Here is a 144,179-nt window from a genome sequence, read left to right as displayed (position 1 = left end):
ATTATCACACAAATACACAATATTTTATAGCTTATAGAGTAAGGAAGTGCGTGCTTCATTCTTTAACACTTGACGATTCTGAACGCGCCGTCCTATTGTTGTAACACAAAGCTTACTGGTTACACGTACCGCGAAATAGATGATAATTGGTGATTGTTATAAGTTTTGTCTATTGGTAGTATGCTTTGAGGTTTCGTACACTCTTGTTGTAACTGACTAACTAACCCGACTGACTAAGAAACCGGTCTGAGGTACATTAAGCGGTATATTTTAATAATAAAAGGTATATTTTATCTATCCACTAGCGTTTAAGTTCATACAGTTTGAACAGATATAATAAACTACCGCTGCAATAATGTCCCTCAGAATAAGCATAAGTAGCAGTTTTTTCAAATTAAATGTATTTTACTGTTATAAGATTAGATTTTCGAGAAACTTTTATCTTATTACATTTAATTATCCGTACTTAGTAGTGCGTAGTAACTATTGGAACATTGTTCAAATGGGTGGCTAGCCAGTGGCATTGAAGCTTAGCATCAGTATCTTTACGTTGTGTCAGGCAATTTTTAATTAAGACAAAATATGTGAAATCTGGCCAAAAGCTTTCGGAAAGCCTGAATTTTGTCAAGTATGTTTACCTGAAAGGACATGATAGAAAGTAGATCCAAAAATCTTAGCCGCTAGAATAATTTATACAACAGGCAACATTCTAAATCAATCTACAGTAGAATATTGGTTTCGTGCTTGTTATTTTCTCCGCTTCAGTACTTATCTTTTCATAGATTGCGTATTCGCCTACATCAATTAAGTAAATGTCAACAATTTGATTAAGTATTTATAAAAATATATACCTCCATTTCGACGAACACGATAATAGAATCCAGATTTGCAAAGGTTATTTAATGAACTCGAACTGGTGATAAACGCTTACAATCAACCACCGAGTCATCGTAAACCACACTGTTTTATATTTATGTAATCTTAAAAAACAAATAAATTGCTCTTGATTTTTAAACCTTGTAATTTTTCAATAATTGTTTTGTCATTATGTGGCCTGTTCGAAGAGGTATATATACTCAATGACAAGTTTACTTTTCAACAATTTCCTAGTATCTTCTGTTTCTAATCTTGCAGACCACGTACACTTTTATATTTTTCGTAACGGTCATTCAGAATGAGGTCAGTGAAAGTAAAATTGCACGGGTGTATTGCAATTTACGAGTGCTCTTGTAAAGCTCATCTATCGGCCATATACTCGATACACTCCTGTATTTTTATGTTGCCCTAGTACATGGGTTTAATAGGAGCACTTGCTACCACTGACCTGTATTTTTTATCAAATTGTAACCATAAAATCTTCCAACCTATATTTTTTCTGGTATATGAATGAAAATATAGAGTCTTACCAAAAATATTACGTGAAATAATATTATTTTGTGGAAAATTTTAGTCAAAGAACTAATTTATCAAAGATGTCCAAATGACAAAACGCTGTTAAAATAGGCAATTTGCTCGAGACGATCCCAATACGAAAGATAAATACGATACTTTTATAACAACATTTTCTATCGCACTACTGCAGCGTGACAAGAGAAAGTCACAGAAAACTAAACCTGCAAACACAAAGCTACCTAAAAATAAAGTCTCTAATAAAATAAATACAGCAAATCGATACTTAAAGCAGCCTTATCGTGAACATTTCCGCATCGCATTAACACAATTATACAACAACTGGAACCGAAGGTGTCAGATTAGCATACCTTGTTTTAATCTCATTCACCTCCGGTAGCGGCCAAAATTTAAATTTTATTCCCGACCGGTCGGGAGCGAATATCTTTCGCATTCGATTGTCAAAGACTTACCATAAGCTGTAAGCTCCTTACTCGAATAAGAAGATTTTGGGACACGATCCCCTTTGCGCAAGAACTTTGTAGTATTAAAAAAAATTAAAGGGAATATACCTATATTTTTTGTTTCGAGTGTGTCGGATTATGAACTGAGTAACGTTTTAATGAAATTGGAAATTGTTAAGCCGTTTCTTGCGGTGTTTTGTTTTAAAGCTTTGTTTCCAAGATGTTTGTTCGCGGTTTTGGGTTAATGAGATGGTATGTTTTGATTACTAGGTTAACATGTTATTATTCTTCACTTTCTTCATTCATGAGGGCAGATGTCATAATCGTATTTTAATGGTGTAGCAACAAAAGTATTTTCTCTGCGCTCGTACCTTAATTTATTCGTCGTTTATTTACATTTTGTAAACGACTTTACTTATTCAAAAATATCTGTTTACCACGTATTTGCTTTTTATAAGAATACACCAAATACAAACGTTCTACGCGTTGATAAGTCCGACGCAAATGAACGCCTCAAACTTTATTACACTCGTACAATAATTTAAAGTTATCTTTTAAGCACAATTGTTAATACAATTCCCGAGTTCAAATATTACGAAACCGCAAAACTGGAAATTCATTCAACTGGGTTGTTTATCTCTATTTTTCAAGATAAAATAATAAAGAGAAACGTATAAATGAAACTCTAGGTGCCGATAAAACGAACAAAAGTAAAAGCCGTCTTAATTTTCCGGTTTGAGGGCGAGCCCTTTCGGACGCGAAGAATGAGGCTCCCTTCGCAATTCGCACTTTTACGTCTCATAGACTTCTTTGACCAGCACTACAGTGATTTATCCACGAAGAACGGAGAATAAATTCGTACAGATTAAGCCATGGACGCCTTTTATATGTTCTCTTGAATAGTTACAAAGGAACTACGAGAAATGTTTAGTTTTTTTGGGACATGGTCTTTAGTGTGGAGATTAGGGTATGGTTAACCTTTTTGGGTTGTACATGAATGGAGTTTCATTGCTTATGTCGTGATAGAGGTGTTTTCTATTACATATATTTGTATCCTTAACGGGAAAAGTGATTCGGCATTTGTGACCAATTACGAATTGTATTTGTACGAGGAAAATATCAATGCATTAATGAATTGTTTTTGCCTTTACAAGAAGGTTATGTTTGCTGTGTACATACATAATAATAGAGAGTGTACATAATATATTTAATATAATTAATTTCAGAGCGAAAATTATTGCCACTTGATCAAATTATTTATTAATAGAACTCATAATTTAATGATCATTGATCAACGCGATTCACTACGGGAACACACTATTCAATTCTACACCAAAATATGTTATCAAGGAATGTAGTTCAACAGTAGTGGTATTATACTGACTCTATAAAATATATTACGAGTAAAATAATGTGACCCAATTCTTGCCTCATTCAGTTGTTACTAAAATAGGTTACACACAATTACCTACGTGATTTAACGAAAGAATCTTCAAGTAAGTTACCTAAACGGCACAGGATTTAAACGGTCATTATTATCGATTGTGACCGCAAGGCTTTTAAACTGAATTACTATGGAGATGCCCAACTTAAGTTGGGAAGGTCAGTGGTTATAGCAGGCGTAGTGTATGCTGCATACTTATTTCATTTATTACTAATAGATGAATAAAATAAACTACTGACTGACCAGCTGGGTGAGGGTCTCCTCCCGGGAATCAGCAAGGGCGTGTCTTGGATGCTTCGTTGCCCAAGTGCAAAGCATTCAGAAGTCTATTAACTCTTAAAAATACATACAAGGTTTTTGTGCAAAATATGCTGGAGTTAAGTTTATGACTATGTCATACTAATTGCAACGTGTCGAGTTTTTGCCAAAATAAAACTAATTTAGGTTTAAGTCTTGCTTCGTCATAGAAAAACATAAAAAACACTGGGTATCAAATCCTGCGTTTTGTCGCCTACCAGATATTTTTTTCAGTTTTCGCCTAAGCTAATCGTCAGCAGCAAACTTTCAGCTCAATACATCTACAAGAACCCCTAAAAACCCTCATACAAATTATAATAATATGCAAAAAACACACGGGGGGTATTAGGGACCTTTATAAATTCGTAGTCAGTTTTAAACACGGTTCATCTCAAGTTTTCACTCCCGTCCTCCCTTGAGGGCAGGAACGTAAACTTTAACGTGCAAAGATCTCATTACCACGCTTTGTTCGTTACCATCTATGTACGTGATACGTTGAGTTAGCAACTTGTGAGTTTGGCGCATGTCTTGTTACAAATTTTGCGTGAGCGATAAATAAATTGTTTGTACAGTTCGTCGCGTGATTTTGTGGTTTCTTTATTACTAGTATTTGTTATGATTTGATAAGATCCTATACGTGTTCCGAGATGAGACACTTGCCTGATTGTCGGGTCAAATATGATATGAAGATATAATTTAAAAAAAAAATCATTTATTTCCAGTCCAGTATTACAAAATTATGCTTATATCTACGCCAACCCCACTAGGCGCAGCCTGTATCGGGTATATTTAATTATTTTTTGGTTTCCCATTCAAATAATTAACATGAGATGCAATTATTTACCGTTTTCTTATTAAATTGCTATATACATATATTTGCAACTATAATATAATAAGTAATCTCTTAAGTCTAATCAACTACATCGTTGCGATATAATTTTAGCAAATAACTACTTTTTGCATAATCATTTTGTATGGTTTAAAAAGCAATTATAACAAAAAAAATGAATTTGTATACGTTTATCATATTCTATAAAAATATAAAAAAACATTAAATTAATTGCAATTCCTGTATTCACTGAAAATAGAAGTTATTTACCATGAATATAAAGTACATCTAAAACACACTAAAACATTTTCACTAACCTACGATGCACACTGACCTGGGAATACATAAAAAACTTCGCTTATCAGCAGAATATAGGAGAGAAACGTTGAAATTAGGTTACTAGCGTATACGAGAACTATCCCAGCTTTTATAATATTTAGGAGGCCTTTATTATTACTTGCAACTTTCATGTAGTACTAACAAAATATACAGAAGGAATACATATGTAGGTTGTTTACTTAGGTGTAATACTTTAATATAATATGTGTAATATGTATTTAGAGGTGTATGTGTATTGTGTATGTTTTCAGTTCGGTAAATGGCAATAGACTCGCTCTTTACTATTGATGGCGAAATGTGTTTTTTTTTATATCTTCCGTAATTTTTGTAGATGAAACGAAATATATGCGAATCATAAAAGTCTTCTCATTAAAAAAAGCGATTTGGTAGTTAAAGTACTATTAAAAAAAATGTATGACATTTAATTTTTTTACGAAAAAGAGTCTTAATAATCATAGCTTCATTTTATCTCGCTTCACATCTTTGAAAATCTAACCGAAACTTTAACAGATAGCTTTATGAAGAGCTTTTAGAAGTTACCTTTTTTGTTCAATACAAAACAAAGATAAGTCTATAAAACCATACTTAGTACTTATCCACACACGTACTAAAAACCCTTCAAACGATAAAATAACCTCACACTTTCTGAAGTGATAAAACCCGAAAACTAGACACAAAAAGCTAAACTAACAAAAAGTATAAACCTTAGTACGTTTCGTGTCAATGAACCATTAAGAGTTAACACGTATAACAGGCATTATTTTACCAGGCAAAAACATTAAATGAAAACGTTACTGTGGACTGAGGGCGTGTCGCAATAAATCGGTGCGACTGTACATTCGCTGCGATAAGTCGTTGCGATTATTGCTTTGTTATTAATTTGTCACGTGTTGAGTGTTTTCTAATTTCTGTAACAATTTTACGGAGGTATTTTTCGTAATTATACCTCTAGGAAGTGGGAATTCGAATGACTTAATTTTTATTCCGTATGTGTAATTTGTTTCTTAATATTCCTTAAATTACACCCCTTGTCCTTAGGTAGTAAGTGGTGAATATTTTTTGTTTCAGTGACATATTTCTACTGGCTATTCGTTTCCCAATTTGTCGGGAATTCTGATTAAATTCGAGAATGAATGTTTACTTTTTATATATTTACTATTACTATTTATATAACGTTAGTTTAGTCGAAATATAACTGTTAAAAGTCAGTCAAATCTAATATTTTGATGAGTTTGTATTTACATAGAGTGACTGCATTTGACCGCAACATAGATTGCGGTAACAGATGACGTCATAATCTGAAATTAAATCAGTTGTCCCACGTACTACTCTCTGTTCATGGGCTTACATGCTTTTGCTCGTTATTCGTATGTTTTTAAAACCCTAAAAATCATACGAACTTTATTCTTTAAAGCCTTGAAGTATCTATAACACCTCTTTTTTACCAACTAGGTAGATAATATGATATTTTAAGTAGTAAAAAAGGTTTAGCACTGCGATTTCCTACTGCTATCGAATATTGTAAACGATTCAATAACACTGAAGTCCTAGAAATTTACTTATGTTCAATAGTATCAACTAAATATGACCTTTTCGATAGAAACCGATGTTCATGGAATTCTCTAGAAGTTTCGATGTCATCATAAACCTTCAGAGAGGCACGCGAGGGAGTAGATCGCGTACATTACTGCAATTATCTATTACGAGAAGGGTCGTGAACTTATTAATGTTTAATGCAGTTCGACGTCTCGGCATGTGCTTGTGTTACTATAGTTATTATGTTGATGCGTTATATAAATATAACACATTCTCGCAAGGACACATGACAAAACTCAGAAAAAGTCGGGCTTTCAAGTCATAAGTAGCGGAATACACTAAACGATGGGCACAAATAAAAAACGGACACACAATACAATCAGATCCAAACCGAATATTTGTGAATACACATAGGGTACATTTCTTAATTGTGGCAGTCTTGAAGGATGCAACTCTCTGACCTTTGTTTGACCAGCGTTGTGCAATCAAGGCCTGATTTTGGGACAAAAGTGTGTGATATTGTTATATAATATGTATTATTGTATTTAGTTGCCTCAGGACGGTAGTGCCTGCTATCCACGAGGTCCCGAGTTCAATCCCTAAATTGGACAAAGTGCTATTATCTTGATGGTGAAGATAATTGATACATCTCTGCTAAACCTTCATGTATAACAGGCGTGTTGATATGTGTGCGTTTATATATCCCATTGATATCTTTAGATAATAACTGTTGTAAGTAAAAATATTTTACTTCAAAGACTTTTGTTCGCGATAGTCCGTATTAACATCTCAGGGCTACCACGTTTGTATTTACGTGTTCAACTCGTCAATCTACTGGAATTTACTCGAATGCACAAAATAGACTCTGATAATTTTGCTAAGGTTAATACCATTTATCTATTCGTTTTATTATAAACTTGTAGAACAATTTAAATGTAAAAGATAATGTTAATTTATGAGAAATGGAATCAATTTTGGAGTTAAACTTTGCTTAGCCTTTTGTAAATAACCACTGATGTGCATTTTATAAACTTTTCTCGCTCTATCAATAACCGAAAACCGTATGAAAATTCGTTCAGTGGGTTTTGACTTGAAATATTTTGTTACACGGGAATAAGTTAACGAATATAAAAAAGGTAATATGGGTACATATAACACTTTATTTTTTTGACTGAAATGTTTAATAATGTTTTCTTCATCCCTATAAATACAGACCTCAAACTTGAGAACTTGAATAGGCATTAAATAATACAAGAAATACCTTTTTTACCCTCAAACACACGCAATATTTTATCACATCATATTTTTCTGGACTCGAATGAATGAAAACTCAATATAGTATTTAAGTACTTGTAAGCAAGTTGATGGTAGTGCCATGCTATATTTTTACTCTTTTACTGCTACTATAAACTGACTTTTTATTGCTTCGATAACCGCTTTTGCAGTACGAAGATAAGATACGATTTTTTGATAGCTGAATGCATGTTTGAAATGTATGCCAATCTTTATATTTTATAAGACAAATTTTATTTAAGTAATTGAATTATTACATATTGCTTTTATATATTTACTATTACTTTGTCACTCAAATACAGGAGGCCCGCCTACAGGAGTAAAATCTGTAGTTAATCTATGACAATGACGTGTGTGGAAGATATTATATAGTTATACAGCTGAACCTTGACGTATGCTGAAGTGCCAAAGGGTATACGAAACAACGTGTATTACACGTATGCATTCAATACTTGAAAAAATAAACCACCAAATGTGGATAACTGAATATTAATGCCATAATTCCTTTAATTTTGTGAAATGTCACGTTCCAAGGAGTGTCACTTCACAGTAAAGTACTCGTATAGTAAACACACAACAATTACACACTACTTCCTAATTCCTCAAAAAGTTTCACTATAATAATGACCCTAATTAAACCATAAAGTACACACACGACACACGCGTAAAAAACGGAGTAATTTAAACCAACTACTCGAAAATATTTTAGCACCTATGTATGAAAATTGCTAGAAAATTACTTTTGCTACGTAAAACATTATTTCTTTGAACTGATTTCTATTATTCTGAAGTTATCTTAACGCTAAGTTTTCTGTCAGAACAAAAGACGATATACCTAATTTGCAACACGGTGAGCAAAGAAACCTTTACCACTACCAATGATTTGTTGTATTATATTTGACAAGTAATGAAAAGATTTTTTGGGACTTTTTAGCTGAACAAAACAAAACTCTAAAACTAGATTTTAGATGTAAGCCGAGTCCAACATTGGAAGAAAGTCCGGGCTGATGTACTCTTGAAAATGATCGATAATGCAATGTTTAGTGCGTCTTTTGCGGCGGCAGTTAAAAAGTAACTCTACAAAACTAGGCCATATTACAATCAGCCTCTGAACTTTTCCCAGGTTCAATGTACTAGCACATACCGAAACTACACATTCTCATACAGTATTTCATTAAAAAGAAAGACCAAGTAAATAAATAACACATTATCGGTAACAATTACAGTTGTGTTGCGTGTTGGTACAAATTGCGTTATGTTATTCAAATAAGACCCGCGCCTTATGCCTCAAATATATTGTGCCGCACATTTATGTGCTTGCGTATGTATAATCGTGCTCATTGTTTGGTTATAAAGTGAAACATTGTAGTAGGTTTTGTTTTGAATTTGTTGGAATGGGTTCGAAAACTTAGGACTTCTTATTCGTAAAATTATGTATTAAACTAGTTATTACATTAATGCTATTATCTACTATTACACATTTAATATCCCTGGACAACTCACACACGGTCATTTGCTCCCAAACTAAGCTTGTACTATGGTAGCCAAATAACTGATAATACTTATATACTTTTAAGTACATACTTATATAGAAACATTAACAACCAGGCCCAGAACAGATATTCGTGCTAATCATACAAGTATTTGTCACGGGTGGGTTTCGAACCCATCACACGGCGCTACGGTTATTGCGGCGAGGTGACCACGTTAACCACTGCGCCAAAAGTGCATATTATTTATATAATGTTGAGTTTTGTACCAGCATTTTAATCAAATCTTATTTAATGCAAGACTAGTTATATTGTACGAGAGACGAGAGTTCTCTATTATTTTCATTCATAATAAGTTTGCCCTTGCAACTACATAGTTTTATTATGAACAACTGTAAGTTCTGAGTACACTCTGATCTAAATTAAGATATGACCTTTCAGCTTCTACTTGCACTTTCGTTTGAATAAAAACACCTCTTGGGAAAGAAGTAGTCTTTGTTCTTTTAATACCAAATTTACCTTAATTAGGTCAGTAGTTTAGCTATAAAAGCAGACAGTAATCGTAGCGCATAGCGTAATGGCAGTCAATTTTACTTTTTGGTCAGAAATTTCAATTTATAATTGGTTAATAAATAATGCGAGGCGCTCATAGCCAGTTGTGCCCACCGGTCGGTAAACGATCTGTGGGTTAAGCAACCCTTGGCGCGGTCACTTTATAGATGGGTGACCGCAAAATGGTATTTGAACTGAGCGTCTCCGTGCAACCAGGACCGACTTCCCGGTTGTCAATTAAGGTAACAGCTATTTCAAAGTGTTTTTTGGGCGGCTTGAACAACTTTGACCACTAACCATACGATAGATAGAGATAAAACAAATAATGTGTAGGGATTGTAGAATTACTTTTCAAATTTATAAAAAATATAATTTGTTTAGCCTACTTCCTAACATTCTAATTGCATACGATAATCTTTTAATATATGTTGCCCTAGTACATCTCTGTTACCGTGTCGACTGTCGTCCTAATCTTATTATGTTAAAAAGGGCCCAGAACCTTTTTTTATTCGTAATTAAGTATTTTATGTCCATTGTTTAGAAGCACGTAGTAGATTCATTAAGTGAGCCCTATTTTTAATGTCTTTTTAAGCGCGAGTTTAGTATTTGTTTGGGGATAAAATGGTTTTAAGGATTTTGTTTTGTTGTTGAAATTGTAAAATGGACTGACGCGTGTAATTTGATTGGTCAATTGACTTTCACGTTGCTATTCTTATTTCTTTCTTTTGTTTATGTTTACCGTTTTCTAAAGACACTTTTAACGTTAAAGATAGATGATATAAAGACAGACGTAATAAACAAATAGGATGTTTCTGCACGTAATTCTTGCCTTACAAACATAATATGAACAAAGTGCATAGTCCCAACAACCTTGAGTAAACAAACATGGGAATCGAACCCACGACAACTCTTACGCAGTGGTCATTATGCGGTTCGTAACTAAACATCTACACCACAAACGTCTTCGAAATACAAAGGAACATTTTTTTAATTGCATACAAAGGAATTTACTGAAAGCTTTCTTACTACAATAAATGTATTTTTTCTACTTAGTTCATTAGCATAATGGGTTTTATTATTCCTGGATGCATTTAAAAGGACCTGGAAATTTATTTTTAAATATCTACAGCAAAGAGATCAGACCGTTACGATAACATTTCTTTATTTAAACGAGAATATGGTGTTTAGATGTTATAGTTACACACGTCAAACGGTTGACACGTATTGGATAAAATTTCAGAGGTATTTTAAAATGATTGAAAAACATATAGACTAAACCGCGGGCATAAGCTACTTTATGATTTAATTTTCGTTGTTTTCCTTGTAGGCAAGGAAACTCCATCATCATCAGCCTAACTTTTCTTCTAAGTATGTTGGAGTCGGCTTCCAGTTTCACCGGATGCAGCTGCACCAGTGATTTACGTGGAGCGATCGCTTATTGGACCTGTTACCTGAGTCATGACACGGTACCCCTTAGAAAGGCTAGTTGTCAAACTTTCAGACTTCTAACTAGGCAAGGAAGTTCCATAAGCTCTTAATATATTTATCACAATGTTCGCAAAGAAGAAAACTCTTCCCCACATCCCATAACAGTCATCCACCAATCTGCTATTTAATTCAACACTGCAATAATGCACCGTTGATACCATCACTATACCTCAAGGAATACCCAAGAGTTACGTGCAAAAGTAGGTAAAAGTGCGTAAAATATACAACAGTAGAAGTAAACATTTCGTAAGATGGCAGGGAGCCAATATTTACGCCGCTAACACGATCCTAAGGGAAATAGTGTCGAATATGAAAGCCGGAGCGCTAGTAACGCCATCTAACGGTTTACACAACATATAAAAGTGTAGACGGTGCGGTGAAAGGGTATTTTTTGCACGTATTACTGAAAATCTTAGGGGTTTTTGTGTAGCTATGATTTTTTTGTTGTTTGTGTAGGTTGTAATTGTTGTGGGAGTTCGTGTATTATATTTGAAGGTGGCAAATATTGCAAAATTAGAACTATGAAATAGAATTTTCTATTACTTATTAAGTATACCGTTATCAAGAAAACTACTACTATAAACTAATTTACCACTTTGTATTATTTCGACCCATTATAATACTGGATTGTACTCCAATATAACTCAATAACAGGACAGAATAGAAGGGATTATAGATAGAGAGATTATATAGGGATAGTAACCTAGACGCCTTTAAGCCACCATAAGGAATATTTTTACAAATGACTTTACCATACAACAATTCTTCGATTCAAATCACATTTATCCCTTAGTCAGCATACACAATGATATCCACTTACAAGTCAAAAAACCATAAAAAACAGGTGTCATTTGAATATATACGACTTTTGAAAGCCCTTACTATATAGCGCCTTCATTTCCTTTGTCGATTTCTTTAATAGACGTTCAGCAATTAACTTGTGTATAGAGGGTGATTATAAACGTGATTTTGCATGATACAGCGTGTTTTATTTTATTGTGTTCAAAGTTTTGTGTGTGGATGCCGATTTGGGATTCGTTTTGCGATTGCTTTTGATGAGAAAAGGTTAGTAGAGTAAATTGGTGATGGGAAACTTGAAAAAATGGTCTTGCTATAATCTTTTTGTAGTGTTGAAAGTTATTGGTTGATTCAATAATCAAAAGCAAAAGCTTCAATAAAACGGTATTTATACAATTATAATTTCATGCCTAATTCAAAGAACCGAGCCAATTTACAGTCATATCCTTTAACATGTAGAAAGTTAAAAACCTGGAGTGCAGCATGTACTCCTTCTCTTTTTACCCGTCTGCACAATGCAAAGGAAGTTAATGTGAAATAATATTCTTAGTCATACAAAGTAAGTAACTACCAAACTACTTCAACTTCACAGTATTATCACATACCTTACAATATAATCAAATGCAAAGTATGAAAACCAGACTGATAAAAGCTCCAATATTACATTCAAGAACGAGACATTCCTTCGCGTTATCAACACGAAAGTCCACCATCAAGCATCAAATTTTATTGACTCAAAACTTTTTGTCAAGCACTTCAATAAACAGTTTGATGAGTAATCACAATCATATTCAATATTGTTGGCGTGTAAACGTTGGAAACGACTGTTTTTCGGGTTTAATGTCGTTTTATCACGGCAGTTGTTTCCCGTGACTCATGGCAATGGCATACCGCTTTGGTTAGCCCTTGAGCATCGACTTTTTAATGGTGGTCAGTACTATGAGTTTTCCTGAAAACGGTAGCGATTGTAGTTTCGATTGCAATAGTACAATCACTAGGCATACGGCACGAGTTTGGATGTAAGGTCCTTCACTCACTCTGGGAGGAGGAGGAGGAGGTCGTGGTTTAGTTAACAACAGCCGCGCGGATCGATCTCTGAGGTTGAGGTTGTTCTGTGGATGGGTGACAATCTTATACATATCGGGTTCCCCCGTGTTTTAGAAGGCATGTTAAATTTGTGGGTCACGGCTGTCAAATTTGAAAATTTTTGACAGTCGTTAACAGAAGTAAGCGCTAATTTTAGGAGCAGCTATAGTGTTTTCGCATTTTTTTTTATAATAATTAATCAATAATACAAGGATGGTTTTTGCGAAGAGCAAAATAAATAAAGCAAAATAATAATAATTAATCGACTGTTAGGCAGTATGAAGTTCGCCGGGTCAGCTAGTATACAACGTGTGGCATTAAAAAAAATATCCAACGTAATACAACTTTAACTACAGTAACTATAGTAAGTGCCATAACTTTTTAACATCTAGTTAATTAGATGGTAATAACGTAGATTGTTTTCGGGAGGTCAATAAGGTATAAGTTGTTACAATTATACTGCCTGTCATAATATTGTTTATAACATTATTTTGTAATTGAAGCGTTTGGTAATGTAGCTGGAAATGTCGCCGGTTAACCGAATATAAGTTATTAGGTAAAGAATATCACAAGTTGCTCGGTGTTTGGACAATGAGAGATTTTGTTCGTCAATTTTAAGGCAAGAAGAATTTCATTGATTGATTTGCTTCACAAATGAATACGCAGACAAAATTCTAGTTGCAATTTTAATTGAAATTTTTACAAAGTTTATACAAAATAGTTCAACTTTGACGTTTTTAAGGGTAATCCATACCTTATTACTTAGAATGATTCCTTAAATAAACTTATCCGGCCGTGAAAACCAGCCTATAAGGAACCTAGAGGTAAAGTAACAGTAAGTAATACATAAGTATTAGTTGTAAGCAAAAAAGCGTTAACAAGATATCATCGTATCTTCCTGTACAAAGGTAATTTATTTCTAATCAGTCTTTGGTTTAGTACCTATCTATATTAGTACGCGTAGCTGGTGTTACGGTCCAAAGTAATTACAACTGGTTAGGGACCTGTAACGATACTCAGCGGTAAATTGTGACTACCGTCTCATCACGCCAACACAACATCTCTAAGTTTAGTACATTTATTTTTGTCTTTGTGCTGATAAGATTGGTTATTATTAGTATAGATTTATTCTCTGTAGTTCCTACTAGGGATAGCTAAACAAGGCGTGATATTTGAAAAAGTGCTTGGTTTTCCACTCTTCATGCTACATTTAATTTAATTCAGTTCAGTGATTTAGATCTTCTCCTTATCGTATGGTTAGTGGTCAACCTAATGTCAAAGTTCTAATATTGGTGTATATGTTGGACTGTTTGAATAATTATGGATAGTAAGTACCTATTGATTTGTGATCCGTGCAGTAATAAAAAAATCTAGGAATTTGATTATTCCGATAATAAATATTTATTTGCAGAATCTAAATTTATACTGAGTTAAGAAAATTTGATCTAAATTTATCATTATTTCGTTGACTCATACATAAATAAACTTACAAACATATGAAACCAAGCATAAAATATTTTCGTCTAGCATATAAATTCAACAAAACGACTTCTCATTCCGAACCGCATTACTCCATTTTGCACTAGAAAATAAAAACAAAAACACGAATAAAACGGTAATTGGCTGGCAAACAAAAATAATAGTTTGCAATCAATCTGAAAAAAGCCTTCGCAACTGACCTATCGCCATTACAGTATTCATAAAATAGTCTATAACATTTTTCTTTGCAAAAAAATAAATGTGCTAGCCACATGCATATATTATGATATATATCTACATCAACTTTGACAAATGTGTGCAGTAAATCAAAGAACGCGGACCGAGAGCTATTTCACGCGACAATGCTGTTGTCCGATACATATTAGCGACTTTTGAGCGATTGTTCGGCGATAAATTGTTGCCTATTGTAGTTACACTTTTGAACAATTTGACAGTGCATGTTGCCTAATCTTTAAATAGCTTAGCATCCCATAACAATGCCACTTAGTATGAATCTAAAGAAAAGAAATGCAGCTTCTATTTAACCTGGTTTTGATTTTTACTACTACTCATAGTGGCAATTTGTGTTCTTGTTTCGTTGTTATTGCTAAGCCCCATAGTGGCTGGCATACCTACATAAATAAATCTTTGTTTTATTTACAAGAATGCTCACTATTGTAAATAAAACTGAATTGTGTTTGCTCAAACACCATAAGTTTTAGGTACATTTAATCTTTCGCGATACAAATGTGAGCTAGTAGCAACGCAATACATTTCTTCGCTACAATTTGTTGCCACTAATTGCCTCAATGTTGCCCGTGTGTATAACTTTGTCTTTTTTTTTCATCAAGCCATATTTTAATAGTACACTTTTAGTTACGGTAAAACACATGAGGCGTTGATGTTATACAAAGATAAGCTAAATTCCATACGTTTCAATGTCCTTGATTTATAAGTGGCTGTTAAATGTATTTTTTTCTATAGGAAGCGGAAAAATGTGTTACTTATTAGAAGTACCTGTATTTTAATAAAAGTATGTTCGGTATTTGTAGCATAACTTCACGATTGTAGTAACAAAAAGGTAAGTAGAAGCTTAATATTGGTAAGAGATTATTCGAAATAGATTTAGGAAAATTATCACGATGGAAAAGGAATAAGTTTTCCTTTGTATACGAGAATATTGACGAAGCCAACTAAAAATCAAACTACATTTTTCGTAGTAAAGTGTCAACTAAATATAGTCATCACTTGGTTAAACGGCCAAGTAAAACATCCTCAAGAGTTAATTTAATTTAATCAAGTTAATTTAACAGTTGTTAAAGCAATGCAGTCCCGAAACCACAAATAGCAAGCGTGGTGGACTCTGGACTAATCTTCTTTCGTTTCGTGACTGAGGCATATGCCTAATAGTTGTATTGCAATGTTGTATATTATTTAATAATATTGATCTATTATATTGTCTATAATAAAATACACCGATGACGCATGTTATTCCAATAATTTGTTTAAAAATAACAATATTTCTAACACAGCAACGATTCGTATCTATCTGTCAGTCTATCTATCCATCGATTCAGTCCATTTGCAGTTATAAATAGAAGCGAATATTAGTGCAGACTGTTGATAAATCTGATATGACGGGATTGTTAGTGTTGAACTTTATGTGCAGTTTCCAATGACTTTTACAACGTAAACTGTATTATTTTGAATAACATTTGGTATACAGTCGTGTTTTGATTCAAACAGTGTTGAACAAACATATTTAATGCGGTATTTCCAAACCCTATACTTGATGTAAATTTAAAATGTTCATTATAAAATTATATTTCGACTGGATGTTCAACTGGATACCAAAGGAAAATCCAAATGAAGGTGGCGGGATGACCTGTATGCATTTGAGATGGACTAGTCGAAGCCTGCCGCCGAAAAGACGATGGGAAGAAAAGAAGGGGACTCTGAAACAATCAAAGGAAAAAAGAAAAAAAAAAACAGCTTACTAATGTTCGCGTATTACCCCTTTAACTGTAACTGCATTCATATTATCTCTTGTTAGTTCTCGACATCAAGGCATAAATTGAACTTAATTATTTAAATGTAGGAAAGAGATCCTTAATGAACCTAAAAGATTTTTCCCAGAAACGAAACGCGAAACGCAGACACCCATTGTAAGATATAAAATAATACACTCTACACTCCCTAAAATGAACGCTATCTCGTTTCAATCAATCTTTAAGCGAAACCAATATTTTGTTTTCCATATACTATACCGAACAATAAGCGAAAGTGATATTTTGTTTTCAATATTATTTTGTATAGAAAAATGGTTTAAAGAAAATATCAGGTGATTGATAGTAGAACAAAAGTTATTGCTTATGGTGTTAGCTTTCTAGTCCTGCTAGGTTGTTAATATTTAACAAATAACCCAATGAAAGATAGATAAAGTACCTAGATGTTTGTTTTGTCGATAAGGAAAGATTCACTTAACTGTCTGTTAATGTTTTGATATATGTTTCTAACTTTACACTCCTCGCGGATGTCCTTAATACGACGATAAAGTTTGGTATAAAAAAAATACAAGAATAAAAAATCGATGAAACTAGAAAATTTGGTACAATTCCTAAGTAATTTGGCGTATGCATACAAACAAAACAGTTTCTGACAACTTCAAAAGCACTCCATAAAATACAATTTCCTACACTAATACCCGCAATATTCCCAGTCTTTACACAGTATCCACAGTGGCAATACCGTATAGATTCACACAAGAAAGCAAGCTCTAGAACATTCCATTTCTGTCCTACATCCCAGTCTAAACATGTTTCTGTACGGAACACGGAAAATCAATCAGACGCAGTTTCCAATTTACTCTCAGAGACCAGTGACCGGCTGTGTTTGAAAATTAAAATGACTGGCCGGTTTCTATCGGATTATTTTTATATTGGGCTCTCGTAACTGTGATGTAATATTTTTGTACTAATCATATTTTTAGTGATACTTTTTTTAGGCTGTTTTAAAATCTCTTAATAAATTTTGATTTAAGGCGCCTTCGTAACAATGTAATGGTAGTAGTGATCGAAAAGTCAACGCCCATTATAACATAGGACTAACATTGTTAAGTGGGTGTATACACTCCTGTACACATCTTCGGATATAACAGCCGTGATTTCCGTAGTTTGTTTAGCCGTATTTTGTTTGTAGTAATGGTAAATTTATAAACTTTTTGGCCCAAGTAATAATAGCCCTAATAGCAAGGCGATTGACACAAACCAGCGTAAAATGATTGCGTCAATGCTACTTTAATATTATTACAATATTACTGAAAGTTTATTTATCACGTCATTACAAAAAAGCCCAACACTATTTTTATAAAATTAGGCAGAAACAATATCCCGGGAACTGACAATAATGACAGGCTAATTTTTGGGCAAAAAAATCTCACAAGCGAATCCACAGAGCTAAAAATATGATATGTTCATAATATCTCATCTAAAAGTTTCGACACTACAAATTGAGGGCAGACTGTCGATAACGCTCTATATATAAACGGTTGCTGGTCCACTCTGACATTTATTGGCACTAAACAATTCTCCGCTTGAGTCACAAGGCCAGGTGAAATGTCAATTGAGTTTGTTTGGATATGATCTTTGTTAGGAAAGATTTTTAGAAATAGAGTTGTTTTTAGTTTTCGCTACTTTCATGGGATTGTTTTACTGACTTGTTTACTGATAAAGAGTTACATCAATAATAAGGCCTTTACATTTCTAAATGACTAATAATTGTGCAAATTTAAGCACGTTGCATTACTTTCTTTGATAGATAGATTATTTTGGAGGAATTACCACGTTCAAGCGATTTACATTCTTTTACGCAGATTTCTTTAATCAGTTTTTATTGAAATATTATGTTACCTTAGATGCATCGCATGCATTACTTCTGATAATCGTCTCTCATTTCAGTAGTTCAAGAAAACTAAAGATTTTTTTTTAATCAGAACAATAATAAGGCCTAGAATTTAATCCAACTCAAAACCCTACGCGTATCTCACATCTATTTTAAAAGGGATACAGTTTTGAAAGGTCACAAAAATCCTGTTGAATTTCAATTTGGGAAATGAAAAAGTGTCAGTTACGTTCATTCTCTTTAACAAGCTGTTCATTAAAAGTTTGCTAACAGCCACTAGGAGCTGTGATAGACCTCAGTCTATTATGGAACTTTAAGAGTCTATTATATCATATTTCTAGAACTTTGTTGCCTTAGGAAACAAGATGGCTTGTTGCGGTGTAAAATTATTTTTCGTTATTTTATGAAGGGAAACTTCATTGTGATTTTTTTTTATTGTTTTGCTATTACTGTGACTATTGTACTAAATATACATCTATTAGTTTGTGCCTTCATTTTGGTCAGAGGAACTATTAATTACACACACGAAGTGAAGAAAGCCAAGTATGGTTTCTATCGATATAATTTTGTAATTGTCCTCCTGGCTGTTAAATAGAAAAATCTGTTAAAAAACAGCTTAATGATTTGGAATTGCCAATATCAGTCAGAGCTATTTATAATGATTAAGAGTGATTGATCTTTATAATAATAAGATAGAAGAGTAACAACTGCCTACTACCTGATACCTAATTCATTATTAAGTGTTCCATAAATAGTGTATGTAAGTTCACCATGAGCTACGTTTACTTGAACGTAGAACGACAAAAGGCGTAATATCACGAGCGCGTAGGCGATATCTAATTTGCTACGACAGCGTAGCAATCGTAGACGTGACTTCGCCTACGCCGTAGCAATTGCAAAGCTACAGCGAAATGTTTTATGTTCCTATCTTGTACAATACAAACGCATTTGAATAGCTTTCTCAAGCTTTGTTTTATTAACTAATACTTTTCTTATTATTTGATGTGATGTCTCCCACTCTGAAACGTGTTTTTATTAATATTCTGAAAACCTTTAAAATGCGTAGGCGTTTATTACCGATAATTTGCCAAAACACGTGATCATCGGGCTATATTTAACTGACTATCTATTTTTAAACGGAATCGAAATGGCAGAGTTGTTATTTACTACCCATGGAATGCCCAAATTAATATGGAATTTTGGTTGAAATTCATTCTCAACAATTTTACCTCGAGTAAGTGATGATGTTTTGCTTCTAAATAGTATTTTTTTTAAGGCATATTCCTACTTCGTTTCTTAGTCAGATTCTTCTTTGCTTGCATATGCAGTTGCTATCAACAGTTTAGTTCTTATAAAAATTCTATACGTTAAAAATGTCGGTCGAACTATAAAAGCAAGAATAGTTATAAGGCACTTTTTACCAACACTAACTAAAGTACTACATAAAGTAGAAAAATGCAAAAGCAAACACCTTTATTATTTTGCAAATTTAGTTTTTACAAACTGTAGTCAGTTTACCCTCCGTTTTCAGAAACAGAAAAGATTGAAAACAGTTATTAGAAAAGGTTACCGTATTTTCGGAAAGTCTTCCTAAACTAGATGAAAAATAGTAGTCTAGATGCAAAACAAAGTCTGTTGAGATCGTTAGGTTGATGGCTTCAGTCTAACTACGTTGGGACGTTAGGAAACCTAGTTATGTGCTTGTTTTAATGCCTTTTTTACCAACAACTTGTTCAAGTTTGCGTCACCTGATTTTAGGTTGTTTTTTAGTGTCAGGCTGTTGATATGGTGGTATTGTTTGCTTTTTTATTCTGGAAAGGATTATGTTTGTCTCTTTAATTTCGATGGTTTATTGCATAATGTAATTGCTAGGTTATTTTCAATAAAATGTAAATTGAGGATTCTCAAGAACGATGATCTAGTATGTATAAATAAAGAGTGGGGCGGTATTTTTTTTAAATTATTTCACAAGCGCAGGATTGTCAAAAATGGCGTACTGAGGGAAAACCTTTACTTAACAGTGGGTAAAAGTAGACTGAATAGATAGATAAATAAATTGCAAAATGAGCTACAGATTCACTCCTTTTATTTCAATGGACAGGAAGAGATACGGAGACCCTTTAATTATCTTATTAAAATTTTAATAAATTTAACCCACCAACACAGGACACGAACTTCAAACCACTATCTGGAACTCCCTAAATCAAACATAGCCTAAAACAATTCATCTCAATTAAAACTCCAAACATCTTTCTTATCATATAACATATTTAATTTTATTGCACACATTTAAATTGTCAATGGCGTTATCAGGAAGTTATCCGGAGGATATTCATTGCAGGAGTAAATCCAGTGTGCAGTGCTCGAGATAAATCTTCATTAAATAACGCTTATCTTGACTGGGGGGTAGGGTGACCGTAACATACGTGGAAAGAAAACGTTAGGTTATTTTTACCTGAGCTATTTTACCCGAGGGATCAAGGGGTATGTTTTTACATTACAATTTGTTTGTGTGATTGCCGCTGTTTGTATAAGAGACGTACTGGTCTCGGGTTTGAAACCCGGGTCGAGACAAAGTGTATTTTTGTGTCTTTCTGTCAAGAGTACTGTACCTCGATTCTCTACCACTATCGGCTACCGACAACCAGCTAGCTATCGAAATTTTGACATTTAGAATGTACCACCAAAACATTTCCTACGACGTCCGTCAGAGGCGCTGCTGATCAGATTTTCATACAAAATTTCTCGATGACAGTTCGGTTGTCGGTAGTCGATAGTAATAGAGAATTGGGCTACTGCTTAGGGACTTGTCCAGAGTTTGGAAGCTAAGGTGTATAGACCTACCTACGTGCCTCGGTAAGTGCATAAAGCTCGCGCCTGATCTGTGACTGGTTATGTCGGTTAAGCCGTTCTACCTATATATGTGAGTATGGGGATCGAGAGTTACTTGTGTATTGTGCTAACACTTGAACACTATAAAGAACGTCTTGTACCGTTGGCTTGTTTAAAAGAAACTGGTCGCCGTATCGGAATATCGGCCATGGGGACTGTAGTACTTAAATGCTTGTTGTTATATTTGCTAAATCATTCCGTAACACGTATTATATTTTACAAATTTGTTTTTGAAGTACAAGTAGGTGGGCGTCGATAAAGCCGAAGTTGAAAACATCGTTATAATAATTGAGTTATACGTATCTATTAACAGAACATTTCAAAACATATTTTTCACCCGGAAGCCATCAAACGTGGCTACCACAGCCCCTCACTTCGACCGAACACCCTCCGTAACTGCTAATAGATTCGACTAGACGCAATCTCAACACTCTTATCGTTTTTAAATTCATACATTTTAATAAAAAAACGCTCATTTTAACCCATCGCCATACTTCGTAAGATATTTTTAAGGGTTTTAGAATCGTTTGTGGCCATCTGATGCGGGAATTTGATGCTCGTTATAGTGAAATAGGGGATGTTTCTGTCTCATATTTTACAATTTGTGGGTAATAATAGTGATGTGATGCATTGGTGTCGTTTGTTGCTCTAGTTTTGGGGGAAACTGATTGATAGCGGGTTGCGACGACACGTTTTGTTGAAAGGAAGCAATGGTGACGCATTTCGCATGTTTTTCTTCGATGGTGTTACAAATTTTATTTATATTCGAGTGTTTGCTCGACATACATATTACAGTTTTTTAGGTATTTTTAAAGTTGAGATAACTTAGCGACCGTTATCTTATTGATCAACGAAGAAGACACTTTTTATTTGATATTTTGGCGAACAATTTATTAAAAATTAATTATTTACTTACTCAATTTAATTATAAATGATGATAATTTTATTTTCAGAATATTCACATATTACTAACTATCTTTGCATTAGAATAACAATATCAAACGTTCAACAGACTACAAAAATACCATCGCAATCTGTAGGCAAAACTTTTATTCAAAACCTTTTACGCAACTCGAGATCCAAACTTCGTACCTCATGCCCGAAGCGGCACTCCAACTCATTGCGTAAAACCGCACGTAAAGAGGCGAACCTTTTTTTGGAAAAACCATGTTTACACATTTAAGGATCTCTTTTTCCGATCGGGTGGGATCTCAACATTCTCAACGAAATCAGAAAGGGTCGTTGTTGTCAATTTGGGGTCACCTTTAGGTCCATTTTGTGGGCTTGGTTTTTCTCCTTTATACGGCTCTTTAGCTAAAATTTACTACTGTATAAGGTTGTATTTGTTATCATCATGATTTTTAACTTTTTCCTTTACATACCTACTTATTATTTAATGTTGCATGAGAATTATACGAATATACATTTTGGCTAAAATTGCTTCACCTTGCGGCGCAGGTTACAGCGATCGAATTTTAACAGCTGTTGTTGTCTTCTTAAAAAGTGAAAGAAAAATAAAAACTAACTAAAGCACATTGATGATTTTATTTTGAGTAATTTCAGGCAGATCAATAAACTAATATTGCTTCTGCTCTATTTTTGCAATGTCAAATGTTTTTATAAAGAATGTAATCAATTGGCTCAACAATAGGATTCTTATTACTGTCTCTTCCATTAGTTATCATTGTTATAATATTAGTATGTGGTGAAATCAGAACCTTATATTTTTAAATGACAATCTACTTCTTGTCTAAGACTTTAATACGGAGACTCATTATTACCTATACCTACATTTAAACTAATTTTCTTCGTCCCAATTATCTAATTAACATAAATAATGCCTTCGATATCTGATTACGAATTCCACCACTCTATTCACCGCTAAGCCCAATAGCGTCACGTCACTCACGGTATAATTGATGTCGTATTTATATACAAGTACGGGCTACAGTACCCGCCTATTTCAAGCGGTGACAAGACAACGGAGTGACAGCTACACGTCTGCCTTGTTAATTTATCGCCAAATACGCTTTACAACAGTTTTAAATGTATACTTGATTAAATACTGTTTTTGTTTAGAAATTTGTTTAACGTTCTCTGGATTTAAAACAGAGTAATTCGCTTTATATTTTAGTTTTGGAGAGATGCTATCGCCAGTATTGTTATTTAAATAAAACAACTATATAACTTGGGTTTTTTGAAGTTTCAGCCCAAATTACGTTCGTAGTGGTCGCAAGGTAACTGACGCAAGCCGATTCCGACAAGTAGGTATATTGCATGCAAACTCCTGTTAAGTTTAGTATAACGTTTTATAACTATTAGGCAACGTGAAAGTTGAAAGTGGTTATTGTCACAACTTCTCATAAGAAATTTTATCTCAAGAAGTGACAATTTTGCCCAAATTCATTTCATAAAAACTTTCCCTCTCATTCATACACACACTATAAACCTATTTTAGTTAAAAAGCTACTATAGTATGTTTTCTCTTTTTCATTTCGCTAAGGAGTAAAAGAAACAAAACACTTTATAAGCCTTTCATAACTTTATATATTTTTTATGAATAAGAGGGTTTATCTCCAACGACTTGTAAACAGCAAAATATAGTAAAGTGAGCATGCAAAGCACAAGTCAAATCAAAGTCAAAAAGCCGGAACAAATAAAGAGCAACGTTTTCAAAGCAACACTGTTCCCATTTCAACGCTACTCCTCATTGACGTGACTAATTAAAAATGGCAGAAATTTTGAGCGTCAATCTCAATTTTAAGATCCTAATTGGGGATATAGGACAATATTGATAAATTCACAAATAGACTACTGGAATTTTGTTTACAAAGGAAGAGGATTTAACTAAATAAAGCTTGTATATTTTGTTGTTAAAGAAAATTATATTACATACCATATTATGTAATGTTGTTAGTATTTTAAGGGGAATAATATTGGTTTTGATCAAATATTGGTTACAAATGCCGGAACCTTTGTTCATACTATAATAATTGTGACCAATGTTTAGTTCAAATATTGGAGCTATAAGAAACAACTTTTTGTTAGGCATAGCAGGAATAAATTTTTAGTTAACTTTAAACGTGTGTTATCATTGTATCTTTGAAAAGAAGCGATCGTTAACCATATGCAATTCATAAATAGATACTATTGACAGCAATCCAATCACAAAAAGAAACATCCACAAGCTCTAAAAATGTTATGCCCATTCAACACAATTTTCATACAACAATGCACACAACAATAACAACAATTTATTCAAATCCCAAAACGAAACACAAAATCGAAGCAAACATCACTTGATCCCGAAAAAAACGAAAGTTTTCCACCATCATAACGGTACTAATAACTACATCGGACCCTACCTTTATCACAGTAAATTCAAAACGGTATCCGACAAGATCCAAAGTATAATTGGTGTGAAAAGGTCTCCAATATGTGCTTGTCTTTTTCTAAAAGGAAGGAGAGATAAATAAAGCGAATAGCGATGGTGGAATGCTATCACATGCACCTGTCGATTTTTCAACGAGAATCGTTTAGTGTGGAGACAGCTTTTGTTTTAGAATTTTAGGACTATTTTAGGAATTTTGATTATTTTTATATGGGGATTGTAATTTTGCATTGAAGTGTTTTTTGGTCTCTGACTACCACTATGGAAAAAAGAAGATATATTTTATTTTTGTAGTGAAAGATTCAGTTGGAAAGCTTAACGTTCCGCAATGGATATGCAATTGTAGACTTCTCCTGTGATAGTTTAATTTTCAATGATGCCTTCGCTACGAATAAAGTCATCTATTATTGTCAGAAATTACCGATATTTTTGTTTCAATTTGCTAATTTTTATAATCCTTTTCGTAGTTCTATATGAAAGTGTAGTTATTAGATGAACAGAGATTTTTTTTTAGGTCGAGTGCATGTTGTGTGTAATCTATCACGCCGTGCCACTCAAAAACTGACAGAAATAGTGACAAATATGTTCACTATAATAACTTCTACAGTATTACCTACTACGATTTAATTTATTTAATCAAAAGAAACCTACAGTACATTGTAAACCGCGACTCACTCAGACTTATGATAATACAAAAGTGTAGTATTTAATTAACAAAGCATTGTTGTCCAACTCTTTGTGTCGTGAAGACGCGCCCTTTGTAAACGCCGACATGATTTATCTTTACAACTAGGTACAGTTACGAGCAAAAATATGACGTATTATAGACACCGAAACGACTTTGATTCAAGTAAGATATGTATGTACGTCATGTGGATTGAAACTACTTTAAAACATATACATACTTACATGTGGAAAATGTCATCGTATTTTCCCCATCAGGCAAGGGAAAGACTACAGAACGATACGTGTAAACTTCTTTTGCCTTATTTACATTATTGCAAGTTGCAGGTTCGCCAATTAAAGATTGTTAGATCGCTTCTTATTTAAAGGACATCATCGGTATATTTCCGACCTATCGACATATTATCGACATCAATAACATAAACAAAATAACTGCGGTATAGTGACCTAAACATTTTCTCACAAACACTGAATAATGTTTGGTAAACTACAGCAGCAATAAAACACTACTGTTTTCGTGCTCTGTACTGAGTTTGAAAAGTTATGTTGAACACATATTTTTGCTCATAATTGTACTTGTTCAGAGATTTATTTTTAAGTTTATTTTATTTGTACTGTAACGAGTTTCTGTCTCACTTCAATTACGTTGTATGTTGTGTGTTTTGTACTTTAAAATATCAGTTAAAAGTCTTAATTATTTTCAACTTTCAAGGCAATATTTCATATTAAAAGTAAGGATACGTTACGGATAAAAACATTTAAATTGACTTATTCTATACCTTAACCACGTTTTAATGTTTTGGAACGCTGATATCATACAATTTATATTTCTCACTGTTTCTCCTAAGTGGTTGAAATCGTCAATCAAGATGTTAATTACAAATACTATGTAGCATTTTTAATCTACTAAAGGTCATTTTGTTTGAAAAGTCTTCTTCCACATTAAAGAACCTCAAAAATAGAAAGGGTGTAATGTGACGATGTAGGGTGAGTGTCAAATCTGGTTCCGGACATTTCGTACCCAATCTACTGCCCCCCTCAAAAAAGGAAATCTGGCTTTTACACACCACCATTATAACTTGACCTATCAACCGTTTACTTGGTTAAACAATGTGTAAGGGGACAAGAGGTCTAATTACTCTGGTTTTTATATAATAGGTATTGATCAAAGATTTGTATCGGCGTATTATTTTGTGGTAAAGGGTTCTACTATGGCATATTCTGTATTTTTTAGTAGTAACATCCGAACGTGAGGCGGTGGGATTGTTTTCGGGTTCATTTTGCTTCAAGTAATAATAAGTGGTATAGTATGAGGGTAGTTAGGGCTTAGTTTAGTTAACGTTAAGGCTGTGGAACTGACAAATTCATTGGTTATACCATATTGCTTCTCTGTGAAGGTTCCAATACTATAAATGGCGTTCACAATAACACACTAAACAATCTTTACCACGTTAACTCCGTAGAGAGCTTCATTCTTTCTAAGAGTACGTGACGCGTCAGTCCCGGTTGATGCCAATTAAGATTTTTACGTTAGCTATGTCAGGGATGGTCTGCACAACTTAGCCAGTAGATTGATCCTAATCATACTAAACTTAAAAAATAACGATGTCGCGCATCCTATCCCACATTTGTTTGTCAGTCTTATAAAGCTAATAAACGCGTCTTTCGTCTAATACAGTCCGCTCATTTCAACCCGTAGTTGTCATCATCCTACAGGGATACAACTCAACAAGGTAAGGTTTTATCCTGACACTGACTATTACCCGGTTTTCATAAGCTTTGAAATCTCCATGCATCTTTGTGACTGAAACACAAGCCATGAAACATGCATAGCTACTTGTGATGTAACTGTGTAAGTGGCTTACACTGGACTCGCTGTAATATGGAGCTAATCTACATGCGTAATGTGCCTAACTACGTATACGACGGGTGTTTGTTTCTTCATGCCAACTTTGACATCTTAACTTTTCCAGTGCAACTTTGCCTGCGTAACTTTGCCAGTGTAACTTTGCCAGCGTAACTTTGCCGGTGTATCTTTGCCAATGTAACTTTGCCAGTGTAACTTTGCCGGTGTAACTTTGCCTGCGTAACATCGGCAGTTCAAAAATATTATTTAATTGTAATTTTCTGTATTGTATATTACACAGCTTTGAAATCAACTTTTTTGTCAAAATATAATATACAAAGCGGAGATAGAATGTCAATATTTCAAATGAATGGATAGACGCTATAGAATAAGAAATCTCTTTTATAAGATTTATGATGAAAGCTAAATTACAATTTTTTTAAAATTCTAATGTTGAAATTATATGCCGTACTGGGCTTGTGAAAACCAGACTTTTTAGGTACTATTAAACATATTTTGTTATGTTTACTTTATAACCAGCCCACACTTGGCCAGCGTGGTGGACTCAAGACCTAACCCTTTACTCATTCCAGGAGGACACCGATGCTCAAAAATGGAAAGGTAATATGCGAATGCACTTTTCCACTATTATCATTAAAATAAATATGCATATTATTTATGTTCTTTTTAAGGATAAATAACAATGTCCACAAACCTGACAACATTTTAACAAAAACCCCATTTGTTTAAGGATTAAAAACGAAACAAGAATGTTTCAGCATCTTCAATTAATTCCAACAATACCTCATTTCATTTTTCCGAGTAACTATCATAGTCGTTGAGCTTGAGCTTTCATTTCATAAGTATCTTAGGACACTGGGTAGATGAGGGCGGGTAGTTGGAAAAAAAAATCTATTTTTCCACAACAATGTCTGTCCCAGTGTTTATAAGAAAACAGTTTGTATGGCGCGCCTTCATTATTCCTAGACGGAAGTGGGATGGCTTAAAGAATGCTGTTCACTGTCCTACTGCTAAATTTGACAGATGTCTTACTCGAATATTTTTGTAAAGTCTTTTGCGTTTTTAGATTATGTTATAAAAGGCTGACGTAGATTTACCCTAAAATTGATGGCCTTTGAAACCTGAATGCGCTGGCTATAGTAGTGTGTATAAAAAAACAAAAACTACTTTGAAGAAAACTAATGACGTTTTACCAAATAGCTGAATGTGAACAAAAACAAAATTCTAACAGCGCAGTAATTAGCATCTAAAACATTAGAATTGTCTAAAAAAATACTGTCACTGATATAATACGAGTATTTATCAGTAAATAACCTAGCTTCAACAAGAATATCTCACTGTACTTACTTGATATTTGGGGAACAAAATAACCACCTGTAAGCTTCTATATTCCATTTATTATTTTAAATTCGCAACTCGCGACATTCAGACCGAGCATAAAGAATGCAAACACACTTAAATTCCGTCGTCCCATGAATGCCAATCTTACAAAGAGATTGTAGCAAGAATACAGAGAAGCACGGTTGAAATTCAAAAACTAAACGTTTTTCGTCTGAACAAGAGAGATCAAATATGAAAAGTTTAAGATATTGTACACATTGAGTGAGCAACTGTTTGGTCTTTTGTGTTTCTTTTGGTTTATGTTGAAGGTTTTGCAGCTTGTATATCGAGCTTTTGTATTGTTTTTTTGGACGGAATTTGAGTGAATGTCCCGGCTATTCGGAGATTAACCACTGCTGCACTGTGCATCGTTTTTTTATAGTAAAATGTAGTGTATATTTTCTGGGTGGATTTTGATGTATCTTTGTTATTTAATCAGTAGACTATTTTCCAAAGTAAGGCAATTAAAACGCTTGCGCAACATTTGTTTTCGTTTGCTTATGGTACAGATAAAATGAAGATTTAAAGATAAAATAAACACTATGTCGGAATTGTTTTTAAAATTGGGGAAAGAAAAGTTGAGTACAATCATCTGTTGAACAGAGTTTATTCTAGTATTATATGTGATTGGCAGGCCATACAAAAGGAGTGGGTGATTTTCTTGGTATCCGTCAAGAATTATTTTCAGATCTATTTAGGAGATAAAAAGAATATCTGGTTCTTTACTCATACAAACAAATAAACGATGGTCATACTGAATCAGCTCTTGTCAAGATACAACTCTCAACATTTAATCATTCAAGATGGCTAGAGAAAGTTCACAATATTAGTGAGCACAATACAATCGCTATGATTAATGTTCCTTTCGACCGGCTGTTTGTTACGTCCATACTGTTCGCTTGTTTACAATAGAATGAGGAATTACGTATTTGATTATGAGACGGCTTGATGGGATTGAGTGGCATTTGTGTTCTAGATATCGAGGTATTTTGGAAAGTGAAATGTTTTAGCTTGGTTACGTGATACTTAAGCTCTGAAGGCTTCTTAACGAGAACTTATAAGAAATTGATATAGTAATGTTACTCATTTGGACATTCACGAAAAAATATTAGTATGGACACGGTTTAAACTGTGTTTAAATTTAATTTGGTCTTGTAAATGTATGCAGTACTGAGTACACTTGCGGATGCGTATATTTGTATTAAAATGGATGACAATATATACTGGGATACTGATCAGTATCCAAAAAATAACGTAGTTTTTTAAATTGTAATTTATTCAAAAATTTCGTCTACATTATCTATCTGTTCTATAGTCACAGCTACTTTTCAAATAAAATTATCTGATAGAAAAATCTTCTTCGATTCTTAACGCGGAAATAACCTGACAATGTTTATCAGATTTTGTTATTCCTGATATTCAACCAACCGTTTTGATTAGATCTTCAACGGTAGTGAAAAATACTAGTAGAAAGTAAGAAGAAATTCCTCCAAAAACAATCGCTTGATCTTCAAGAGCGTACCAAAAAACAATATCCTTTCTCATTACAACGAAATTCCATTCCAATAAAAGAGAACCGTGCTATAAAGATAAGGATAAGTCATAAACATTTAACAATAATATGACATTTAAGGAGGCTATTTCGCTCAGCGCAAATGTTTCTAAGGGCCGCCTGAGATCCCTAACTGACTCTTAGAACTGTAAGGTAACTCATTTGGCTTAGACTACCCTTATTTCACTTTTATTTAACTGGCTAGACAGCTGCTACGTTGCTTTATTTATGTCTAAATCTAGTGGCTAATAAGGTGCGAGGGTTAAACGTTTTGTTCAAAGGAAATAGGTACTGAAGTAACAGTGTTTTTAGGGCAACTGTTGTCGGTTAGAATTACTTTATTTAGTATCAGAATAAAAGCGAAGAATAAAGTAAGGTAGTTAAGTTGTATGCTGTTTTGATGTTATTAATTACATCTGAATTTCAGGACTGAGACAAGGTAATAATACCTCCTGTTGTTATATTATAAGTTTATATTTATTTTTAAACAGAATCACGCGTGTCCAGTGGTGGTGAGGAATGTGAATAGAGCTACCATTGTACGCGGAGGTCGTGAGTTTGATTCTTACACCGAACAAAAGATTTTTTGACCACCAACTGCTCTTTAGGGTCTACAACACAATACTCAAAAAAAGAAAAACAAACACGAAACGAACGATGCTCATAAAACGATTACCCATCCATATCCAAACCTTACAAACATTGCTTAACCTCACCACAAAATTGACTAGCACGACCTATATTCAATAACTGCCGTCAAAAGTGATCGTTTATTAAAAGTTCATATTGATAATAATTGCGGTCCGTACTGATTGATAGGTCGGACAAAAGCGTTGGTAACTAAATAATAGTGAAAAAGCTTTGTATTCAATTTATTTACGCTTTGTATACAGGTATACGTATAAGTTCTATTTGTTGGATATAATTGATCGAAAAAAACACTTTTTTTCGGCAAGTGCGTCTTTGTATTTAGTTATTTACTAAAATTTTTGTGTTGGGTAAAAATATATTACAGATTAAAATATTTGGCGCTCATCGGCTTTAAACTGTTCTCTTTCGTTTTTAAATTACATGCATTTCGTTTAAATTCTAATATACCTAAGGTATGACTTTTCTTAGATAAATAATTGTGAAACTCATAGAACCTGTGTTTAAGCTTAGTGCATTAAGCATATTGCATATCACTAAAAACCCGTATTTGTATCCACGGGACCATTGGCAGATAAAAACAACGGTCAGAAAGCTCGCCAGGAGACGTATTCTGACCGTTCGAGTCCAGATCCGAAACAACTATTTGTGGAATACATTTTTTTTGTTTTGATGATAATCGCACCTACAACACACGGCGTGGCTGTAAAAGTAGAGAGGTAACCACTGCACCAAACCTGCAATCTATTAATAACTTGTCTACGTTTTCAGTCTTCTTCTTATCGTATGGTTATTGGTCAACCTAGTGTCAAAGTTGTTCAAGCCGCATGAAAGGCCTTTGACATGGCTTTACGACTGTTATCGTTGTAGATAACGACCGGGACCGACTTTTTACGTGCCCTCCGAAGCACGGAGACGCCCATTTCAAATACCACTATGCGGTCACCCATCTATGGAGTGACCGCGCCAAGGATTGCTTAACCCACAGATCGTTTACCGACCGGTGAGCGCAACTGGCTATGGGCGCCCCAGTGACGTTTTCAGTGATTTAAACATTGTGATACAGACGGCAAAAAAATGAATAGGTCCCATGTCCACTAGAAAAATCTAGAAAAAAAATCTACCAACTTTGAAAAACGACATTGCCAAACACATTTCCCTCGAGACTCTTGAGGCTTAAAGTAAATTCTAAGAAGAATTGTAATGGCACACGTATCCGATAACGAAATAGAGATATTACGTCACGTTTCATGTGGACTTTGGTAATAAATGACATGAGTTTTTACTGATTTAAGGACTTTAAATCGTAAATAACCAGCAATAAAATGCCAAGGGTAGAGTTAAGTCATTGCTAAATTTTTGCAAGGTCAAGGTAAAAATGTAAGTTCCAAAGTAATAAAAAAAAATAAAAAATTAAACTGTAACTCAACAGCGCGACTACAGAAGGTACTAACGAATAGTGAGAATTTGACATTAATTGAAATGTACTGAACAATTAGTTCATACGACACTTACTAGGAGCGCTGATCTGGTTTTCGTTAATGGATAAAATTTCTCCGATTGCCGATTGTCAATAGAGGTTATACCTACATTGTTTTTATTCAATATAGTTATCAAAAATATTTAAAATGAACCTGGACCCTCTTAATCAGTATCCACTTTCACACTTCACTAATACCAAATCGTGTACAACATACATAAAAATAAATAAACACGTAAATAAATAATATAAAGCAATGTGTGCACGATAGCGATAAAATAAAGCTACGTGCAGAATGATGGATGTGGTTTTAAATCGTGACTATACACCTCATAATTTCAATTATGCAGTTATAGGTGGGTAACCCCGTATTACTATGACCTTTAGTGGTCAATTTTGTGTCTAAATTGTTTAAGCCTGAGGCTTTTCGTTTTGTTTAGGATTACTGTTATTTGTTGATTAAACAGTTATCGACTTATTATTTACTCTTGGTTCAAGATTTGTAATATGATGCATGTTGCTTTCGGCTATAATAATTATTTAGCGTTGACATATGATTATAGTCGTTGGGTATAATAGTTTTTGAGGATTGAAAGTTAAGGTATTGATTATTTTAAATTGTGTATTACAAATAATAATCGCATGCTTTATAACGATAAAGAAGAACCTTCGGATGAACAGTGCTATCCAAAGATTTTCTAACCGGTTATTAGGATGCTAGTCTTTAGACCATAATTGGACAGAAAACCTAACTCTTTTCTTTATACTCCCGTATAGACAGACATTTGTGTATGAAGTGAATACTTCAATCTCTAGGTTATTTCTGGTTTTCATAACAAAATTATCTAAACAAAAACATAAACATGACATAACATCTAATCCAAACAAAACAAAAACAAACAAAAAAACAATATCCCGTATTGCCAAACCGTTGAACATTCTAATTGATATACAACCGTGTAATACGAGCGCAGAACAAAGCCACAATCAACCAAACGTACATTATAGGAATTTGTTTTAAAATAAAGCTGAATTTGCTTTTGTTCCACAACTAGTACCGGTTTTCATATTTCATTGGACCGTAACTCTGCATATTGAATGCTGAAAACTAAAAGCAATTATATCTGGACTCATTTTGTTATATGATTTTAATTAAGGTTGAATGTTGAAATATCAATGATGTGGTGTTGCCTTGGTGCAAGCTATCATGAAAACTTGATATGGATACAAATGTGTCAAATCATTAAAACATATTGAAGAATATGAACATACTTAGTAGCGCAGTCGGTAGCGTGATTGCTGATCATGAAGTCTTGGGTTGGATTCCTGGCAAAGTACTATTGCTGTTTTCTAATTTATATTAGAATGTTTACTGCCTACACCTTCGGGTTCCAACAGGCGTGATATCATGTATGTATATGGTAATGTCTGTTTCAGATAATCATGAAGATTCAAAAGTGGTGCATCGTGACAAATCATTTTGACATATTCAGGAGCATTTTCGGACTTGGTAATAAAGTAGGTAAATGTCAAAGTTGAACAATAACGGGTAAGACACTAAAACGCATGCAATTAATGCGATAAAATTTTTCGTAAAATACTTTTTGGGACTTTTGTTACAATTATTATCAAAACCAACTGTGTTCGAGTGTACCACAAAAATAGGATTAAAAGATTTCAAAATAAATTATACAGAATATAAAAATCATAAGCTTCTGCAAAAAACCATAATGGGTAAATCAAATTTGCTTTTTAAAGATAAAAAGTGGTTAAAGCCGATTGGTGGAACTGTTGAGTGCTCGATGCACTCACCGCTACTTGCCGGACTGTGAAAATTGATAAATACGTCATAATATATTATTTTATATAAATGAGTTCCATATCGTTTATTCACAAGTATTTATAATGAGGTCATCGGTAAATACGCACTTATACTGCCTGTTAATCTAATTGCGTGTAGGCACTGTAGGCAGTACTGTATACGATTGCTGGTCATGAAGGATTCGATTCTCGGACAAAATGCTAATAGTATTTTCTAATTCATATTAATATATTTCTCTATAGTAGTCCATAGTATGGTATCTTGCCCGGTATTTGGCATTGCGAATGGCGAAACGTAGGTGTATTTCATCCAACTCTGCCTACGCCTTGCGATATAACAGGCGCGATATTATGTCCCAGCGCGGAGAGTGATAATGTGCTATTACATGGGACTAACATTGTAAAAACGAAGGTATATTTCATACCCCTCAACCTATACTTTCGAGTATAACACGTGTGATATTATATAATGAGTTCCATATAGTTTTTCACCCAGTATTTATAAAGGGGTCATCGGTAAATCCGCAGTGATGCGGCTGGCTTATAGTAATAACATTGGTTTGGCGATCAATCAAGGGTTTTAGTAGAAATTCATTACGATTAAACGTATAGGGTGAATTTGAAATCCTGAGCGAAATTAATATCGTGATCAATTTTGTAATATATTCAGTAATGCAGTAGTATATATATGTAGAATTCTGATTAAATACGTTTCTTTTTATGATTAAAATTACGTCGTAGTGAGTTTGATTTCTTTCGAACATTATATTTTTATAATAGTTGTATTGAGTTTATTTGCAGGTACAATAAATAAATAATAATAAATAAATATCATTGGACAACTACACATGGTCATTTGATTCCAAACCAGCTACTAGCTTGTACTATGATGAAATCAAATAACTGATAAACATATTTAAATACATACTGAGGCGCCCATAGCCAGTTGCGCTCACCGGTAGGTCAACGATCTGTGGGTTAAGCAATCCTGGGCGCGGTCATTCCATAGATGGGTGACCGCATAGTGGTATTTGAACTGGGCGTCTCCACCTTGACTTGACCACCAACCATACGACGAACGAACGAATACATACTTCTATACTTATGTAGATAAATTGACAACCAGGCTCAGAACATCAAGCTCATCACACAAATATTTATCCCGGGTGGGATTCGAACCCACCACACGCGTCTCTACGGTTATTGCGGCGAGGGACCACTTTGACCACTGCGCTAAACGTGCTGTTAAAATAAATTCAGTAAAGCCATCTTAGAGAGCTTTAATGACTATGGTACAGAAAAATCCATTCTATATTATAAATGCGAAAGTCTGTCTTTTCGTTCACACTTTCTCGGTGACCGATTTTTGTGAAATTTAAAAAATGTTGATAATAGTACTCACCCTATATTTTAAGTCAGGTTCAGACGCGTAAGTACAATTTTTAATAAAAAAAACTCAGGCGTGGCCGCACGAACATATTAAGCTACTTTTATAAATAAAGATAATGCGGGCAATACAATGTCCCCTTCAATGACAATAGTCTAAACACATAAAAACTATTAAACTACATAATTCAATTTTATTAGTTTTGAGTGCATTTATGAATATTTTTTACGAGCTACACTGCGTTTTATGACCACTAAAAATAGTTTGAATGTCAACTTGAAAATGTAGTAATACTATTCAAATGTAACCTTAATGCTATTGTAAAATATTTTGCGATTTAATTTAATTTTACGCATAATACATAAAGCAAATGTGATATAGTCCGACAACCTAGTAGAGAGCCTAACCGGCAGCTTAAACCTACGGAACGCGAGACTGTTGATCTAAATTCTGAATTTTGTGTTCTCTCCGCCAGACTCGAGTCTTGCATACAAAGCCATCTTCTATGTTGTTCGACTAAGTACCTTTATTAAAAAACTAGCTGGGTCAAAATTTTTCCCTGTTTTTGTAACATTTTCTCTGGTCCTATTAGTCGTAGCGTGATGATATATAGCCTTCCTCGATAAATGGGCTAACACTGAAATAATTTTTCAAATCGGACCATTAGTTCCTGAGATTAACACGTTCAAACAAACAAACAAACTCTTCAGCTTTATAATATTAGTAATTTAGTATAGATATGTACACCATACAACCCGTAGAGACGAGCAAAAAATATGGTAATTAATTAATGTTACTTATTTTTTACAGTACAGTACGATCAAAATTGTCGACACTCAGTCACATCTGTGACTTAGAGAACTGGTATAAAACACTAATATAACTGACGATATTTAGTCATTGTGGTAGTACTACTACTACTACAATGACTAAATATCTGGCTGCAACATAATTTTGAAGAGAAAAGGCAACAGTAATTCGGATTTTATAAAATTAAATCCTTTTTTCTTATGTATAGCTGTACGAAACCCAAATACAAAAGCAGCTTTCAAATCATTATGAAACTGAAAATTAGTTCAAAAAACAAGAGTACATCAAAATATATATGCACAAACATTCACTGATAAATAACACAAGCGTAACCGTTCATACGTTTAATTCCAAATAATCTTCGGATGAATTCGGAGAAACATCGTACGGTGTTTCATACATATGAATGAATGTATGTATGTATGTATGTATGTATGTATGAATGTATGTATGTATGAATGTATGTATGTATGAATGTATGTATGTATGAATGTATGTATGTATGAATGTATGTATGTATGAATGTATGTATGTAAAGAGATATGCTTCAATAGTTGTATGACGAGTGAGATGGCCAAAGTAAAGGGTACGTCGTTTGAGTCGGGACTTGAAACAAAGTAATGGTTAGCTTTGGGAAACGTATTTCCTTATGTTAGTTGCTGTATGGATATGTTGAAGTGGAATGTTTGGTGCACGAATATGTTACGTAGTAGTAATTATTAATGAGAAATGTTATTTTTAGATCCTTATGTCCCTTTGACGTGAAGATATTTTGTGCTATCGTATAACTTTACGGACCCAGTTGGACAATCATATATCAAGTAACTTTTTCGGAATTTAGTGTTTCTTTTAAAAAATGTTAAAATCTCCGAAAGAAGGCTTGAATTTTTTTTTACTATTTATACTAAGTTGTCATTACTAGTTAATATATAAAATACTCCAATTTTTTTTTTTTTTTTTTTTTTTTTTTTTAAATACTCCAATGAGGAGCTCGTGGCTTAGTTAACAACAGCTGCACGGATCGATCTCTGAGGTTAAGTCATGCTTGCCGAGGTTGATTTGTGGATGGGTGACCATCTTATACATATCGAGTTCCTCCGTGTTTCGGAAGGCACGTTAAATTGTGGGTCCCGGCTGTCATTTTCGAAGATCTTTGACAGTCGTTAACAGTAGTCAGAAGCTTGAAAGTCTGACAACCAGTCTTACCGAAGCATATCGTGTTATCCCAGGTAACTGGGTTGCGGAGGTCAGATAGGCAGTCGCTCCATGTAAAACACTGATATTCAGCTGCATCCGGTGAGACTGGAAGCCGACTCCAACATAGCTTGGAAGAAAGGCTAAGCTGATATATATATATAAAATACTCCAATCGACACAACCTGCCTTAGAGATAGAATTTTTACACTTTACGTAAAAGGCGATACCACTTGGATACCACCACTTATCACTATTATATGGGCTGTAGCTCATAGTCAAAAAATGAAATCAAAATTACTTTATCAATTCCAGTAAAGAAGAAAATTTTAAAAGTAATCCGACTATGTGAATGCCATCGTCCTACATCTGAAACGAATAGAAAGTATCAAGAAACTAACGTCAATTAATTCTGAAGTATCAATGTAGTTAAGATGCGGTTCATTCATCTGATCAGCGGTATCGGTCTGAAGTTGTAGTTCAAGTGTTACCGCAATACCTGTAATATGACGAAGATGTTTTGTTTGATTGCTAGAAGTGCTATTATAAGTTACGAAAGAGTAGAGTTTGGGATTGTAGACGTAGCTATGCTGGTTAAGGTCAGTTTGAAAGAAATTCGTGAATTTAGCTGTCTTTGTAACTTAATGTTAAAGTTTACCCTTATGTATCCTGAAGATAGATAAGAGTATTGTGTAGAGTAATATAACAAAAAAATTAAAAACAAATGTTGTGCATAAAAGATAAATTAAAATCTACGTAATAGTAAAATTGTTCCTTAATCTTTGAAGAAAAAGACTGAAAACTTATTTTAAGCTTAAAGAATATAAATACATACAGTGCTTTTCAGTGTCCTAAACATCTACTAAGGTTAAACAACCAAAATTCGTAGGTCAAACCGCGCTCTTAACCTATCCATAGATCAAATATCCTTTAACCGCGTTTTGAACTTTCTTCGTAGCCCACAAAAGCTCAGTTCGGCTCCGAGCGCGGAGGTAAACGGACGTCTACCGTTAACGAGCCTTTAACGTGTAGTGTATTTACGTGTTCCGAGTTTATACCGGTACAGTATTAACATTTTATTGGCCGATTTCACCCAGTGTTGGAAAGTGTATGAAAAATTGTGGATGATTTTTTTTAATGGATGGTAGTTAAACAGTTTTTGTAGATTTCTTGTGATTTTGTGGTTTTTTTCGACAGTGGGTGAAGTCGGGTTTTGTGGATAAGTATGTTTAAAAATTAATTTTAGGTTTCTGATGACAATTGTTTACTGCGTTCTTTTATGACAAGGTTGGATGTCTTAAATGTCGTAAGCTCTTTGGTTTAGTCCATTTTTCGGCAAAATAAAGACTAAAGTATGGTTCGGCATAGATATAAAATTAGCAATTTTAATAGAAGAAAAATTAAGAGCCTGATCTCTCTCTTAAGATGAAAATTTTTAGTATGACATAGGTACATTTGTGACGCAATAGACTCTTTGGAATTTATTTCAAGTCTCACAGTTTTATAGTAGTTGAGACCCAGCACAGATTATTTTGTAACGCTTTGCTAAGCTTATATGAATATTTATTCATTGTTAACATTGCGCATCGCATTGGGTTAACAATATTCATTGTAGATAATCAACATTTCAGAAACTTAATATCTTGGATTAATAATTTAAAAAATATTCTTTCATTTGTGTGCAAATAGGAATTATTTTTAGGGTTGTTATTGCATTTCGTAAACGTTATTATGCCCTGAGTTAAAATATATACAATTGTAAGTTCTTTACATAAATGGAGATTTGAATCGGGCGGTGAGGTGATAAAGTTACTATATATTTGATCTATCACATATTTGGAATTTAATATGGGATATAAATATGATGGTGATTTGCTAAGGTTACTATATTTTACTTTTTTGCGCGGGTATATCGTACTAAAGACTTGTTTATTTATTTTTGCAATTGTCACATACGTTTTGTCAGTTGTAGAGTGATAACACTGTTATCGGTCAAAGTTCAATGACGTAGGGAAGTGATAGTGCTCACTTACTGATACAATAGTATGGAATATTTTATGTGTTCAGATTATTGTATTATTTTCAATATTTATTTTAGAATTCGGACAATATTTTTGGTAGTCTTCTGCATATGTGTGAAGTGTTTTACGGCACGATTGTCCGTTAGTAGTGTATAATATTTTCTACTCGATATCTATAAATAATGAAGTCCCACATTATCGTTTATACGGTTGGTCTGAGGGAACTAGAATTTGTTTTACAGGGTCTATTAGAGGTAAATAAACAAAGTAAATGTTCTCTAAAATACTGCCCAATAACATCAAAGGGATTACCATAATAATTTAACTAACAAAATAATTTACTCTATTGTACAATATCGCGAACAATTTTGCTCAATAAAGTTACCTCATGAAACGCTTCGGCGATTATTTAACTAGATTTCACCCGCTGTGTTTCGGGTTTGAATCCAGAGCGAGTAATTTGCATAACTCATTACGTCACCTTTCTCAAAATTAACTTCGTTTCGAGAATATAGTTTTAGTTTGAAGTATTTTCTAGAATAGTAAAATAGAATTGGATTTTAGGAATTAGAACAAAGGTATAGTTTGTGAAACTTATAAATAATCAGACGTTCAATTGACTTTGTTAATATTGAAAATTGAGACTAAAAATATATTTGATATTAAAATTTTGGGATAGTTCGTTAGCACTTGTTACTATAAGTCTTTGTAGAAATGTCAAACATTTTGATATTTTAATTTATTATTACAGTATCTTTTGGAACATGAACTTGTTATTATTTGATTATTCAATTATCATTTTCAAAGTTAAACGTGTTATTACTGTGTTCAAATTTTTGGTAGTGAGTAACTCAAAAAAGTGTTGACTGCTTACTTTTATTACGACTGATTTTTACGGTTAACTGTTTCGTTTCGGTTTACTGACTTTACGGTGTTTTCTAATGATTCACTGAACTTATTTACAATTATAATAACTTAATAATTTATAAATTAATTTCTTGGGTAAACCAGTAACTAAAGGCAAGGGTTGTCTGAGTATTTAAAAAATAAAAGAAATCGAGAACACAAGTAAGAAAAAAGTAGAAAAAATATATAATGAAAGTAGGTTCAACGAGCTATTAAGCTCCTACTTTTCTTTCAAGTCGTAAAAAATGAATATCGATTATAAATTCATTATGCTTATTCCTCCTACTACATCAACCTGCTTATTATAGCAGATTACAAACTGCTATAACGTTATTCGTTCAGTAATATTAGATAATGACTTGATTTCACTCTAATTAAATAATTCTATGGTTGTTAGAATGCGTTCAAAGAAAATTATATTGGTTTTCATTGTCCATTTGTGTGTAGAAATTGTAAAATTATACGGTGTTCAGATGCTCGTTCCCGCGCAATTTGTTTCAATGAGCATTAGAGTGGTTTGTTTATGGTATTATTGGTTATGATTCTTGCTTATGGATTTAATGAAGACTTCTTTGTTGTTAGTAGTATTTAGAATTTATAACCATAGTGCAAGTATACACTAAAGTCGTATAGGTTATGAACTATAAAATATGATTTTTATATTACTTATGTTCGATTAATAAATATTTTTGGCATATTATTTGTTTGCTATCAAAGTCCCGTATTTTATGCATAATATTAATCGCATTTGAAATAATTTATTCCTGAATACTTAACTTTCTTTATTAAAACTGAAGAGTTATTGATTCTTATAAGAAGCCTTGTAAACAAAATTGTTATCAAACATAGTTGGGAAATAATAATACAAGAGCTATTGTTATTAGTCTCTACTATTTCTGAGCTTATTTCCTTGTCATTTTATTCGAATAACTTTGGATTTTTAACTAACATTAAGAGTTTGAAGTAATACACTTTACCTATAATTCGATTTTTTTATGTGTGCCGTAAAGTTATGTCATGTCCCCAAAAATAGTCTATTATCACCAAGCTAATTATCCTTCGACGGTTCTATTCCTACTATAGGAAGCATCAAATATTCATATACCCAAAAAAATCATCTCCCAGTATATATAACGAATAATTATCATGTCGTCATTGTATAATTAGTATGTTATTACAGTATAATTATGCTATAATTACACCGTTCCCGCGATAACGTATAAATTATTCAAAACTGTTATGTCACTTGCTGTACGTTCGTGTATTATTTCGATAGTGATGTCCTTTTTAGTTCGGGTGGGTAATTAACTGAAGTGAATAGTGTCTTCAGGTATTTTGATGTTTTGTCTTGGTATTTCATTAAGTGTCTGGACTATTGAACTGGGTCCTTTTTTAAGAAAATAAAAGATCGCTTATTTACGTTTTAAGATGTATCTTGAACCAATGCCTCGATATTGATGGGTATTATCGACTTTTTCATAGAAAGCAATTATATCCAAGATGTTAAGAAAATGCAACGAAAGCGTTCTTAGTGCTGTGGTTACTTAATTGCAACATAAAACAGTTTCAAAATGAAAAAAAGAATCCTATTAAATAGTGATTTTCGGTCTGCTAGTTCTTTCGTAAACGTAATTCCCGGTCGAAATATTGTTACTAAAAAAATGTATAACAGTAATCCTTTAAACAAACCATTTAAATCATTTATTTTTGTTACACATAAAGAAACATCACAAATACAGAACTTAATAACTAAGTCAGTAAAAGGAATAATTAATTAATTCGTTTTAAAAAGTCGCCTTTTATCTTTCTAAAACTCTACTTGACAAATGGACATGCATTATTACCCGTACAGTCAATATAATTTAGGTTCCACTGTAGCATAGTTAACTAAATGTAAATCAAACAGATTGATTCAGCGGTTATCGCGTACATTGATTATGTTATTACCTACATTATGGCGGTTAACCTGTTCGTGTATTGATTAGAAAGTGGTTTACCTATGAATGAGCTTTGTTTTAGTATCAATTGCCTCGAATTAACGGTGCGAGTCATCTGAAGATTGATTTCAAGGGAATTTTATTTCTTGAAACTGTACCTAATCTGAAGATTGATTTGGATGTTATTTTATTTTTGGGAAAGGTTAAAGTGTGTGTTTTTAAAAATGTAAATAATTTAAGCATATATTTGACTTGTTAAAATCAATAAAATATTTCTTGTAGTATGTTAAGGGTGAAGTAACATAATTTTCTCACAGAAAAGCTAATAGAAATAGTACTAATCGTATTTTTTTTTCAATTCAAAGGAAAGATCTCTGTACTATTTATATATATATATTATATAAACGCAAAATGTTAAAAAAGTAACCCATCTTAAATCACCACTTATAATCTGAAAATAGAACAAAATTTCCTCATTTTCCCTGAAAAAAAAAACATTAACCACGCCATTTATTTGTTCCTAATTCAAAAATATAAAAACCCACGCTCCACGTGTTACAAAATGCGTGCGTTAAAGTTATTTAACTAAAACAGGGTCATTAAAACGAATGGCCTTTCGGAATGATGTTCAGAATAATAAATAATCAACGCTGTAGGGTGCTGTAGTGCTTAATAACTGTTGTAGAACATTGTTACCTAACTATAAAGCTTAGTAAACATTCTTTACGAGCTTCGTAGGAGCGTGGAATATACAGAATGCAGTCTCATAAAGATACCGGCTTGTACTACAAATGCTGGTAATAAGTTTTTTTTTTAGTTTACGCTATCTTATTGTACAGCCTTCTCGGTATTCTTTATTTAAAATTAATTTTGTTTGCATTATTTTTTGTAAAGGGCATATTTTCAGGAATATAACGGTATATATTCGGTACTTATAGGATTATTCCTACTCTCTGCTTATCACTATGGGAAGAAGGAGCGATTTTATGTATGTATCTCCGTATGTTAAAGTGGTCTATTTTCAGGATGGAATGAAAACAAATTTTCTGTATTCTTCATAAGATGGAATATGACTTCGCACTTAACTTCATAGTGAAAGTAAATATTTTTATTAAATAAACGGTTTCCAAGAAGTTTTCGTACAAAAACAAAAACTCGAAACTTATGGGAATAGCTGTCACTTTTATAGACTTTTGCTAAAGTTTTATTCAGTTATTGTTATACTTTGACAGTTACTAGATATTCGTAGAGCAATCAAAAGGTGATTGACCTTTAGGCTTTTGAATAGGTTATAGTTCAAATTGTATTGTATGTATTATTTCTTTATATTCCTATAAAATTATGATAAATAATGTAAAAGAGATAACTATTGTCTGTTTATTGGTTTTGTAGGGAAGGAATCTCTAAATCTGCTGAAACGGGTAATGGCCCTTTGCGATTTATTGTTATTAATTTTGTTAACGTTCAGTAACCTGAAATAAAATAAACCTCAGGTATATATTTTTTAATATTCAATTTAAATTATATCTAAGCAAAAAAGTATCACATTAAGTTCCGTGTGAATCATGAGTGAATATTAAGTTTATTAAAATGATATCCGCAACGCGTGCATCTAGCGGTTATTTTCCGACACACAAAGTTATTTGGCGAACATAAAAACAATGCTTTGACCAGAAATCAACTCACTACAGTAAAAAAAAATACTATTATTTAGTAACTAATCTTTGCTATCAACTGCACTACGCCGTCCAACATCACAGTAATTTATCAAATGGTCGTCCCCGAGTTAACTTGCGTCTAAATATGTTTGAGTTACAGTTAACAGTTTAAACTAGTTGAACTAGTATGATGATAGCTATCTTGCCTTGATAAGAGTTTCACAGTCAATGGTCAGTTTTGAAATTGATTTTCACAGTGTACATCATGTTTCATAGTGAATAGTGGCATTTATTGCTTCAGGTCCTTGTGTTATACTGGTTATCACGATCTCGTACGATATATCCATCAAGGAATTGTATAAAGATCCTCCTTTCCCCAATTTTTTGCACGTAAGAAGTATGTACCGGAGCAAAAAAAATTGACGCCCGCTATAAGGGATTTTTGTATTTTAACTTACCTACGAAATAGTTTTTATTTTAAATTATATATAACTTGAGTAGGAAATAATTGTTGGTGTTTAATACATTTCTAAAGGGCATGTAAAATCACCCAACCCGCACTTGGCCAGCGTGGTGGACTCAACTCCTTACCCCTCCCCCTCGTTTGGGAGGAGACGCTTGCCCTGCAGTGGGACAGTAATGGGTTAAAAAAAAAATTGTAAACATATTACTTATTATACGTACGTACCTATTTATATTTATAAACTTTCACATCACTATTTTCAAACACGTGCCGACTAGTTTCATGGGTGTTTAACGTTAAAATATCAGCATAACCCAATCAAAATACCAACCAACACCCCTTACTTTAATTAGAACTTATTTGAACCATAATTAAAAATTATACCCAACTACACACAAACATACACACATATTTGAAACATTACGTACACACACAGATACGCACACATTAAAACGTCCACTAAAAGTGTATACAACTTTACACACACAATTACACATTCGAACAACTACACACACATACACAAATCTCTACTATAAATACATACTTACAGCTACACACACACACAAACATCTACAACAAATATTTTCAACTTAACGCACACATGCATGAAATTTCAGCTAATTATAAGTACGTAAGCGTTAGTTAATTAAATCTCGAGTAAGTTGTCGATAAAATAGCCTAATTGGGGTGTTTGAACTTTTGCATTCACTTTACAGGTAGTTTAAATTTAACTAGTTTTAGTACGGGTAGTAATTAGTTGCTTATCTTACTAATCTTGGAGAGAAATGGAAGGAAAAGTTTTACAAACTAGCCCATCTTGTATAAAGCGTAATTGGGTCTGGGTTTTTAGTTCGCAAATGAGATAGTATTTTTGTTTCATATTTAGTACTTTGTTTATACAAGTATGTATTGGTGCTGTAAAGCCAAAGGGGCTGAAAGAGGAATAGTATAGTTATTTAAAGTTTATCTTTGACTTAATAAAAAATACAATAGACACACTAGCAACTATCGAATATACTACTAATTTATCGTATTGAGTAAAACATTGAAATATCTAAATTTCTATAAGAATAAAAAAGGCAATACTTAACATTTTCTTTCTACATACACAAAAAGCCCTCATTATTTCTATATATTCAATTTATCTAGCTTGTTAGTTTTATGTAGTACCTACTTCAGGTTTTGACTAAAGCCTAACAAATAGTGATATTTGGAAAAAACAAAAACAATATAACGAGAAACCATCCACGAAATCTTTACCTAGACTTATCAAAGGTCAAAAAGGTCTTATCCTAAGTTCAGTCACTCGTACTTTGATACCGATATCACACACCACTGAACCGATCCAGATGCGAACTTCACAAAGAAATCTTACACATAAATTAAGAACTCCAAACTATGCCTTGAGGGAGAAACACAAAAAGCCCGCAAACTTGTGAACATTTCAAACAGTTAATTCGTTGAAAATGTTCAAAATTTTCCCATGTTTCAAAAGGCAAACACTCATGACTCCCTTAGGATTGTAGGAAATTAAGGTTTACGCGACCAGAGCAGGAAAATACCATGATAATTGATCTTCAGGGGATGTAAATGTAATGTTCCCATTAAATATTTAGAAGTCACACCCTTTAATATCGGGGTTAAATCAAAGGGCCGTATTGAGATCGAGTTGCAAATTGAAATCTGTAAGGGGTTCGTTAAGTACTTCATAAATAACTATTTATTTATGAAGTGCCTAATGCCTTTTAGAAGCTGTAGTAATTATGCAATGTCCACGATTGAATGAAACAAAATTGTTGTTTAGATATTACGTAAATGCCACTTGAAACTTATACTGAAGGTGAAGCTACTAAACTGTTTTTTGGAACAATAGTTTGAAATTTGAGCTTAAAAATGAGTAACGTATTGATAAACAATCTTATCTCAGGTTAAAGAGATAAACACGTTACTTGAAAGCAGTAATGAACTAAATAGTGACCATCAATTTGATGAACACTAGTTGTCAACCGAGATACCATATTATTTTGGAACAAAGTGATAAACACATTCTAGTTTTCATTGAGAGTCTAGAAACAAAAAACAAGACGATGGACGCTCGTCTGTGTAAGGCATGTCCTGTAAATGATAATAGAGTTGTCCTTTCGCTTGAATAGAAATGTAGTACATCTTTACTTTGACCCTTTATACGAAGGTATACGCTCACTCTGAGGTAATATATGATCTTTTTTATAAGTAAATAGGTAGTTTTCCGCTGGGTCGACGAATGTTATTGACTTTAATACATTTTTGAGCTATAGATTTAGTTAAGGCGTTCCCTGGACTCTGCCTACCCCTATGGGAAGAAGTGATGATTTTATGTTTGTATGTATGTTATTGTACTTAGCTGGTAAACTCTGAAATCCATTAAAAATCGACTTGATCATGCGGCACCCTATTTAAGATTTCAAATAACGAAAACAAAACAGCTTAAAAATGTTGAGCTTATTAGAATTCCTATGGGGTTCATATAAGTAAAATCGCTTAACACAAAGAGAGAATAGAGGTTGAATGTGATAATTCAGTTTGAATTGACTACCCTGAACGGTTTAATGTGCCGGGAAATTCACACACTATGTACTATGTGTATGTAAATAGTACTTACACCCAGAAAACCGAATTTATATTAAATACAAGCCCTTAAATGTTTCTTAATGACAATAAAACGACAAAATATAATATGAATTTTCTCAACAATTACCTCAGGAGCTAGTTAGCGGTGTTTGTTAGACTTCATTCCGAGTACTCGCTTCAACTTGAAGAAGCCGTGTTGCTTCGAGTTAGAACGTACCACCTGTTACGTCACTTCCTAGTTATTTAGATATTATTATAATGTAGTCGTGAATCTCATTAAGAATTGTAATGTCATTGTGGCATTGTCCTTTGGTTTGAAATTATGGTAAGCCGTGTATATTGCGTTCGAATTGATCATGCGTAACTAAACTGTGAAAAGAAGTTTAGAATTTCGTTTTAAATTGACAGTTCCCGCAGTTAGACATTTTCCTTGTGCCGTAGACCTAGACAAATAAACTTATAAATAACGAAAAAAGTATTAAGTATTTTTTAAGATCATAATGGTATCTTTTTCGAGTTGTAATCGAATACAAGTCAAAAGTGGAAACATGATTATCGCTTCAATTATTTGCCAGACTATCAGATTTGACAATTATAGTTCACCTAAAATATCTAATGCTATATACAACAAGTATTTTAAGCTAACTATAATAATAATTGTTAACCAAACTTAACAATTTGTTCCCCAATAAATTCGAATCTGTAAATATAATATAGCCCAGCCATATAACGCAATATTGACGAAACAAAACACAAATACATTTGCGAAACTACATCATACCCATGATTCCCGTTGCTAAGGCTTGATACATATATACAAAACGCGTCACTAAGCCTTCGTACCTTAGCAATGACTGCCTTATAAATATTTCACTAGGCCACGTAGAGCTGTCGCTTAAGGCTCTGCATATACGTACATTGTGTATAGGTATAGTCTAACCCTACCATTGTTCCCGTTCTATTATTTTTTCTGAAAATAATTGAATATGGAATGAGTGTATTTTTGTGTTGTCATCTACTAAAGCGGGTTTAGCCAGTTCCGCTCATTGGACAGTAAACTTTGGCGTAGGCTAAAGACGCCCAATTCAATAGTATTTTACATTGCCGCAATAGCCGTGTGTGGTGGGTCCGAATCCCATCCGAGACAAGTCTTTGTGTGATGAGCACGAGTATTTTGTTCTGAGTCTGGTTGTTTTTGTATCTATGTAAGTATGTTTATCAGTTATTTGGTTACCATAGTACAAGCTCAGCTTGGTTTGGAATCAAATGACCGTATGTGACTTGTCCAATGATATACTTATTATTTTATTTATTTAAGCTGTAGTTTTCGATTTTCTGTGGTATGTCACAATGTCAATCAGCCGATTCAGTTAGTCAGTTATTGCCAGTACTAACCACGATTGAGTAGCATTTCGCCGATATGCCTAATAGGTACCTATTGGTTGGTAGTTCAACCGATTTTAACTTACTCACATTTATTTAATCGACGACGTATGACATCGTTCGCGAAAACGAACAGCTTGCAAATGTTTCATCTAACATTCTCATCGTTCAGATATACGCGTCTAAACGCGAAGTTTCAAACATGATTTGAGAAGGCGAATCATTTTTGTTATTGAGTACAACGAATATCTCATTACTAGCTGACCCGCGCAACTTCGCTTGCGTCACATAAGAGAGAATAGGTCAAAATGTTACCCGTTTTTGTAACATTTTTCAATAGTACTCTGCTCCTATTGGTCGTAGCGTGATGATATATAGCCTATAACCTTTCTCGATAAATGGGCTATCTAACATTGAAAGAATTTTTCAAATCGGACCAGTAGTTCCTGAGATTAGCGCGTTCAAACAAACAAACAAACTCTTCAGCTTTATAATATTATATAATTATAGTATAGATTACTAGCTGACCCGCGCAACTTCGCTTGCGTCACATAAGAGAGAATAGGTCAAAATGTTACCCGTTTTTGTAATATTTTTCAATAGTACTCTACTCCTATTGGTCGTAGCGTGATGATATATAGCCTATAACCTTCCTCGGTAAATGGGCTATCTAACACTGAAAGAATTTTTCAAATCGGACCAGTAGTTCCTGAGATTAGCGCGTTCAAACAAACAAACAAACAAACTCTTCAGCTTTATAATATTAGTATAGATATATTCGAATTTAAACATAAAGTAGGGTGTTTATACACCTACAATCTAACTATGTTTAGCATAATAGAGGTCGACTAAAAATGACTATAATATATTCCAGCGATAAGTAAAAAAAACAGGGACACCGCACATTATACATGACACGTTATAATTGAGCGAATGTTTGAATATTCATGAAACCGTGACGGCTGTCGGCTCGAATATTTTAATTATTGATCGAGCTATTACTGAGCGGTGATTTTCACTGAATTAGTTTAAATTTCTAGTTTGTAATTACATTGTTGGTTTTACGAATTTGCGTGGAATATTCTAGTGTTTTGTTGTACTCGTTAAATCGTGTTCGGAATTGCTGTTGCGGCTTGTGTCAATGCAATAAGTATCTATTTCAGGATGTAATTACAAAGGGAGTTTTGTGACTCTATTCTGTGCAGATATTGTGGAATTTGGTATTGCAAATTAAAGTACACTTCGAAAGCCATTTAAACCATTAAAAGTAAGCTTGCTACACACATTCGATAATAATCGGCCTAGCCGGGTGCAAAACCGAATATGTGTAAATGGACCTGATCGGCACAGTAAGTTGAATCGGTTTTGTTGCTCGATAAATATAGCCGAACCGAACTTGCCGAAGCGAATACGTGTGTAGCTTTAGATATAAAAATAAACCATACTCAAAACTATAAGTTAAAAAAGCTTTAGTGCTAATGATTCACAGTCGATCTAGACGTCAGCAAGTAGCCCCTAAGGAGCAATTCTATCACTATCGACTATAAAATAGCTATCAATAAATTCGGTATGAAAAAAGATACCTACCTAAGGAGCAATTATCTACTGTTTGACTGTATAAAGCCAGTATATGCGTGCCTAGGGAATTCTGAAAGGACAATTTTTTTAAGTCATTTAAATCCGTCAAACTACTGACGGTCTCCGTGGCGCAATTGTTAAGGTGGTCGTCACGCTACTACCAGTGCGTCGAAAGGTCGCGTGTTTGTTTCCCATACGGAAAAAAATATTTGTGCGATCCACGAATAGTTGTTTCGTGGCTGTACTTTGTGTCCGGTGTTTGTATGTTTGTAAAAGTCCGCTTCATAAGAGTAATTCTTAGTGCGGGGGTCTTGTTTGTCTTTCAAAACATAATCGTTGACACGGAAAGAGTGATATCGACAATTTCATATATTTGCACAACTAAACTACTTAAAAACAATAGGACACGGCGCGATAAGTACCGAGTCTAGGAAATCGCGTTACTGCCTACCATGGAAAGAAGCAAAGTAAAAATTAGTTTATAAATACTTGTTTGTGATAATATACGTCCATTAAAAGTTCCAAAGTGTTAGTACATTAGTAAAATAATATACTGAATGTTTTCGTAGCGTTCCACACGAGTTGTTAAGTAACAACATATTTCGATCGTAGATTAACTGGAACTCAAATAACGCCTTCAGACTAAATTTAAGACTAAGTTTAAAGATAAGCTTAGTACTAAATGTGGGTTAAAATGTTTTACTTTCGTAGTGTGTTAGAATTATATACTACAAAACTAACTGCAAAACTAATTCCTCGTTCATACAGTTGGGATATTTAAACAAAATTTGTCGATAGTTAGCCGGTTTTCGGTGGTCGTCTCTAACGTCCAGAGGTATTATATGACAGTACGCGTATAGTATACTCATTACTCGTAAGTTCTTTACTGGTAAGCCGATACAAAGTTTCCTTTTAGTTGCCACAATTATAATTTTGCATAACACCACCAAAGCAACTGGTCTTAAACGCGGTTAAAATTTTAAAATACATACAATCTATTATTATTAAAACAATTTATTATTAACTCATATACAATATACATATTGTTATTATGTCGACACTATTCGCGTGACACAGTGTTAAAATGTCAAACAATCTATAACATTTCGATCAATCGGTCCCCACATTAAAGATTAGATTCTCAAAATAGTAACAAATTCTGTTTATTTGATAGAGCCTAAACTGTCTTTTTTTGATGTGGGTTGGTCCTAAGATCTAAAAGTAGGTTCTTTGTGAGGCTTTATTTTTCTTATGCCTTGGTGAGTTCTTAGTATTGAATTTTCTATTTAGAGATAAGACTGTATTTATTATGCTATTTCGTATTTTTAAAAGGTTAGGTGAGATTACACCCACTGGGGAAGGAACAAAAGCGTTATCTTACCACGGATATACATTTTGATCTAATGGTAAAAGATTAAAGATGAATTAAAGTTATCTTACAGGTACCTTGTATCTACCTCTGGTCTCTGCTTTTCCCTATGGATAGAAGACGTGATTTTCTGTATGTATGAATGTACACATCGTCGTTTAAGTTCTATTACCATGTAAGTCATTTTTGCCGGTTTTAACGTCTTGATGCCTTTTAAACTCTCGCGTTGCATGTTTAATGTATAATAGAATACGGGAATTAACGCGAACACGCATTTTACCTTAAAATGCCTAACGTTTCGGCGCAGGTTGCACTGGCCGTGGTCCAGGGACCAGGGGACCAGTGGAACCAGGCTATTGGCTAGAGAATTAAAAGACGAAATTGAAATTTTCTCTCCTGAAAAGTTGCTAAAAATGACGTGGTGATAGAACTTAAACAACGATATATAAGTATGTATCTATGTATGTATGTAAATTAATCTTTAAAACACATACCTACTCAAATTTGAAGACTAAACTGTAAAGGATATATTGTAGAAGATATCAGGCTGTCACAGCCGGATATTGAGAAACGTTTCTGTCGACTTTCAATTCAAAGAAACGCTTAACTCGTGTGTTTTTGTTACTAAGCCAATCTAGCGCTGAAATTAGAGTTTTAAATTCAGTTGAGATTATATTTTTACATTACTCTTTATTAAGTGTTCATCTTAGCACAAGATTGAATTGATAATAAATAAATCTTAATACATTTTAGAAATAATACTATTCACGTACAAGTAACGGATACACGGTACCTACGAATAGACCTAAAATAAATGTCTGCGAATCACTCATACTATTTTTATGCATACAATATTTATGATTATTCTGCGAGGAAGCCAAACTTATTATCAAGTGCAAATTATGGCGTGAAATCCTCTCATTGTTAAAAAAAAGCATTTCGCAATAACATCATTTCATATCTCACAGTCGACCAATTTCAATTCCATTAATATTCCAAGCAGAAAGTATTAAATTTGAAACAATGTAAGTAGGGCACGTATCGCGTCACTACATCTGTGCTTCAGATTTAATCGTTCACACTATTCGTATGTGACGGTAGATTAAAGCTGTGTTTATACAACATCTGCTTGGCTTGTGTTCTGTGCTATAGTTAGATGTTTTAGTAAGTATCTGACTGAGATGATGTTAGTTTATCTACGGTAGAATATGTTATAAGTTGTTACTAGCACTTAGAAGTTTGAAAGTCTAACAACCGGTCTCAATCGTGTTATAAGTCAGGTAGCTGGGTTGAGGAGGTCCGATAGGCCGTCGCTCCATATAAAATACTGATATTCAGCATCATCCGGTGAAACTGGAAGCCGACTCCAACGTAGTTGGAAGAAAGACTAGACTGATGTTTATGACAGTGACGAAAATCATGGCTAGGAAAATAGTTTAGTTATCAAACGTTCTTTAAACGGGCCCTTAGGAATAAAGCTCGTAACACGCACAATTAACACCTATCCTCTTCATTCTGAAAGGTAACTTTGCCCTGATGATGGGCAAACATATCACAGCTGGCGCAGGATCAAATTTTCAGACAAAACGTCAGAGATGACCATCTTCGACGATTAATCATCGTGACTTGAGATTGCCATGAGGTGTGGGGTCCGAATGGAACCGAAAGGTGTTTGGAAGTCTACATTCGTTTAATCAACAGATAGACAAAAAATACTCGTAAACTACAGCACTTTATTTAATATTCCACAGAAGACGCAGCCTTACCTATTGATTTCCATCGCTTTAAACGGCTTGTATCAAAGGTGACAACGATTTCGAGCACCATTGTACAAGCGCGTCGGTATTCGCGGTGTTTTGATAATACACCGCGGTATATTCCCCCATGAACGAGGAAATTTGTAACATTTCAGAAGAATGTTATATATCTTTATCGTAAAGTTCAAAGGTTAATACTATGCATACATAAGATCACGACTGTATTATTCGAAGGGTAGGATGAGATATATGATTTACACCCACGTTTTGCCATTTAGCACGAAATTTAGCATGAAGACGAGTGAAGACCAGGGTCACACACACTTATTTTCGCCTTCCATTCTTAAGTGGCTAAAATATCATGGATTTTTTCTTCACGTAGAACCACGCGGGTTAACAAGTAAATACATAATTTTCAAATAAATATGATTTAAAACCATTGGGTACTTATAAAACTCACTCTGGGGAGTCTTAGCGTTTAGAAAGATTATTAAAAACTTAATTGCCTAGGTCGTTGCGTTATCTAGACTTATTAAATGTGACCTTTATTAAATAGTCCTCAAGGAGTTATTCTTTTTTGTATTGTTTAATAACTATTAATTTATTTGAAGATATAACTGTTGTATTTATACTAGAGTTATTGTTTCTTTATAAAATACATTTTGATTGTATGTGACTTTGCGATGTATTATTAGGTTTAGGTACAGCTTTCGTCCGAGATTTCGTGAGATTTTCTGAGCGCAAATGTGACTTAGGTGTTGTTGTTACTAACTGTATCTGTGTGCTCAATTCCAACATTTTTTATATACTAGCACCTTATATGTTAACTCTCATATATCTTCTGTGTAGCAGTGATCGTAAAAATAGATCACATAAATATTTCGGTAATGTTACGGTATTCAATAAGAAAATTTCAAAGATGTTTAAATGATTTCTAACAAAACGCTTAATTAGATTATGTAAACATCTTAAATACAACTTCAAAATAAACTTCAAACCAAAATATCGTGAAACGAGAAGACCTCCGAGTAAATTTGCATTTAAAATCAAGTTACAGTACTTAAAATTCTTTACATACTCTTATCGTCGCATCTAGGCTAAAGAATTCACTAACGTAAACCAAAAACCTTGTAAAATTAGGTCACGACTCATTTTCGCTCATTTTCCACTCATTTTAAGCTCAGTTTTCGCTTAAGCGTTTGAGTGAAAATCGTGTGCTACAGTTTTCTTGCCAGTTACCTCCGTATATTAAAGAATATGTTTTATTTTCACTTAATTATAATATGAGTTTTCGTTTCTACGAATTTGATGGTTTCGTGTTTTGATGTGATGTCAAGTTATTAGATTTTATTTCAGGAATATGATTGAGGCCTTTAGGATGTTTGTAATAGTTCAGATTCAGTTCAGATGATGACTTTAATGAAAAGTGTATGTTAAAAATCAGATTCAGTAATATTAGTTACGAAATATTTTTTTCGTTTTTGGATACAAGCAGAAAACAGGAATTTTGTGGGAGTAAAAAAAGCCGACCATTTTCAATTTTTTTTTCCTTTTAATTCTACATGGTCAGCCTTTGATATCAGTTACAAGCTATTCATAATAATAATATAAACACAGCATTCCTATGACAATGTAACTAAAACCTTTCCAAATTCAAAAACACCCTGCCATAAACGTTTACACCAAAAACAGCGCTAACACTGGCCATAAAATCTGCAAAACCGGGTGTAAAAACTTTAAATTACGAGAAAAAAGTAACGTCACGCGTGACGTGTCATAACACGTGAAATATACCGCACGCCGGCGCCGCTGTGCGTGACAACATCCTTTTGTCCTGCTCTATGTGACACGGTAAATTATTTTGACGATTTAAATTAACAGTTTTGTTAAGTATATAGGTATATCTTTATTTTCTAACACCATTCTTGGATTTTACAATTTGTCTTCTTCTTTTTCCTCAACCCGCACTTGGTCAGAGCGTTGTGGACGCAAGGCCTAAACCCTCCCCTTCATTGTGGGTAAAGTCCCTTGCCCAGCAGTAGGGCATACCACTCCCTCATTCATTCCTCCTCAGCCCTGCCCAGGAATTAATGGTATAAATTTATTTATATTACACTTTTTGAATTTGGTAGTTGTAAGCCTGAAACATAATATTTTGTAACTACCTTATAGCTCCACTCAAATGGTTTCAATTTGTAAATACTGATACCAATATTATAGATATTTACATTAGATCTGCCTGTTACGTTTTCACGGTTAAACCGATTTATTGTATTTATTAATGAAAGCGTCAAGTTTTTTAGCATCTGAGGAACGCATTACGAATGCTACTTTTTTTTCAAATCTCGACCCAAATGCGGCTGACTTAGTCGAAAATAAAAGTGTTAGTAAAATAATAAATAGCACACACCGCACTGTGCGTGACAACATCCTTTTGTCCCGGTTCGTTATACGCAGCGGTTAATTGTTCCGACAACTGACGCTGCGATACTTTTTTTGGTGATTGGAATTGCGTGAAATTGACGCCAAATGGTTTAAAATTGACCACCCTCTATATTTCTATAGCCCAGGTGTTTTCTATACACATTAGTGTAAAGTTTAGTCAGTTAGAGCTACTTTCCTTGAAGTATCCAATTTAGATAAGAGACTACTGATGGGTACCTACAACCGAGTATCCAGAGTTTGACATTTGAAATCTACTTATAAAATAGTTCTTGCGGCACCCGGTAGAGGCGCTGATCAGCTTGTCACTCAACATTTGTCGGTAGTCGATAATAGTCGGAAATCACCTGTCTGTACATCACTCTCATGACCTCGAGTGAAAAAGTAGTCTTACAAAGAAACAAAATGAGGGAGACGAAAAGACCGCCTTGGGAATATCTTGACAGTATACCTTTGCCTCTATCCGTAAAACATACCTAAATCGATTCCAAGAACTCTGTAATGAATTCACCACACATGCGACTAGAATATGTATTACCTACTAAATTATACACAAAAATAAGGCTAATGAAATTCACAATCAACATTCCACGTTCCCCTGTGACTCAACACCTCGCAATAATCACCAAAACTTAATTGCAAACACACTGTACATTTCAATTTGAACTAACAGTCCTAAACTTAGGTATAACCGTCAACTTTTATGGCGCCTCGTTAGATCCCATTAAACGGGAGCTCACCTGCAGTTTAAGTTTCGAAATGCTACGCTCATATTACGCCAATGTGATACTATTACGGATTTCGTATCGTATCGTATACGATTTAGCGGAGCGTGGAAAATTACTAGACTTTGTTTTGGAATTTGTTAGTTGATTTTTGTGATCTGTGTTTTAATTGAAACAATAATTGTTTCATGGCTTAGTTAACAACAGCCGCGCAGATCGATCTCTGAGGTTAAGCAACACTTGCCGAGGTTGATCTACGAATTGGTGACCATCTTATACATATTATTATCAAGTTCCTCCGTGTTTCGGAAGGCACATTAAATTGTGGGTCCCGGCTGTCATTTTCGAAGATCTTTAACAGTCGTTAACAGTAGTCAGAACCAGTCATACCGGAGGGTATCATGTTATATCTCAAGTAACTGGGTTTTGGAGGTCAGATAGGCAGTCGCTTCATGTAAAACCCTGGTATTCAGCTGCATCCGGTGAGACTGGAAGCCGACTCCAACATAGCTTGGAAGAAAGGCTAAGCTGATATAGTAATATAAACTTTAAGTCCTCCAATAAGTTGAGAAAAAAAGATAAATGTTAATGATCAATAAATACTACTATTATTCCATTCCAATATGTATACTGGATTTGAAGATTTTGTTTGTTTGAACATACGGGTCTCTGGAGTTACTTGTTTGAATTATATTTTTTTTATGTACGGTTAAGTAGTCAATATTTCATGGCAATTTAATAGTTTAATATTGAGTAAGGAGTGACCAGTAATTGTCAATACACATATTATAGCTACTATTCTCGAAACTTCTCTTGGGAACTCGGTACCATTTTAAATTATGGCACACCTCCTGGTAAAAGAAATTCTATTTTCATTTTCTATAATTACATTGAATCCCACAGAGTATAGAGCATTTACCAGTAGGAAATATTCACGCCGAAAATACTCGGTTATTTTACCATAAAGACCCGACATAATTTAAGGGTATGGTCTCCCAAGAGACTGAGCTATGTCCGTCAAGTTTAGTAAAAATGACATATTATTTATACCTTCTATACATTATACCACAGGGCATTGAAGGTGAGACATTATCAATTACAGTTATAAATGAATATACAAAAATATTTCTATGCGGTAAAAAAATTAAACCTAAAGTATTTTTTGTGTTGTGTATTCCTTTTAAAGTATTTACCATCAGACCGATGGTGGTGTGATGTTTACGAAGACAGACCACATGACGGCTTATTATTTTGTATGTTTTATCTTAAAATAGTTTATAATTCAGCTCTAAGTAAGATTAAATTATAAGGTCTTGAAATAGTAGATATTATTATGTCAAAACAATGCAAATAGCTATTAGTATGTACCCCATCACGTCATGCCATTTGCCGAAAACCACCCCGGCTTAAATACCCACTATACTTCTAGCCGACTTCCCTACTTACAAGACCATCACCGTAATATACATAAGCCATAACATAATGCATATTTTCACCCCAAAAGGGAACATAATAACCATAATTTAACCTACTAATTAATATTATTAAAATTTAATAGCTGGCCTGAGTCATTAACACGCGTTTTAACAAAAGATTTGATAGCCTGACCCACGGCTTATGAATTAATACTTACCTGTCTGGGGTATTAGTAAAGTCGCCATATTTTATACCCCAAGTGAGACGGATTATTTATTTGTTGTGATTTGAGTTCAAGATTATGGGGCCACTTGGTAAACTTGGGTAAGGGCCAAAGGGGGTTTAGGTTTTCTTTCTGAGCTCATATAATTCTGTACAGATTTAAATAGTATTCTTTATGGATCTTGTTGTCTACAAAATATAAAAAGCAAATAAAGTACTTTTAATACGCAGCTTGACATTTAGTGATGTAATAAGTTTTCTTATAATTTGTTTACTCATTGTTCGTTTTCTGTTTTTAAAAGCAACTAAATTTTAAAGTTTAGTTTTGGTGGATAATGTTTAATTGCCATTATTACATCATCGTAATGATACTAGCTGTATCCAGTAAAACAGAATGAATGAGCAAAAAAAAGCGGATTGTCCTATTTTCCCCTTTTCATGGCCACTCTACAATGACCTTACGAAATAGTTTACATATTTGACGTGTTGGGACGCGTGACAAACTATGGTTTGTGTCCCGACTCCACTCGCGTGTGGTGATAGTCGTAGCGCTATTACTGAATTAAATATTTATTTGGGTAGAAGGTCGAAGAAAAAAATATTGTGAAAATATTTTACTTATTTATTTTATTGTGGCAGTGTTTTTGTGCGTTTTTATGACTAGTTTCGTTACACCGGGAATAGTTTATTCATATTGTAAGGAATTGATACAAAGTAATAACTGAGATAAGGTGCGCTTCGGCAGTCAACGGAATTTTAGGTTAAGAACAAGTCTACCTATGCTAAATTGAAAGTTCGTTACATACTAAAGTCTCTAAAGTACTAAAGTTATTAAACTATAACCAGTTTCAAATAGGCACTTAAGAACAATGAAAGCAATCTTAACGATATACAGGGAGGAAGTATAATATGTTTTCTTTCAGTAAACAAGGTATTTTCAATACATTAAGTAGTTTCCCTCCAAGGCTCATATCTTTTTCTCCTTGTATGTTGCTGGTTATAGGTACATTGTCCACATAAATAATGTCATCTAAAGAACACAGTAAATATTCAAGTTAATATCGCAAATAAGTAGACACCAAATTTTCCATATCACAAGATCTTAACAATAAAGAATCAAAATATTATTGAAAGCGAAGAGTATTCAATAATATTTGATACTTTAATATTGAATAAATAAAATACTAAACTCGATACTGGAATCAATGAAGGGATATTATAAAACGAACTCGTTATCTCGTGTTACGCTTTCAGATCAAATATCAAATAGTTTTAAATGGAATCTTCAATATTATAGATGGTAAGGCTTAGGCTTTATTATCAGCGGAAAATTGTACGAAAACGCAGAATTTTGTAGAAATGTCTGTTTGCTTTTCTTTCAGGCAAAAACATGACAAGTATATATGATTTGGCATACGTTTACACTTATGACATAACTTGTATTTACACAACCCCCGGTATATTATTATCAGCCATCCACCGAAACGGACGAATTCTATAGATAAACTAGCTTTATACTTTTAAAACGCTTATGAGATTAAAGTTCCTTTATTCTTAAATAGGTCACACGGACTCCAATATCGGAAAGACTATGAAGACTTGAAACAATTATATTATCAAAATCACATTGAGTTCTCTGTAGAATATGTATCGAGATCTGGAACATGCTATGTATTTATAATGCTGTTCTCAATGTTAACTATTTCATTCGCTCTCAAGCACGGACGACTTGGGATGAATGGATGGATACAATCGCTTATTGATTAATTTGTAATTATCTTCATACCAGACCTGAAATAAATGCAAATATCATTTAACACATTTAATAGTATAATATGTATTGTTTTTTGCTTCCACTACATTTCACTCATAATATTTTTCATGTTATGATTTGCCTTCGCTTCTCGAAGACCACTTACAAATTTAGAAATGACTGTTTATGCGCAGACTTTTACAAGTGCATTGTATAAAAGAATCACGGACACAATTCCATACGAACTTAATGTTTTACTCTGTAATTGCGTGGCGGTAACGAAAATAAATATTTAAATGAAGTGAAGATAATAATAACTTTACTTCTGCGTTGCATGACTATTCATTTATATTACACGGGAATTAAAGCGATCATGCATATTTACTTTCGTTATACAATGAAAGGCGTCTCAAAATTTAAATATTACGATATATGGATATGCTTTATTTTTTTTATACAAACGTATATAAAAATGTATGTACAGATCTTATTCGGACCACTTACATCGATCAGATAATTGCGATTGCGATTACGATTTAGGTAGACACCGAGGCGTTTTCTCAAATAACAGCAGTAGCGCGTTTCTCTACGGTCGTTACTATCGAGATTTTGACTTTTAATATGTGCTGCAAAATAGTCCTTACGGCTCCCGTTAGAGGCGCTGGTTCGTACAACATTTGTCAATAGCAAGCCGGTTTCAATAGTTAACAATAATTGCACCTCACCTTAGCGTATTTCGCAAAAAACTATTTTTTTTTAAAATTTATTTTATATGTCAAACGTCTACTTGATAGTATCATCTATAGGAAATTGCACTGCACGTCGCAAGTTCACCAAATCGCGTTAATCCCTTTATAATATTAGTTAGTTTGAGTTAACAATATCGCTTGCACTGCGACCCAGCCTTGACCCTCAGTATGAACTTTGTAAAATTGAATTTAATATAAAAGCGACGATCAATGACTCTAACTTTACATTGTGGTGCAATAATACTATTTGAAACTTATGAATATTCATGTTTTAAATATGATATTGCTATCAAAACTTTGAATGTGATTTTAGTTTGGTTTTGGTACGTGTAGCCCTTGGCCTTTAGGGTTTCTTTATACTAGCGTTTTATGAGTTATTTCAATTCCAAATTATATCGGTAAATACGTTTTAATATACTCTAAGAGTTATCTTTGCATGCACTTAATTAATCGAAAATAAGAATGAGAGGCGATCACGATTAAAGTTTTGGGAAATGAATTTTAATAAAAAAAAATACCCTATTGATATAAAGGTGATATTGTACCTCAAGCTGAATTCTCAAAATACTTATTTTATTCCTTTAAAAATACAGCTTTGGTCAAAAATATATTAAAGTTAAAATCACTTCAACCTATTACATATAACCAGCTTAATTGGGTTCAAACCTTTAGTAATTATTACCCTAATAACCCTTTCTCAGTAACCTTAGTGCAGTATCATCACTGGGACCCAACCTCAAACTAAGTTTAAACTTCGCAAAATTGAATTTAATAAAACCGTCGCGATCAGTGACACCAACTTTACATTATAAATTATTATTTTTAACTCTCATGAATACAAAATGATTGTAATACGACTATATTAAAGCTTTCCACTTGATTTCACTTTGATTGCGTTGTTTAATGGCCACTTATATTAAAATATTTATTATTTTTGCATTTAAATTTGACTATTAAATCTGATGGTATGAGTTTTTAATTATATTTATTGAAGTAATATCATAATATGACTACCAATTAATTTAGACATTTTTTCGTGAAATTCCAAACCAACGTGCCGTAAACTTATCTTACTAACCTGTAGATCAAGCAGGAAATAATATATTTTTAAAAAGCTACCAAAATTTTACTTATATTTAATAAGTGAAAGAAAAGTCCTATTCTGCCCTTTTCTTTTTATACTTATATACTTAGACTCTACAGCAATGGAGTGTGCGTGAAAAATATTCTCACGACATGGCGTTAATTGTATAGTTGTGTTCAAAGTAAAAACCAAAAGTCCGGAGCACCGTGTAAAGATCGTTACCCACTACTGAGTAAGCTTTAATAAAAACTGTCTTTATTTACCGAAAGATATTCAACACGAACACGCGCTTAAAAAAACAAACTGGACCGAATTTCGTCGACAACTTACTTCCGAAATATCCTTTGCCAATGGGGACTTTACATACGATAATTAAACAAAAAACAAACATAAATAAAAGGTGTATTAAATTCTTTAAAACAATTTCCCTTTGGCCGGTGGTCCGTTTGACCAAATATTGGCAGGGTGGATATGTAACGGTGCCAAATTACGCGTTATGTACGCCCATATTTTATTTCCGAATTTATTGATCGTGTTAAGTAAATTATGGGGAGTATACTTGAGTTTAGTGTTTTCTAAGTATTGTGTTATGACAGTAATGATATGTTTTGATTTGACATAAAATAACTTAAACGCATTACTGGAATACGTCTCATCTTGGGTGGTGTACCACATTGGCCAAGTGTTGGTTGAAGACTTGCATTCACTTCAAAATGTCATTGATATATTGCGTGCAGAAATTACTTAATAATAGGGGACATACTTGTTAAAACATTAATTAATACATTCGTTCTCGTTCAAAAATGATACCAACTAGGCGGTACCTCACACATAATTTATAAAAATGCCTAACGCCTTACCCTTCAGAGATAGTACACATATTATGTCCACTAAATCAAAACACAAATGCCCTAAATACCTTAATTTGAATACTAATATAAATCACACATATTTTACGTAGGTGTGCGCTCCCCTACTGAAATAAATCAACTCTCTCACACAAAGGCTTTTTAAGTAATTAACTGTTTGATGCGATTGTTACCGCCTACTGGACGTACGGAACAGAATTTAAAAGTGAGCAGCACACATCGCACAATGTTGGGTAAATGTTATGTCATTCTTTCACTGAAAGTGCTACATTTTTTCGTCTTTTGCTTCGCCATCAGTCTTATGTAAGCTAGTAAACGTGGATCAGCATCTCATCACTCTGGGTTGATAATATGACTTACGGTTTTTTGATTACTTGAAACCTAGCGTTTACAAACAGCAGACATTAGAGCGCCAAATTGTGTGCACTTGAGTAAATCATTTTATAAAAAACAGCTGGTTTCAGATTATTGTCGAATCCAGCAAGAATTTTGTTACCATAACAAACTTTTCAATGCTTTGGGCTACAATCGGAAACCTTCTAAAAGTAACCCAACTCAAGCTGTTTGTATAAACAGCTTGAGTTTGAAGGTTTGAACTGACGAAGAATATTGGGCGAGTGTATACTCGCCCAATATTCTTCGTCAGTTTATCTGTGTTAGTTTGTGTGCTGCGACCTCTATGAAAAAAGGTTTTTTGTGATTAACTCCTTATTTTGTTATAATTAAATTGGATTACAAAGAATTTAAAACAGTTTACAACCTTTTGAATTAAGCAAGGGAATTATTATAGGATTGTAAAGTTTGGAATCGTACTCGCTAGATGGCGTTAATGGGCGATGCAGGCCACTGAGAGGTTGTACCAGCCGGAAAAGTAGAAGTGAAATAGTAGTACATAACTTTTCTAATGTTGTGTTACATTTAGAAATAACAAGGTTTTTATTTGTTTCCAGATATCGAGAGTGAATGAAAACGAAAGATACCGCTAATACATAGGTGAGTGAATCATGACATATATGATGATTACTTTTTATTATCTTTACTGTCAGATCTGATTTGACAAACGTATACAAGTATAAGTCACCTGAAAACTTTTCTAAATATAAAACAAAGAAAATCATGTCAATAACTTGCAAAATATCAAGATTTCTCATCAATTTTCTAGACTTGAACTTTAACCACATGCAACGAAACCAATATTACGACAAGCGCAGAGCGTAACATTTATTTTAATGAAGCAGTCAGATATCGAGTTAATTAAAATTGATAGTTGGGGTTCCCACATATGTGATATTAAAATTGGGCAGTAACGACGGCCGCTATTAATTATTTTTTAATTAATGATATTTTAAACGTAAGCGGATATTAATAGGTTCGGTAAAGGTGTGTTGCCATTTATTTTGTTGAGTGAACACTGTATAATAAATTAGTTTTTGAGGCTTTTAATTTTATATCAGCTCAGGTGATGTCTATTAATTGTATTGTATTTATAATAATATGAATAACTAATACTATTAGTTCATGTGATAGATTATTTACCGAAAGATATAGTTCGAGGATTTGAAGGCATTCTATCAATATATTAATTACCTTTTACTGGGCATCCTTCACAAAAAAGATTTCAAGCTTTTGGCCCACAACTCTCTTATTATGGCACTTTTACCATGCTCTCCAATTCTACTAACTTAAAAATACTAAAGCCAATTAGTTTGAACTTTAAACCTTTTGTATAGGAGAATAATTTTTCACAAAGTACACAACGGATTTCAAACGCGATTTTTTATTTAAAAGTTGCATCTCCTACGCGTTAGCAATGTGATAAATATTTTTTACTTGCTTTAATAGTTGTCAGGTTAATAAACATACCAGAGCTTAGAAACATAGTCGTATAAAGCGGTAACCTTGTCATAAATAATACTAACATCACATCTAAATAAAACACACGCACTGAAAGCTTCAGAATAATCTTCGCGTTATAATATTCACAAAGATACACCCGTGTAATGTGAGAGTGGTCACTCCTCACTTAGCACTAAGCCTGAGCCCCTCTACAAAGAAACTCTATTAAAACTTAAAACTTCATTTATACCCAGCATTATATTTTACTTAATATGAATTATAAAGTATTTGGGAGTAAATGAAGACGTTATAAATATCTTTGTGACAAAAAAGGACTAAAGTTCATTTGAATAGTTATTAAAGTTAGACTAAAGTTGTTAAGAGAAAAGCCTGTGCTGTGTTAGGCTGTAATGGGTTGATGATAATGGCATTACTTTTTGTGAGTTTTATTATTTTTGTAATTTACATTTCTTGAAATATTACGTACTTAGTTTACGAAGGTACGAAGTCTACTAAGCAAGTATGTAACTGTGAATTACGAAGTCTCTCGTTCGACTATCGGGCTGGTTTGTGAAGTTATTCTGTTAAAAAAAAGTAAGTAGTAGCCCATGTTTTCAATTAGTATGACTAATTTGACAAAAATCCGACCTATTTATTACTTTCACGAAGTCTATTAAACGGATCTAAGAATCATGTAGGTATATTTTATTTATTATTTTATTTTCCTCTTCGTTCGCAGTAAACAGTCGCATAAATGAAAAGACAATAGAAAGGAACAACAATTATTATTTAGAATAATTATAGCAGAAACCTAAGGTCTAATACAACATAACTTAAAAAATATCATATTTATCTTAAAACAATAATAGTTTATTACCTTACATACAATCTAATATTCTTTACGTACGCGCAGGTAATAAAATTGAGCATGTGTTCGGAGACAGTACACGACAGCGTACCACTTGGATAATTACGTAGAGAGCGAGCATGACTGACACTTAGCGTATCGTACGAAAGTGAAACTCATAGATAAATTGAATGGAACACTCTGAAATAATGTTATAGATATATGAAACTAAGCTTATTCCCGTGGCATTGTATTTTAGTAATCGGTCGAACCTCGATATAAAGTTATTTATTTTTAAAACGATATCAAAATAATTCAGTGTTTTTTAGGCATGAAAGATGGGGCGAGTTATAATTAAGGGGCTACATTATTTGTGTAGATATACTTATTGCTTTTTAAAGAGTCACTAAACTAAAGTCTCGGATTTGAAACCAATAGCTATTGAGCAATAATATTTAATATATATATGGTGTTATTTAGATAAATTATAATTAATCCTTTGCCTAGCTTGGATGATAAATATATGAAGTCAATAAACATTTCATAATATATCGGATTTGAATAATGAACTTAGCTACTCTCTCTTTCTGTCATTTTTACAAGTGACGCATTATCAAAAAATATTAAAATAAATTAATCTTTTGATTGAATTATTGAGGAAATAAAGTAGGGACGGTATATCATTCTAAATCTGGGTCCAGATTAATAAAAAATACGTAACGCGTTCATTCAGAACATTACTTTTCACCGCAAATTTCAATTTGTTTTCACATAAATCTTATTAATGTTCACCATTTGGTACCGTTACTGGCTTCAGGTATACTAGAACTTATTGCTTTTATAGAGGTTTCTTAGATTTAAGTTCAATGTAAACTATTTTAGAACGATATTGTTTTAAGTTATTAGAACATTCTTCAATCGAAATTTAACTAAAGGTATTTGTATTAGTAATTATACTAAATACGGCGTTTCTGTTGCATATAGGTGTGAATTTCTATAGTCGGTACTATCGCATAGCGAGAGATTGATATTTAAATTATACTTCAAAAATAGTTCCTCCGGCACGCAATAGAGGCGCTGCTTAGATTTTCACAAAGTCGATAGCTAGCCGGTTGTCGATAGCCAAGAATAGTCAGAAATCGTCCTCTAGGGCACCACAAATAAAACCGTATAAAAATAGCCCGTTTACTTCGCCCACATTAAGATGTCTACTGCTTATTTCTTTCCAATATAAAAACCTTGTAGTTACACAACCCCAAAGGCAACTTCAAAAACCTACAAACGCCCAAAAAAACCAAACGATATTTACTTTATAAGCACATTTAGTACACTTGAAAACGTTCACAAATAAAGTTTGTAATCAGCGCCCAAAGTTGTTGATTCTGATAAATAAAGTGCTATAAAAGTTGAACCTTAATTTTATATACCTAGGTACGAGGCTTTACCTAATTTAGCTCGAAGTTTCGCTCGTAAAATACGATGAGTAGACTTAATTTTTGATCTATATTTTGATACTGGAAAACCCAATATCAGGGAAAATACAACGAATGCTATTTTCAAGTAGTGGTCAGAGAGACATTTTTGGACAAGTATGTGGTAGAGCTTTGCCTAGCAACGGGACTTAATAGTTTTTTAATACGTCACTGTCCTACTACTGGGCAAGAGTCTTACTCGATGAGTTATAAAAACAGGACATTTATAAAAAAATGGTATTAGATGCTACCTACTCCAACCATCCGGGGTGGCGAAGGGTCGATCCCTACGCGAAACAAATTCTTAAGTAGCGCTTCGATTCGTCGAAAGTGTGGTTAAACTATGCTTTAATGACTAAGTTTTCGTTGAAGTTATGATATTATAAATATAAAATGTTAGAAATTTTGAGATAGGTGTTATTCCCACACCAAACAAAATGTTTTGTCTAGTGGTTTTAAAGTCTGTTTGAACTTTGTATTCGTCATTTATTGACACCCACTTAAGAAATTATTATCAAATTTTCGTACTGTTTGTATTACTCCACTTGTTCCTTTCCTAAGAAGATTGGTGAGAAATACATGGCAAATTAAGATCGTACACTTTTTATAGGACCAATATTGGGTCGGGGAAAAAATATTTTCTATATAAAAAGTATGTATGAACTTGTAATTAAATCTCTTTGGCTTCAAGAATCACAAATGAGTACACGGTTCATTAGGTTTCTTTCAGTGAGCTCTTGAGGTAGTCAAATATCGAGCGTTTTGTATAGAGAAAAGATTTTATTACAAGTTCATACATACTATAATGCGAAAAGACTTTTTCCCGACCTAATATATTTTATCTCAAACATTTTACGATTGTGCGAACCACAATCTCAATAGAATCTTGTAATCGATTAAAATATCTTCTTTAATATAAAATTTCATCAGCCGCGGTAATTGAACTGTCTCGACGGTATAAAATGACAAATTTTGTGATTATTTTTTTAGTCCTAATAGGTTAATTGAAGAGCGTTTTATTGCGTCTCATTATTATTTGTGAGAGTCTATCTTCAATATAACGATTTTGTATCTTTTAGCGTAATAAATGTATTAATTAGCATATTTTCTTTGAAACTACTATAAAGGAATACAGATAGATAAATAAGTAGTTTAAAAAATATATTTGTTAAAAACGTAAAAACACGTACACAAAAACTAGAATACCAATAAAAGTAAAACTTTAAAGGTCAGGTTTTAATATTTTAAATTCTTTTGTTTTTACTATTCAAAAATCATGACTGAAGTGTACTAAATAATTTATATTTTTAACAAAATAAAATTGCTATAAATACTTCAACCAGGCGAGTTTCTAACAAATTACTAAGTGCATTTTCTCCATGTTTATAAATAGCTTACAAAATTATATAACAATTTTTACAACATATTTTACGATACGTAATACGTTTACCTATAACGTCGTAACAGCAAATTCTAGCAATATTACATTTATCGTAGTAAGTTGACGTTCTAATATTATTTAGGTACAGGCCTCCCCAGACAGTTTTTCTAGGTCTTCAATCGTCTTTACGACCATTAGGAATCCTGTGGGTCGTCGCAAAGTAATATTTGGATAGAAATTTGGTGTGAGGACGTGTATTCGGTAGGCAAACTGTTTGCAGCTTATTGTTTGCTGACCTCAATTTTGTTTGACTATAGTTTTACTTTGATTGTACACAAATTTAGGTATAGTTTCGGTGGCTAAGTTAGTAAAACTTAGCCACCAAAATGACAATATACTGATAAGTGGTGGGTTCGATTCCCGAGAGGAAAATAATTCGCGTGATCAACAACATATGGTTTTTGGTCTGCTGTATGTTAATAATTTGCCAGATTGTTCATGCCATCATTATTTCTTAGTGTATTAACAGTTTTAGGAAACCAATGCTCCTGTTGAACTCACCAATACACACAAACAAGTCACTATAGCCATTTATTTATTTATTTCACTTTGAATTTAGGAACCCTCTTACATGAGGAAATTTAAAATTGGCAAAACATGGCAATTCTAAAATGGCAATTAAACATTTCTCTTCGATACAACTACATCCGATAATGTAACCAAATCCGTAACAGTAAATGTGCATTCAAACCTCTGTAAGCGTTTGGCAGACTCTAAAGTAGGTCGTTCAGTGAGCTAATTAGCTAACAACGTTTGTTCTCAAACTAATCTAGACAAACCGTTTGCCTAGTGTGTTTGTGGCTTAGAAACGTTCCTCGGTGACAAATATATATCAATCTTCAGAACGACTAATTAATATAATTGATGCTAGCTTTCATTTGAAGGTGATGTGTCTTAGAAAAATGGGTTTTTCTTTGATACATTTAGGTTATATGTTAGTCATCATAGTCACAGTCAGTCAGTTGTAATTTGGTCGTGGAATAATAAATCGTAGTTGAGTTATAAGTTATATAGACTTGCTGATTCATTTTTGTATTCACAAGAATTGTTGTTAATTTCGTTGCATATTGTACGGTTATTATGATGATCTTTCTTTATTCGGATTTGATAAACTGTTTTTTTACGAAATCGTTTTCTAGCCGTCATTAAAAATATTGGCCATTTTAGCCATCTTTTTATGAGATCAAAATAATGATGAATAATATAGGTACTGCGATCAAGATTATATGTTTGATCATATTGCAATATGACTTCGATAACGCAAACCATATAATCAGCAATCATTCACTTAAGATATGACGAAATAAACTGCTCATGATCTAAAACGTCATGGACCGTCAAGTGGATCCCATTAAAAAAATACCCCTAGAAGTGTAAGTCTAATGATAAAATCTCGAACGACATTCTAGCGTTTCCACGTGAACAAAAAGATAACATAAATAGCACTATAAATTCAAGTAAGAAAAAACAATATAAAAATAAAGACGATACGAGGCCCTCAGGGTGTGACAAAATGAAACGCAAATAAAGTATATAATAGTATGTAATGTATGAAAGGTGTGGGCCAGAGAAGCCTCAAGAGACTTCGATTGAGTAAAAGCTGACCTGTATTTTTTTACCAGTATAATTGAGTTAAAACACCTGTATTTTCAGTACTGCGACAAAGAAAATACACTGTGTTAACAATTTGTAGCGCTACCTGGGTATTAAGTGATATATTTTTGTTTTACCGTGGTAATTGCTTTACTTTCCTGGAATGTTGTACTTTAAGTTTACCCGGGGTTAATAGCTCCTACGTATACTAACAATTACTGTCAAAAATCCTGCAAGTATGCTATGTATGTGTATTTCTTTTTGATGCTAAATCCGCTGAACGGTTATATATTATACACATACACAGAGGGTTATGATAGATTTTTAAGACTAGCTACTTAAAAAATATAATGAAAGCGCCGCAAGCACAAGTTTTTTGATGATGTTTGTAGTTGTTCGGTAGTTTATTTATTCTATAGCGATTAAACTGTTATAAAAAAGAACTGTATTGATAAACTACCCCAGAAACCGGGAGTTAGTAGAATACAATATCTTATATACTCAACGCCTTATTCATTCACAACAAGTGCAATACCTGTAAACAATTTACCCAACGGGACATAATAACCAAGAGAAATGTGTGTGCATGTTGCGGGGGCGCATACTCAGTAAAGCATTACGGCTTATCGCTCATTTCAATCGCTTGTCCAACGTAGTAATTAAGAAATTAGATGCTCCAAATCCCCTGAGAGAACTTTGTAATGGATTACTGTTTAAAAGTTCCAGCTCAGTTTGCACGAAGGTTTGGTTACGACTACAATATAATTTAACTTATGAACTTGTAAAATGGCTATTTATACATACAATCACTTCACTTGATGTCCTGTATGGTTAGAGTTACTCACCCGCTGAAGCAATTCAAAGTCCAGCTACGATAGATCAAAGCTCAAGGATCAAGAATGAGGAATTCTCCTTAATCTGCGGTAGAACATGATGTGTTGACCTAAATCATCATCTATATAATTTTCATTCCTCCAAGAAATATTCTTGGTACAAATAGCGCTACTAATTGATTCCAATCACTTAAATGTAGTTATTATCTGACCAAATCAGTGATTTCTTAGCAGGTATCTAAATTTTGATAAATAGTAATACAGTCAAATAGAATCTTTGTAGGTTTTTGTTCAATTAAATTGTCATAAACATCTGACCTCTCAAGGACAATTTGATTGCTAACAGTTCATATTTGTAAGCAGACCTAACCTTGAACAACCTCATGCAATAAACCACTTTACACTTTAACGAAAAATATAATAAATACTGGAATACGAAACGTCGGGACCATTTCATCAGTTATTCGATTATGTCACCGCGGTCGCTGGAAATGGCTCAAATCCGTTTTGACAGCCACTGATGACGCCATTGTACTACATCGAACTGAGGTTTCATGGATAAATTGTAATGAAATCAGGGATTTTTCAACGAATTAATGCTGTATTTGAGTATAAATTATTCCCGCTCTAAGTATTTCTCTTGTGTCGCGCGGACTATTACAAACATACAAACAACGGATACAAAGCACAACCAGAACCGAAACAAATATTTGTGGATCGCACAAATAATTGTTCCGTGTGGAAATCGAACCCACGAACTCCCGACGCAATCGTAGCGGCGTGTGTGACCTTAACAACTGCGCCACGGAGGCAGTCAAATGATTAATTATGTTTCGTTTTTAAGTCTATTATTGGGTATGAAAAAGATTGATTGAAGAAATATTGGTATAGGTTGTGGAGCTATAATATAAGTTTTTGAATGACTTACAATAAGTCGCTTCATATTTGAGTAGTACTTTGTTATTTTTGAATCGTAAAATAACAGCTCTACAAAACAATTATAATAATTATAATATATGGTCACAATAATATATTATGTAAGTTGATTCTGAGATGAAAGTAAAGCATTTGATATTAAAAGAAAGACACGAAACCTTTGACTGTAAAAAATATATTATCATAATACATATTACATCAAGATCTATGTATAACATGTCTTAATAAGGCTGTTGATATGTAGATTACTATACGTAATATACTTCTCTATCTCAAGCTCATTATGCAAACTAAATCGTCCCAAAAAGACGGCCATTAAGAATTCTTTAAAAAGATAAAGTATAAAAGTACTATATTTTATTAGCATTTAATTCGTGAAATTGAAACTGAGAGTATAATATATTTGGTAATAAAAGACTCTAACCGCAATAATGATTAAAATAATATTAATATCAGAGAGACGTACCACAAAGAGATGAGATTTATAGATGTGGTTTTAATTATTTTGACGAACACAGTTCAGTCTTATTCAATTTGAACTCTGTAACGCGAATGAACTTGCAATTCGGTCGAATATTGTTGTGTGCTTATTCTAATAAAGAATATTTGTGGTGTTGAAAACAGTTTTCAGAACTATTAATTGGACTTAGAGACTTTATTTTTTGTTAAAAATTCGGGATTTGCGGGGATAATTGACCACCGAAGTAATTTATCGTCCTTCAAGCCAACGCGGAGTGTACTGTATAGTATATTTATATTCAGTCTTACTCTTCCGAAATGTCCAAAAAAAGCAAGGCCATAATAAAAGATATAGTGTATAATTCCTGTCTTCACGACATTCGTTGAACGTAACGAAAGTTCAAAATTTACGGGCTTAAATATTCCCTGTTTTTTTACGTCTATCAAAACCGGCATTGATCAAGTTATTGATAACAAAAAACCGTTTTTCAATACTTAGCGTTTTGTGTAGCGTGTGTTCATTGAAATCCGTTCCGGTATTTATTTACAAACTTATTGTACCATCATTCAAACTTTGTGTGAAATTGACGGGAGTGTGTTGTGGTTTAATAGACAGTTAAAATATATAGTCAGTAAAGAAAATGTGCGTTTTAAAGCTTTTTACTTAAACAAGTTACGTTTATAGTTATGAGTTAATAAGTATTGGCATTTTAAGAACTGACTTACTTTCTGAAAGACATTATAATGGATAAGATCTGTTAGTCTGAGTTTGGTTTTCAATATTTAAAAAAAAATATATTTTTTCAAAGCATATTTATACATATTCACAAGGGTTATTCTCTACAGCCGGTACTACTGAGTACCGAAAGTTTGAAATTTAAAATGTATCTACTGCAAGGGACGCTAATCAGATTATCATACAGCATTTCGCGATAGCGGCTAGCTATTTGATAGTCGTTAGAAGTAGAGATTTGCGCTACCAGTAGCATTTATCCGAAAAGAGCTCTAATAGCTCACCATTTTATGCAAAAATTACCTACATTGTGATTACCACGTACTTAATACATTTTAATAGCTAGTAAATAACTGAATGTAAATCCAAGTTTGGGGTTATGAAAATTAAAACCATTTGATAGAGGAATATTAAAATAATATATATAGTTAAAAGGGCAGTATACAATTATCGTGTCCAATGCATAGAAATATTAAAGAAAACATACAAAGAAAATACGATTTATTCCACGAACTTATTTCATAAAATGTATAAACTAACTAGAGAACTTGCACGAATTCATTTTGTATGAAATATTCAAAACTATTCACAGATATTTCTATAGATAATAGTCAGCACTGTTATTACATTGAGTCGCCAGGATTCTATTCCCATACGAAATTAATATTATTTCTGTGATATTTAAAAATATTTGATTTGAAATTTGTTTCATACGTACATTCTTTACATTTCTGGTTAATCAGTAACGCAATTCTCTACAATCGGTACTGTCTAGTATCGAAAGTTTGACATTTAAAATGCACTACCAAAATAGTTCCCATGGAGCCCGCTAGAGGCGCTGATTAGATTTTCGTGAAAAATTTCTTGATGGATCAGGTTGTTGGTAGTCGATGATAGGAAAGAAACTGGCTACAGTTTTAAAATGAAACTCAACTAATTCGTAGATAGCCCAAAAATATGGTTTGGTAAATCGAACCTGTCTCGTCACTTACAGCTACCATACGTGCAATTTTTTTAAAAGTTTAAAAAATTACACTTAAAACGTAATGGGAGACTACATCACCACTTATAAGTCCGAAAAACGGAAACATATTAGTCAATTATGAGCGTATTTTAGCTTCAAATTGAAATCCGTAGTCCACTAATGAACCCATTGTAGTCAGTTCGGTCTACACTACGGTTTTTACCGTGCAATTAACTCGACAATCCGGACCGCGTGTGGTGGACTTAATCAGACTCGAATGCTGACACTTGACCGTTGGAGGGTTACCTATGATTCGGTTTGAACGTTTATTTGCAAATTGTTAGTTTCATACCGTCTGATTGAAGTGGATTGTGATGGGATAGATGAGAGCTTTTTAGTGTTGAGTACGTTGGAATTTTGATTTCTATTGTAGACTTTAAAATGATTTATTGGTGCACATTTTGTTTAGATGGTTTTACGAAAAGTGAAATACGTAAAGAAGTGTTTTTTTTTATATTTCTATTTTATTTTATTGTAGATACTTATACCTCACTAATTTACTGTGTTAATAATCTATACTTTTATTATAAAGCTGAAGAGTTTGTTTGTTTGATTGTTTATTTATTTGTTTGAACGCGCTAATCTCAGAAACTACTGGTCCGATTTGAAAATTATTTTACTGTTAGATAGCCCATTTATCGAGGAAGGCTATATATCATCACGCTAAGACCAATAGGAGCAGAGTACCAGTAAAAAATGTTACAAAAACCGGAAAAATTATGACCCATTCTCTCTTATGTGACGCAAGCGAAGTTGCGCGGATCAGCTAGTTAGAATATATTTGTTGTTTATTTACTTATTGATGAGCTTAATATGTTTTTTGTTCAATAGCGTTTTGTGTTGGTAGTAAATAATATATTACGTGTGTTATTATTCCTTTATCATCGCTCTTTGCTTTATGAATAAGTGACTAGGAACTAAAGAAATATTCGACGGGTCTACGTATTAGCATATAAATAAGGTAAATCTGTAAAAAAATGTGTGATACTAGATATAAAGGTGGTATAAAACTGTATTATCCAGAGTACTTTTGTTGTTTTCAATGTAATCTATGTCATTCGAGCCTCACTTATTTTATTTAGAAACAATCCTGTTATAACCAGCTAGTTATTGTTTCGTGGAAAGTTCTCATCTCTGAAATGCGGAAATAACGTCATTTCGTGGAAAGAAAATAATGTATTATAACAATTGTTTTTGTGAAGGATATGTAAATAAAATAAATAATATCGATGAAAAGGTAAATATTGTGCTGATTTCAAGTATAATAAAAACTAAATCATAGACAGAAAATGTACTACACTTTCAAATCTATTATTTATTTTTCACCATAAAATCCACCCCTACCTAATATTACGGAAAATGAATTCTAGCCTCATTTTGTTTTAGGATAAATATTATTTGTATGGACTGAAGGCCTAAACCCTCCCCCTCATTATGGGAGGAGACCCCTGCCCAGCAGTGGGACAGTGATGGGTTAAATTTATTTATTTTATTTATTATTTGTCTAATCTATTCAGAAATATCCATCCACAATTAGCGCTAAACGGCTTCAATTACCAAAACTATCATCGAAACCCAGCTCAAATATTCCTATAAACAGTACCTTTATAAATTCTAGCTTATCCCAAACTTTAAACGTATCAAACATTTAATTAATGCCGGGTGCTCACAATCGATCGGCTTAACGATTTGCGGTCAGTTCCGCACTCGGTCTCGCGTGTGTAACTACCTTTAATTAGTGATGGCCTTAGGAGAGAATCAATGGTGTCTATCATTCTGTTTACTTCATAAATTGTTGATGGGAACATTTTGTTTTATTTAATTAGTGTTAATGGCTTTTGATGGTTCAGTTCAAGGTCGTTTTAGTAATGGTCAAATACATTTATTTATTTAAATTCAATGTCTTTTGTGATTGTTAGAGATGAGTCTTGAAATTCCGGCTTGGTTTTCCGTTTTTATCCTGACGAAGTATTAATTTATTATTTTTTCACGAAAAATCCCCTGTATCAAAATGAATGAAATGAAGTCGGGAATGATCTTTCTTTTTTCCTGATTAGTATTATATAGGTAAAAATAAAGTATTAAAGACATAAAAGGTTCCATAGACTAAATAAAAAAAAAAAACAAAATAGGATGAAAATATCTTAGCCTTTGAACATACGATCACACGGAATAAACGATAAAAAGTAGTACTAATAAGATGTTTTCGTAAAGAAAAAGGGTTTAGGTAGATAATAATTGGTAGCCTATAAAAACATTGCTAGTTTACTTAGGAGCCGTATCGTCATGTGATCCTAGTCCCATACTAAATGTCACGGGGCTGACCACGACTAAAACAACATACTATTTTGGTTATACGGTTAAACAGACGCAATTTCGTATATTTAAGGTATTATGTATTTTATTCACTATAATATATTTTTAAATTCTATTTTAAAAAAACTGTTATGCAGTTTGGCGATTTTTTGTGAAAATTTAAATTTTATTGTTAAACTTGAAAAAATGATTTAAAAAAAGAAATGTAAATTTTTCATCGATATCTAAAGACCCTTAAAAGTCAATAAAATCAATAAAAAGAATTTGTAATAGCAGCCCTTAATAAAATTATTTTTACATGAATATTATTCCAGTATTTTTTTTTTTCAGAGTGAATAAATAACAATAATTATTAACATCAACACGTGCTGCCTCATAGAAGAAAAGAGGACTTCCTTACCCCGTTTCCGCTCTTACTCTCTCTTTTCCTATTTATTCATCTCTGTCTAAAGCTATCCTTAGAATGAAAGTCCAACTCATAGATTAATATAATGCCATAAAACGGAAACAAAAGTAAATATTTAAAATCAAATCCACGAGGACTCTCGAAACAACCCAAATTACTATTCCATACATTCTCACTCTAGTTTTACTAATCACTAGCAGTCTTCATTATTATTCTAAAGCAAGACTTCTAGGCGTCTACTACAATTTTCAAATAATATTTCACTCAGTAAGCCTGTTCAAGTTTAAACAAGGCTTATATAATAGAACCATGAAGTAGCCATAGTCCAACAACTTCATAGACAGCCTTGCATGCAAAGTTTCTTGACAAGAGAAGGTAAACAAAAACATGAATGCAGCTTGAACATGAAGTATCCGATTGAAGATATCGCCTCCCGGCCAATTTATGGTGACCGTTGAAGGGACATCATCAAGCTTTCAGTCGGTATGCCCAAGATTAAGCCAGAACGCCTTGCAGTTGAGCCCGTCATACCCTCGCTTCCTCCTTGGAGCAAAACAGGCTTATGTAGCTTACGGTGCCTGGTTTGATACAACTATTAGATTTTGGAAATACACATAATCATTAAAGAGATTATTCGTGCATACTAAGGCTCTCTACGAGGTTGTAGGACTATATAACAAGGCTTATATAATGGAACCATGAAGTAGCAACAATTCACACGGAACTTTTTGCAAGCACACTATGGCGTGTCCACAAACTTTACTACAACTGGGAGTTAGTGAAAACATGGCATTTTATAGCATAGTTTTTTAACTAGTATTATTCTGTTTCGTAGTTTGTTGAGTGAATTTTTTAGATTTTTTATGTGGAGTTGTGGTGGGGTTTATGTGTACGATGCTTAAAATAGATGTGACTTTTTATTGTTGTATATTTTTGGTTACGTTAGGATTATAGCTTAAATCCTATTGCAAATCTTTCAACAGCTTTGTAAAAAGTAACTTATTACATTTTTTATCACTATTATTAGATCACCCGTCTCCCGAAGGGGTTATGATAAGCGACGAAGGTTTTAGTTTTGGAGCTAATTTTACCTCTCAGTTGTACTATACCTTACGTTCGATGTTATCATTCCAATCAAGTGTTCAGAAATAAAAATATTTCTACAAGGTTTTTTTACCTATACTGTCCCATTGTTGGGCAAAGGTCTCCTCCAAAATCTTCCATTTCTACAACTAGCATTGCAATATTAAACTCATTCTATCATAATTAAATTGCTACCTTCCATTTTTCCATTAACATTAGGTCAAAAACCAGTCAAATTACCACCCCAACATCTTTATAACATGGACACTACTCACGCGAAAAATCCACGTTAAATAATAAACATGGTCATACACCCTCTAATCCACAACAACATTACTTTCTACCTGCATGCTGTAAAATATTACAAAACCTTTCAACAAAAATTCAACCTTAACACAACGGAATAAATTTGATATTCTTTTGTTAGTGAAATGTAAGTAGGGGCATAAATTTATTAGACGATCATCCCTAGAGCAGAGGTCCCATGTTATACAGTCTGTTAGTCAAAAGGCTGTTTACACTAGGTAGTATGCACAATGCACTAGCTTAATTATCTTTGAAGCAAGGATCTAAAGGCGCGGAAGAGGTAATGTGAGGGGGAATTTTTACGAACGGCTTGGGTCTATTCTTGAAGTAAGTTGGTATTGTTGGAGTAGGCTTTACGTTTACTGTAGTTATAAAAATGCGATTATTGACGGTTGTGCTCATCTGTCGGTAAAAATCAGTGGGTTAAGCAACATAGTTATACCGTGAATATTCGACTGATGCCTATTGTGGTACTTGAGCGTCTGGGGGGCACGTTTGTAATTTGTACTAAGGTGCCAATCAAGCCAACAGCCTTTGAGTCATGTATAAGGCTGTCTGGCGTTGAACTTGAATGACCTTAACAGTGGTTAATAAATTAACTTAGTTAATAAACTTTGACTGCGCGTGAAAAGATTTCCTGGTGTAAAATTCTTAGTGTTAACCTAGGTTGCAAACTATCTGTGTACCAAATTTCATCAAAATCCGTATCCGTATTCCGTAGTTTCTGTATCAAAGAGTAATTAACATACGGATATCCCAAATACTTTCGCATTTGCTATAAAAAAAAAAGAGAAACTCATTGACGAACGTAAATTTCTATTAAAATATTTTTTACGCAAGTAAATCCATGAACAAAAGTCCTATGTGTTAAACAGTCGATCATGCCCTTGAGCGTCTCGTTACCTTGATGTATTATGTAAAATAGACTATTAGACAATAATAATATAGCACTGTATTCACGTAAAAGAAATTTAATTATAACTGTGACATGTCAAGGAAATTCTCAGTTATTATTTACTAGCCGTCTGATACACGTGTGTGGGTTTTACGAAGAATTTTTATATATAACAGCATAGTTACTAATAATTCAGTTGCATGGCTTCTTTCGTGTGAAATTTTGAAAAAACTTGTCTGGACTATTTTTGTAACAGTTTTGCGTGCTGTGTAAAAATATAACAACTCGTTTTTCTATCAATATCTAGGACGCTTTCTAATATAATTATATTATCAATATCATATCTTAATCGGATTTTTATTTCTTTTGTTTATTTTTTGTATGGTTAGCGGTGAATTTAGTAACAAAGTTGTTTAAACCACTCAATGTCAAAGACCTTTGGATATGGTTTACGTAACATACATAATAGCCCTGATTAAGGTTTCAGTTTTTTAATACAAATTAAAGATTTTAAACTCTCGGGTCTTGTTCACATAATATTAAATCGCATAGGGCCTTAAAAACGCGAATGAAAAATTGTAAACCATCCATTACTTAATTGTCTACACTGGTAGAAAGTCACGCTACAGGTTTATGATAATCAGCGTGATCAATAGCGTTTTTTCGTATGAGTTTTGTCGCTATTTAATAGATAAACTACCGTTAAATGAACCTCAGAAACCGGTGGTAAATTGGCTTCACTTCCAGTTATCCCCACTAGTTCACAGTAAATTATCAACAACAGTATAAATATGTGGTGGTTTTGTCTCGACAGTAAGTCATAACTTCGTATGCTTTATAACGGCTCGTTAGCAACTAAATGGAATTTAATGGTCACCATTTACAACGTTACTTGCTCGCATTACACTTAATTGACGTTTAGGAGTTCAACTACTGGTTGCTTTACTGTGGTTTATTGTTGTACTGCGTGCGTTATTAAAGAAATTGTTTTATGAAAATAGGTTATGATATTAAGACTACTGTTTATAGAAATTGAAGTATTATGTATGGGAATATGGAAAAAGCTGGTCTTATCGCTTGTCCTATTGAGGCCATGGTAGACTACTAAGTTTTCGTTGTCGCTAACTTTTACTCTTTTAAATTGCTGGGACGATTTTAGTAAAATTTTGCTTGGAAATAAATGATGACCTGAGATCAAATATGAGCTTCCGTTTTCTTCAATTTTCAAACAGTTGTAAGGAACACGTGTAAGGAACAGTTTTTTTAGCAGTTTTATGAAGAATGTCTAACTTTTTGTACTTAATAATAAAACAAGTGTCTATAAAAAACATAAAACTACACAATAATTTTTACTGGCTCGTTTACTGTTAGAATTTAAAGTGAAACGCGAATTTAAATCCACTACCTATTAAATTTCAAAAAATTTAATCTTAAAATCTAAGTGTAAATGACCAGTCGTACAGTAACCTTAAAACTAAATTATTGAAGGTAAAGGACAAATGGAGCGTTAATATGAGATGTGTAGTCTCATGGTCAATGACCCTAGGGGTACAAGGTTCAATTAGTGTATGAATTATTAAAATATACATGTGACTACTAATGAAAATAATATTTTAGTAGATGGACAGTACTTTATAAAAAAAAATATTTGATTTATGTAGCCAGCGCTACTCAACAGAGGTTTAATCGCCGGATTAGAATTAGAAACCGATAAAATTAAATCCAAGTATTTCGGCTTCAAAATTACCAGTTATTTTCTGGAGTTCAAAACCTGAATTCAGAACAAGTGCTGCGCTGATATTTTTATTTTCCTTGCGGGGTATGAGAGTGATGGTAAAGTAAGTGAACCTATGTATTTTCACACTTTGGCCATTATAAACAGCACGCAGGTCATTTTTGACAAAGACTTGATGACTATTTATTACAATACTCATTGCAAATTTGCAGAATAACATGTGTTTCTATGTATGTATTCAGTAGTATTCAGCCTACTTTTACCAAATTAGTTCCATAAATTATTGACTTTTGTTACTTTATAAAGTCGTAAATTCGTACAAAACAGTCTGTTTCTCGATTTTATTGCTACCAAACTATAAAGATATTTAAACGACCATAGTACGTGTTCCACAACTATAGGAAGCGTGGCGTCGTCTCGCCAATTAATTTTTATTTTATTATTCTCAAGGTTTCTTAGTATTGATTTTCTTACCTCTACTTTGCTTTGAAGAAAATATGGATATGTATTTTAAAAGTTATAAAGTTGGTTTATATTTTACTTCATAAGGCTATTTATTTATTCAGACTCACTGTTGTACTACTAAATGTGGAATAAGATCAGATTAGTTATAAAATGTTTTGTCATATCAAGCCATTTTTAAACTGTAGGTACTATGGTATGGTAGGTATATTGGAAAAACAACGCACAATCAAAGCTTACACAAAGTTTAGTAGTTTTATTCGATGTGTTGTCTCTACCAAGTAAATATTTTTGCGAAAGATGCATTAAGTTATTAGTTTTGGTTTAAGTAGGTCCACACATTGAGTTTTAACGCAAGTAAAACTATAACACAATACCATGTATTGCATATAAAAATGCCGTCTCGCTTAGCTTGGTGAATAAATATGAAAGTTAGTACTATATATTCTATTCGAGGCTGTTCATAAAAAAATATAAAAAGTCACGATAAATAGTATGGTATTATTTCTAGTTAATATAATTAATAGAAGTATTTATTTGCCCACTTTAAAATTTATTTTGTCACTAAAATCTTGCTTTATCATTACAACACGTGTATTCTTTTAACTTCATATGAAATAGTTTGTCATTGTTGGAATTTAATAATTTTAATAATTAATCAATTTAGATTAACAGGCATTTAAACGAAAGTGTCCATTTAAACTTTCATAAAGTATTACGCTGCTGTTTCCTTTTATTTTAGCCTTTTTTGAATGAAAATGAAAATAATTAAACGTTAAAAGAAATTGTAAACCAAGAAATAAGAACTTTGACCTTTTATGCGAGAAATTACAAAAGCAAAATGAGAAATTTAACGGTTTGATAATCCTGTTAAGGAGTTTAAATGTGCATAGCATACCTATTTTTTTAATGAAATGTAACTTTACTCCTATCGACTACTGACAACCGGCTAGCTATTGAAAAATTTTGTATGTCAATCGGTTCAGTGCCTCCAGCGGGCGTGGGAGAAACTATTTTTACAGTACATTTTAAATGTCAAAATCTCGATACTCGAAAGTACCGACGGTACAGAATCGTGCTACCGTTTAGCAATTAAGTATTATGTGTATATAACGTAATAATTTAAAAACTTTAATTACAATCACATATTAGATCGGGGAACAAGTCTTTTCGCATTATAGTATGTATGAACTTGTAATAAAATCTCTTTGGCTTCAAGAATCACAAATGAGTACACGGTTCATTAGGTTTCTCTCAGTAAGCTCGTGAGGTACCCAAACATCGAGCTTTATTGTGTAGAGAAAATATTTTATTACAAATTAATACACACTATAATGCGAAAAGACTTTTTCCCCGACCTAATATTTTAAGTTAAAAACATATTCATCTTCCCATTAACAAGTCAGCATACATTTTGCAAGGGGCTACTTTAGCTACGTAAGCGAGAGTAACCGTTGTGATCACTCAAAGCCGTTTGTTGCTTTGAGCTAATACTAAACTGCTAAATTTAACTAATGTAACAAAAGCTGATCTTAACTGTAATCGACTACCGAAAACTGGCTAGCTATCGAAAAATGTTGTATGACAATCGGTTGAGCGCCTCCAGCGGGCGTTTTTGGAACTATTTTTGCAGTACATTTTAAATGACAAATTCTCGGCACTCGAAAGTACCGACTATACAGAATCGTGATACCGTTGAGCAATTTAGTAGGTATTATATTATGTATGTATATAACGTAATAGTTTAAAAACTTTGATGAATATGTTTCCTCCTTGTAAGTCCTTATTGTAAGTATATCATATTTTAAGTTAAAAACATATTCATCTTCCCATTAACAAGTCAGCATACATACATTTTCCAAGGGGCTACTTTAGCTACGTAAGCGAGGGTAACCGTTGTGATCACTCAAAGCCGTTTGTTACTTTAAGCTAATACTAAACTGCTATGTTTAACTAATTTAACAAAAGCTATTCTTTACTTTTATCGACTACCGAAAACTGGCTAGCTATCGAAAAATGTTGTATGACAATCGATTCAGCGCCTCCAGCGGGCGTCGTGGAAACTATTTTTGCAGAACATTTTAAATATCAAATTCACGATACTCGAAAGTACCGACTTTACAGAATCGTGCTACCGTTTAGCAATTAAGCATTATATGTTTAAAAACTTTGATTACTTTCACATATTTTAAGTTAAAAACATATTCATCTTCCCATTAACAAGTCAGCATACATTTTCCAAGGGCTACTTTAGCTACGTAAGCGAGGGTAACCGTTGTGATCACTCAAAGCCGTTTGTTGCTTTGAGCTCTCGAGCTAGTTCTCCCTCGCCCTCAATCGTCCCTAGCCCGTCGAGTACTGATGTAATGTTTTGTAAAATATACCGCGGGTTTTTTGTGACGGTTTTATTTGAATTTAAGTTTAGTAGTTTCGCCGCGGTATTTTAGCTCAAGCTGAAGTCTATAATAAAGATATATATAACACTGTTTTTTTTTGTAATGGTACGGTTTTATTTCGAATTTAATTTCAGTAGTTTGGCCGTGGTATTTTGGCTCAAGCTAAAGTCTATGATAAAGAACTATGACTCGTCTAAAGCTAACGTCTAGGAATAAATAATATACAAAGTAATATGTAAATGTTTGTTGAACAACCTTAAGTATTTTTTAAATTAGCGAGTATTTATGAATCCAACAGATTTACCAAGTGTGGTTTGAAGACTGTTTTATTTGAATTTCTTCAGACAACGTTAATACCATTTCAATCCATTTTTACGTCTCTGTTATTGCCAGCACGTATATTTTTTAAAACAATAGGCATCGAACTTCGGACTTTATTTTTAGTATCCACATGGTTACTAAAATAAATTGTGCAAAACTATACTACAGCTTATTGAAACAGCTGGCGCTACAACTTCATCGTCAATTTAAAAAGACTAAAACATGCTTCAAATAAAACGTCTTTATGAAGCCTAATTAAGTTCTATTGCGTTATGACAGGATGCAGGCGCATCCAAAGGATTAATGGACTGAATTAATACTTTGATTATTGTATTAATTATACGGCGTTAGATGTCATGTGGGCTTATTTGTTATGGGACTTTGATGGGTTCATTGACTTCAGAAACTTGTATAAGGAACTACGACTTTAAATTTAGAAAAAAGGAGTTTTATTGATCTAAGTCGTAATGAAAGTAGTATCTAAATTAGTCTTATTTATATAGGGATGAAACATTGGAATGAAAATATTTTATCGATTACCAGTTTAGTATTGGTTTTATGAATAAACAGTTTAAATATGACATAGTTTTACTAGAACTACATGTGATAATAACAATATAATTCCAGCCTCATTGTACTACTATAAATGTTACGACTGCTGGAGCATGTCCACAGGAATAGATCAACAGGTCAGGCTTGACCCCACAACCTTTTAGTCAGTGGTCGCTGGCGCTAAATCTGTTAAATGTCAAGTTAGATTAAGCACAGGTTTATAGACGAATAATGTTACCAAAATAGAATAAAACTTTTAATAGCCGCTTATTCCGACAAAAACAAATCGTAACTCGTGATATTTCCAAAATCCGTGTCAATTAAGCGTCGTCGTAACAAAACGACATCCGGCTTCCATACAATCTAATCATTGACTTCACTAATGTACAAAATACGGTATAAGATAAAAGAAAACAAAAGGAACTCACTAAACGCCCTCTTTTCCTTTGTTACAGATAAAAATCGCTCCGATGTGAAAAGGGAACAAAGATGGACCTTAAATATCTGATCCTAATGATTGCCTTCGCGACAGTCGAAATAAACGTAACTGAGAGTCGACAGAATGACAAAAAGCGATGGAAGAACGACAAGGTTTACTCGCACTACGTTAATATTTGCGATATGGACCGAGGGTCAAAAGTACATTGTTACTGCGAAAGTATAAAGATACAAACTGCCACAAAGGCCGATTGTTGGGTATTCAACGGCGGTATAGCTGAAGACGATCCGTTCTGGTCCAATTTTTATTCGCAACCAAAAATAGAGAAGTTAACATTCAACGTCAGAGCAGACGGCGGACTGACGTATATACCCGCAAAAGTGATCGTTAGACTGGAACGATTACAATACCTCAATATACAGTATGCGAACATCTACACTATACCCTCGTTTGCATTTACCAACTCGACTACGCTCAGAGAAATAACCCTGCCTAAGAACAAAATAGCCAAACTGGAAAAGATGTCATTTGCCCATCTGATAATGCTATCAAATGTCAGCTTAGTAGAAAATCAGATATCCGAATTGAAGCGGGACGTGTTCTACGTCCTCCCTAATTTACAGAGGCTGTATCTGTCGAAGAACACAATTAGCGTCCTTCACGACGGTTGTTTCAAACATCTCAACAACCTCATAAAATTGGACATCGACAACAATCAGTTGACAGTCGTCATTAGAGAGAACTTCCAAGGACTGTCTAATCTGATTACGTTGGATATGAGAAACAATAAATTAACGATGATAGGGGACCTTGCGTTCGCAGAACTTTGGAGTCTTCAGGAACTTTACCTGGATGGCAACGAAATAGAATTTATATCCGAGAGGGGTTTTGGGGGATTGACTCAGTTGCGAAAACTTTCGCTGGCCGATAATAAGTTGGCAATGTTAGACGACGGTGTGTTAGACGATATTCAAAAGTTGAATGTTTTGGATTTGAAGAACAATTATTTGGAAACGTTGAAACAGGAAACGGTACAGAACATCTTGGAAAATATGAAGTCGAATTATGCTCTAATCTCTTTAGACGGTGAGTTGGATTTTGATAAGTTCGTTTACAATCTATCTTTGCTCTTCCATTTATGTAATCCCTGACAAATTGTCGCTATTATTCTTACTTTGTAGATAACATTTCTGAGCGCTTATTTTACTCTTTGTTTCCTTGGAATAGGATATTTAGGGTAGCGGACGAGGAAGTCATGACTTCAACATCCTTATACGAAAAAATTGTGTCCCCGGAAATAATTAAGAGCAATACATAAAAAGGGACAAAGAAACACGACGCAGTAAAAACATGAATAACAAAATATCACAACAACCCTTACATTTACTGTGAATAGTAAACGTGCATCGGAAATTCGCGTTCAAAAGGATTAATTTAAAATGCAAACTACCATTTCGAGGGTCGATTAATGGCAAAAAAACTATAATTAACAGCTGTATGTGAGGTTAATTGGTCGGTCACGATGATGAATGCTCCTTCAGTAACTCATTGTGTGAATTATCCCGTTGAAAATTAACCGGGACGTTCAATTAGCCACACGATTAGTTACGATGGCTGTAATGTTCCGTCGTTTGAGTGGGCGTTTTATTTGTTGAACGTGTATTGGAGGAAGCACTCGAGAAAGTAATATGTATTTGGATGATATTATTAGATTTCTTTGTTTGCTTGTTACATGTCAGATTATCTGTTGTTGGGGTTGAATAACTAATATCTCTTGTTTGTTCCGACTTGACTTGCGAGGAAAACAAGTATTTTGTCAAATATAATGAATCCTTTAATGTAATGGAAATAAGTCACAAAAGGGAATGTTTATCTTGAGAGAAAACGCTATTTTAGTTTGACGGCACCGGTGATTACATCGAACACGTGATTGTTGATATTATTATCATTACACCGGTAGTGCGTGGGTTCGAAACCCAAATAGGACAAATAAATAAGTAATTACCAACATAACTTGCTGATGAAAACAAGTATTTCATCACTACAGCTGTTTGTACGCTTGCAAAGTTGTCTTTAAATTATTCACAGAATAAATTTGTTCACTTCAAAAAGGACGTATCACACAACTGTTTTGCAACGGTACAACAAAACATAATTATCAGTTAACGAATCACCCCATTCGTTTTTATCTTCGCCGATTTCCCGCCCCAAAAATCCCGAATCTAGTAAACTAGCTCCCAAACCATTACTATCGGGAGCAACAATGAATCAGGCCTTGAAATACCGTGTTTAAGTGCCCAGTGACAATTTAATAGCGTCTATATTTTGCGGAGTGCTAGATGTTATATTTTCTGCAAAATGGCTGTAGCATCGCAGTTGCCTATGATTTAATACGCTTTGTCCAGTGTTAATTTGGTTTTGCGGCTTGTTTATTGCAGGATCATCCTAGTTTGTGTATTTTATTACTGTGCTTCCATTTTCAGTTTTATAGGTCAGCTTTTAGAACTATTGGCCTTGTTTGGAGTTTGTGGAGATAGGTTTTGAGTTTATGTTTCAAGATTATAGTAGTGAATCAAATGATTATTGTATGAAGGTAGATGTTCCAGTCAGTGAGTCAATCAATGGTCAAACTAGTGTTGTATTTGTTTGACCATTGTTAGTCGTAGGTTATTTCGTTTTTTTCATAATTTACAACAAAAACATTTTCATCAATAATTTTTAAACCTTAATTCTAAATTTAAATTCAAAAATACATACAGTTTGTTTTTAAATTACAATATATTATACAAAGAGGAGTGCGTCACGTAGTTTTTCTCCCCATCATCGTCGACTGGTACCATTCCCAGAATTTGGAAAACATAAAAGCGACCCCTAATTCACACAATTTTTAAAATTTTACTCGCTAGCGTTCTCTTTACTTCCAAAGTGAACAAATTGATAAAACGTACAACTGGCACTCCAATAACGTCGACTTTTTCCCAACAGGTAATAAACTGACCTGCGACTGCCGGCTGTCCTGGCTGCACAAACTGCGAAATGAAACCCGTAGCAAACGCGTGCGAACTTCACTCGTCCGACTAAACTGCATCATGGACACAAAAACAAGCGTCGCTGCAACTAAACTGGAAAAACCGAAAACAATACAAGGCCCATACAAAAAAGACTTAGATTACGAAGAAGATGAACTCGAAGAGAAACATTACGATGACGCAATGCAAGACCAAGAAACGGACATGGATGATACTAAAATTGAATATAAAAGGAAGTTGCTTGAAATACCGACGGAGATGCTTCCTTGCCCGAACCGTTTAATCTACGAGGCGTCTTACTCACCACCTACACAAGACGAGGTCAAATATTACAAGACTTCATCAACTCCCCGTCTGGTAGCAACGACTATGAATTTGATACTAGCTATCGTGGCAATATTGTAGCGAATGAACTGAATTGTAAATAGCTCTGTGATTTCATTATGCATTTACTAGTTAGCTGTTATAAATTACGTCAGATTTAGGTGTTTATTTTCATTTATTAAGTAAAGGAGAATATCTGATTGCCACTGTTGTATCAAGTTGATGTTTATTATATTGAATGTATTGCGGAATACAGCCTTCATAGTCATACTTGATAGAGCCCTGGGTACAGAATCCGTGCAAAGACCATTCGCATTTCAAAGTTTTTAATTAAGGTGTGTTCAAACAATTCGCGGCCTATGCAGCCGATATACCCGTGCGTATTCAACGCTAAACGCATAGCGAGCGTGTGTTCGTGAGTTACGCGTTGTCAATTCGACGCATTTGTAGCGCCGCGAGTTCGTCACTCACTTAGAACAACACATTAATCGATGGTGCGTTTGAAATGCAACCGCGTATATTATTTACAATTGTTTGGACATTCCTTTGAGTGAAAATTTTATTTAAGAAAATAATACATTTCTTCTTAGCCTTAGTTTTACATGAGCACATGATTTAGTCTTAAAATGGCCTAGGTTATGTGATTTGTATTGCCATAACCAGCTTACTTTCATATCATAAGGGTATTTACATATCTGTTTCGCTTACATTATTAGACTAGATTACTTATAGGAATTGATAGTGTTAGGTGAATTGGACCCAAAGAATTGCTGTAAATAAATTTTCACTTTTTACTTATGCTATTATTTCTTTGTACATAAATTAGGATAAGGTTGATTTAATTTTAGGTGGGGACCGTGTTTCACTTAAAATGTGAGATAATGTAATTTTGAAATTAAAACAACACAGTAATTCTTGAGGTTGTGATATAAACATAAACTTTTAGATACTTATTGATTTGAAATACTTAAGTAGTCTGTTTGTTGTATGTATGACTGATAGCGAGGGGTTCTTTTTACGTATTGAGTTGACTATTAAATACTTTTGCCGATTGAAAAAAAATGGTTGCATTCAAAATGTCAAAAGCTATTACTCAAGCATGCCATCTTTTGGTAATGGGGCTAAATTACATAATGACGAAATTATTTTTCTTCCGTTTTATTAGTATTCTATTTAAACGAGTGAAACTAAATTAGGTAATTCAATAAGTGTTACACGGTCCTTCAAAAACGTATCATAATGAATATTTCTTAATAACTCTGTCAGTCTCAATAGTTTGTCGGGAAGTGTTTTTGATCGGTATCATTTGGCAACAATCCTTGACAAGAATAGGCTACGTTGCTATGGCAACTTCACAACTTTGTTACTCACGGGAAATATTGTATTGTTATAGTTATGCCTAATGGAACATATTTTATTGATATGTGTATGTTTTTTGAAGAAGCTTGCTATTGAGGAAATTCGTAAATTTTTGAGAAATGTTTTGTTATAATGTAATTTCAATGCAAGTCCGAATTTTGTTCTTTATAATTTTTCTTATTACTTACAACTTCTTACTTGCGATAAATTTTTGTGTTTTGCATCTATCGATTTTAAAGTATATTTGTTATGACGTACCTACTTCCTTTGCAGATGTTGTTGAATGATATAAAAATGTACAAAACATTTAAAAAAAAGCGCAGCCAGTGTTCTTTAGACAAATAGGCTCGGGGTATAGCCTTGCTATAGAAACAAAACTATCCGAAATTAGTTTTACTTTCACGGGCAATATACAATATATAAAAAGATTTGTGAATTGTATTGTATCGTTGACAGTTGACCTAGTCAATATTTAAAAGTTTAATCTTGATAAAATTGTTTCCTTTTCATCATGCGAGTTATTCTTTTAAACGTCGAGTCGACAGTTGCAGTCTGTGATTAAACTTTGTATTAAATTTCTTTCTTCCAATAGCTGGATATACAATTGTACGTAAGCTGAATATAAAAAAACAGTTGAAGTTTCAAGCCGTCTGTTTGCCGTTTCATTCAATATTATTAAGCACTTGAATTGTATAGTATTGTCACAAAATAAATGGGTACAGATGTTTTGTTTCATATTTTAACCAACCGTAGGAAGTTTTACGACCAAGCGAAGAACTTGTTCTCGCAGTTTAAAAGAAGTGACACAATGAAGGTACTATATTGAATATGAAATGTCTAGAGTCTTTAGACTAAAAAGAGCAAACATAGCAAGTGTATAGATTTTGTTGTCTTTGTTGTTAAATGTAGTAGTTTTGTCAAGAGTTATTATGGCACGCACGTTAAATATGAAGTGTTAAACATCTGTACTGATTAATTTTGTGACATTTATTCTTAATTATATTGTCTGGGTTTTTAATTTATTTTTAAGGCCATAGTGATTATATACCAAAGATGTTAACGCATTTTATTGTATTACAATTAAAACGGGTTTTATATGCGAATAGAGACGTTCAGTCTCAAAACAATGAAAACCAAAATAGAATATGGAGCATAGAAGCCAGCGTTTCACAAAAAAAGCGACAAACCGCATCAGAGTGATTTTCTATAAAAATCGGCTACCGACAACCGACTATGGCCTTACTTGCAAGACCGTTAAAAAGCACGAACGCTGCGTTCAATACAGTTTTATTCTATCGTATGGTTAGTGGCCATCCTAGTGCCATACTTGTTCAAGTTGGCGGAAGGGCCTTTAACATGGCTTAACGACTGTCATCTCAATTGACAATATCCGGAACCGACTTTTAACGTGCCCTCCGACGCACGCTCAGTTCAAATGCCACTATGCGGTTACCCATCTATGGAATGACAGATAGCTTATACCGACCGGTGAGCACAACAGACCATGAGCGCCTAACGTTGACGTCGTAAATAGTGCCATATTTCCACCACATTTTTGAAGCCGTTTTAATTGTAATATGCGTAAAAGTAAATACTTGAAACATGTATTATTTACCTAATAGCCTTGCTATCGTGAGTTTAATTATAACACAATGTAAATAAACACGTCGTCTGTCTATCTATTCAGAGTGTGGTAACAATAAATTGATACTTTTCCAATTTCTGTCGTTTTATTTTAATTATCCTATTTTAGATTGAAACCTTATTAGTGACAACGAGTCATTGCATGTCTAAAATGTTTATAACTCACAATTAACCGTTTGCAATGTTAGACTTTTATGATAAGGGGTGAGCCTATTGTCATATGCCAGGCACCAAACTTAATGCTTATAATGAGAATAGTCTTATATAGAAAAAATAATGTACCCAAGGCGTTTATTACTCTAAGAAGAACATTGTACTCGTGACATCACGATCAAATACTTGTGGCGTTGATGCGCCATAAAATGTCCTAAATATCACCGTATCCAAAGTTGAGATTTAATGTCCAAATTCTACACGGCAATGAAGAAAATAAACCAGTTTTTTGTTAATTTCGCCTAAAATTTCCAGTCCAAAGAAAAGAATTACCCTTAATATGTCTCGAGGTAAATAAATTCAGTTTGTATTACAAATACCTAATTGTGTTCAAAACGTACAAAAAGGTAAAACGAATTGTGGACGGAATACATAATTAATGTCTAAGTCTATATAAAAATAAATTTAAGAGTTGACAAAGGTTTTCTTCTTTGTGAAAGGCTTTGGTGTTGACAGATTCTAAGACAGGTTACTTGGGATGTTTTATGAATTAAAACTAAAAGATTTTCTTTTGAAAATGCTCTTGGCCATTTTAATTCTTTTGGCAGTAAACCGGGAGTAAGGTTTTTAAGCCGTTGAAAGTATAATAAAAAAAATGCTGTCTATGAGTTGGGCGTTTCTATTTTTAGCAGTAATTAGTAAGAATAGGTAAGTTTTGTCTTAATACCAAATATTACTAAGAGAGAGTTGTATCCATAGTGCAAATAAGTAGCGCTTTCTTTAGATTATAGACTTCTATGTTTCAAAGTGCACTCTGCTCTGTGCACTCTAAGAACTTTATGTACATACAGTACGATATATCACTGGTAGGAAGTGAACACATAATGTCCTAATATGGTAAAGTAAAATCCTTAATGTCAGCTTATTGACTCTATACAGTAGTAACTATATAGTGCGTGTTGAATTTAGTCACTATATTTATAGATACTTTTGAAAATCTAAATGAAATACCAAGTCCCCAACCCGCACTTGGCCAGTGTGGTGGACTCAAGGCCTAACCCCTCCCTTGTTTGGGAGGAGACCCTTGCCCAGCAGTGGGACGGCAATGGGTAAAATAAAATGAACTGATTTTGAATTTAAGTAGTTAATATTGACAGTTAGTCGACAAAGCATTTCAAGAACCTGTATCTTTACCAAATAATTTATGCACTAATTACCACTACCACAAAGTTCTACCTCAAATAAGATCAAGTTATCTGGTTACGAAAAATCTGCCTCAAATAACAAAATTAAAACTAGTTTTAAAATTTAATTTCATAATTTACAATAAGTCCAAAGCAAAAAGCGTAATTGTGAGCTATATTGAGTGTAACAATATTATTTAACGTAGAGAACTACTGCAGCTGTTGCTAAGATGATTTATTCTACTTTAAACTTTCCCAAGAGCTACTGAGAACAATCTGAACATTTATTATTGTTGTACAAGTTGACGATCAAAACAAAATTGATTTTGAAACAATTATAAGTAAGTGCTTCGGCTGTAAACAATTTTCTTGAATATTTTTGATTAATTAACTGTTAATGTTGTTACAAGATTTGTTTTAGATTTGTTATATTTTATCGAAATTATTGATTAAGGTTGGCATTTTGGCAATTTTACGATACTAACTGCAATACACTTCAAATTAAAAACTGTGCGCTGTCCTAACTAATAACTGGACAATATGCATAATTAATGTTCATAGTTTAAAGTAATCCATACATAAAAGACATAATATTACTTGAAAAAATCTTACCAAGGATTTGCCTCGAATTCAAGTCCCACGAAAATTTATTCTTTGAATTTCAGAAGGTTAATACCAAGCCAACACCTCATCTGCGACGAAGTACCTTAGTAAGTAGGTTAGATTGCATTCAGCTATGTGAGTGTAAACAAATGTGATTAATATGTTAACATTCTGCTGATCTTTTACGATGATTGTTAGACCTACTCTATAATGACTTAAAGCTAAACTAATACTAAGTTTCAAAAACCCGGCATTCTGTTCATATCTCTAAACGATTTGTTTCCAATAAAAATGGTTTTGAAATAGCCAAAGATTGATAACCTGTGCGTAGGTTGTATATTGTATCAAATTTGTTTTATTTCAGCAAAGAGGTTTTTGTTGAAGCCTCCCACTTGAAACAAAGTTGTTATTGCTCCGTCTTACAAGTTTCAAGTACATAAGTGTTGATTTCGTGAGTAATCTTGGCTATGAATAAGTTTATTTTCAGAGTATTTTATTAGGATATTGTATGGCTTCCCAAGTTAAACTGGTTTCCTTTTATATGAGGATGCTCAAGAGAGTTAAGTGGTACGAGAATAGATTTTTGAATATATTTTTACATTTTGTTCATTAACGAAGACATATCGCTACTGGAAGTTCCTAAAGAAAGATAAGTCCTATTTGATCGTGACCATTGCCATTATTTTTTTAGTCTATCTTCAGCTAAAACCTTATATGGGATTGTCAATTAGCATACTCTTTCTTCCAATTATTTTTGGAGGCCCATGAGGTAGCTGAATGGATACTTTAAATGGAACGACTGCTTATCAGACCTTGAAATCCTATACACCTGAATTATAACATGTCGGTAAGATTGGTTGACAGACTTTTAAGCATCTGACATAACTACTAAACCTTTGAAAATAACAGCCAAAACTCACTATTGAATGTGTCATTCTAAATACAGAGGAACACGGAAAGTGTTATATGATCAACCATTCATGAACAACCTCGGCAAGCGAAGCTTAACCTCAGACATCGATACGTACGGCTGTTGTTACTAAGCCACGAGCTTCTTCAAATTTATGATCCGTATAACCTACAAAATAATAAAAATTCTACCTACACGAGTATATTGATACCATTCAATTAGCAAGCTGAACAAGACGGTTCGTTTCAATTCTTGTATAGTACACAAACGCTAGGCGCTAACGAGAACGGATTGGCTTGGCACCACGCCAGGGCTCTGCACGTCATGATACCTTGTTGTTTGGGCGTTCGAGGTAAAAATGGATTCGATTTGTTATTTTTTTTGGATGTGTAAGTAATAGGTCAGGTTTTCTAGTTTCTTTGAGTACTAAATTATTATTATCACGTAAGATTTCAAGCTTTTTATTGCATGTCTATCCAGGAATGGCAGTTAGCGGCTGTATTTCAGATTCTTATTTTATTATATTATACTCGGTTTTACATGTAAAGATTGCACATTGAAAACGACGAAACGCGGGTGCATTTCACTGTCTATATTGTGAAGGCATGTATGTATACATGATGTATGGTTTCGTTTGGTTATGATTCTTTCACAAGCAAATAATTTCACTCACTTTACAAATCACACAAGTATACAAATCAAAAATTATTTGAAAGACTTCACAATATGAAAAGATGTACTTAATTTTGTCCTTAAAATAAGTGGGTCAATATTATTTATTACTGTCCTTTTCTATGTCAAACCATCTCTAAGGAAAAACGTTTGACAAATGGTGAACGTAAGTGATCTTATTTATATGGGTTCCGTTAATAGATGTCAAAGCTCGAAGATTAAATTTATGACGTCATATTTGCTATTGGAAAAGTAGCTCGTATTATTTATGTACGCCTCAAGGATACAAGGTTGAAAGTCAACTTCCGCACAAATAATAAGGTTTCTTCATCGATATTTGGCGGCCAGTTTCAGTAGGACTTTGATTTTAGCATTCAAGTATCATATTCAATGTACACTCTCTATTTTCATGTCTCGCAGTTTGGTGGGATGGATAATTCGGGAGAAATTTGAATATAAGAACTCAGAAACAACTTTTTGCTCCGACCTAGGATTCGAACCCACTCACACACTGATCAGACAACCTTTGCATAATTGATGGTTTAGTTATAAGTCGTCAACAATCACAATATTCTTCGGTTAGCTAGTTCCTATGTAAATGTTAAAACTGACCTTTTAGATGTATTAAAAATGTTTGATTTAAACGATCAGCAGCAAAAATTCCATTAACTCATTGATGCCAAAAAAGTAAAAATCCATCAAAAATTACATCACGTCAACAGAAAATAATTAAAAAACAACGATTAGATAAAACCAGGGTGTATAGAAAATTTCATTTTCCAATTTGTAACGAAAATAATTCATGCAGTACTCACCAATTTCAAGGGATTGATAAAAAAGGGAATTTGTTGAGTAACTTTCGTAGAGTTTGATTTAATCCGTGGCACGTTTTGCCTGCAAATTGGTCCACGGTAACGATGATATACACCTTTTATATTTTGTAAACCCACTTTGGACATCCCTTTTGAGGTACATTTTTAGGGTTCGACAGGTATTGTGCGGTTCTTTCGGCTTTTATGCTTTGTTATTTATGTTTTGTACGTTGTTGTAAGCCTTTTTGTGATGTTAAGTAATTTTAAGTGTGTGAGAAAGATTGTTTTTGGCATAGAATTATATTACCTTTAGGAGTATAGGTTTATATTATGGCGTTTTTCTACACCTTAAAAACGACCGATAAATTACTTTTCTACTGCGATAAGTCAGAAGAACATGCCTTGAGCATTTTGAATTTCAAAGAATGCAAATGAACGAATAACTTAGTCCAAGTGACTTAACAAAATAATAGCTGTAATATTACAACGAAACAAAAATACCCAAACTTTCACTTTCGAAAACTCAAATCAAAAATCAATATCTAACATCAACAGTACAGAACCTTAAACAAAATGGCGAACTCGGATTCGTCTTTAATTTGTACACAGTACATAATTGATGAAAATCATAATGAGAAACAATTCAGGCGTATATTCAATTTTCGTACGAACGTTTTTACGTGAAGGGAAAAAGTTTATTTTTTCAGTGGTGAAGCATAAATTACAGATACGATTGTAAATTCCAGACGGAGTTTTTTTGGAATAAGGAAATTGCGGTTCTGGTGCAATGTTTTGGATGAAAGTTTTCGCCCGGATGTTTCAAATAAGGACTTTTTGTTTTCAAATGTGGAAGTTTGAATAGAATTTTTTCTTGAAACTAATTAGATCTTTTATTTGGTTTTTGGAGAACATGTCTTGTGTTCTTAACTAGATTGTGACTTAGAAGAAGCATCTACTTCAAAATGTACTATGGGAAAGATTACTTGGTTCATTGTAGTTAAATTTCCAAAAATCATGCTTTGTTCCCTCGGAGATAGGCAGTGACCACTGATCGTCTTTGCTATCTCTATAAATTAATTTTTAAACACACATATTGCCATACATGTTAGCATATCCTTACATCTACTCATGTGTGCCCATCAATTACTTAACGTGAGCTTTTTGAAGTCTGTCAATGATATGATCTACGTGCCAACAAAATCACCATTTAGTACAAAACTCAATCGTGAATTTCCAATCTCCTCTATGAAATAGAATACCAATACAACTAGAATTACTATGCAACTTTAGACTATCAGTTAGTCATTAAATCTTAATGTATTTTAGCGTTGCCCGCATCCACCTGGGTATATAAACACGTTGGTGGAAATAACAAATGTGCATACGTAATGCATCTAAAAGCTTTGGGACGAGTAATGTTTTATATCTGAAGATATAAATAAGAGCTATCTGAAGAAATATAGTAGAAGATAGTGGAGATCAAAATAATAATGTATAAATGGTCAAGAATGAAAAAGTCACTTTCTAGATAGCTGAAATTATAAGAAATTCATACCTAATTAAACGATTTAAGATAATTATATAAAAGTTTGTCAAGAACCTGGCACTAGGACTGTTCTTCTTCACCAATATGTCGATAGGTAAACCAAAGAAACACGTGATTAAACATCAGATGAGTTTAAATTATTTGTTATTTTTCTGCTCTTCTACCATCATTGACTATTTTTGAAGTACATTTTAATTAAATACATAAATAGTTAAATTCTCGATAATCGTTACAATCGACTATTATCTAATCTCCTTTTTATAAAATTTGATTTATTGACCTAAAATTTAAACCTCTAATCTAATTATTTGATCGACTAAAACTTCGTATAAGCTGCTTTGTAGCTTCAATTTTATTTAGAACAAAAATCCTTCCCTCCCCCAGAACTCCCACTCAATATTCAAACCTGTTTGAAACTCCGAACATATTTCACAACTTATAAAATAGTCATGTTTTAATTAAAATTATTAGTTTAATTGACAAATTAATTTCACGTCTATCGAGTCTCTTTGTTCGTGGTAGTTTAATTAGTACTTAGTAAAGGTTTAGAAAGTGGTTATACATGATTTATATCATTGTTATTTTGATTTTACTATCGATTATATTTGAGGATTTGAAATAGAGTTTTAAACAATATGTCAATGTTTGTTGATCTATTTCTACGATTTGGTTTACTGAAAGTGGGTTAGAAGTTAGTAACTTTCAAGGCTAGACAGTCAAGTTTTGTTTACCATTAGTTACATTCTGTTACATACTTTGAAATACCGTGTTCATTGTGTATATCCATACACCATCTAAGTACGTATGCAACTGAAATCGATTAAATTGTTTGTCAAATATTCCCTAATCCGCATTGGTCAGCATGGCCAAACTAAAGGCCTAACCCTTTCATTATGGGAGTAGATCATCAACGGATCATCTGTTAAAGCTATTTTAGTCCCTCAACATATGTACAATAACTATATAGGTTTATGTGAAGTCTTATGAACCAAATTTCAAATTAAATACGATTGAGCGTACCATGTAGAAATCATTTTACCCATTTGAATGACTGCCCTTAACAATGAGATAAAAAATAAAAACACCAATTCAAATAGTTCCAGAAGACGTTCGAAACATTTCAATATAAAGAACCCCATGATTTATAGTATCGTTTAGTGTGACAATGAAATAAACGTGAACCTCCCCTATATTAACGACATTTGCAAAATATGTCCGTAGGTGTGACACACTATTTCTCGGGAAAGGCCTGCAAACGACGTGCAACGAATATTGTAGCAACATGTACTGTTTAAGGGGTAGTACTGTGTAGTCTTGTGTCGTGTTTGTGTCGGCTTTTACACTTGACCTGTATGAAAATACGATAGTATTAGGTAATGTAATAAAATAGTAATAGTAATAAATAATGTTAGGTGTATTGTGGTGATGTAATATTATAAAAGAATTTTAATTAACGAACTATATTTTTAAAGAGTTATTAATTTGTGTCTGTCGTGTTCTCTATACTATTGAGTCTGTTTCGTGTAGAGCATTTTAGGATTAGATTTAAAAAAAAATATTTACAACAGAAAAATGGGAATGACAAGGGAAAAAGGTAATTTTAAGCTAATAATTAGTTTTATATTTTATATCTGTGCTTTTGAAAATGTTCAAACTCCAATGAAATTAGCCGCTAATTAAACGAAAATTTCGACAAATTTATGCAAAACACAGTAACTATCCACTTGTATCGAATATTAGCAAAATATAATTTAGTTAAATTTAGACTATGTATTATAATATTATGTTAATCGAGCTTACTGTAATTGTTTTTCAATAATAATACACGGACAATAATATGAAATTTGATCCTTTACACTACACAAACACATTCGAATGTGAGTGCAGCAATTTCATCTAATGCGAGAGGTTTATGCAAAACAAGCGTCATTTTATACAAATAATTCGGATAATGTTGCATTGTGTTAGAAATATAGGTCAATAGCGCAAAATAAATATTTTAATTCACAAATGAACAAATAGTTAAGTTATTTATAAAATAACAAAACAATGCCGACGAACTTCATTATTAAAGCATTACATAATAATATGTATTGGTAACAGGTACATTTAATGCTTAATTTAGGTAAATGTTCATTGAAACATAAGTTATGATATAGAAAAATATAATAGTAAAATATCCGTTTGTTTTTTCACTAAAGAGTAACAAACATACTTCCATCTTTCCTCACAAACTTTCACATTTGTAATTAAGGTAGGATTATACTCGTATTATAAAAAAAGCATACTAAGATAATCAAATAAAGCGAATATGAAAACGTAAATCTTTTTATAGTCACTTGAAAAATAAAAAAATATAGAACGTTTATTTTTTATTCGCATACAAACTAACCCTTAACAAGAAAACATTATTTAAAGCACAAAGAATGGGGCCAGTTAGTTTCGCCGATTATCTTCTAAGGGGGCGCCAGATGTTCTACACATTAACACCAATATTGAACGAACTAAGCTCTAGCGTTAAGAGATTTGTAACTTAACGACATCATTCTAAGATAATTACTGATATAAAAGGGTCTTTTGACAGTGAAATATCGTATTGTGTGAAGAGAATATTAATTTGTCTCGTTATTAGCTTCTTGGACTGCAGTTTCGTTAATTTGAAGTGAGTTTTTTAATTAAATTGCTGCTGCAGAGAAAGTTGGGGAGTCTTAAAAGGAACTGTCTTTAGTGTGTGTCGCACAATGGTTTTAATTTATATTAGATTATTCTTAATAGAAGCCTGGAGTTTGGTAAAGTGCCGAGTATTTGACAAAAGTTAGCTCCCTATAACATGAGACTTACATTGTTTATGGTGAAACACGGGTGTATTTCATTCATCTCTGTACCTTCGGGTCTAACAGGCATGAAATCATACGTATGTATGTGCTAGTACGTATTAAATAGTAATTACAAATAGGTAATTATAAAATAGTAAGCAGGCTTTGAAGTATCTTTTAAAGTATGGTTCTAATTTTTGAGGAATCATCAGGTATTCTCGATATTCATGTGTATCGATACTGTAATGCAATACAGTTTAGTTCAAACAGTTATTAATTTCTTCAGCGCTTATTCAGCACTTCCTCTCAAAGGTTTTGTTTACAATGCATACTATGATGCTCTTTTAAGTTCAAGAAGGAGTAAATAGTAAATATTTCATATCTGTTACCATGCCTTATTGAAATTCAAAGCTAAATCTCTTGGCTGCCAACAAACGACGACAAACAGTGAAATTCTATTCAATAACAGTACCGTCGTTTCCGTTGCTCCCATCTGCTGTACATGACACTTCATTTTACATCATAAAAGGTAGTTCCTTACTACTACGGCTGAGTAGGTCAGTGACCTTAGAACTCTTTGTCTTTGATAAAACTGTAGATACTTTTTGAATAAAAATAGAACATAGTCAATTCTATCTTATTAAGTTGTACACTTTAACAATTTATTGTATTACGTACGTTTGAGAAAATTTGAGTTTTAATTGTTGTTGAATTTTTTCCAGTACATTTTAAATGCTTTAATTTGAGCAGATTCCTGAATAAAAATAGTTTTTACAAAATTATTGACTACTCAATGTCACGACATATTTACTTAGTCAAAAGTCTCCAGAAGCTGTAAAAAACATTAATTTCAGGCTGTATATTATATACCAAGTATCCTATCAAATTAAAACATAATATGACTAGTAGATCGATTCCCTACCACTATCGCCAGTCGACAACGGGCTAGCTATCGAACAATTTCGTATGAAGATTCGATCAACGCCGCTAGCGGGCGTCGCAGGAACTATTTTTAAAGTACATTTTAAATGCCAAACTTTCGATATTCGACAGTACCGACTGTAGAGAATTGAACTACAGGAGATTTTCAAAGTTATATCAAAAATATTATACCATTGCTTTCAAATTAAAACAGTCCCTACTCTATTTACAGTCCACTCGAAACAAGAGCTTTTTACAAACACACATGACGACCACATTACACGCAAAATTAATTATATAATTAAAACGAATGTCCAACTATAATGAATGGAACTTCATTATTTTAATTATTTCTACTAATTCTGGTAAACAATGTTTTTTACTGTCATTGTGCATTTCATGATTAATTCTATCGTTAGTTTATTAATATAATCAATGTGATGCGTTCACATAACTTTTTGTTTAATGGAAGTATTATAAAAATATGTATATATTCATTTCATTGTGGTTGCGCCTTCCAGGAGGTCGAGGGTTTGTAACACAACCATGGTTTTTAGAAATTATGCGTGTATTAGAAATAATCATCACATGTTTCAACGGTGAAGGAAAACATCGTGATGCAACCTTGCATGCCTGAGAGTTATTTTTCACAGTTAACAGTAACAGTTCTTGTAGGTATGTATGCGAAATCACCAACCCGCACTTGGCCAGCGTGGTGGATGTAAGGTCTAACCCCTCCCTAATTCCGGGAAGAGACCCTTGCCCAGTTGTAGGACTGACACATGGTTTTTTTTATGTTTCGGTATTTTGCATCGGAATTTCACGAACCGATGTTAATAATAGTATCAATTATATAGCAAACTTATTATTGCCAATTTTAGTTGGGCGCAGTATTGTGTCTAAAATAATTACTTTGGCAAATGAGTTAAAGAAGAGCTCGTTTTAGATGCGGTTATTATAAGATTTTCTTTCCTAATCAGATTCATGACATCAATAAAAAAATACATATGAATCAGTCGAAATATGTTAACTTATGGTTACAGGCCACCCCCATAGAATTCCCTAACAGCCTGCTCTCGTCCAACGAACTCAAAAAAATAACCTAAATTGAGTTATACGTATTTCCAATTCTTTTCCTAGAATTTCTTTTAATTCTTCGTTCCCATCGCTCTCACTAGCAGCTCATTAGCCGGTATCAACGTGCAGGTATATAATTAGCTCAAGATCCGGCTGCCTCATTACACACTACTAAGTTAATACACTTGAATTTGTTACCCAACTGTGCTTTAGCGTTTTACAGCGGGTAAAATGCTGCTTTCAGTGTGTAATTATGAGATCTTTTTTTTTTTAAGTAATACTTTTGTAGACTCTTCATCGTGATCATAACCAATAGTTTATATATGTATGTATATTTAGTAATTGTAAAAAGTCCTGCTGCTTTACTAAAATCTCGAGCTTGAATCCCAGGTAACTATGTTTTTGAGTATTTCTGTTCTCAAAATTGACATGACACGGAGATCACGGTCTCTCTACTAGATTTCTTTTCAATATAATTCACGTCTCATTAAAGCCACCAAATAGATTAAACCTGCGTTGAAAAGGCATTAAGTCAAATACTTTCATTAGCACAGCTTAAAATAAAAGATTAATTCAATTTCTATTCCAATCAAATTGCCCACAAATTCAAGAAAATTTCTTAATCTTTATTTTAGTTTGAAAATTTAATTTGTGCCATTTTTTCTAATCTAAAATTATAATTCGTACTATTTATAAAGACGGTATGAACGGCAAAACAAAATTAAGGCAGTGGGCGACATCCCTTGGGCTCGGTACAGTCAGCCATAGAAATTAATAGACAACTTACTGAAGAAATTGCTCGAAAACATTGTATTTTGCCAAAAGTTTGAAGATAAAATATTATTGTATGTTAATAAGGTTGTATTTTAGTAACTTTTAATTAGTTTTGGTTTAGTTTTTGCTCTCTGTGAAATTTCCCTGAAGAATTAGACGTAAGAAATGTGTAAACATTATCTCATCTGAAAATAATAACACTCTGTTGAAAGAAAACCTAGTACTTTGTATACTATTATTCTCAAACGTTCCCATTTTCTATAAATTTAAAGACTGGTTCAAAAATATAACTCGTTTTTCAATCAGTCCGATATCTCATGTACCTCACGTACGCAATTTTATTTTATTCGACCAAAATTCTATTGAACAAGTATCTTTTACCGCAAGACATAATTTATTTATACGAACTCACGAACAAAGAACGTCATCTCAAAAAAGTAGTAACATGTTCTAGCTTCGCTGAAACAAAGACCTAAAATATCAATTCCTTTTCTTCAATTTTCACAATATGAACAAAACAAGGCGTCAATACACTCTACGCCACCTTTTAAAACCTGAACTCACAAAAACATATCTTATTTAAAAGGATCTAGAGTATATTTTCGTTCAAATTAATAAATAAAGACGAAGTATATTTCAAGAGAACTCGTGCAATATTAAATGAAGTGCCTTTCTAGCCAATATAACTTCTAATCGAGTCAAACAATATGTTAGCCAACTATTAATCACATGTAAAGCTCAAATTGAAGTCGGTAAATCTAGAGAACAACTTAAATATCGGGCAATGTAGGGCTAAAGCGGGCAAGTAACAACTGGGTCTGTACTAGGTTTGTTTTAGAAAATAACACGCTAGTTATGGTTTATAGATGTTTGAACTGAGAAATTGGATGTTATGACGTCATTGTTGCTCCCTAGCTGGACTTCGGTTAGTCGGCTTTGTAGGAAATATGACTTGGCTGAAAGTTTTATAGCAGTTCTGCAAATTGGAATGAGATGATGTTGCCAAAAATACTGGCTAGGCTCTTTTTTTAGGGTGATTTATTCATTTCGCATCGGCATTCGTACCAATTGTTTTTTGGTTAAAAGCTTCCTATCATATTAAAAGTGTATAATCTGTTGTTCTCTTACCTAAAACGTAGTACTGGCCTTGAAATTTTGGAAAGAGGTGGGGACTGAAAAAAATCTTCTATTGTTCAAAACACTATGTTAAATATGCATAAGTATATGTACAGAAACATATTCCTAAGGTTACGTGACATTCAAATCGAATATATCATTTAAAATCGTTGCTAGTATACTCACATAAATATTAAAATACAGAAACTAAATTATCTAAGGCAGTAAATTCAATTTTATTGCTAAGAAGAACATGACAGTGAAATTATTTGTCCTCTTCAAAATAATCAATACTTTAATGAACTGACTGTACCTCGCTAAACTTCTATAGAATATAACGTAATCGAAGCCAAAATTACATTAACGCGAAATGGGATTTACATTATTGGATTTCCAATAGGAATATAATTTTTTAGAAATTCCTTGGTCGAAACAAATTTTTTAGAAAGGGACTTTTTCAATAGGTTTTCTGTATAGTAAAATATAAATAGGAATGTTTTGAATTTGTAGAATAAGGAAGTTTCTACACATGAGAAAGCAATAAACTTTGTATAGGTTTGTAATAAATTTTTAATAAACATTCATTCTTTAAGTTAAAAAGAGATTTTCGGAAGCCGAAATTGAGATGATTTGTTGATCCATTTGTGTGGTTTTGAAATATATGAATGTCAATCAAGAAATCATCATTGACGTTTCGTAATTTTTCTTTCCCCATTGAACCATTGAGTTTATATAATTTGTATTAAATAATGAAAATATGTTGTGTTAAGCCGCAATCTTAAGCCGGAGTGCGTGTTTTATATGGCTTTTTGCAAACACTCTAACAATAAAAATCGTAGTGCGTGTTAAAGCATAGAAGGTAATTAGTTTGTTTATAAACTTACGATTGTGTTGTTGTTTTAAATGGATTTTATTTATGATTTTAATGCATAGCAGTTTTAGGTCTATATTAATATTTTTTTTAATATGAATTTTATTATAGAACATCAATTGCGTCGCATTTGTTGCTAATGTAGGAAAACGCACTAATAACTAAAAACAATAACATAATAGGTAAAGTTAATCGTCCGGTGAAAAACACTATCTATAACAGGAATCTTATCCAGGCAAAATAAGTATTGCGCAGAAGTTAATGTGTTTTTATATTTAACTGCGACTTGCTAAGAAATCTCCCCGGTATTACAAATATCTTATGGTCCGCGTTACAAACAAACTGTTACATTAGAAAATTTAAAAGATACCAGGATTTCTAACACGAAGCGCCATTTTAACGCTCCTAATGAGAAATCTCTATTCCAAGTTCTCTATTACCGAGTATCAAATACAAATGCAGTAATATCGTTATAAATATCTATCAGAACTTTAAAAGATCGATTTCAATAAAATTCACCGATAAATCGAGGTAGAATTCCTAGAAAACCGTTCATATTAAAAGTTGGGCTTTATTCCCAGTATTGTAAAGCGAGAAAGTAGGTAGTTTTATACTGCAAATAGTGAATTGAAACTGAGCATCAAGTCAAAACAAGCGATAGTAGGAAGATTTGGTTTTACGATAAAGAAGTATTGTAATAATTCATGAGTATGGTATATTTTTAAACGATTTAAACCAGAATTAGTACTGCTTCGAGGTGAAACACGCTAGAACAGTCTGTTTTCCACCGTGGTCAGTATAACTTGCGCTGAAATGTCAAGCAAGTTTAAGGAAAAATGTATTCTCCACCCACGCGTTTGAAAATGTTTTATATTGTCTTGTACTAATGCAAAAAATGCGAGTTTTATTTAGAGTTCTTGACAAGCTTTCATAATTTTGTGTGTTTTCACCATCACTTAAACTAATTCTAAACGCGTAACGCCTCATTTTTGGGTAGTCATGTGTAATTGATGATGATGAGTCATGATTTTATGCTATATAGCAAGATTTTGTAACGATTAAAAGGCACTGCCTGAGTTGCACTTCTTGGTCAACAAACCTTTTAAATACTCGCATGTGTATTTAACTATAAAAAAACTAAGATAAATCACCAACAAAACGTAAAAACGTGGTTTTAAAAATTCATTGCCCTATACCGTGTTTCTTATTCAAATTGAAACGGGAGCGATACATTACTTGTGACATGTTGAAAAACCACTGGCGCAAAGGAACACTTAGCCGCATTACACACGCTAACCAACAATTAGAAATTGTGACTGTTATTAACCGTTAAATTTATTATTTAAATATGACTATCTGTGATTTTGTTTTTGTAGATAACTTTGGTAAGGTCAAGGGGATGTTTTGTAGGGTGAAGGGCTGTTTGTAGGTAGATTGGCTGAAGGTAACTGAATGTCAAGGCTGCTTTTTATTTTTTAAGACTTTTAATAACTGAATGATATGTAACAATACTAAATGTATTTTCGAATGATGATTAAATCAGATAAAAATGTGTTTTTAATTGTTTTTTTGCACTTCGCTAACTTTGGGACTTCCAGGGAACTTAATCACGTTACCATTTTAAAGGAGATAAGAGAGAAAGAGAGAGAAAGAAAGAGAAAGAGTGCGTGAAAAGGATTTAAGAGTTGAATGAACTAAATAAAGTTACATTATCAGTAATATAAAATAAAACTAAAAATAAATTAGTATACAAACTTGCGTAGAATAATACTACTGTAGAAATAAAATTCCTTATCGGATAGTAACAGCGACAAATACTCGATACCATCCCAAAGATACTTGAACGAGAGCCACTTGAGAAGTAAAAACAGTGCCTTTTGTCCGTAGTTTTGTTCTGTCGATAGAATATAGATATTCTAGCGTCCCACGAGAATGTAGAGCTACAAACAAAATTATTGACATATGCATTTTACAGCTTATTATTTCGACGTTTACCAGAATGACTGAGATTTGGTTACGTTATGTATACTTTGTAATCAGTTTCATAATTTATATTAGGAATGTACGTATTTAAAAAATATCAGTTCAAAAGTCATAAAATGGTGTTAATATCAAGTAAAGTAAACATAAAAAACTATAAACTATTTGCTAAAAAGTTATAACATATATAAAAATATATGAACTTTTTATGAAACATGTTTAATTGTTAAGAGATTATTGTAAAAATATATTTTCTTGTGTATCTTATGTGTACCTTCACATATTTATGACTATGAATGTACTAGGCGGACGATTTCCAAGAACCTAAATAAGAAATTCAAGTCTTAGAGGCATTTTCAAATAAAATATATTTCCATTTTCCAACGTGTTTACGTCGTCTGATTGTCACGGTGAAAACATAAGCCAGTATTTTACCACAAGCTCTCAGTAAATAAAATGAGATGAAAATTCTGAACAGCTTTATTTGAAAATGTAACTAAATGTATTCGTGTGATGCAATTAATATAAGTATAGATTCCCGAGTGGTATAAGTTGGCACTTCCCACGTAAATGGTCTACGAACCCGAGGCAACACACCAATGACTTCAAAGTTGTGTATTATAAATAATTATAATGCACCTAAAAACCTTGCAAGCCTAATGATGTTTCCAATGGAAAGTTATTAACTCAGTGTCTGAAAAGTAATTAATTAAAGCCGTTTAGCGCACATGCAGTCTAGCTTAGATATAATAAAGCATTTTCTATACCTTTTGGGAATAACATCATGATACTTCTAGTTCCGTGTGAATAGCACTCATGTGTTCAACAATAATAATCTAAACTCGGTCGCCTGCCTGATTGTGAAAGTTTTATACAATTGAACTTAGGTCTCCCTGTAGAGAGCTGCAATCGTTTGTTTATCTCACACACGCTTATTTTGTTTAATAATAATAGCAGTAGAAGTAAAATTTTATTGATTAATTTAAAGTATTTAGTATGCTACGATAAAAGACAGATAATTCTTACAAATAAAATAATTGGTCCTCTTTGTTGTGCATATTAAAATCCTTCTTTTGAAGTCTTTTAAAAAGATAGAGCGTTATTTCCATAATGTTCATTGGTAAGCTGGTAAGCCATGGATTCAATTTAACGCAAGTAGTAGAATTTTGTGATCTATATTTTATTTTGTCCGCTGTAAAGTTAGAAAGGTCTTACAAAACGAGATAGCTTCTCATTCACTTTTGTTGAATATTTGGTTTGACTTATAAGACTAACTGTACCCCGACTCTCTACCACTATCGACTACCGACAACCGGCTAGCTATCGAAATTTGACGTTTAGAATGTACGGCTAAAATGTTTTCTACGACACCCGTCAGAGGCGCTGATCAGATTTTCATACAAAATTTATCGATGACGGTTCGGTTGTCGGTAGTCGATAGTGGTACAGAATCGAGGTACTGATAACAAATAGCTAGAATTGATTTCTCACAAAGTTTTAAATCAATGAACGGCGAACGCGCGTGTCTTATATTTAAACACACTGTACAAGCAAAAAAGAAACAATTTCAGTGTTGCAAGTGTTAAAGTTTACGAACGCTGTTAGCAATTAACTTTCAAAGGTAGGCGCACTAATCGTTTTAAAGAAGCACTCAGCCTCGTATTATGTTCTAAAAATTATCGCGTTATACAAACCTTGATGGCCGCTGTAAAGTAAAATTCTTTGTAACGAAACTACGAAATAATTATACTATAAATTAACGTCTATGTTGCGTACATTGGGTTTTGCGAAATTGTTTGAGTGCATACAGGAAAATAGCCTTGTATTTTAAGTAGTCTAAATAGGAACGCCAAATCTCAAGTATGGATTTCTGCTAAGTTCATTAATAAAATATGGAGTGCTTAACAAATATTATTTATCTAACGATACTAACGATAAAAATACTATAAGTATTGTCTATTGTATAGAAAAATTTAATCCAGTAGTTACTTTTTTAGTCTTACGAAACACGACTGTTGGACGAACCGAAACTATTACTAACATTACTCTATCACTCCTCTAGATGGCATGTGACATTTAATGAAACGCATTTTTGTAGGCACTAACGTTCTTTCAACAATCTAAGAAGAATGTGATTCAATGATCACCATTAATTTTCATATTTTACATATTAAGTGAATATTTTTCTTCTAATAAACTATCCCAGTAACACCCTCTATAAATATAGCACCTCCGCTCCCGGAAGAGAATACAAAGCACATATTGTTTATATTAAATTTGCAGGTTTATAGCATCGCGCCTTTGAGCAGGATAAGCCGGTGGTTGTCATACGAATGTATGAACATTTATCATCACAGCTCGGGCTTTGACAGCTTACAGATACGAAGATTTAAGTAGAATTTCATATTTCAAACAAAAGCATTTTCTATGGCTTCATGGCTTCTTAACTGTTGAAGTCTGTATGATAGTAAGAAGTAGTAGTTTACCTATATCAATCAATCGTGCAACGTCTGTTGATAAAAGACTAATTATAATATCACGATTCTGCTTCTATATGTAGGTAATTGATTTGTGAAACCCAATTCTGAGACATCGATTCTGTAGTATTGCCTTCGTAGAATTAGATATTTATAATTATAGATATGAATGACGTCATCAAAATTCTTGATAGCTATTCTATAGCGGTTCGATTTTCCCGAAGCTGAGATTTATTTAGGTTCTATACGAATTCATTTTGAATACTAGATATAATCAGAAAATAATAATGTCATGATCAAAATAAATTTAGAGTTCATTAAGCATCACCTGTCATAATACGTACCAAACAAAAACGCGTAAGTGATTCTTGTACAATCAACCCTTTAGAATTCGTTAAGGGTAACACACACTACACGGTTGCGGGTCGTGTGCGATTCGGAGCTGGAGTACGACGAGTTTATTTCTAAGTAGTGAACCACACACAAATTTTAATGTTACACTTCAGATTATTTGAGCCTTTTCCACGCCCGCTACTACAAAAACCGCGTGGTTTTCGTATTTGTCGTAACCAATGTAGCGGGCATAATATGTACCTGTACCCATATTTTCTGTGAAGACAATGGCACGCGCCACTCTCGCGTTTAAAACGACACGCTCTCCCTCTGTGTGTTTCACACTTCAAAGTCGGGTCAAAGTCAAAACAATACACCTAATGAAAGTCAGACGCGTTAAGTGCTAAAGTAACGCTATAAACACTATTAAATGTGTTTCTTTTATATAATTAGTGTAAGCTCCTACTTAAATAATATTTACAAGGGGATTACGTGTATTAATGTTTATTCTAGTAACACGCTAAAGCGATAAAGACGTAATCTTTGTGGATTTCGGTGAGAGATGTTTGTGAAAATCAACAGTTTATTTTTTATTGTGAATAAAATATATCAAGTTTATGGAGCGAAATCACGCGTGTTGAATATTTCTTTTTTATATTTATTAGGTTTTTTTGTACCCGAAGATTTAGGTACGTTTAATACGACCACGTTTTACCGTTTCCCAGGTAAGGATCTAAGCCTATTTGCCATTTAACGGGCAAGCAGTATGTTGATAGGAATTTTCTACTAAAGTTGGCAAGCATATTAACACTGCCTGGGAATTAAACCCGAGGCATCTTGGTAAACAATCACTCACACTGCATCAAATACACCCCCACGCATCATTATCCATCACCAAAGTAAAAATTATGTTGCTGTTAGTAAGTGGGCAATACGATTTAAATAATTCAGAAAAATCTATCTAATTGTCCCACTCAAGCCATTCAAAATATAAATAGTACGTAATACTTTTTCTGAAATGATTTAAAAGTTAGCTAGGTAAGGTTCCACGAATCCTTGTTTTCTAAGAAAATAGGCGGTCTACTATATTATTTTGTAAAAATATAATAGTTTTGTAACAAAATAAAAAAAAAACAAGAATAACAAGTAACATAGTATTATTCACGGCACTTCGTGCGCATGCAAGCGAATGCCTTTCATCAATTACAGCAATAACTAGAAAAACCGGCTAATGTTGGTAACATTTTTAAATATATGTGGCTAATGTTCGCTATTAAATTGTGATTGGACACGAATGGGCTCAATTGCCAGTCCAGTAATTATGTTATTTGATTTAGAATTTTATTAGTTTGAAGGTTTTATAAAAATATTCATTTAAATTTCAATTACCTGTGTAAAACTACTAGCAATTTACAATTTCAAAGGTCGTCGTTAAGGTAATTTTGCCAATCATTTTAGCAGTTGATACAAGAAATTCACGTATAAAACATCTCACAAAATGTCTTCTCAATGACTTTTGTTTCACGATTGATAAAATATTTGCAAAATAATTTATTTTAATTCTAATGCCTATTCTTCATAATACATTTTTAAACCGTCTGTAACATTATAATGAAATTTTATACTTACGGTAAATATTTTCTTCATTCTTTATGCAGAAAAGTCAGGCACCTACATTAGCTTTTTAAACATGGACTTAATAGCAACATACGCATACTTTGATCATGTTGGTAACATGTCCGCATTGTACACGCACTTGTTATAAATTCTCTATTTTATTTTATCAAAACTTTAGCAGTAACATAAATATTTTCGTATTTTTTCCATTGTTATTCACTCTATGTTTCGTTTGAGCTTTGTTTTATTTACTATAATACGAAAAGCGGTTAATGTTTTATTTTTTCCTATTCAAAATGTTTTTTTAAACCGCAATTTGAATGTTTTTTTACAATAACATTAGATGTTAGTCGCATTTTGAATGCATGATATTATTTCCCATATATCTATTGCGGTTGCATAAACGTATACCGCTTTACAAATTCTATACCACATTATCAAAAATCCAATTACACTTCGTCTATCCCAGTATCAAACTATCTCGAAACAAAATCATTTACGCAGTTAAAAACTCAAGAGACCTAGGTCATAAACCTAGAAACATAACGACCGTTTTATGTTGGCATACAACGAATAAAATTAGTGGACAACTATAAACTTAGGTACTAACACTTTATAGAACATTAACAATTGATAAACCAAATTGTAATAATAAACTTTACTACTCGTACTAAAATGTTACTTTATAAAGTTTCAAACAATTATTTTGTACTGGTTTACAATTTACGTACTTGTGTACTATAGCGCGATTCTCTACAGTCAATTCCAACGAGTATCGAGAATTGACATTTCAAATGTACTGCAAAAATACTTACTACGCCATCCGCTAGAGGCGCTGATTCTATTTTCATACAAAATTTATCGATTGCTATCCGGCTGTCGATACTCGATAGTAGTAGAGAATCGCGCTATTGTCATTGTAGTTACTACAACAATTCATTGTTCGTGTGAACATGTCGAAATGTCAAATGTGATTGACATTTGGATGTCCATTTCCCATATTACATAAACTACATAAAATTTTATATATCACGGTAGAGATTTATTTAGCTATTGCAGTGTTGCAAAGTATTTGTACTGTTTATTATATTTAAAGCCGGTCGTACACATTTGTTTTGTTAAGATCTGTGGATTACAAATTACTCTCTTTCTACCGTAATTTGATTTGCATTTCGAAACTCTGTATCATCTGGTGATATGTGCTCGTTAACCTTTACTGAAACTGTTTGACAATTTCACCCTCTAGTTGTAAAGCACAAAACATCAAACATCATTGACATTTACACGCTACTAAAACAACTACTACAACAGCAAACAATCCTTTCATCCCACACTATCGGAAGATATGCAGAAATCGATAAGCCATCATTGAATAATTAACGTGAACCCCAAATATATTGACTTGAGGTCCGCGATGTAAACACATTATGTATTCTGTAAGGGTCATTGTTTGCCGCTACTGTAAGTGGCGGGTCAAATGTTGAATGCCATCGTGGTGATACGGGATGTCGGAAGATTTTGATATGTATGTGACGGTTTTGACGGGGAGAGACAGTTTGTGTTTGTGGAACTCGTATTGTCCAATTGTCAATTTGATAGTGTTTTGACATTTGAATGTCAATATAAAATTAGCTTTTACTGACTTTGTTTTGTATCTGTAGCGCAATTCTATATAATCTGTACTGTCAAGTTTGACATTTAGAATGTTCTGCCAAAATAGTTCCTACGACGCCCGCTAGAGGCGCTGATCAGATTTTCATACAAAAATTCACGATGACAAGCTGGTTGTCGGTAGTCGATGGTAATAATGAATCGAGCTACTGTAAGTGGCAGGTCAAATGTTGAATGCCATCGTGATACGTGATGTCGGAAGATTTTGATATGTGACGTTGAATGGGGAGAGAGTGTTTGTGTCTGTGGAACTCGTATTGTCCAAATGTCAATTTTGATAGTGTTTTGACATTTAAATGTCCGTATAAAATTATCTTTTATTGACATACTGTGTTGAAAGAGATTCGTTTGTTTCTGAGGTTGATTTTATAACAGCATTGTATTTGACTCTCTTGATATATTGACTATATAGTAACCTACCTATTAGCATAGTATTTACTTTGTGCAGAAAACCTATATGATCTCCATGTTCATTTTAATGTTGTAATTAACAAGTATCTTAAAAAAACTGTTTCTGACTAAATCGGCAAGAATAAAATGATTTAAAAATAAGTAGGTATGTGACGGGATATTATTAGAAATTGTAAACAAGAGGAAAAGAGAAAAGTTATACGTACTTCTAGACTTAAAAAGTATTTCAGCAAGAAAGTTAATTGAGGAAAAGTTATTAGATTAAATCCACTTATAGAAATTTCTTCGCAATTGACGCAACCGTTTACATCAGGGGTCAAAGCGGTCAATACGCCAATTAATCAGCATACTTAGTTCAATTTGTATTTTACATCAGTTATATAACTGAAAAACTTCTGGGTCTTCTTTTAGAAGGGAAGATGAGATAGATCTTGAGGCCACTCCACTCTGTCTATAATGCTGGTTAGGAATCTGCACATACGTAAAAAGCCTTTGATTTTTAATATTATCTCTTTTCGTGTCGTTTTCCCGTTCTATATCTTATTTATGTAATAATTAAACCTCAGAGATTCCACTACACTGTACCGCAAAATACATAGGAAAAATTCCATCGACATTTTAATTAGCAATTTGACTTTACGTACAATATTAAGTTTAATTTCCTTATAAGATTCCTTGTAACTGTCAGTATTGAAATGTTATATATTTTGATATTTTCTGGGAAATGTTAAGTCAAAATGTATCTTTGATATACTTTAAATATTTTTTCATAGAAACATGTGGTTTTACATATACTTTCAGGATTTAATTGCTTCAAGTGTTGTGAATTGCACGCAGATCCTTTAGTTTTAGTTGTAAAATAGTATTTGGGTATGTTTGTTAAAACAATAAAAATAGGCTTTAAAATATTCAAGGTGTTAATAAGAAAAAAATATCGTTGCCGAAACTCAAAACGCAACTAAAATTGACTCGATTTAAGCCATTACTACAGAAAGAGCTAAAATATAACTGTTTGAACAGTTTTCACAATTTCGACACATAATAGACCACGAAATAAAAAACCAAGACGCTTTGTAAAGAACACTTCTGCATAATTTCTTAGCCTTTCATAATTTAGCCTTTGTTCTTGCCTGATGGGCTGCTTTTAACTAGCTGTACCGCGCAGCTTCACTTGCTTACAAGCCCCAGACACTTTTTTACTTTCATATAAATAAAAGAACTAGTATTTTTGAACAACATTTTCACCATCATTATAATATCATATCATTTGGATTGTGGTCAACTTAGTGTCAAAGTTGTTCAAGTCGCTCTTGTCGTCGCTTAATGGCTCATATCTTAATAGACAATAACCAGAAACGACTTTTTACGTACTTTCCAAAGCACGGAGATGCCCAGTTTCATGTGCTAATATGGGTTTACCCATTTAGGGGTTGCTTAACCTACAGATTGTTGATTGTTCACCGATCGATCACCGATCGACCGTTCAGCGCAATTGGTAATGAAACCCACAAGATTTTTAAAAATGGACATATTTAAATGTTTAGATTCATTAAAATTGGTTCAGCAATTTAGCTATGATAGCGTACAGACATTCATTATATTAGTTTGTATAATGAACCACAACTCTGAAAGGTTGAAGAGTTTTGTGCACAAGTTTTAATAGTTCCACTCACTAGGTCAGCCATCGATTATCGTGGAGTTAACTTATTTACATAATATTTTAGCTCAAGTTATATGAGTTTTCTGTACTGTAACTTAAATTGCAGTTGGTAATTTCTGTTAAAAAGATCCATCACTCGGTCCCTCATTGAGATGATTGTTTTAAGCTTTACATTGTACAGCAACGCGATTCTCTACAATCGATATTTGGGAGTATCAAGAGTTTGACATTTAAAATCTTCTGCAAATATAGTTCCTACAGCACCCGCTAGAGGCGCTGATCAGATTTTCATACAAAATTTCTCGATAGTCAATAGCGGTAGAAAATTGCGCTACTATAAATAGTATTCAACTATTTCTGTCCGACTGAATTACCTTTTCCATAGTAATGTTTATCAATTGTCTATAGTCGAGACATTTTTGAAATGTCTTACGAAATGTTTGAGTATAATGTGATTTGAGATAACTGTAAGAAAATACTTTACATACATGTACGATACAATAACATACAAATTCACATCGTTGCATATTTACACGTTTCATAGCAAGAACATTCTAGTGCTACTGGTAGTCTAAGAAGCTACCTATAATAGAGACTTGAGCTACCTTACCTTACTGATCATTTACCGTCGAGCACAACTGGCTACAAGCGCTTCAAGTTTCAAGTAATTACCATATCCATATCTTCGGACTTAGTAACTCCGAGTAGTTTGAACAACAGTGTCCAACAGCTGAAATATTAATAAGGCTTCGATTTTGGAACAAAATGTAGCATGTGTTGCTATTAATATCTTGAGACCTTTTCACTGAAGTTTTCAGACGTATATTGTTTGGCTGTTACGTAAAAATAATGTGCAAGAAAATGAATACTTAATATGTGGAAAAGTTGTCTCAGGTGCGATTCTTTGACCAATTACGTGGGATAATTATGCTTAAACTTGTCTTCAATAGTGACAGCTACGCATTGGTTCGGCTGGCCTTATTAAAATAAACAATTATTTTAAATAAATTTTAAAAGTAGCAAGTAACTTAAACAAATTTACTGTTACCTATTTGATAAATCGCAGATGTAAATTTTCACTTAAATCAATTGGAACAATATGTGATCTTTATCTACAATCATAATTACGTATGTATTTTTATAAACAATGTATCGAAAAGCAAAATAATATTAGAAAACCGTTTAAAACTCCATGTCCAGAATTCGATATAACAAAATTTACATCCAAAAATATTCATCCCTCTAAACACATCTGCATCTTAAAGAAAATAATAATACACTCTATAAACAAAGCCGACCTCATTAAATACCTCATCTCGAACTTAAATCTTAAACCTTTGAGCCTAAAATCTAATTTCATCTTTCAATACTTTGATTCACTTTGTAAATCGTTTGAAACTTTCCCATTTCAATATGTAACACCATTGAAAATTAAATGTATTATTCATGAGTGTTTAAAAAATTTAGTTGCATGACAAAAATGTTCCATGATTTATTACTATGGGGTGTGCCACGGATGTTGAGAAGGCTAGATACGACTAATTGCAAGTCAAGAAGTGCTTAGAGCGTACTTTGATAAAAAAATACTATTAATTTGCTGAAATATAAATATTGCTATCACCAAAGGCACACATTTTAGGTAAGTGATTAAAATGAGAACAGTATTAAAATGCTAGCCTGTATGACTTATTTTAGGTGATGAAATAATATCATATGTTATTATATTCTGATGGAACATGAATCGTGTATCACCAGACGATGCGTTATACCAGAGGGAATAAAATATCGCACTCAAGCTATTAATATGATGCTGCATTACTCGTTAGAGTAAACCAAATGTCCTAAAGATTGTTGTGCGCTGAATTTAGCGTTTCGTATAATTTGGGGCTGATCTTTTCTTTGTCAATTTTAAAGTTTTTTAAAGATATGAATTTTGGTCAATGAACTTAAAGCTTGCACTATCTAGTTAAGTCTCTATATCCATGTAGTATATAATGGTGCAAGGCTTATGGTAATCAGTGTGTCGTTAACCTCTCAAGCGCCCGGCCACCGTGTCACGGTTGAATGTGCTACCCCCGTCAAGCGTCCCGCCACCGTGGTACGGCAAAACGATCTTACATTAAAAAAACGTAGAAATTAAATGCTAAAACTATGTTTATTCCTTTCAAACATATTTGACATTGAAGCTGATGAAACGAGACGACGATCTAATGCACACACTTGAATAAGTGGTTGATATAGGCCAGAGAGCACCTTAAACAACATCTGACCCAACGACATGTTCCTTTATGACCAATATTGTAAATACTTTTTTTAACTAATTTTAAAGATTTGAGTATATTTTACAGTTGGATTTTAATGTCATTATTCATTAACTACACGATAAGACCTTCCGTCATATTATTTTTTATGCCTAAAAATATTTTTTAGACTTTCTTCAAACACATGCCTAAAGCACACAATATTCAGATTAAACCGACTATTGTACCACCACTATCAAATATTATTTGTGGTTTATTTTTTTAATATATAGCAAATTTTATGTAGATTTCAAATATATAAGGTATGACTAGGGTGTTAGTATCAAAATATGACGGAATCGGCGCTTAAACGCCAACCGCCAATTCAATTTCGCGCGCCATTTTTGGCCTGGACGCTTAACGGTATATTTGAATTTTGACGTGGGGCGCTCGAGAGGTTAATACAGCACTCGATATGGGGTGATGTGGCGGTAAAAGCTTTTAAAATTTACCACTTGAGTCATTTGTTGCAGTGACTTATATGAAGTAGAAAAGAAAGAGAGAAATATAGCTATTTATAATTGTGACTAAAGTTATCTTCTAGAAATTAAGATGGTAGATACTCTCGAAAAAAAACCCTGTCATCATTTCCTTAAAAAATAAATTCTTCTGTCCCAAGTATCGTATCACAAACGTATAAATATTAAGCATAATACAGTCTCGATATGGGGTGATGTGGCGGTAAAAGCTTTTAAAATTTACCACTAGTACGAGTAATTTGTTGCAGCGATTTATATGGAGTCTTTAATATTCTTTATTTCTATAGTATCTGGGGCTGCAAGGTTAGACAATGCAATTTATTGTCTAGTTTTCATGCAGACAATGAATTTGATATAGGCATTTAAGAGAATGCGTACGTAAAAAAACTTTTTTTTAATGTTATTTGTTGTAGTTTCAATGCTGTTGAAAGAAATAAAGCTATTTAAAATTGAATCTGAAGCTATCTGTAAGAAATTAAGATTGTTGATACTCTCGAAGAAAAGGCCACCTTCTCATCATTAAAAAAAATATATTTTGTCCCAAGTATGGTATCGCAAACTTATAAATATTAAGCATGAAAACATTCCTTCAGAATTATTCATCACAAAACTACAAAACTCTAACACAAAACTCATAGTCAGGTTAATTGGTAAAACTTTTAAAGGCACAATTTATTAAAGTTAATTCCATTAGAAAAACAATTAGTGCACTAAGTTCGTACAGTTTCAAATTAGACAAGTTTTTGTCAGACGATCACATTTATGATTCAAAAGGCTAAACTCGGGATATTGTTTAAATGTATTAAACCAGTAGCACTATTCTCTACAATAAGAACCATCAAGAATCGAGAGTTTGACATCTAAAATGTACTGCCAAAATAGTTTTTACGACGCCCGCTAGAGGCGCTGAACCTAATGTCATACATTTTTTTCGATAGCTAGCCGGTTGTCGTTAGACGATAGTGGTAAAGAATTACGGTACCGTAAATTGTTGTTATTCTCTGGTTTCTTCGTACCCCTACAAAAAAAAAAGGCTTTTATGTACGCTTTTGAAGCGTCGTTCATCCGTTTAAGATGTAAGACTTAAGGCTTGAAAAAAAAAATGCTAGAATAGAATGTGTAATATGTATGTAGCAGTATAATTATAGTAGGTATATGTATGTAGTAGGTACTTTCCTTCTATAATAATCAATATCAAATTATAATAAGATATATAATAAGAATACAGAAACATTGCTTCAGAATTTAAAAGCACCACCAAAAAAACTATAACACAACACACAAAAACAAGTTAGTTGTCAAAATTTAAGTTAATTCTATTAGAAAAACAATTAGTGCACTAAGTTCGTACGTTCAAATTAGACAAGTTTTTGTTGGAGAGTCACATTTATGATTCAAAAGGCTAAACTCGGGATATTGTTTAAATGTATTAACCAATTAGTGTGGGATCCTACCCGCTTTGCCGGCTTAGTGTATGGCCTTTGCTTTAGGATTGTATGGAATTAATAGTCCGTATCGAAAAGTTTTCCGTTGTTATCTTTTATTTTGATGTAAGGGATAATAATGAAAGAATACCGCTTCGGATATGGGTATATTGGGTATGTTATGATTAGGTAAATAGTTTAGCTTTTTTTTTCGAGTATGACAAAATAGCCATTACATCCAAAATAAATCACGTCTTAAATAAGTCCTGCTTAATGAAACGTAAGTTCTTTGTCATTTTGTTAGTATTACGTTGCTAGCTTATTTTTTACATGTGTCTTTAGTTTAGTTTAACTATCACCACATAGTTTAACTAATACCACTTTACCCAATCTGGGAATCAAATCTGAGGCTTCATGATCAATAATCGTATTTACTATCACTCAATCTACAGCAGTCATGTGAAGAGCTAAACATTGATTAAACAAATCGCCATACAAGGTTATAAACCTGGCGCTAACGGTGTAAGCTTGGTTGAGAACATCGTAACCAACAATATGTAAGGGCTTATTGTGTGCAACGCAGCGCTGAAGTTATCATGTACCGGTAAGTCTGGGCTTCAAAACTGTGCTACTGCGTCAATGTAATGTTAGTACAGAGGTTCTCAATGTGCGGTACTAATTAGAAAGTGGATTGTATCAGACCTCAGTAAGATCATTCATGCGCTTATTTACTTGTTAAGTTTCTAGTAATCTAGAGTACAAAGAAAGGAACGAATAAATGTTATATAGTTTTATTATAGATATATTATATTAAAGAGCATTTACGAGTTTATTATTCTAACTAGCTGACCCGCGCAACTTCGCTTGCGTCACATAAGAGAGAATAGATCAAATTTTTTCCCGTTTTTGTAACATTTTTTACCGTTACTCTGCTCCTATTGGCCGTAGCGTAATGATATATAGCCTATAGCCTTCCACAACAAATGGGCTATCTAAAACTGAAAGAATTTTTCAAATCGGACCAGTAGTTCCTGAGATTTGCGCGTTCAAACAAACAAACAAACAAACTCTTCAGCTTTATAATATTAGTATAGATTAGTATAGATTTACATAGAAAATGCTGCTCATGTATCAGTACTTAACTGAAAATGAATATCCTATTTCTGAGGTCAAACTGATAAAGAAAGACTGACTAGAGATTCGAAACCCAGATTTTATCGACAGGTAATTGCATGCTCTACCACTTAAACTTGCAAACAGTTGAAATTATTTTTATTTTATCTTTTAATAAGACAACATGGACTTTTTTACAAACATACAAACCGACGGGCACAAACTACAAATCCCACAAATAATTGTTCCGCGTGGGAATGGAACTCACGACCTAAACCAGTGCGAGATACAGTTTTTAAACATATACCTTTTAACTGCAACAAAGTTAAACAAAAATATTCCCAATCAAGTTTATTTAACGCCAAATAAATCGCAGTGCACATTAACCAGCGGGTATCAGTACCGTATCGGCTGTGAAGGCTTTCGCGCGTCGCCAATGATACGGAAACATTGTACGGACCGCCCTTATCTCAGTGGTTCCGTACTGCTTGTTTGTTTCGTTTATACTTGTGAGGGAATGAGATGATTCTGTTTAATTATTAAGTTCACATAATTTTGGAATGAGGTCAATTTGCAAAATAACCATACTAATTTAAATATCGACTAAATATTTATTTCACAAATGTCTAAAGAAAGTACTTAAAATTGATAAAAAAATAGTGCATTTACAAAATAAAATAACTCGAGGGAAGAAATGGCAACAAACACACGACGCTTACTTAGTTTTGTCTACAAAAAATATTTTGAAATAACATGAGATTAAAATTTTAAATATCTCACCCTAAGTGTTGAGTCAAGTAAACTTATTTATTACTATAAGGCAAAATCAGACTCGATGCTGACTTGAATTGAAGATTGAAGAATTTCTTATCCGTGAAAATTGGGAAAAAGTACAAAATACACTAAAATAAAAACAACATAAAAGTAGCATCAACAACATAAACACAAGCTACAAAATAACAAGAAAAGCGCGTCCAATTATAAAACACAATTCAGCACAATCATTCCCTCACATACCACAATACCATTAATCAATGTTCTTCAGATGTCTTGCGCGTAAATAATTTGTTCATACATTAATATTACCCTTCTCAATATCCAAATGTTCACGTCAAATGTTAATTTACCTACACATGTAATATTCAGGTGAATTGTTTGGGTTAAAGTCCCATATATGTGTTTAACTATTTATGCTTTCGAAGACGTGGAGAAGAAACTTTTTAGACGGCTTTAAATGCATTTGGTCATTTTTATTACCAGTCGGCAGACAGTGCCGTTGTCTACAAATAGATTTTGTTAATGTTGTCATGCAACAGTAGTATAATTACTTGAGGTACAAAAGTTAGGTGACACTAGGTTAATCACTAACCATACGAAAAGAAGAAGATAATTTTAGGTTTTGATTTTAGTTAATAATTCATTTTATATTTACCTTTACGAAATCGTAATCATTTACGTGTTTCGAATTCTGCAGGATCTGGTAATAAATTTCCAAGTAATTAGGTAACCTTCCAAAAGGTTATTTATAGAACAACTCACGAAAGAATAATCTAAAAAGAGTATGATTAAGTAAGTCTCTTACAAAACCAGTTTGGAGTCTAACAGGAATACTTCGTTACATAAACTCCTTGCGAAATTCAAAAGAACGTAAAGCCCTGCAAAAATAACTTGGAAGTAAAATAGCTATACTGACGAAACCGAACGTTTTGCAAGAGGAAACCAATTTACTGCGTAATTCAGCGAATTTAGATTATTCGTTGCAACATTTAATTTGAATGTTTTCCTCTTTCCGATGTTCCAAGAGCCCTCGTAGACCAAGGAGTGCTCTAATTCAACGAAAAACGAATACTCAATGAAGTTTCTTACCACAATGCTATGCGTTTCGAAATTTCATTCGAAGTTCGTACAATAGCGAGTACGATTGTAAAATGCTCATTTGGTAATGTTGGGAAACGCCGTTAACTATATTTATTTTTTATTGACGTAAGAGTGTTTTAATTAGTTAGCGAGTAAAAATATGCAAGTGCTAATAATATATTGCAACCATTACATTTAAACCTGATTACGTGTTGAGACTATCTGACAAAAAATATTCTTTGTATATCAGTGCTCTTAGTACTGACAAATTTTCTATATTCAATTTCTCGGTAGGTACTTAAATGTTGGCTCGAAAGTGAGTTATATATTTATAATCTTGTACCATAACAAACAAATATCAGTACTATTCATTACCAACTTGTCCATTACATAAGTGCGTACTCGCTTACTAATCCGATTAAACTATTCGAAAATAAAAGTCAGCAAGGGCTTCAAAGGTTTTTTCTCTAACGTACCCTAAAAATAAAGTCTCCTTCGATACTAATTCAATTTTCTACTCGACTGCGTGCACTTAACGAGAACTTCTTAATTTGACGTGCTCGATATTTTTTTATTGTAAGAGCTACTTGTTTCGTTGTTCAACAAGTTTCGTGTTTCCGTGTTGTGTATTTTTTGCTTGTGATTTTTGTTAAAGTATACATTCAATACTTTATGGATTATTCATACGTAGTCTGGCGGGAAATGGCTCAGGTATTTAGTTCATCTACATAGAGGTATTGTAGGAAGAAACTTCATTCGTTTGAAGGTATAAATGAATGTAAAATACAATTTTCTAATATTACTTATAATGCCGTACTCATGGGAAAGTTAAGATCTCATAAGATTGGCAGCCAGTTAAACGAATTCCAGAAAGATTTTGAGTAGTATTATATCAATAAAGATGAGTAGAAAACCGATTACTTGTTTCTGCAAATTAAATAAGCTTATTGTACCGTGGAATATGCAGATAATACACCTTCCTACTATTATATAGTTCACATTGTACGAAAATCTAAGACTCGGATAGAGCCCAATGACGCGGCCGAACCACAATCTCGTTGCGGTCTAATATCGTCTTTGTACGTAACTACATAACCAGGAATATGTGTACGAGTATGAGGGAATGATTTTCGAGGAGACAGAGGAGAAGCAATATTTGGTTTCTTTATCACATACTTTACGTTTATGAACAGTTCCTTGCAATATCAATTAGTGTATCAATCGCATTGTAAATCATTTGGCGATTGAAGGGAGCATCCGTGACTTTCATGCTAACTTTTGTTATGAAACTTTATCTAATTTACGAACAAGTGGATATCGGAAACTGGAATTGTATTATCGATCAATTGGTTTTTGGTTCTAAGTGGAATAAGTAACTATTATTTTTGCCACTGTAATGAGTTTTCCTCAAAATATGATAATTACAGAAATCCTACAGTCATTGGCGGATAAATAATAATTTTATACAGACATCGGAAAATGCAAAACACAAACGTACTGAAAAATATTAAGTTTCGTTGTAAAGTGTTATACTAACTCTCACTTTTTATCATAAATAACTTTACATTTGACGTCGGTGTAAAAAAACCCATTAAACTCTTACAGAAATTCGCCGATACGAAACAAAATACTGAATTTTCATACAATTTATTAAAAGACAGAAAAATAAAATGTGCATACTGTTTGTTTGGTGTTTTTACCTACGATACGCGAAACGCAAATATGTACAACACTTTAGCTTTGGTCCGTTTTGTGCTGTGTTTGATCAAAATGTTGACTTTCAACGCAAATATAACATACTCTTATGATGGATACCATATTTAAATTTTCATATTTCATGGAAAAGTTTGTTTTATAGTGTCGAGACAGACATAAAGTATAATTTTATGTGTAAGTAGTTTGGTTAAGTAGAAGTTTAATTTAAAATGTGTTACTTTAATGGAGTAATAGTGTATTTTAACTAAGTTGCCTTACTATGTTAATTATTCCCTGCCGTATATTCACATATTAAAATTGTAAAATTAAAATAATACATACGTACAAACAGACACAAAATCACGCTTTCTCCACATCTAGGTAGGCAGAGACCAGAAAATCGTAGAATGAGCGTTTATTAATTATATCGCAAATGTCTGAATAAAATCAAATAAAACAAAATTTCCAACTCATGTTAATGACAAACTTTACACAACATATCGTAAAACTAGATAAGGCGTAGCTTAATTCAAGTCTACTCTATTATAATCGCTTTTCAAAGCGGCACACCTATTTAAAAATAACCTAAATTCATGCATTATGATATCAATAAACATGCAAGTTGTGAGCACGACATCTGACATCGCGTGCGACGCTTCCGTGCGTCTGTGGAGATCACAATCAATATGCGTTATGTGTACTGTACGCTGCACCCTTTTTGTTTTTCCTGGTTAAAATTCTTCCTGCTGTATGAATAGGAAAATTCCTGGTATAGCTGCGGTGTACTTGTGGTATTGAAAATGATTGTTATATGAGACTACTAGAACAAGTTCAAACTTTCGGTACAGTTGTATCGCCTATTTAAAAATGTTTACCCTTTATTTTATTACTATTTCAAAATTTATTCAGAGCGTAGGGCTCTTACCTAATCTATTACGTCGAAAGTCCTTAAAAGCTAGCTCGATGGAGGTGGAAAACCGTCATTCAGTGCGTCTAATTTTTATTTGATGTTTGCCCTTAGTTTCACACAGTCATAGTGGTTGAGTAGAGCCAGGCTACAGAACCAGTACCACCTAAGGGAAATAAATAATCTTCTTTAAAATTCTATCTTATGATATTCTTTTCCATGTTTTAAATGTCCACGCTACATGCATTATTTATAGGTAATTAATTTAACACAAATTAACTCGACTGATTAACTTTGTTGGTTTGATTGACATTTACGGCCGGTCTTGATGTATTGAGTGGATTGCATATAAATGATTATTATAATAATGTAGTTCAACTATATTATACGTTGTAATTTTGTTTTGAACTTCAACCTTACGTAAAATTATTTGCGCTTAACATGAATTATTAATATAGTTTCTAATACCTAATAACGAAAATAAATATAAAAGACTTTGACTTAGTACAGACAGTTTTCTTTTACTGATCAATTACTCTATTAGTACCTTAAGTTTTTCAACTTTACTTTTATCATTGAACTTTTTGGTATTGATTCAATTATAAAAGGCTAGACTAACGTGGCGCGGTCGAAAGTGTATCCGTCTGTTTATCAAAGGTTCGATTTCTGGGTTGACCCAAGTACTATTGATATTTTCTGATAGATTCTTCAATAACTATGTAATAAAAAATGTTGAGTTTAATAAAGTGCCAAGTAAATAGCGATAAGTTCGCCCCTCTTTACAAGGACCAAACACTGATAGCAACAAAACGTGAAACGTGGGTACATTTCATATACTTCTACCTACTTTTTTGGATACAGCAAACGGTTTATTTGGCGTTATTATACTTTTGTATTTTTCTCTTAGTTTAATTTAAGACTTCGTATCCTCATCTTATAAGCCTGTCAACGCACAATCCCCCACAATCCATTAATAAAGCTTTAGAAGTGAAATCTTTCGCTATCAGCTTCGATAGTGGATGGTTCACGATCAATATGTGCTGTGCGTCTCTTCAAAGGTACGGACATTTTTCTCGCCGTACGTGCGTAAAGATGCCAGCGGCAACAGCGACTTTGATTTTGCTCTGCGTTTACACCGCAATGACGTTTTTTGTTTCATTCATGCGGAATTAGAGAACTTTTTTTGGATGTAGCGTTTGCATGACGCTTGTGTATTAAAGTTTTAAATGTATCTGTTGGTTAACTATTGTTTGGAAACAAAGTTACTTGCCATCTAGTCAGTTTAAGGCGCGATATTTATTGACATTTGAGTTCTAGACCACGTTTGGACAACTATGGTGGAAATGGATTTGTATTGGTCAACAAATACATTAATTGTTTAGTTTGATATTGTTGCTATAATACAACATGGTCTCGCGTATACTGAATCTAAGCTTACTTACTCATATTAACTGGACAGCATAAATGGTAGTTTCATTCGTAAAAATAACCTTTTTTGTTTCTTCAGTCTGGCTCATAAACAAAAGCTATCAAGAATTTTTCAATCTAGGTATTTTATGTATTTCACATGTTACAAGTCTTATGAAGCTTTCAAACATGTACGTTGCCCAACTTCCTTGCATTACGTCTAAACAATACACATAAGTTGTCACTACTCGCTTGCCTGAATTGTGAACACAAAATTAGGTAAGCTCTGAGGTAGTTAATATTATTCTGAATTTAATGAAATAAGCATTACAAAATACAAAAGTTAGTTTTTTTACGTTTTTTTAGTATCCCCGTATCTTAATTGTTTGCTTTTTTTTAAATTATTATCTTAGTAAGAATAAACCTCGACCATGGGATTCTGAAAACAAAAATAGAACTGGAATCTTCAATACCCAAATTAGGAAATGTAAGTATCGATCTGTAAAATATACAACATCTCAAATACCTAAACTGGAAACGCATTTTGTACTATCTGGGACCCCTTCCACCTAGATTAATTGAGGGCCAACTCTTTGTAAATACTATTTAAGATATAAAAGCACTTAATAAAAGATAATAGCCGCAAGACACAAGGTCTATCATATTCGACTGGTACGTTTGTAATCTTATTTTGATCTATCTATGTAGATAGGTATGATCCCAGTAAGGGATCTTGGATTACAACATGTAAGCCCATATCTTGTCTATGTATACAGACCATACAGATCCTGTTGCTGTTTCAATCTTGGAATATAATACGAACTTAATTCCCGAATCCGGAGAACCCTGGATCTTAAGATCAGGTTACAAGTCGACCTAATATAGGGAAACATAGGGATCCAAGCTTCTATATAATAGGCAGTTAGAAATACACTAAACATAATAATAAAAAAAAAACAAAAAAATATAGTTCGGAGTACGGTAACGTGACCAGTAAACAGCAATAGATTCAAGTCCTTATTATATGAGACTAACATTTTTAATGGTAAAACGTGGGTATATTTCATTCACTTCTGTCTAAACATTCGGATATACTTAAAAGACGTGATATTATGATTTTGATATTCCGTAAATTTAGAGAAAATAATAGTGCATGGTTTAACTTAAAATTCTGCGGCTAAGTTATGTCCTAGATTCATGATGACTCTTAAAAAAATACCATGTCTGTAAAATTTTCTTGAAAGCTGTTACGTACGTAAATAAAATTGATTATACCCATATTTTTATAAGTTACCAATTTTTTTTTTGCGTTTATATGATATATTGTGACCCAAATAAAACAAGCAAGGCAAAATGATAAAAACACTACATATTATCAACATTGCGTGACTCACAAAAATAAATATGACACGTTACGTTACGGTGTAAATAATGATATTTAGGGGACGTTTCGCACTTGACACGCAGGCAACTGAGTACATAGCAAGAGACGGGAATTCTTTGGTTATTCACTTATAGTTGAACAAATAGTGTTGGATTTTTATCTTTCTTGTATTGGGGTACATTTGTTAGAGTATTTTTACTTTGACTTTTGAATATTGCAGTATTTATGCGACATACACGAGACAGTTTCGTTGTGATAAAAAAATTGGGGACAAATATTTTTTGTTTCAAAGCAAATAAAGTGATAAGGGATGACACTACCTTGATAGCTGCATATTACACTAGCTGACTAAAATATTTGTGGATTGCTAAATAAAAATAATATTAACCCTAAGCAAATATTACGATAATTTTATCGAAATATTGCAATAATTGAAAATATAAGCAAACAACAGTTTAGTTTTTATACATTTTTTTGCTGAAAACATATAAACAACAACACATCAAAAACTTGACCGCAAACAATTTATATTTTACGTTCAACGAACCCAAGATCCGAAACTTTAAGATGTACGCGAATAGATAAATTAATAATGAACCAGCAAATTGGGCGTAGGAATGACAGGCGCGGTCAAAACGAAGGGTTATTCACCCCTGTCTTGTGACAGTTATGTCCAGTGCGTGACGAATTCAATAAGGGTCCGTAAGGTCTAATATCAAAATTGAAAAGGAAATATTTATGGAATCCTAGATTAGTGATAGGAAGTCAACAAATATGGGGACGGAATTTGACATGACACTTTTTTTGTGATCGTGAAGTAGATAATTAGGTATGCGACACCGTAGCCTTGACAAGTAAAGATATATTTGTTTTATTAAAAAAATAAAACCGTTTAAAAAGGTCCTCATTTGTTTTTCTAACGTTATGTTGTTATTTTGCAACATTATTCCTCGACTCAGGTTATCAGACCATAAAAAATCTGATAATATTAAATCGACATCGATTATAATTTTACATTAGTCAATTACAATTATGTACGTTTTATAAAAAATATTCTTAGACTATATAGAAAAGTCCAGTTAAAACAATCTAAACAACGAATTAACGTATCATGAGTTCATTAGTTATTGGTTATTTTGAAATCAATGACCATCACCATCTAAGTATTTAGACAGCTAGCTGTAAAAACAAGTGCAAAATAACTAGCAAAATGTTCAAAATTTTATATTTTAAAAACGTTTTCTAAGAACACGTATAAAAAGATGAATCGGTAATAGATTCTGGTTTACGAGCGGGCAAAGATAGCCTACTTTATATCTACACGGAAACGTTTCACTGCGATATTGATATTATATTATGTATGTTCAATTCAAGTTTCTTTTAAAATGTATGAGATTCTTTGTAGTTCTTCATGTTTTGACTGTAGAGAATAGTATTGGAATTCTGTGAAAAGCGAAGAATTTTTAGAATGCAAGTGAAACTGAACCAACTGTAGTATAATCTAGTTATTCAGAATATTTTTTACCATTATTTTGGGGGCTTTTGTAATACCAATACTTATTTCATATATCAATAACGCATTATACGCATTACGCAGACACCAACGTTGCGTAGCAAAATTTGATACTTTATTGGATAAATTATGTCATAGTTAAAACTCACAAAATTTAGGGGATCTTCTTCCTAACGCAAAATGGAAAACCAAAATTAATTCCGAAACTGCAACATTTCCCAAGGAAGCCCCCAAAAACCCCTCAAAAAATAATATCCCCCCGATATTTCAAAACTGGCCGGCTAGCGATTTTGTTTAATTATTTCCACCGGGAGATTTATGTACCGTTAAGTGTCAACGTCAATATGAACGGCGACGGGGCGGAAAATAACTTGCAATTTATTCGGCCCGAACTAGCGGTCCTATTCTGTACGCGTCAAACTCGGTGATGTGGTAAAAATGTATGGATCACATAGGAACGTTGTCCGGTAGTTTATCTTTATGAATGATGGGTTATTTGGTTAGTTTAGGTGCTTTTTTAGTTTGGTTTTTGGTTTTGAAATGTGTTTTTAGGCTTTGGACATGGTTTTAGGGTTAGCGGGCATTGTAGTCATATTGTATCGATATTTTAGTGACTTTTTGAAGTTTTACGTTGTTACATGTTACGTGTAAGAATTAAATATCTGGTTTACGATAAAACAGCACGAATACATATTTCTCGAAATCTATGAAATCTAAGAAACAACTAATCGCGTCAAGATTACAGTTATTATATTCGCTATTGCGGAAACTTTAACTCGGAAACTTTGCTAAAAATCTCCACGTCAAATGTTTATCGTCCGTAACAAACATAACATAATAAAAACAAAAAAGTCATGTCTTGTATTGCCAGTAATACATCTTAATATTCCCTTCAATATCTTTTTCGTAAAGTCCTTTCAGAATACAGACACAGGTGGCCGGAAGCCAACCTATATTGTGAAGTGTCAGACAAACTTTTGTATCGACGTCACATTTTTTACTTCATATTTAAAACTTCAGTGGGAGACCACGGCTCCCTGGTTTTACGATAATAATTTAACATGGCAATATTTTATAGCAAATAATTGGCGTATTGGTTATTGGGTCGAAAAATGTTGGTGATACAGGTTTGGTTTATTAAAAGTTGGTTGATTTGTGAAGTGGAGATTTTAATGATGTTTATATTTAATGGGTATTAATAAAGTACTTACAATCGTGAATTTATTGGTTACTGATAAATGAAAATGTAACTACTTTATTTAATGTAAGTAAAACAATGATTTTTACTCTTATTATATTATTAACCAGTTCCTGCCCACAACTTCGCCGGTATGAAAAGATTTCCAATTCCAAACTATCACATTCATAATATCAGTAAGAAATGTTATTCCACACAAACACGAAATAAAAGAAATGTTGGCGTATATAAACTGCATAATGAGACCAACTTTCTATTAGGTATACAGTGTATACAAAACAAATAGTTGCTTCAATATTCACATTAAGTCAGCCACAAAAAACAAACTACGTAATTAACACTGTTTATCCTAAGTCTTAAATAATTCACTCATAAAACAGAACAAAGTTCTACAATCTCGATTGTTTGCATTTCATACAGCACTGTATTATCTCGTGCGAAACATAAATCAGAATTACATACAACGTGTATCCAAACGCTACTCTCTAGTTCCCAAGCTAATTACTGCTGCATTCACAATCACCTTTTTTTACGACGACACACGAAGCTACATTTAAAATTTCACAGGAAAACTTGATACATACCCCTAGAGGCCATAAAACACCTCGTATTCAAGGATGAAACTGCACTAGATATAATTTTTATACTTGCATCATAAAAACGCCATTCGAACTAAAATCCTCTCGCGCAGTGGATCAAACTTTGAGTAATTTGAAACTATAGTTTAAGCTCAGCTTAAACGGTTGATTAACGAGGTGATTTAGTAGAAAGTTGGCAACTTTCAAGAGGAACTATCACCGCTCAAATCGTAGGACTTTTAATTTTAAAACCGGATTTTCAATTTTCTTGAAAGGATGAGTAAGTTTTTAATTGGCAAACGCGTGATTAAGGTTTTTGTTGGAACTGTTTTAATATAATCTTCTTTACTCTGAAATGAAGATAAATGGAAGTGTTTAATAACTAGTTTTTAATGAAATTATGTCACTATGTTATTCGTAGAATATTTGATTAATTTGAATTTGTGTTAAAGGTCAATATTGTAGACACTAATGATTGAAACAGAATTACTTGATGGGATAGGTTTGATAACGTCCATGACACTATGGTTTTAGTGACCACGGCATTCTGCGCGCAGGGGTTATAGGTTTGTTTCCTTTAAGTAAAAATATTGAGTTATCTACAGTTTTTTTCGTGTCCGTTGTCTATAAGAACAATATGAAACCTTGACACAAAATAATTATTGAGTGCGGAAATGTTCCTTAAAAGGGGTTTTCTAGCCATTTGTTAACACAACTAACAATAAACTTTTCAAAAACAATCCCATAGCAAAACAACGACCTACTTAATAAAAAGCCACAAAAATCATTTAATATTGTATACGAATGACAGTCGATTCTAAGTCTGGTGATTAATTAGTCGTTTTATTGTTAACACATGGAACCACAACAAAGCACCGTGCACCTATCGATTTGTTAGCTGTCACTTTAAACGGATTTTTTTACGAGGTTTCGTATACATTGGCGAGTTGGCCGTAAATGTTTTCTTTTCTAGCACAATGTACTCGTTGCATTATGTATTAAATTCACAATATGCAATCATTTTAACTTTATGCGTTTGATCATTTTAGTTTGTTGAATACCTTGTGAGTGGACAAGACACGATCCTCGAGATCCTTCACTGTCAGAACTCAGAATGCTTAGCCTTGAGGAGAACAAAACATGGAAGTTGTGGGTATATTATTATAAATACTTTTTATTGTCTAGAGACTTACAAAATTCGACCATTAATTAACTTAAAAATGGCACATTTTATTTTGATATAAATACAGAGATTTTTCCGATTATACTAATGCTAATAACCTTTTGCAAACGTATTTGTTTGCAACAACACTTTGCATTATCTGACGGTGTACGAAAATTACTCTACTGGTTTCACTGTTAACATCTAGTGAAACTCAAACATAACGATAGAGTTTGCACGGTGTCGATAGTCTTTCTCATACTGCGATATTGGTATCAAATCCGCCAATGAATACAAGGCTTTACAGTTAAATGTACCGAACGATGTCAGTGATTGGATAAAAAATGGTAACTGCCGTGTCGGTGGAACTATTTTGCAAAAACTGTAACGTAGTTTGCGTACACTGAATTTATAACAATGTAGGGAATAAGTAGGTTATTCTGATAGTGCGGAAAGAAATTTGTTTATGATGTAAAGTCTGCCCGCATATGAAAGTAGTTGGCGTATGGAATGGTAATGTTAGAGTCGACTAGAAGAGTCCTAATATCTTTTCAATGAGTATTCGTAGGGAAAAGTTATAAATAATACTGAAAATTACATACATATATACGTAAAATCATTTTTTGTCGTAGGGGAGAGCAAGAGACTAAAAAGCAGTGGAAATTATCCCATTCCAAAATCATTAAATAGTTATATCATTGGAAATAGCTAGGCTCAATTGTGTGAGGGTGACTGAAATTCTATAGGAAAGTCCTATATCCAATAGACCTTTGGCTAATATGACTATTTTGATGGTATCATTGACATGGAACGTTTCTTAAAAGTATTCTTTGAAATATATTTAAGATGATAAAAATAATAAAACAAGAGCAATTCTTCGTAAGGGAGTTGCCTTTAAAAAATAGCTATCGGGAAAAAAAAAAAAATATTCATAATTCTTTTTAAGAAGTGCCTCGGTTAAAAAAGCAGGTACAAGCGATTCAGCAAGCATCGTATCTACCGCCATGCAAATGATAATCAAATCAAATCAATATTATTATGCAATGAAAATACTTGGTACTATTGCAGTTACCGAATTCTATTAAATATGTTTATTCAGTTTGGAATTGTTCACCTATGAAGTTTAGATAAGGGCTGCTTTATCTTGCATGCCAAGTCGAGTATTATTGGAAATAATATTATGATACATAATTTCATAGACTAACGGTACAGCCAAGTGGTAATGTTAGTCTCCCACGCAACATTTCAGTTCACATTTCGAATTTTTTTGAGGTAGTCTGTCTAAGAAATTTTGGCTTGAAGAAAGAAATTTATAGCCAACGTTTCTCAAAGATTGTTTTCTTAAAAAGTTGTCCAATTAACATAAGATTCATACAGTCATACAGGTCCCTTGCATTCAAAATAAGACAGAGTATCAATGTTCTATAAAAATATTATATCTGATCAGCGCCTCTAGTGGGCACCAAAATAGTTGAATTGTCTTCATTACAGCAATTTAAATTATTAATAGGTCTCTATAATACGACTGCTGCTATTGTACGTCAATAAAGAAAGTTTTTTTTTACGAATAATTTGGTAGACATTTCGTTATACGAAATTCTTGCCAACTATATTTTTTAAATTCTAATAAGCCAATTCACAAAACTAGATTGATTATATTATTGGCTTCAGCCTATGAAATAAAAAGACTGGGTCGAGGCTGAAATAAATTTGCCTAGGTAATTGAGCTCGTGAAATAATACCTAAGATATAGGAAAGAATAACAATGAGTCTTCTGGTTCAATAAACACAGTATTGTTAGTTTCTTTTGAAATTATGTTAATGATATTGTGTAGAAAAAAAATTATGTTTGTAGGCATTTCTTTGAAAATTAATGTTTCATTTGTGTTACTATTTGGATTTAATTGCTATTATTTACGTATTAACTTTTGAATTTCCTTATGTAGCGGTAATGAGGGCAACTTCTGGGTTATAGAGTTTTCTTCTCCAGCAAGGTCAAAAGAGTTTTCCTTGATAACACCTTTTCTTTACAATTACTTAAGCACAACTGTCCTTTTTTTACAATTCTGCCTAGTTTTTACTAATTTAATTCAACTGTTTAGTGGTAAAAGTAAATAAATAAAGCACAATTATATGTTTTTAGCTTCTATAACCATGTTGAAAAGATAAAATACTTCAGTAACCAGAGTAGAGGGACCAAGTAAAAAACTCTGAAATATCAGATCCCTGTTACAATCGCACATTCATTCAGTTTGACGGCAATTAATAATTAAACCATGTTTCATCAATATTTCCCATAATTTTTCCATGCGTATGATAATATGATGTTATTTATATAGAAAACCTCATTCAGAAAATTAAACTTTCCGATATTATAAAATTAATTAAACAATGAAGAGTTTGCTTACAGAATTTCATTACATATTGCGGTTGAAAATTAATGATACATTAATATGAGTAAGAAAATATTGAATGGGTTTCACGTGAACACGGGTGTAAATAGATTGATTCATATTATGTATTGCACGACCAATTTGATGTTATATTTAATTAGCTTGTACTGTAGCTCTATTAGTTCGGATTGGAAGTTCCGAATTGACGATTTAAGGTCATATAGAAATACTAGCTGACCCGCGCAACTTCGCTTGCGTTACATAAGCGTTTAAAAATTTTCCCCGTTTTTGTAACATTTTTCACTGGTACTATGCTCCTATTGGTAGTAGCGTGATGATATATAGCCTATAACCTTCCTCGATAAATGGACTATCTAACACTGAAAGAATTTTTCAAATCGGACCAGTAGTTCCTGAGATTAGCGCGTTCAAACAAACAAACAAACAAACAAACAAACAAACAAACAAACAAACAAACAAACAAACAAACAAACTCTTCAGCTTTATAATATTATATATAAATATATAAATATATAATATATATATATAATATATATAGTATAGATAATTCGTGAGGAATATAATATGTCTTACATATTTACATTAAAATTAATACCAACATACTAATTTTCAACTGTTTTAAAATCAAGAGTCAAATTTATTTCACTGTTATTTATTTAGATAAGAGCTGTGTTATACAGACAATATAAATATCGTAGACTAATTTCTGTGACAAATACTAAAGTCCTATCCTTTGCTCTCATTAGAATTTAGATCACTTTTTTATTTCATGCTAGGTATATCTATCTTTTTTAGGTAGAACTTGTATTGTTTTACTATTAAAATTCCGACCGCAATAACTAACAACAACCTTACAGTATTTGTCATATTTTCCCAGCAATAAAACCTTCTTCTCCTAAGCCGAACTACCTGGGTTATTATAGCAGACTTTGCCTAGAGACTGCACGCAAATACTACAGCTCATTACTAGACAGAGATTGTCCCAGATGGGAATTCTAGGCACGACGGCAGCGCTCTTAGATAATAAGGTTCAAGGAAAAATACGAACAAATGAATCGTTGTTTTAAAGTTGAATAAAGGCTTTTTTTTCTGCTACTTGATAAGACTGACGGCGTGTTTTATTTTGTTATGAGTAGATAGTGTTATAATATCTTTGTATTAAAACACATTTAATACAAATGTATTATAATTATATAAGTTAATTTGACGTTTGAGTTAACTGCCTTCATGGCGCAGTGTTTTGTTCGCCACGCCGCTATCATTGCCTCGGGAAGTCGTGGGATCGATTCCTATATGTGACAATTATTTGTGCGATCCACGAATAATTGTTTCGGGTCTGGCTGTACTTTGTGTCGTTGTTTGTATGTTTGTAAAAGTCCTCGCGAAACAAGAGCAATTCTTAGTAGAAGAGGTCCTTGAAAAAAAAAACTTTACGTTGAAAACTAATAGGTTTTTGTTAATGTTTCTGATGTCACGCTTAGAATTATCGAAAATGTAGGCTGTCTGTAGGTATCTGTTTGTGCTATATGATAGGGGGCGAGTCTTCTATCATTTACTTGGTGCGTTAAAGACCTTCGAGTTTGTATTGAAGTTACTAAGAAAAAAGGCGTCTGAGCTCTTTCAACCTTAATACCGTTCACAGGAACTAGTTAAGACATCATTAGTAATCATTTCTGTTATATTAATTTACTAAGAAAAATACTGAATGAAAATACAATTTATTGGTTCGCAGGAATTTTAACGACAATACATAATATTACGTAACGCGATTCAATCCACAGTCGGTATTATCGAGTACCAAAAGTTTGACACATAAAATGTACTGAAAAAGTAGTTCATATTATGTTGCCCGCTACAGGCGCTAATCAGATTTTGCATTCAATATTTTTCGATAGTTGATAGTCATAGAGAATCGCGCTACGGATTATTTTATTTTAAAGGTCGTTTTCATATAATTATAGTGGCGATTGGTGGCCTAGCCACCATTGTAGGCTCTATTTCAACACTAATTCTGAAAACTATAGGACAGTAAAAAGAGAAAAAAAACACTTTTAATGCAATTGTATCTTACGACATTAAATACAAAAAAAGCAACAAATCAAATTCCCTGTTCTACAAGCTACCACCATTTTTATGGTAGATATAGGTACATAATATGTATTTACTAAACTATGTAATGTCATTGACACGACATAATAAAAGCAAATTTTGAAATTACATACACAAACAAAACACCGCCCACTCACCTCATGAATGTGACACTTTAATTACCGTGGAGTAATTTTCCACGTTCTATGGCCTTGAAAATAATCTAAAGTTTCTCGTCAAAACACATATCAAAATACTTTTAATTAATGAAATCATATATCCATTGTAGAAAGACAGATTTGTTTTTCTAGAAACGCTGCGAAAATTACCATGGCATAAAATATTGACTTCTCTTATCGGAATCTTTTGCGAATACAATGCAGTTTCAGCAATAAACATAGACCTACAAAATCTAGACGTTTACTCAAAATGAACCTGAATGCTATCATTATGTTAAATAGGACACGTATTTTTTCCTATATCTGACTTCAACCATGCACTTTTTCTTGGATTACTTGACGTTTCGGCGCAGTTCACACTAACCGCTGTTGCGTTAGTTTTTCTAAAATATCAACATCATCATCATCATCAATATCATTAGGTAAGCAATAACAATGCGAGTCTGAAATCATCAGAATCTGCAGAAAACACTCGAAATTCCTTCCCCAAAAATACCTTCGGTACCCTCAAACTAATTTTACAAATTGCGCCTCACATATCTCACGAATAGAACTCATAATTATAAGGCATGTGATCAATTTACCCGCTACTTGAACTCCAGTAATGAGCTACTTATGTTCTCCACTTTCATAATTAATTGCCTCCTGATAAATTATTCAGTACGGAAAGCCGAAGCTATTACTAGAAGGTGTATTCTGTTACGATCGATGCGGGTAGAACAACATATTATAATGAGGCATGATATTGTGGGAGAATGATAAATATTTGAGAAATATGTGCTGAAAGGTACATGTTGGGGTAAAATGTTTTTGTTTTGGTGCAGTAGTTTCGCCACTATTAGGGTTTCATGGAACAAATTACACGCTATAATATTGTCATAATTATATATAGACTTTAAAAACATTTTTTAAAGTCTTACCCTCTTATTCATAAAAATATATAAAGTTATGAAAGGCTTATAAATGGCTTTTGTTTTTTTCAGTCCTTAGCGAAATGAAAAAGAGAAAACATATTATATGTAGTTATTACAGTAGTTTTTTGACTAAAATAGGTTTATAGTGTTTACGAATAAGAGGTTTATAATAAGAGTCCCAGTTGCTCTAGAAACGAATGTATCCTTTTATGGAACGGGTTTCTGACATTACATTAGTATCAGAGAATATTAATATAAACCCGTTCTGACGTATTTACCATATTAAATACTTTATAAAACGCTAGCGTTGCGTTTTCCTTTTTTTTTAATAAATAATTTTTGATAATTTGTATTAAATATTAACATTCAAAAAAGTAATCAAACGCTACGCGGCAAGCTACTACAACTTCTATTCCTTTTTTATTATTTTACTTACCACACAAAATAAACTACTAATCAAATTTCCTTTGAACATGCTTAGTATTAGGACATTAATTTTAATGAACACAAAATAAGTTGTGAAGGCACTAAATACATTAATAGTCAAAAAATTATATCCTATTAAGGTCAAAAAATAACTTTGAAAAGACGATGTTAATTCTTTTACGTAGCTGTACGCTCAGAATATGCCCTCGGAACATCTTAAAAGTACGTGAATGTTATAGGTAATCTAATTTGTTTCATAATTACGGAGTAATTCATTACTTGGCGGGGAATTCGTAATAATTATGACCGTTGTTTCTCGGAACTTTTCGGGTGACATTTTGTTGTATCTAAATAAATATCTTTGTATATACGTGTGAAATGTTTTGGTATTCAGGTGTACAGGTTTGGGAGTATTGCAGAAATTATGTTATTATAAATGAAGAAGTAATTATCAGGTAGTAAGTATTTGCCACCCATGCAATAGTCCTCTCACAGATATTCAAAGCTATAATATTTATAATTTTGATATATATTTTTTTACACACATGTTTTCAACTATTGACATTTGCATGCAGTTGTACGCAGTTACAGATGAAGTCTGGATTTATTTATGTTTTAAGTTTATTGCTGTAATAATGAACAAAAAGCTTTTGAAAAAACAGTGCTTAAAGAAAAAAACTCGGTAGAATTCAAGGAATAATACTTTATTCCGGGAGTCCGGGAGACCAATGTCCAGTAGTAGAATAGTTATATACTCTACTTTATTATGTACCAACAGTGGCTATAAGCTGACACTCTATAACATTTGCCTTAAGGCTATAACCCTATCTTGGTTCGCTTTGGGAGCCAATTACGGAACGCTAGTCGCTCTATTGAGTAACTATTGCTAGTATAATGCATTTAGTATTGTAATGTTGTACGAGCGTGAATATTAGGAACTTAAACTTTAGTATTCGTTGGATATTCATTTATTATATATCACTTTAGTCTTACGCAGTCAATGATAACGTAGCGTCTTTAGTTCTTCGGACTTCTTCGGATTCGGCATTGATTGTAGTTTCGTAATAGGGAACGAATTAGTGTAATATAAAATATCTTTAAATCAATTTTATTTATCGAAGCAGTGATAACCGTGTGGTTTAAGTTGGCACATCCCACTCAAGTGGTTGCAGGTTTGAAGCCCAAGCAACACACCAATACCTTTTCTGAAGTTATGTGTGAGTTAGAAATAATTATCACTTGCTCTAACGGTGTAGGAAAACATCGTCATGGAACGTAGCATGCTTAAAATTTATTTAATACATTTATTGAGGGCATGCAAAGTTCACTAGAGCTGATCGAACATGCGTTTGTGATATTACTATCCGTCAAGAATTGTTTAAGTCAAATTTTGAGGAATGAATGTATTCCTCATAATGTTTTTCTTCGCTATTAAATCCGGGATTTTCATTTTAAACTCACACATGCTAAAAAAAGTAAATTTTAAAGTTACGATACAATTTTCTAAGGACATAACACTATACTAAACCGCAAGCTTATTAAGATAGGTATCGATAACAGTACAGTAAACAGTATTTTAATAACAGCCACGTTCGCCCTACTTGTTCCGCACAGAAGTTTTATCGTACGCTAAGACTAGGGTTTGCTTTAGTTGCGTCTTTTATCTGAGATGTGCTTCGCATATTCAATGGGAACTGTAGTTTTTCTTTATTATTTATTGTATTAAACCTAGTGGAGATTGAGTGGATCACGAGATCTCTGGATACGCATATAGATAGGATTTATTTAAAACCATTTTGTCCCAATGCTGGGCAAGAGTTTACTTTCGAACAAGGGAGGGTTTTATCACGATGTTTTCTTTCAGCGTTAGAGCAGGATAATTACTTCTAATACACACATAACTTCAAAAAATCATTGGTGAGCTGCCTCGTGTTGCCGAACCATCGACCGCTTGGGTTGGAGGCGCAAATTTGTCGAATAGTAAATACTTGTTCTTTGATTAAAATACCTTAATATGGAATGAAAATCTGAATAGTGTAGTATCTTCATACTCATCAAATGTCGGTGTAGTTGTATAACGGTTAACATACACACAAACTTTAGATTTTATAATATTGGAATCGTTTTGTTACGGTTCCTTTTTTGTTCTTCTTTTTCAATTGTCCACGACAGCTGCAAGAAATTTAATATCGCCTCTTGTTCTCATTCTAGAAGATTCTTCATTGTATCTTAAAACAGTATAAAATAATAATACAAGCGCAATTGTACAAGAAATGCAGCTACTGCCAATTACGCTGTCGTGTACTCGCGTCCAAATCTTAACGTTCCAGCTCTGAGCCAGTTAATGGCCGTGATTTATCGATCTGACAAACAACTGCAGTATATCTTACTTGATCCCCGATGTTCTTTGTATTGCTACAAGGTAGGTCCAAATTATGGTACGTTGTTGCAGATTAATGTCTAATTTGCTCGCCAGTTGATAGAGTACTTATGTTTTTTTTTACAAAATCTGTTGTTTTTGTAAAAGGAAGGCACGGTTTCACCACTTTTGAATAGGTGTCAAATACCTATAGTTTATCACATACAATTTTGTCATTTTCTTTACACATTTACTGTTACTTAATATTGTGGATAGGTTATCCGACACTACTTCACAAATTGCGAAACTGGCTTTAAATTGATAATAGTATATGTGTTTTGTTGAAATAAAGTAACGTTGGTAAGTAGGTAGAAAGATTTCCGGAATTTTATGTCAGTTTACTTTATCTAAATTGCTATTGCTACTAAATATAATTCAATGCAAAGAAGTAATTACCTTGAAATTGTAATAATCATATGCTGATTAACTATACTACTGTTATTAAGTTCGATATTTTGAATAATATTACATTCCTAAATTACTATGACAAGGAAAGGCAATTAATGTGTGTAAAAGGATATAACTATAAACAAAATTCAATATTTGCTTCGAAATCATATTAATCGTTTTCAAAAGCCCAATTACCTACCTATTAAAAAATAACACGAGAAATTATGCGCAGTTTAGGTTCGTGTTTCAAACATAATTTTGAACAACGTCATCTGTTATCACTTATTGCAATTTAGTTTTACGCCTTGGAACCCCTACTAACATCACTCACTATACTCCTCACAATACTCCTTCCAATTAGGTTCGAAAAACTGTAATGTAACTCATTTAAAGCGACCGATTCTGTGGTTCTTTATTATCATTTTGCACAGCCCAATTCTTCCAACGGTTTAATTTTAGTAATTATTTAATTGAAATTTCATCTTTTTTTATGAAGACACTATTTGACTCGTACAATCCCAACAAACTCACTTTATCAGGTTGTGTCATAGGTAGTAATTTTGACTCCTTTTTTTACTTTTACCATAGTGAGTAAGCTATTACAGGCTGTCATCGTTTATTATATGTTACAATGTGAACTTGAACGATAATTATGAAAGTAGTTGTTAATAGTGACATATCACTATCGTCTCGATTAACTACGAACTCGATCGAGTTTTACTAGTAGGGGTTAGAATCAAGCCTGTGTAATTTTCTGTGCTCTGTAATAGTTTTCCTTGGCGTAATCGATGGTGTTACGGTGTAATGACGCCGTGCGATATGCTTATCGTAATGAACACTTGTTTGGTGCAGTTTTTACGTTATTACTGGTGAAAAAAAATAGTGGAACAACTTTGTAGCATGCACTGTTTTTATTCTCGTATTTTGAAAGTTGTATTTTTGCATTAATTATTTTAGAAGGAAGTAATGATGTCTGTTATGAGGGAGACAGACTTATTATAGATTTTGGGCATACATAATAATATACTGAAACTAGACATTTAAGGACAAGGAGTGCAGTGGTTAAGATGTTAAAACGCCGCTTCCACAGTGCACGGAGATAGTCGATTCGATTCCCACGCACAGCAATTATTTCGTATATGGACCGGGTTGACTTTGTGCCTATCGTGTAAATGTATGCAACGTCTAAGTTGAAGAAAGAACGTGAAGTGTACACAAAAAATGTTTAATTATCTTGCACGGATTAAAAACAAAAAATAAAGGGACTTAATTATTATGTAACTGGAAACTAGTGTTATTACTATCTCTTTATTTTTCTGTTTTTCATGTCCTCTTTGCTGTTCAAATTTACATATGGCGTCAGGAAGTGATGCAGACAGAAGTTCCGTTGAAATATTCAATTGCCATGTGTAAATTGGAAGTCTGCTTCCGATTATATCACTTTAGTAGTTTTATGCATTTTTAACCAATTGTTTTAATCGGTTGGCAAACTATTAATTTTATTAGGAAGGTAATATTTGACGATGACTTTATTGTTCCCTAAATGATATTTAAGAGGTATGCTAAGTACCCGATTCGGGTATATTTAAGAAGAAAAGTGTAGAGTCTTAATAAGGTCCAGGCCAGTCGAGTAATATGCAATGGTTCAAATTAAAAGGCATGTCATACAGAGTTAAAACAACGTACAAAAATGTCAGTTTTCAAAAGCTTTAACTAGTCGACACACACAAACAAAACGTTCCAATCAAAGTATTAGTCTAAATCCGGTATAGCATTTGTCAAACAACGCCGGGATCGTTTTTATTCAAAACATAATCCTATCAATATTTAGATATACGTGTATGTTAACTAACATTCTAAAATGTTTCCACGTGAGAATTATGCTACAATGACCGTTTATAAAACTTTTATATGCAATTTTAAGGGTATTGATGAGTTATTAAGAAAAACTAGGGTAGTGAATTTTATAGGTTTATTAACATTTTTGCTTAGCTATGTATTGTTGAGTACATCATTGGCAATATAAAAATAATATAAACAAAGATGAAAGTTATTACAGTCTGTGCATTACCAAGCATTAGCTGAAAATTCACACAAACCAAAATAAATTAATAGACATGCAACGCGAAAACAAAAAAGGCAAATTTTGCTTTATGAAAAATAAAAACCGGACAGATTAAATATAAAATATTAACAAAAACCAAATAATTCTTGAAATTAAAAACCAAAATGTACCAAAAAGGCCTTTTATTGAAAAAAACCTTCTACAAAGTATTTCCTTTAAAATATTATTATAAAGCGAAATGAGAAAGGCCTATATTGAATTAAATACGGTAACAGTTGAATATTTTAACGTCTGCATTGACGTAGGTGACTGACGGCACAGAAAATGGTTTTCCATGTCCACTGTTATATTGAAGGCAGAAATTAAATCTCGCTGCAGCAATTTTCGGATTGTAAAAGAATTTAACGACTTTGTAGTATCTATTTTAAAAAGGCGATTTTGTGATCTATTTTTCAAAAGACTAGAATAAAAAAAAAGATATCTGCACATGATTCAATTTTGCTTTAGTTTTGGCAAGTTTTTTGATTTTTCCGAAACTACAGCAAAAGTGAATTATATTTTTATTAAAGTTTCGAAGTTTATTTAAAACATTGTAACAATAACGTACAAAATAAACATTTGTCTGGTGTAGAAGAAAACTGTGTTTCTGTACACATAACTGGACTTATCATTCTGTAAAAAAAGTCAAATATATATTTTCTAAATAAGTTTCTCGAAAAATATTTATTGGTTTTTAATTACCTTGATACATTTTTAAATTATATTTAACTGCGTATTTAATTTTCTACTGCACGTCTTTTTATGTTCAATTGATCGCTTTTCTATGCGCGACATGTGGGATTAATGTCGTTCATTTATTGAATAGATTGTTTACAACGTAACATATGCTTTGATAATATAATCACAAATGTTCACAAATACGGGTATAACTATACATAAGTTTAATAACCATCAAAATAAACTAATTTCATAGCACTAACTAATTTTGCAGCTGCCGTTATACCTTTCCATTGTAAGTTTCCTATATTAATCCACTTTCTAAGGGCTGTCTTGATTATGCCTTCAAAACACAATCATGTTGTCAAAAGTGTCATTAAGTTTACGACACAATAAATCGTCTGAATCAAAACACGGGTGGCTGTTAACCCTTTGCTGAACAATTTGTGATGTGGGGTCTTTTGGACCCCATTTCGGAAGTTGCGCGATTTGCACGGGTTAATGTTGAATTTATGTCGAATATGCTGTTGTATGTGACTTGGTGTTATGGTGACCATGAGGTGGACACTGTATATACATACATCAAACCTTTTATATCCGAAGGCATTTCATCGCTGTCGGAAATCAATTAAGTTGTTTACATACATACGTAACATTACGCTGGTTATACCCGAAAGTGTGGGTAAGAAGTGTATGAAATACATCCGCGTTTCGCCATTTACTATGTTAGTTCCATGTAATAGCGCGTGAGCCTACTGCCATTTTGTGCCATTAACTTGCGATGTATCGTGTACCACAATTTTTCCTCAAGTCTATGGAGGATCATTTTAAAGATTAAGGCAGTAATACAATACCCAAACTATACAAAATATTATGTATGTTACTTCTCTATAAATACTACATAATAATATGTCACTGGTCAAATATACCGCACTAACAGAGTACTGAACAAAATAAACACATTGTTGCTTCAATACACACGAGCAAACATATAGTCACCCTACAGAACCAATATGCGTGCGTAACCCATAAACATGTGCTAGGCTAATCCCACGTTCTTGAAGTCCTGACCT

The 144,179-nt window shown here is 33.0% G+C and overlaps 1 protein-coding gene across 1 annotated transcript; it reads left to right on the top strand.

Annotated features, from left to right (window-relative positions):
- Window positions 1-38,470: 38,470 nt before the first annotated feature.
- LOC142977305 (uncharacterized) lies at window positions 38,471-90,932 on the top strand. Its single transcript, XM_076121122.1, has 4 exons — window positions 38,471-38,550; window positions 63,383-63,425; window positions 84,534-85,603; window positions 87,503-90,932. The coding sequence occupies exons 3-4, from the start codon at window positions 84,568-84,570 to the stop codon at window positions 87,949-87,951; spliced, it is 1,485 nt and encodes a 494-aa protein (XP_075977237.1). The 5' UTR covers window positions 38,471-38,550; window positions 63,383-63,425; window positions 84,534-84,567; the 3' UTR covers window positions 87,952-90,932.
- Window positions 90,933-144,179: the final 53,247 nt, after the last annotated feature.

The sequence above is a fragment of the Anticarsia gemmatalis genome, chromosome 12 (assembly GCF_050436995.1).
Source record: "Anticarsia gemmatalis isolate Benzon Research Colony breed Stoneville strain chromosome 12, ilAntGemm2 primary, whole genome shotgun sequence".
In the NCBI taxonomy this organism is placed as follows: domain Eukaryota; kingdom Metazoa; phylum Arthropoda; class Insecta; order Lepidoptera; family Erebidae; genus Anticarsia; species Anticarsia gemmatalis.
Note: the sequence above shows the minus strand (reverse complement) of the source record. Positions and strands in the feature narration are given on the sequence as shown.

Bases quoted from the DNA above. Each gene is read 5' to 3' on its own strand.
- LOC142977305 (XM_076121122.1), top strand. From the start codon at position 84,568: ATGGACCTTAAATATCTGATCCTAATGATTGCCTTCGCGACAGTCGAA. The intron at 85,604-87,502 runs GTGAGTTGGATT...TTTTCCCAACAG, and splicing joins TGCTCTAATCTCTTTAGACG to GTAATAAACTGACCTGCGAC.